This window comes from Mauremys reevesii, linkage group 22, assembly GCF_016161935.1.
Source record: "Mauremys reevesii isolate NIE-2019 linkage group 22, ASM1616193v1, whole genome shotgun sequence".
In the NCBI taxonomy this organism is placed as follows: domain Eukaryota; kingdom Metazoa; phylum Chordata; order Testudines; family Geoemydidae; genus Mauremys; species Mauremys reevesii.
Genome location: NC_052644.1, coordinates 20,293,062 through 20,428,179, shown reverse-complemented (window position 1 = coordinate 20,428,179; position 135,118 = coordinate 20,293,062). Strand labels below are relative to the sequence as shown.

Sequence of the window (135,118 nt, the reverse complement as noted above, 5' to 3'; positions counted from 1 at the left end):
CACGGGGGATATGTGGGGGGGTCTTGGAGGAGGGCATCGGGGGGGCTTGGGGTGTCCTGGGGGTGCACACGAGGGGACCCGGGGGAGCTCAGAAGAGGGGATCCAGGGGTAGAGATAAAAGCTGGATGGGGGGGACAGGAGATCTCGGGGGGGGGGGGTCTGAGTGACTGGCCAGGAACCCGCAGAGCCCCCGAATCCCATCCCAGCCCCGGCCGGGTCAGTCCAGGATACGAAATCAGAACAAGCAGCTCAGCGCTGGACTCTTAATTGGCTTAGGCCGGGCAAATCGCCCAGACCTGGGGGGTGGGGGGCAGCTTCCCCCCAGAATGGGGTCACCCTCCCCCCCCCCAACAACTCTCCCAAAGAGCCTGCATCATGTGCCAGGGAGGCTGGAAACTAGTGGGGGCTGGGACGCCCCCATCTGGGGTCACATGTGGGACGAGCCAGTCAGGCTCAGCTCCAGCAGCAAACGTGTGGGAGCTAGTAGGGGGCTGCGGGTCGGGAGTGAGGGGCACCGGCAGGGCTGAGGGGGGGCCCAGGGCTGGGCTAGCAGGGGGCTGCGGGTCGGGAGTGAGGGGCACCGGCAGGGCTGGGCTGGCAGGGGGCTGCGGGTCGGGAGTGAGGGGCACCGCCAGGGCTGGGGGGAGCCCAGGGCTGGGCTGGCAGGGGCTGCGGGTCGGGAGTGAGGGGCACCGACAGGGATAGGGGGGGCAGGGCCAGGCTAGCAGGGGCTGCGGGTCGGGAGTGGGGGGCACCGGTGGCCACTTACTGAGCGTGGCGAGGCGGGTCTCCGCGGAGGCTTTGCGGGGGATGGGCAGGGTACAGGAGTAGCCGTCGCTGGCCCTGGGGGGCGGCGGGGTCTGCGTGGCTGGTGCAGGCTGCGGGGCCGGCAGGCCTAGCGGGACAGTGAGGGGCTCGCTGGCGGGCGGGTGCCCCAGGTCACGGCAGCCCCGGGTGCGGTGAGAGTCGCCATTGGGGAGCGGAGTCGCTTCCTGCAGTGAGACGCGCTGCGGAGGGAGAGATGGGGGGCAGGGGCTCTGCTCACTGGGGATCAGGGTCACCCTCCCAGCTGGGTTTGGGGACCCAGAAGTCCGAGTCACCCTCCCAGGGGCTCTGCCCTTGGAAAATGGACCCCGGTGTCCGAGTCGCCCTCCCAGGGGCTCTGCCCTTGGAAAATGGACCCAGGAGTCCAGGTCACCGTCCTAGCTGGGGATGAGGACCCAGGAAGCCAGGTCACTGCCACGGGGACCCTACCCCTCTCCCGTAGTGCCCAAGTCACCATCCCTGTTGGGAAGGGGACCCAGGAGTCCGGGTCTCTCCCGAGGGGCCCCGCCCCCTGGCAATGGCGCCCCTCCCCATCCCCCGTGGGCAGAGACGTACGTGGTTGAGGGCCAGCCCCCCGCCCCCCAGCAGGGGGGCCAGCTCGGGGGGCACCTCCAGGGGCTGGGGGGCGGGCAGCGGGTCGGAGATGGCGGGCGCGGCAGGGCTGTTGGCCGTCTGCTTCACCAGGGCCAGCGCGCGGTCGGGCAGGCGGGTGGGCTGGACGCAGGACTGCTGCCAGCCGGGCAGCTTGGTCCCCAGCAGCTCCTTCACCTGCGGCCGGGGGGCAGAGATGGGTGAGGGGGGGCCCTACACTGCCCCACATGCCCAGCCAAGGGAGCCCCCCACCCTCCATGGGGCTCCCACTCCCCCCGCACCCAGTCCACAGCACGACCCCAACCAGGGCCCCATAGGAACTACACCACTCCCCCACAGCCCCGAACATGGGGCCTGCGCTGCCTGCTGGGGGCTCGGCCGCACTGCCCCCCCAGTGGTGGTGGGGCGCACGAGGGGAAGGGTGCAGGTGACCTCCCACTAGGGGGCTCTTTGTGGGGGCGGCGGGATACAGGACGGAAGGATACGGGGAGTTCATGACCTCTACCCAGCAGGCGGAGGGATACAGGGCGTGCGGCCCCCTCCCCAGCAGATGGAGGGATACAGAGCGGAGAGATATGGGGTGGAAGGATACGGGGTGGAAGGATACGGAGCATGCAGCCCCCCCCTCCCCTCCCCAGCAGTGGAAGGCTACAAGGCGGAGGGATATGGGGTGGAAGGATACAGGGTGGAAGAATATGGGGCGTGCAACCCCCTCCCCAGCAGGTGGAAGGATACGGGCTGGAGGGATACGGGGTGTACGTGACCCCTCGGGGGCGGAGGGATACGGGGTGGAAGGATATGGGGCGTGCAGCCCCCTCCCCAGCAGGTGGAAGGACACGGGACGGAGGGATACAGGGTGTATATGCCCCCTCCCCAGGGGATGGAGGGATCCCACAGAGGCGGAAGGATATGGGGTGGAAGGATACTGGGTGTGCAGCCCCCTCCCCAGCAGGTGGAGGGATACGGGGTGTGCGTGCCCCCCCCCCCAGGGGATGGAGGGATCCCACGGGGCGGAGGGATATGGGGCAGGCAGCTCACCTTGGCATGGTAGGCACTGAAGTGCTTGGACACAGCGCACTGGCGATCCACCAGGAACGAGTACCGGCGGCGCTCCTCGGTCAGAGCAGCCTTGTATCCCTCCGCCACAAAGCGGTCCAGCTCGCTCTGCTTGGCACTCATCACCTCTACGTACTGGGGGGGGGAGAAAGAGTCCCAAGGGGGCATCAGAGCATGGGGGGCGAATCACCCCAATATCAGACCTCACCACTTCAGAGCTGGGCCTAGATACCAACCCTGCATCCGACCACCGATAATCCCCCCCATATTGGCCATACATCAAACCCTAACACACCACGTTGGACCCCAAATAACACCCCAAATAACACCCCCACATCAGACCCTGACACCCCACACTGGACCCCAAATAACACCCCTACCTCAGACCCTGACACCCCACATTTGATTCGGTGGGGGAAGGGTTAACACCCCCCACACACTCCCTCGCCCCCCTCCCCATAGCAGGCCCTGGTGGGGGGGGGAAGGGTTACCACTATCCCCCACCTTGTCCGCCCCACTCCCCCCCCTCCCCTGGCAGCCTGTAGAATGGGGGCCGTGACCCCGAAGTAATGGTTCCCCAGGCAATGGGTGCCGACAAAGGGGGGCCTTCCAGAGCCAAGGCGGGGAGCGGGCGGGGGGAGGGGAAGGAGCAGGCGCCTGACATGCTAATGAGGGGGGAGGGGAGTGAGTGCAGGGGGGGGGGGAAGACTCATTGAGCAGAGGTGGGGGGGCAGAGAACTACTTGGGGGGTCATGAGACACCTGCCAGAAACTATTCCACTCTGCATCCCCCAATTGTGTCTCCCCCCACACCCCGTGTGGGTGCCCCCTCAGTGTATGTCCCCGCCCCCCCGTGAGTGTTCCACCCGCCCCCCCCATCCATCCATCCATCCAAAGCCCCTTATGGAGATTAGGGTCCCAGGCACCAGCTGGCCAAAGAATGTTAAAACCCTTCGGAGCTGCGAGCCCCGTGGGGCCCCGATCCTGCCTGCGCCCCGAGCCACCGCTCCCCAGACAGCAGCGCCCGCCTCTGCCCGCTGGGGGCGCTGCAGGGAGCGGGGTGGGGGAGCTCCCAAGCTGCCCCAGCCTCCCCCCACCTCCGGTGCCGACATCCTGCCGCGGTTTCCGGCCGGACGTGACGGCCCCGTGTCTCCTGCGGGAGCCTGGCCGATCCCATTGTTTTCCCAAGCTCTGCCCCTCACTGCCAGGGGCCCCTTGGGGGGCTGGGGAGAGGGGGGTTGCGGCCTGGGGTCCTTTCTGCCCCCTCCCGGTTGGCCAGCCCTGGAGATACAGAGGCTTTTCCCAGTGCCCGTGTGCCCACGCATGTGCCTGCGTGTGGGTGTGGGTGTCTGTCACGTATGTACTGCGCATTGGCGTGTACATTACACGTCTACCCCGTTCCAGCCCAGGGACACCGTGTGCGCCACGCGTGTTAGCGTTTCCCCGTGTTTTAGCATGTCGGGCTCATGGGCGGGCGTGTTCGGGGCGGCTCCGCTGCGGTCTAGCCCGTGCCGAGCGCGCTGTGTGTGCGAGCGTGGGACTGGGCAGGAACGTCAACATGTGGGGGGAAGGGGAGGGTCTCGGCCCTGTGGGGCAGACCCCTGTTCCAGACCTTGCTCCCAGATTAAGGGCCCTCCACCGGATTTACCCTCCCCAGCACCTCCTAGTCCCCACCGCCCTGGGAGCCCCTCCGCTCCCCTGCACCTCATGGTGTGTCCCCCAGCCCCATTCCCCACCTCACCTGCACCTCGCGGTCCCCGTATTTCTGGGGGTTCTTGCTGCTCTGGCATTTCTTGCGCAGTTTCTTCAGCTCGGCCTGGCACTTCTCAATGGCCTCTGCCTTGGCCCGGTGCTCACTCTGGTACTTCTTCAGGGTGGCCTGTGGGGGCGCCGGAGAGCGGGGGGGGGTCAGCTTGCCCCGGGGCTGGGGCTGGGGGGAGAGAGAACGGGATTCCCCAGGACGCTAAGCAGGGCCAGCTCGGTCTGTGCAGCGTCCAGTACGACAGGGACCCGCCCAGATCTCAGTCAGAGGGGGTTGTACGCAGCGTGATGGGGACACCCCCCACATCTCAGTCACGGTGTGTGTGTGTGTGTGTGTGTGTGTGTATGTGTGCACGTGCACGCAACACCCAGTGTGACGGGGACCCCAGTCTGAACTTATGAATGGTGCAATTGGAGAAACTGAGGCAGAGAGATGGCAAAGGCCTTTCACAGCCACAATGGGCCAAAGCCTTTGGTGGGGAAGGGAAATTGGAAAGGGGGAAATGGGGGGGCACATGGGAGAGGTGGATGGGGGCCCAGGGGGGCAGGCACCAAGCTGAGGGGAGTCAGGGGCGCTGGGCTGGGTGCAGGGGGGCTGGTGGGCACAGGGGGGCAGATGCCGGGCTGTGGGGAGTCAGGGGCTGGTGGGTGCACAGGGGCAGCAGGCACCGGACTGGGGGGCCCCCGCAGGGCCGGGGGGAACCACACGTGGGGTTCTCACCAGCAGGTACTTGACATCCAGCTCCAGTTTCTGCTCCAGCTGGGCCAGCAGCTCTGAGTGGAAAAGCTTCAGCTGCGGGGGGGGACAGAGTGGGGGGGTGAGAGGGGGACAGCGAACAAGGGATCCCCTCCCCCCCAGTACATCTTCCCCATGATATCCCCCCCTCCTGTCACCCCAATCCCTGGTATCCCCCCTCCCCTCCAACTGTTCTCCATGAATGAGCAGTTCTGGGTGCAGGGGGGGGTCTCATGGGGGGGCTAAGACGGCAGCGAGGGCGGGTGGGAGGCACCCCAGGGCTTTGGGGAGGTGGGGGAGGATAACATGATGTGGGGGAGGGGGGATACTCACCGTTTCCTCCAGCTGCACCTGGATCTGGCGATGCACCTCAGCCATCTGGAACAGGGTGTCCCCTGGGGGACGGGGAAATGACAGGTGTGTGTGTGCCGGGGGGGGGTTAATCCATCCTATAATCCCCTGTGGGGCAAAAGGGCCTGGTCCCGTCTGCCCCCCTCACCCTGGGCCTGTGAGCAGGGCCCCCCACCCGTTAACACACATCCCCCGCACACGCCCGGCACTATCACATTAGCCTTGGCGAGCGGGGCCGGCTCCCCCCGCACAGCTGGTCACCCCCACACTGCCCTACAACTCACATTCTGCCCGTCTGAACACACCCGCCTCCCGGTTCCCGCCATCTGCACACACCCCCCTCCCACAACCTGCGCACACCTGCCGCAATTTGCACATGCACAATCCCCTCGCCAAATTCCCAGACGCTCCCCACCTGCTACACCCCCCGCACCCCTGCTCACACGCTGCTCACCAGCCACACACACCCCTGCATGCACCCCCCCATGCACAACACACCCCCAGTGTGCACCATGCCCCCCTCCCCCAGAGGCAGAGAGACACAATCCTCCTTCAGCCCCCCCACTCCACCCCCACCACCTCTTTGAGCCCCCCCAGCCTCTCAACTCCTCCTTCCCTCCCCCCAGGCAGGTCACACCCTGGGGGAGGGGGAATTTGGGCCCTGGTAGCAGAGTGTGGGGGGGAGCTGGACCCCCCAGGCCGTGAAGGGTTAAAGCTGGAACCTGGGGGTAGGGGCGAAGGGGGACGGCTGGGCCTTGAGCTATGGTAGAGGCGGGGAATTCTCAGGACACAGACACACTCCCCTGCCCCCACACAGTCTGCAAGGCCGGCCCAGCCCCGGATGGGGGAGTGGAGACGGAGGAAATCTTGGCTTCCAGCAGGAAAACAGCATTTTCCTGCAGCAGGAAGCCTCAGCATGGGGACCTGGGGGGTGGGGTGGGGTGGGGGGCGGGACGCTGGGCCCATAATTCTGATCCAGGCAGGCGGGTAGGAGGCAGGATACCGGGGTAGATGGGCCCGTGGATCTGACCAGGAGGAGACGGCCCAGCCCCCTCCCCGCACCCAGCCCTCTGTCCCAGGCATCACCTACCCAGCTCCTTGGACCCTTGGCTGTCGCTGGCCAATTCCCCCAGCTTCACCAGGGCGTCGAAATAACCCTTGGCCGCTACGGTCACCCCTGCCGGGAGAGAGAGCGCAAGGGAGTGATTGACACGGGGCCTGTCCCCTCTGGGGGGCACCGGCTCCCATCCGGCCTCGGGGCAGGGACTGGCTGGCTCAGGGGGTGGGGAATGGGGCCCGGGGCCTTTCCCCTCTAGGGGGCGCCGGCTCCCATCCCGCCCCAGGGCAGGGCTGGGCTGGGGGGTCAGTGGGGAAATCGCGGTTTACCTGAGAGTGCTCGTTGGTAACTCTTCCCCATCGTGACAAAACTCCTCAGGCCGGGATTGAACTGGTCCAGAATCACCTGCACCAAACAGGGGGGTGATCTCAGCTCCACAGTGCTCGTGCTGTCACCGGGCGCTGGGACACGGCGCCTTTGGGGTGGGGGGGCTGGTTATCCAGGAACCTTTCACCTGGTGCTGGGACGCAGCCCCTCTAGGGTGGGGCACAGGGCTGGGTATACGGGGACCCCTTAACCAGCATGGGGATGCAGCCCCTCTAGGGTGGGGCTGGGTGTAAGGGGACCCCTGACCCGGCCCTGGGACATGGCCCCTCTGGGGTGGGGCGCGGTGGCTGGCTATACAGGAACTCATTGGCCAGTGCTGGGATGCAGCCCCTCTGGCGTGGGGCGGGGGGCTGGGTATATGGGGACCCCTTGCCCGGCACTGGGACATGGCTCCTCTGGGGTGTGGCACAGGGGCTGGATATACAAGAACCTATTGGCTGGTGCCAGGATGCAGCCCCTCTGGGGTGGGGTGCTTGGGCTGGGTTTACGGGGACCCCTTGCCCAGCACTGGGATGCAACCCCTCTGGGGTGGGGCATGGGGGCAGGGTATCCTGGGTTGGGGGGAGGTAGGATTCACATTGCATTTGCAGCTGAAGAAGTGGGTTTTTCACACACGAAAGCTTATGCCCAAATAAATCTGTTAGTCTTTAAAGTGCCACAAGGCTCCTTGTTTTGAAGATTTACATTGTAGGACACCAAGATATTTTATTCCTAAGCAAAGCTAGGAGGGGAAGCGAGGGACGGATCCGGGGAGTGTGTGGAGAGGGATGGATGGGAATGGGGATGGATGGACGGACAGACGGATGGAGGAGCACATATGGGGATGGACAGATGGAGCGGCGGGTGGAGGGGCGAGCACGGGGATGGACAGAAGGGTGGATAGACGGAGAGAGGGACAAATGAGGAGGTGTGTGGGGAGGGATGGCTAGAGGGGTGGGGGGTGGACGGACGGATGGAGGCAGGGGTGGGGGGGTGGACGGACAGATGGCTAGAGGGGTGGATGGACGGATGGATAGAGGGGTGGGGAGGTGGACGTACGGATGGATAAAGGGGTGAACGGACGGATAGAGGGGTGGGTGTGAAGATGGATGGACAGATGACGGGGGGGAGGATGGACGGAGAGGGGAGGGACAGACACCATACTGAACCCCAGGGCTCTGGCGCCCCTAATCCCCAGCAGGTGGCAGACGGGGCCGGCTGAGGGCGTATCAGCGCCAGGCCCGGCCCGGCTGCCCCAGCAGGAGGGCGACCGGCTGGAGCGAAGGCCCCTGGGCACTGGGCTGCAGCCGGCTGCCAGCCCTTCCCCGCCCGGCACACGGGAGCCCAGCGCCGGCTCAGCCCGGATCAGTCGGCTCAGCCCGATGGCTTTGGGGACAGCGGGTCAGGTGCAAAGACATTGTCCCCGTGGGGGAGGGGAGCCAGGACTCCTGGGTTCTCTCCCTGGCTCTGGGAGGGGAAAGGAGTCTAGTGTTTGGGGGGGGCGGGCTGGGAGCCAGGACTCCTGGGTTCCCAAGCAACCCTACAATGGCAAAGCAGCCAACGTAGGCCCTACAATAACAAACTAGGACATGTAGCTATCGCTAGACATGTAGACGCAGGGGTGAGGACGGAGAGATGGACTGATCTGCCTCATGGAAACACTGGAGCCAGGGGGGTGTAGCCGCGAGGGCCTGAGCAGGGGCTGTTCCCTGGCCCCCAGGCCCTGGGGGGGCGGATTCGAGAGGCGTCTGGAGCCCAGCCCGATTCCTCTGGGCTCCCACAGGCCGTTTCCCCGGGAACGAATTAGCCTTTTAAAAGAATCTGATTCCAGCCAGAAATTGCAGCGCCCCCCTCCCCAAATCTAATCCCCCGGGGCTCCTGGTCAGCTGGGACAGTGGCTGGCAGGACTCGGGTGGGGGTGGGGGGGGGAATCCACACAAGGTGCAGCCCCCACCATAGCCCTTTGGGGGATCACATCCTGTCCTGGGGGGGACCCCAGACTGGGGGCTGCATGGAGGGGGATGGAAGGAGGGGTCGCTGGCGTAACTGGGGGAAGGACGGAGCGATTAGATTGTGGATGGAGGATGCAGATGGGGATGGAGGGGTGTGTGGGGGGGATGGATGGATAGAAGGGAGCTGAGACCCCAGCACCTGATGCTCCCCGTGGACACCAAATGAACCCACCAGTGACATGGGCAGGAAACCATCCCCCCGACCCCCTCCCTCGCCCCAGCATTTGTGGGTTCGGTTTTCCCCTTCGTTCCCTGCCGAGCACGAACAGGTCCAAGCTCCAGGCGGAATCCTGATCTCCACGGTGAACAGCCTCTGGGTGGAGCTGGGGGGCTGAGGTCAGAACCTGGCCCCGCTGCAATCTGGGGTGACTCCGGATTGAATCAAGGGGCACTGAGATCAGAGCCCAGCCCCGCTGCAAACAAGGGTGACTCCGGATTGACCCTGGGGTGGAGCTGGGATCAGAACCTGGCTCTGTTGTAATCAGGGGTAACTCCGGATTGACCCCACCCCCTCAGGGCTGCCCCGTGGGCTGGGGTTAAAGCCCATAGCCCCAGAAAGAGCCAGAAGCCGAGGGGACCAGACTCTGCAACCCACCCATCCCCAGCACCCAGTGAGTCAGGGTGAGCGGCAGGGCCCCCAGCACCCCAACCCCCCTCCCACAGGTGGGAGGGAGCAAACAGGGGACAACGGAAGTTAGACCCACCCCCCTCCATCTACCCCCACACATACACCCTCCACCGTCACCCCCCCCTCCCCAAAACACTTCCCCAAACTCTTCCCTGCCAGGCTAACAAAGGGGGGGGGGTAATCCAGCACCGCTCCTGGCGACCGAGATGGTAGGAGTGGGGGGGGGGGCGCGGCCGGGGTCAGGGAGTAGAATAACTGCGCAGGCAAAGGGGGGGGAGCGCAGAGCATGAGGCGGGGGCAGGGAAGGGAGCCGGCGGGGGCGAGAGCAGGAAGGGACGGGAGGGACCGACGGGGAGCCGGAGGGGAGCTGGGAAGGGACCGACGGGGAGGGGACCTGCGGGGAGCAGGGGCGGGGAGCAAGGAAGGGACCGGCGGGGAGCAGGGGCGGGGAGCAAGGAAGGGACCGGCGGGACGGGGGCTGGCGGGGGCAGCAGGGAAGGGACCGGCGGGGGTGGGGGCTGGCGGGGGCAGCAGGGAAGGGACCGGCGGGGGTAGCAGGGAAGGGACCGGCGGTGGGGAGCAGGGCGGGGTAGCAGGAAGGGACCGGCGGTGGGGAGCAGGGGCGGGGGTAGCAGGAAGGGACCGGCGGTGGGGAGCAGGGCGGGGGTAGCAGGAAGGGACCGGCGCGGGGGCTGGCGGGGCAGCAGGGAAGGGACCGGCGGTGGGGAGCCGGCGGGGCTCACCCTATAGACACTCTCCGTGAGCCGGTTGACCTCGTCGGAGCGGGACATGCTGGCGCCGGGGACCAGCCGGGAGCTGGGAGGCAGCGAGCCCCGAGGCAGGGACCGGAGGGGGCGGGAAGGGCGGAGGGCGGGGTGGGCAGCACCAGCGAGGGGAAGGCGGAGTTGGGGCTGGGGGCAGGAAGGAGGGGCAGGGGAGGGGAGCGGGGCGGGTGGGGGTCAGAGCTTATGAGGAGGGATGTGGGGGCAGAGAGCGGGGGGATTCCAGGAGGGGGAGAAGGAGTTGCGGGGGGGGTCTGGGGGGCGGGGTGCTGCGGGGGAGGAGTTATGGGAGGTTCGGGGGGGGGCGCTAAGGGGGCGGGGGAAGCGGGGTCCCGGGTGAGGGGGGGGAAAAGGACCCAGTGCCAGAGACAGACACAAAAAGGTCCTGCCAAAACTCCAGCCTGAAAAGAAACTTTCCAGCCAATCAGGAGTGGCCTGCGACCGCCCCGCCCCTCCCAATCTGGGCCAGTTTAGCATGAAATGGGCGAGGCCTCTTTGGCTCATTTCCATATTTAAAGAGACAGGCTAACGCCACCCCCCCCCCCTCCGAAATACACACACCCACCCCGGACGGAACGTGTTGGCTCCGCTGGAACCAGCCCGATGGATGGACCCCGGGGGCTGGTCTTACAGGGGCGCCCCCCGCGGCAGTCAGGGCCGGGCCCTTTGGCGCTAGGGGGCGCTGGGGTGCGGGGCGGGGGGCTCGGCAGGGGTGGGGCGGGGGCGCTGGGGAGCAGGGCAGGGGCGCCTCTCCTTTCTAACTGCTAAGGTCAGTGGCCAAATATGAAGAGTCATTGGGCGCTGGCCTGCGCATCAGGAGTGAGGGGCACCGGCAGGGCTGGGGGGAGCCCAGGGCTGGGCTGGCAGGGGGCTGCGGGTCGGGAGTGGGGGGCACCGGCAGGGCTGGGGGAGCCCAGGGCTGGGCTGGCAGGGGGCTGCGGGTCGGGAGTGAGGGGCACCGGCAGGGCTGGGGGAGCCCAGGGCTGGGCTGGCAGGGGGCTGCGGGTCGGGAGTGGGGGGCACCGGCAGGGCTGGGGGAGCCCCGGGCTGGGCTGGCAGGGGGCTGCGGGTCGGGAGTGAGGGGCACCGGACGGGCTGTTGTGGGTACCCCAGGGCTGGGCTAGCAGGGGCTGCGGGTCGGGAGTGAGGGGCACCGGACGGGCTGTTGTGGGGACCCCAGGGCTGGGCTAGCAGGGGCTGCGGGTCGGGAGTGAGGGGCACCGGACGGGCTGGGGGGAGCCCTGGGCGGGGGTCGCAGGGGGGTGGGGGTCGGGAGTGAGGGGCACCGGCAGGGCTGGGGGAGCCCAGGGCTGGGCCAGCAGGGGGCTGCAGGTCGGGAGTGAGGGGCACCGGCAGGGCTCTGCCCTCACCCTCTCTTCCCCCATCTCCCTGCCCTGGGTTCCCCGACCCGGTTCCAGACCCAAAGACGTGTCTGCTGCAGCCTCCACTTCCCTGGATTCCTGGTGCCCGCCCCAGCCCCAGGTCTGCGTGACCCCTTCCCCCACCCCCAGACCTGGCGTTACCGGCGTCTCCCCCCCAGGGCTGGCTGGGCTCCCGGGCACGTCCACGGTGCTCCGGGCTCCCTGTTCCCATGGGACCGCGGCCAGCATCTCCCCCGCCCCTGCGAGCTCCCAGCCGGATCTGGGTCGTCCCTGGCTCGGCCCCGAGCCCGGGGTCAGACTGACCCCTGCTGCCCGCCCCCTGCCACTGCAGCTCCCCCGCGGTCAGGGCTGCCCCAATGCCCCAGCGTGGCGCTAGGGGGCGCTGGGCTGCAGGCTGGGGGCTCAGCGGGGGGCGTTGGGCTGCAGGGGGTGGGGCGGGGGCTCAGGGGAGGCGCTGAGCTGCAGGGGGCTCGGTGGGGGGCGCTGGGCTGCGGGGAGCGGGGTGGGGGGCTCAGCAGGGGGCGCTCTCCCCTAGGGGACAGGGCTGGCCCTGATGCCCCAGTGTGGCACTAGGGGGCGTTGGGCTGCCGGGTGTGGTACCGGGGCTCCGCTGGGGGCCCTGGGCTGCTGGGGGCGGGGCGGGGGCTCGGCAGGGGCGTGGGGCTGGGGGCTTGGCAGGGGTGCTGGGCTGCGTGGGGCAGAGGAGGGGGCTCAGCAGGGGGCGCTGGGCTGCGGGGCAGGGCAGGGGCTCAGCAGGGGCGCTGGGCTGCGGGGCAGAGGAGGGGCTCGGCAGGGGCGTTGGGCTGCAGGGGGTGGGGCGGGGGCTCAGGGGAGGCGCTGAGCTGCAGGGGGCTCGGTGGGGGGCGCTGGGCTATGGGGAGCGGGGTGGGGGGCTCAGCAGGGGCAGCGTGGGGGGCTCAGCAGGGGGAGCTCTCCCCTAGGGGACAGGGCTGGCCCCGATGCCCCAGTGTGGCACTAGGGGGCGTTGGGCTGCAGGGAGTGGGACAGGGGGCTCAGCAGGGGCACTGGGCTGCGGGGCCGGGCGGGGGCTTGGCAGGGGCGTGGGGCTGGGGGCTTGGCAGGGGTGCTGGGCTGCGGGGCAGAGGAGGGGGCTCAGCAGGGGCGCTGGGCTGCGGGGGCAGGGCAGGGGCTCAGCAGGGGCGCTGGGCTGCGGGGGCAGAGGAGGGGCTCGGCAGGGGCGCTGGGCTGCGGGGGCAGAGGAGGGGCTCGGCAGGGGCGCTGGGCTGCGGGGCAGAGGAGGGGCTCGGCGGGGTGCTGGGCTGTGGGGTGGGGCGGGGCTCGGCAGGGCGTGCTGGGCTGCGGGGTGAGTAGGGGGCTCGGTGGGGTGCTGGGCTGCGGGGTGGGGCAGGGGCTCAGCAGGGGCGCTGGGCTGTGGGGAGCGGAGTGGGGAGGGGCTCAGTGGGGGTCAATGACCCCTCTGGGGAGGGCGCCCCCTGTTGCACACCCTGTGCCCTGGCCTGGGTGCTGTAATTTCTGCAGCAGGTTTCCGATGGTGTCGCTCTGTTGCACAATGAGGAAGTAGCGGCCAGTGACGCCCAGGGGACAAGTTTTGACTCATCCCAGGAGTTGGGACGGATGGTGCTGAAAGTCTGAGCTCTGTGGTAGCAGGTGAGAGAGAGAGAGAGAGAGCGCTGGGCTAGCGGGGGCTGCGGGTCGGGAGTGAGGGGCACCGGCAGGGCTGGGGGGAGCCCAGGGCTGGGCTAGCAGGGGCTGCGGGTCGGGAGTGAGGGGCACCGGCAGAGCTGGGGGGTCTGTTCACATAGACATAACCCTCCCCCCATGCACTTGCTGCAGGCCTCCAGCTGCCCCCAACCCTCCCTCCCCTGCTGGCAAGGATGGGACAGCACCAAACCAGACTGTGAAGGCCCCTGGGGAGCCCATCCCCCAGCTGAGACCTCCCCCGAGACCCGCTGCCCCCTGGGGTGCTGGGTCTGATCCCTGGCGGGGGGGCCGTGGCAGCCTGGGGGGCACTGCCCGCTTCCCTGAGATGGTTTCATTCGCTCTACCACAAGAAAGGTGGAGGGAAGAGGGGGGGGGGGAGCAGAAGCTGCGATTTCCTGCCCCTAGTGGCCACAAATTCATCCAAAGACAACCCCCCTCAGAGGCAGCCATTATCTACCCTGCCCCCCCCCCGCCCCCCACTACATAGCTCCCCCCAGCCCTTCCCCGGGGCACAAGGGGCTCTGTATCAAAGGCCCATGCGGACCTTGGCCTCTCTCCCGGTAGGGGGGGGTTCATGCCCCAGGGGCACCTGGGAGCAGGGCTCAGACCCAACAAACTTGGCATTGACGGGCCCCAGAACAGACAATACAGGGCACCTGCTGCCAGGTGGGGGCCGGCGCCCCCTGGAGGGGACAGGCCCCGTGCCCCATTCCCTGCCCCCTGAGCCAGCCAGTCCCTGCCCTGGGGCGGGTGCCAACACTGCCCCTGCTTAGCCCGGATTTAAGCCCCTTCCGATCATTATCTCTCTGATTCCACAGACCTCCGGGCTGCAGAGCGAATTTCCTTAGCCCGGCTTTGCAGAAGGGGAAGTGAAGCAGAGAAATGAGTCTGGTCCCGGCAGGTCACACACACACTCGCTGTTAGCTGTGGGAACACAACCCAGCCCCCCTCTAACCACTAGACCTCACTGCTCTCCCAGAGCTGGGGAGAGAACCCAGGAGTCCGGGCTCCCCGCTCTAACCACTAGTGACCAGAGTGCAATTTGCATTCTCGTTGCAGGTGTCTCTGTGCCGGGCCGCTCGGCTCAGCCCCAGCCGGGAGCAGGAAACTGAGGCTCTTTTAAGGCACCTGCCCTCAGACTGGGTCGTGGGGGAGCTGTCAATCACGGTGAGGGGCCGGGATGTAGCTGGAAGCCCCCCCCCGGTTACTCATTGCCAGGAGTGGGTGGAGGTCACTGCGTGGGGGGGTCCGTGGGTGGGTAGGGGATGTAAGCAGGGCGTGTTCTGAGCTGTGCCAGCAGGGGGCAGATCCACACGCGCACACACAACCAGCAGGGGGCAGACCCACACGCACACACACAACCAGCAGGGGGCAGACCCACACGCACACACACAACCAGCAGGGGGCAGCACACACACGCGCACACACACACACACACACACACACAACCAGCAGGGGGCAGCACACACACACACACACACACAACCAGCAGGGGGCAGCACACACAGACACACACACACACACAACCAGCAGGGGGCAGCACACACAGACACACACCACACCATGCCCCAGCCCCAGCCCCTGGCCCTGCCCCTCTGGCTCCTTGCAGCCGCCGCCTGTGCCCGCTGTGCCGGCGCCTTCGGCTTCGCCTGGTGCCTGCTGCCCTACGAGCTGCCAGGCTACGCCAGCTGCACCGGGCGCGGCATCACCCAGCTGGGCCCGGCCATCGCCCCGCTGCCCAACTCCACCCTCTGGCTCAACGCCTCCCAGAACGCCCTGCAGGGCCTGGCGCCCGCCACCTTCGCCCACCTGCCCCGCCTGCGGGAGCTGCGGCTCGACCGCAACCGCATCCGCGCCCTGGAGACCGGCGCCTTCCAGGGCCTGCGGGAGCTGGAGCTGCTGGACCTCAGCCAGAACCGGCTGGCGGCCCTGGGCCCCACGGCGCTGGCGGAGCTGACGGGCCTGCAGGTGCTGCTTCTGGGGGGCAACGGCCTGGCCGCCCTCCACCCCACCGCCCTGGCGGCCCAGCCCTGCCTGCAGGAGCTCCACCTGCCCCACAACCAGCTCTCCCAGCTCCAGGAGGTGGCCACGGCCGCCGGCAAATTGGCCAACCTCTCCCTCCTCGACCTGGACTCCAACCGGATCTCCGCCCCGTGCCCCGGGCCCGGCCTGCTCTCCATGCCCTTCCTGCGGGACCTCAACCTGCGGAACAACGGCATCGCCTGGCTGGACCTCGCCCGCTGCTCCCTGCCCGGCCTGCGCTCGCTCAACCTGACCCGCAACAACATGAGCCGGCTGGAGGCCGGTTCCTTCCGCGCCGCGCCCGGCCTGGAGAGGCTGAGTTTGGACGAAAACCCCCTCAACATCTCCCATCTTCTGGGCCTGCCGCTGCCCAACCTGACGGCCCTGCACTGGTCCAGCATGCGCCCGGCGCTGGACTCGGACCTGGGGCTGGCCTGCCAGGTCTTGGGGAGCCTGCCGGCGCTGACCAGCCTGGACATCAAACACTCCAAGGTGCCGCCGTCCCGGCTGGCCCAGCTGGGCGCCTGCACCAACCTGACCTGGCTGGACCTCTCCACCACCCCGCTGAGCCGGCTGCAGGGGGGCGTCTTCCGCGCCTTCCCCCGCCTGGAGTCCCTCTCGCTGGACAAGTGCAAGGTCCGGCAGCTGAATCAGAGCGCCTGGGGCGGGGCGCTGCCCCGGCTCCGGGTCCTCGTCCTGCGGCGCAACCACCTCACCAAGCTGGAAGACGGCGTCTTCCGGCCCCTCAGCGCCTTGACCCACCTGGACCTGTCCAGGAACCGCCTCACCTACCTCTACAAAGGGACCTTTCTGGGCATGGCCTCCCTGAGGACCCTGCTGCTGCAGGGCTGCCAGCTGGCAGCCGTCACCCGTGACACCTTCGTCTACGCCCGCAAGGTGGAGGCCCTGGACCTGAGCGACAACAACCTCCAGTACGTCAAGGCCTTCGCCTTCCAGAGCCTCCACCACCTCCGCACCCTGCTGCTCTCCGGCAACCGCATCCTCACCCTCCAGAAATGGGCTTTCAAGGGGCTCACCTCCCTCCGCCACCTCTCGCTGGCCCAGAACGGCCTCTACAAAATCTCCCAGGGCTCCTTCCTGGGCCTGAAGGGCCTGGAGACCCTGGACCTCAGCCGCAACCGCCTCCTGGCCTACGGCAAGTACGACTCGCCCGCCCCCTTTGCCGGCCTGCCGGCCCTGCGGGGCCTGGATCTCAGCTCGCAGGAGGCCCGGCCCCCCGTCCGGCTGCCCTCCAAACTCTTCCAAGGGCTGGGGAACCTCCGGGAGCTCAGCCTGAGGGACAACCCCGGCGGCGTCTTCCTCAACCTCTCGCTGGCCCCCCTGGCTGGCCTCCTCTCCCTGGATCTCTCCGACGTCTACCCCAGCCGGGAAGGGCCCTTCCGCCTCCGCCCGGGGCTCTTCCAAGGCCTGGGCAGCCTCCGGCGGCTCCGGCTGGACGGCAGCTCCCTCCGGGACCTGCCCGGCGAGGTCTTCTCCAGCCTGGCCTCCCTGGAGTGGCTCTCGCTGCGGGAGAACGGGCTGCGCAACGTGAGCCGGGCCCCGCTGGCCGGCCTGGCCGCCCTGCGCTTCCTGGACGTGGCCGGGAACCCCTTGGCCTGCTCCTGCGAGAACGCCTGGTTCCAGAACTGGTCGGCGGCGGAGCCGGGGCTGCAGGTGGCCCTGCTGGGATCCTACCTCTGCCTGGGGCCCGGCGTGAGCGAGGGGCTTTTCCAAGCCCACGATCTCTCCTTCTGCCGGGCGGACCCGGGCGTCTTCTTCTTCGCGGGGTCGTTCGCCGCCGCCTCCCTGACGCTGGCGGGGTCCCTGGCCGGGGCCAAGCTGGGCTGGACCCTCCGCTACGGCTACTACCTGCTGCGGGCCTGGGGCCGGGGCCGGCTGCGGCGGGACCGGCGGGGCTACCAGTACGACGCCTACGTCTCCTGCTGCGCCGAGGACGAGGCCTGGGTGGTGCAGACGCTGCTGGCCAAGCTGGAGGAGGAGGGGCAGCCCCGCTTCCGGCTCTGCTTCGGGCCCCGCGACTTCGCCCCCGGCGCCTACTACCTGGACAACGTGCAGCGCGGGGTGAGCGGCAGCCGCAAGGCCCTGTGCCTGCTGAGCGCCCGCACCCTGGAGAGCGAGTGGTGCTCGCTGGAGCTGCACCTGGCCTGCGCCCGCGCCTGCGACCGGGGCCCCGACCCGCTGGTCGTCGTCTTCCTCGAGGACATCCCCAACTTCCGGTGAGGCCCCCGCGGCTGGCCCGGCCCCCCCCTCCTGGCACGGGGCTGGGAGGAGCGGGGGGGGGGCACTGTCTGGGGGGGGAGCTTCCAGGGGTGCTGTGTTGAGCAGCGGGGGGGATGCTGGCTGTGGGGGAGCTCCTGGGGACGCTGTGGGGAGCTGTGGGGGGTGCTGGCTGTGAGGGAGCTCCTGGGGCGCTGTGGGAGCTGGGGGTGCTGGCTCGAGGAGCTCCGGGGTGCTGTGGGGAGCGGGGGGGGTGCTGGCTGTGGGGGGATCCCCCAGGTTGCTGTGGGGGGATCCCCCAGGTTGCTGTGGGGAGCTGGGTGGGTGCTGGCTCGAGGGGAGCTCCTGGGGGCGCTATGGGGAGCTGGGTGGGTGCTGGCTCGAGGGGAGCTCCTGGGGGCGCTGTGGGGAGCTGGGTGGGTGCTGGCTCGAGGGGAGCTCGAGGGGCCGCTGTGGGGAGCTGGGGGGGGTGCTGGCTGTGAGGGAGCTCCTGGGGGAGCTGGGTGGGTGCTGGCTGTGGGGGGAGCCCCCAGGTTGCTGTGGGGAGCGGGGTGGGTGCTGGCTGTGGGGAGCCCCAGGTTGCTGTGGGAGCTGGGGGGTGCTGGCTCGAGGGGAGCCCCCGGGGGTGCTGTGGGGAGCGGGGGTGTGCTGGCTGTGGGGGTGGGGTGCTGGCTGTGGGGGAGCTCCTGGGGGCGCTGTGGGGAGCTGGGGGATTCTGGCTGTAGGGGAGCTCCTGGGGGCGCTGTGGGGAGCTGGGGGGTGCTGGCTCGAGGGGAGCCCCCGGGGGTGCTGTGGGGAGCGGGGGGGGGGTGCTGGCTGTGGGGGGAGCTCCCGGGGGTGCTGTGGGGAGCGGAGGGGGTGCTGGCTGTGGGGGGAGCCCCCAGGTTGCTGTGGGGAGCGGGGGGGTGCTGTCTCTGGGGGGAGCTGGGGGGTGCTGGCTCTGGGGGAGCCCCTGGGGGCGCTGTGGGGAGCGGGTGCCCTGTGCCGTGGGTACTGGGGCTCAGATCTCGGCCTGTCGCCCCCGCAGCCTCTCACCCTACCACCGCCTGCGGAAGCTGGTGAAGCAGCGCAGCTACCTGCAGTGGCCGGAGCAACCCGAGGCCCAGGACGTGTTCTGGACCCAGCTGCGGGAGGCCCTGGCGGACGGCGTGGAAGCCAGGGGGCTGCTTCAGTTCAACATGGCCGAGTAACCCCAGCTGGGGCTGCAGGGAGAGAACCACACCCCAACCTCTGCAGCCGGTGCTGTCCGAGACTCCCCCTCCGCCTGGAGCGGTACGAGGACTATGACCCAGCAGCGAGGGGGGCTTATTGCAGCCAGCAGGGGGCAGTGACACCTGCCGCTGTTTATATAGGTGCTGTATGGAATAAAGCTGGATTGTTTACTGTGTTATATCCAACAGACCGTGGCTCGGGGTGCGGGAGCTTAACTTTAACTCCATGGTCCCCTGGTGCAAATCTGGATTCACTCTCATGCCGTCAGGGGTGATTCCGGATTGACCCTGGGATAGCACAAATCAGAACCCGGCCCTGTCCTCACTGCAGTCAGGGGTGACTCCGGATTGACCCTGGGATAGCAGAGATCAGAACCCGGCCCTGTCCCCACTGCCGTCAGGGGTGACTCTGGATTGACCCCAGGGAAGATGTGTCTGGCTCTGGGCACACACACACCCCGTGCTGGGCCGGGGGGCTCATCCCAGGTAGCCGTGTCACTTCCCCTTCCTAAATCCCTCCCAGTTCCTTAGACTCCTTTCAGCTGCCAAAAGCCCCTGATCCCTGCCAGCTTGGCTGTAGGACGCCTGGGTCCCGTTGCCAGGGGCGGGTGGGGGAGCTTTGCCACGACTCCTTAAGCCCATTAACCCGCCCGTCTAATTCCCCCGTTTCCGGGGAGACGGGCGCCCTCCACCCATCACCAGGGGATTTGGGAAATCAAGGCGGACGGGACGGTGCCGGGGGGCGGCGAGAAACAGAAAAGTCCCAGCTGCTCACCGAGCCAACCGGCCGCTGGCACAGATCAGCCGGGCGCCGCCGCGGGAGGAAGGCTGGGGCGGTGGCGAGGGGTCCGGTGGGTGCCGGGATGTGGCCGGCCTGGGCTCTCCTCTGGACCCTCTGCTGGGTGCCCGGCGGCAGGGGGGAGTACGCCCTGCCCAAGTTCGTCTGCAGCCCCATGCCCCTGGAGCTGGAGACGGGCTGCCAGCAGGCCCCGCAGCCGCGGGCCGGGGGGCACTGGGTGGGCACGCTGGAGGAGGCCAAAGAGACCATCCTGCACCTGCGGGAGACAGTGGTGCACCAGAAGGAGACGATCCTGGACCAGCGGGAGACGGTGCGGGAGCTGACGGCCAAGCTGAGCCGGTGCGAGGGGCGGCCGGGCGGGGAGCACGGGCCGGGCGGGCACGAGGACAACCTGAGCCACGGGCACCGGGAGGGGGCCGGCCGGGAGAACGAGTACCCCCACTTCGGGCACCGCGAGCACCCTGAGCCCCCCGGCGGCGCCGGGCACGAGGCCGCCTTCCGCAAGGCCAGTGCCGCCCCCAACACCATGGAGGACCCGCCCCGGGAGGCACCCGCCGGCGCCCCCCAGCTGGAGCGCATGCTGGAGTCGCTCAAGGAGAGGCTGGAGCACCTCCAGGTAAGGGGGGGGATTGGCCCCCCCAGCCATCGACTCCCCCCTCCTCACTGACCCACAGCCCCACCTTTCCATAGACCCCCAGCTCCTCTCTGGCCAGCAACCCTCCCATTGACCCCCCCCACCTCACTGACCTCCCCGGCTCCCCCCCACCCTGGCCATTGACCCCTTCCCATGCACCCATCCCACCCCTTTGTCTCCCCAGTGACCCCACGCCCTGCCTATTAACCTCTCCCCTTGCCCACTGACCCCCTCATCCGCCCCCACCAGTGCCCCCTTCCACACCCTGGAGTCATTCTAGGAGGGGCTGGGGCATCAGCAGATGCTGTGGGGCCCCATTCACTCCCAAAATGCTGGAATGGCTCAAGGAGCAGCTCCCCACGGCCCCCACCCCATCCCCTGCATCCTTCCCATTGCTCGCCCCTAACACCACCAGCCCCGCCCCATTACCTCAGTTTCCCCCCTCCCCCTTCCTCCATCATCTCAACCTCTCTCATCACTCACCCAGTTAGGAGCCTCATGGCCTGCTCCCCCCGCAAGCCATTACACCCCACTCCCCTCCCAGAGCCGGGGCTAGAACCCAGGAGTCCACACTCCCAGCCCCCTGCCTCCGGCTTTAACTAGTTAAGTAGAAACAGCCCCCAGATCCCAGCCCGGAGGAATTACTGATTGATCCTATTTCAAGACCATCTGCCAAGACCCCAGTTAAGACCCCTTTGCCCTTGAATTACTGGGACGGTTCTGGAAGATGAACGTTTCCCATGGGGTCCTGGGATGCAGCCAGCCAGTCTCCGCCCTGGGCCCGGATGGGAGCCGGTGCCCCCTAGCGGGGAAAGGCCCCATGCCCCATTCCCTGCCCCCCTGAGCCAGCCAGTCCCTGCCCTGGGGCAGATCAGAGCTGGTCCCCCTAGAGGGCAAAGGCCCCGGGCCCCATTCCTCAAGGCGTGCTCGACGGGAGTGGGGTCTAGTGGTTAGAGTCACAGATCCAAGCCCAGCGGGGACTGTGGTGGTCAGGTGAGCTGAGCTCCGGCACAGCACAGGCCTGGGGGACGGCCCCCAGCTGTTCCCAGGGCCCAGCGTTCAGAGAACGAGAATCCACCGCCCGCCCGGCCCGTGGTGCCGCTGGGTAATTGCTCTGCCATGAGAAATGCCCACGCTGTTTCCTGCGGGAATGGGTCTCGCTTCAACTTCCAGCCCTGGGGTCGGGCCCGACCGTCCTCTGCTACAGTGGAGAGTCTGTTACTGAATATTTGTTCCTCGCGTGGAGGAAGGGTGGGTGGGAGCCAGGACTCCTGGGTTGGCTCTGGCTCTGGGAGGGAAGTGGGGGCTAGTGGTTAGAGCGGGGGAGGGCTGGGAGCCAGGACTCCTGGGTTCTCTCCCCAGCTCTGGGAGGGGAGTGGGGAATAGTGGAGGAAAAGGCTGCCCCCCCCCTTGCCCTCCAGCACCGTACAGAGGCTGCTCCATTGGCATCAGTAGGTTTGTGGCGCTGGCGCTAATTGGCGCTGGCGGCTCCGTGGGAGGAGGGGGACGGATTAGCGGGAGCAGCTCGGGTCCCAGCCGGAGCGTTCAGCTAAATATAACCCCCCCTTGGCCTCTTCCTGTTTGCCCCTTCTTAGCGCGTCTGGAAAACTTGAACAGCCTGGCTGGTGGGGGGAAGGGGTCAGATTTCCCCCCCACACCCATGGGGCAGGGGTGTGAGGGGAGGAGATCAGGGCCTCAGTAGGGCGCTGGGCCTAAATACCAGGCCAGACGGGCCCGAGGGTCTCACGAAATGTTGCGTCCGGCTGTGTTAGTTCACGGCTCGATGGCGCCGGCCGGCCTGCCCCCAGAACGTGATGGGAGGGGAGTCGGCCTTAGTGGAGGAGCAGGCTGAGCCCGTCTCCTGAAATCGGGATTCTGAGGGGAAAAAAAACGAATCAAGGAAGCAAAGGATGTGAGGGGAGGAAAAGCCTTGAGGTGCCCGTACAGCAAAGCTTGGTGCCTGGGAGACAACCAAGAGGCTTTGGACTCGCTCGCACGTGAACCTAAGGGTGATCTAGCTGGTATCACTGAAACCTGGGGGGCGAAAGGGGAAATCCACGCCACAAATGGCAAGCCCTGTTTCCGCGTCACGGACAACGCGGAAGAAAAGGAGCTACGCTTTGGGATCAGTGGCCTAACCGATAAAGAACAAGAAGGGTTATTAGTTGGCGTCTGCTACAGCCCCCTCAAATCACACTAGGGACCAGAGTGAACAACAACTTATGCCCCCTATAACGTATAGGAACAAAAGCTGCATGATCACTGGGGTTTCAGTTTGAGTAACGTAGGCTGGAGGCAATTTGCTACCGACACTAAATCATTCCGGGAATTTCTAAACGTCCTAGTTGACAAGTTCCTATCTCAAACGCTGTAGCCGCCGACATGGAGGAATTCTTGATAAAACCTCATCCTAACAGAATGAGGAAATGATCACAGAGTTAGAAGTTAATGGTGGCTCTGGTACAAGGGACCACGGCTTGAAGGTATTCATAATATGCAAACAGAGTAAAGTCCAGAGTGGTGCGATATATCCTTGGTGCATTAAAAGGGCCAGTTTCACAAGGATGTAAACAATTATAAGCCAAATCAGCTGGAAGGAAGAATTTAATCAGAAAAATGTGAATGATCATTGGAAATTGCCTGAGAACGTTAGACCAGACACCCGAAAACCACAGCTGAGGGAAAAGGCTGTGCTGGTTAACAACACAACCTTAGAGAGGAAGTGAAGGCAGATAGCGAAGTAGATAGGTATAACAACTAGAAGATAGGGGACGCTCATAGTAATGAACATAAATCAGAAGCAAAGAGGAAGTTGATAGGAATGAATATAAATCAGAGGCAAAGGGGAAGTTGAGAGCAATGAATATAAGTCAGAAGCCATGATTTGTAGAAAATTGATATGGGAAGCAAAGGGTCAGCAGAGGGTCTATGTCCAGCAGAGTTAGGTACAATAAGAAGGAGGGTTTTTTTTTCAGTACATTAAAAATAAAAAGAATCCCGACAATGGTATTGGTCCATTGCTAGATGGAAAAGGTAGAATTATGAACAATAAAGCGGAAAAGGTAGAATTGTTCAACAAATATTTCTGTTGTATAATTGGGGGAAAACAGATGATGGCCTATCTATCATACAATACCACACTTTCCATTCCCCTTGTGTCTCAGGAGGATGGTAAACAGCAGCAACTACCGTTAGACTTTTAAAATCAGCAGGTCCAGATAACTTGCAACCAAGAGTTTTAAAAGAGCTGGCTGAGGCGCTCACTGGCCCATTAATGTTGATTTCCAATAAGTCTTGGAGCACCAGGGAAGTTGCAGAAGACTGGAAGAAAGCTAATGTGCCACTGTTTAAAAAAGAATAAAGCATATGACCTGAGGCAGTTCCAGGCCTGTCGGTCTGACATCAATCCCTAGCAAGTTAATGGAGTGACTGATACAGGACTCAATAAAGACTTGAAGGAGGGCAATGTACTTAATGCCAATCAGCATGGGTTTATGGGAAATAGATCCTGTCAGTCTAACTTGCTCTCGCTTTTGGCTGAGATGACAAGTTTGGTTGCTAACGCTAAGCGCGTTGATGTAATAAACGTACACTCCTGGGCAGCGTTTCATGTGGTAGCACATGGCATTTTGATTTAAAAAAAACGAGCCTGCGATAGGAAGTTTTTAACTGGCCGACGGTGGGTCTCACACTGTAACTGCAAACGGGGCATCGCCGTTTCTACTGGCCCTGGTCCCGAGGCGATGTAACGTTTTCGACCTGGAAGAAAACGTGACCTCGTCACTGGTGCCGTTTACAGAGGACACGGCAATTGTGGGTGCGGGTAAATACCACAGAGGCCAGGGCATGGCTACAGAGCTAGCTGGCTCGCTTGGTAAACTGGACACAAGCAATGTGGGTTTTCATGCGGCTAAATGTACCTGTATCCGTCTAGGACCCAATGCTGGCTGGACTCCCAGGAGGGGGCAGGAGGCTCTCTCCTGGGAAGCAGCAACTCTGAAAAAAGATTTTTGGGGGGATCATAGTGGCCAATCGGTTGAACCCTGAGCTACCCTGTGGGATGCGAAGGTCAAAAGGGCTAATGGGAACCTGGGAAGCATCACCAGGGGAATCTCGAGTAGGAGCAGAGAGGTGATTGGGCCCTGGGGTAACACTGTGGGGCTTCCAGTTCTGGTGCCCCCCCATCCAAGGAGGGGGGCAGAGAAGAGCCCCAGGGGTGATTAAGGGATTAGAAAACCTGCTTTGGCGCAAGAGACGCCAGGAGCTCCAGCTATTTAGCTCAACAATGAGAAGGTGAAGGCGGGACTTGACCCCAGTATGTAGCGGGAACGAATCGTTAATCACGGGCTCTTCCATCTGGCCGAGGAAGGTGGAACCCGGGCTGACAGCTGGAGGTTGAAACAAGACCCAGTCAGGCTGGAAATAAGAGGTAGGTTTGTGACTGTGAGCGTCATTAACCACTGGCACCATTTGCCCAGGAGCGTGGTGGTTTCACCGTGGCTGGCGCGTTTTCAGTCGAGCTGGGCAATTTCTCGGAAAGTTCTGCCCTGGGAATTATTGCAGGGCAGGTCTCTGGCCTGTGTAATTCAGGAGGTCAGACTAGGTGAGCACACTGGCCTGGCCTGGCCTTGGGATTTATGACTCAATGATCCAGGGTGGCAGGGACAGGGGGCAGGATGCTGGGCTAGATGGGCCTATGGGTCTAATACAGGGTGGTACAGATGAGGCAGGATACCAGGGTAGATGGGCCCATGGGGATGATCCAGGGTAGCAGGGACAGGACGGGATACCAGGGTAGATGGGCCCATGGGGCTGATCCAGGGTAGCAGGGACAGGACGGGATACCAGGGTAGATGGGCACCGAGAGGATGATGAGGTCTCACTCACAGTCCCCTCCTCCCACCCCCACCCCCACCCCCCAGCACAGCCGCAACAGTTCCCTGTTCTCCATCTCCCTGCGTGACGCCCTGCAGAAGAAAATCAGCCTCTTGGAGCATCAGATCCGAGAGAAATTCAACACCACCGAGCACCACGACCACAGCCACGAGGAGCCGCACCGCAGCCACGAGGAGCCGCACTGGCACAAGAACGGGGTCCACGGGCCTCACGAGAAGGGTGAGGGGCAGGGGTGCGGGGGCATCAGCGGATGGATAGCTGGTGGTGGTGGTGGTGGGCATCGAAGGAGCCAGACTAGAGCTGTGGCTGGATGAATAGGACTCGCTGCCGGGATGGACAGGGGGATAACAGAATAGACAGGTGGGTGGCATTGTAGCTACAAAGCTAGGTAGTTGCATGGATGGATTTATGTGTGGCTGAACTGATAATTGAATGAATGGCTGGAATCACTGATGGCCGAAGCTATGGATGGAGCGTTGAATGGCTGGATGAAATGGTACCTGGATGGATGGAGGAAAGGGATGGATCTATGGATGGAGCATTGAATGGGTGGATGAAATGGTACCTGGATGGAAGGAGGAAAAGGATGGATCTATGGATGGAGCATTGAATGAGTGGATGAAATGGTACCTGGATGGATGGATGAATGGAGGAGATGATGGTTGGATCTATGGATGGATCATTGAATGGATGGATGAAATGGTACCTGGATGGATGGAGGAAAGGGACGTATCTATGGATGGATCATTGAATGGATGGATGAAATAATACCTGGACAGAGGGCTGGCTGGCTGGAATGAGGGCTGGTTAGCTGGCTGGCAGGCTGGAATGACGGCTGGCTGGCTGGCTGGAATGAGGGCTCGCTAGCTGGCTGGCTGGCTGGAGGAGATGATGGCTGGCTCATTGGCTGGCTGGCTGGAATGAGGGCTGGCTGGCTGGCTGGAATGAGGGCTGGCTGAAATGGCTGGCTGGCTGGAATGAGGGCTGGCTAGCTGGCTGGATCATTGAATGGATGGATGAAATAATACCTGGACAGAGGGCTGGCTGGCTGGAATGAGGGCTGGTTAGCTGGCTGGCAGGCTGGAATGACGGCTGGTTAGCTGGCTAGCTGGAATGAGGGCTGGCTAACTGGCTGGAATGAGGGCTGGCTAGCTGGCTGGAATGAGGGCTGGCTAGCTGGCTGGCTGGCTGGAATGAGGGCTGGCTAGCTGGCTGGCTGGCTGGAATGAGGGCTGGCTGGCTGGCTGGAATGAGGGCTGGCTAGCTGGCTGGAATGAGGGCTGGCTAGCTGGCTGGAATGAGGGCTGGCTGGCTGGCTGGAATGAGGGCTGGCTAGCTGGCTGGCTGGCTGGAATGAGGGCTGGCTAGCTGGCTGGCTGGCTGGAATGAGGGCTGGCTAGCTGGCTGGAATGAGGGCTGGCTAGCTGGCTAGCTGGCTGGAATGAGGGCTGGCTGGCTGGCTGGAATGAGGGCTGGCTGGCTGGCTGGAATGAGGGCTGGCTGGCTGGCTGGAATGAGGGCTGGCTAGTTGGCTGGCTGGCTGGCTGGCGGAACAGCTGGATGGAATGGTGGTTTGATGGACGTATCAATGCATGTGGAGATGGCTGGCTGGCTACTGGCCAGAATCACATCCCCTTTCCCCTGGGGCTGGTTGTGTCTGGCCGCCCCGGCACTGACCATGTCCCTCTAGGGCACAAGGTGGAGAAGCCGGACGAGGTTTTCCGTGTGGGCTTCCCCCTTCGCACCAACTACATGTACGTCAAGGTGAGGCGGACGCTGCATCACGAGATCTTCGCTTTCACTGTCTGCCTCTGGCTCAAGTCCAGCTCAGCGCCTGGTGTCGGCACCCCCTTCTCCTACTCCGTGCCTGGCCAGGCCAACGAGCTGGTGCTCATTGAGTGGGGCAACAACCCCATGGAGCTGCTCATCAACGACAAGGTGCGGGGCTGGGGTCTGCCCTGGTCAGCGGAGGATGTGATGCTGCAGGGGACTCAGCAGGAGGCGCTGGGCCACGGGGAAGGGGCGAGAGCCCTGGCGGGGTGCTGTGCTGTGGAGAGGGGGGGGGGGGGGCTGGGGGGGGGGGGGGGGGGTGCCCAGCAGGGGGTGCTGGGATGCGGAGAGGGGTGGGGGTGCTGGGCTGCAGGGAGTGAGGCTGGGGGTCAGGAGGGGGCGCTGGGCTGCGGGAGTGGGATGGGGCCTGCTGGGGGCGCTGGGCTGCGGGGAGCGGGGCAGGGGGGGGCTCCCATTGTGGGCGGGGTCGGTGGGGGAGAGGCGAGCTCTGCCCTTAACCCTTTCCCTGCCACGCCCCCCCCCAGGCTGCCACCTTGCCCTTAGCCATCCACGACGCCAAGTGGCACCACATCTGCGTGACCTGGTCGACGCGGGACGGCGTCTGGGAGAGCTACCAGGACGGGGTGCGGCGGGGCAGCGGGGAGAACCTGGCCCCCTGGCACCCCATCAAACCAGGGGGCGTCTTCATCCTGGGGCAGGAGCAGGTACGAGACCCCCCCCTCACATACACCCCCAGGCTGAGAGCATCCAGCCCAGGGTACCCCCCCTTTCCGAGTGGCTTGTGCCCCCCCTGCTCTACCCTGGCCTCTCTGCTCCCCCCCACCAGGACACGCTGGGCGGCCGCTTCGACGCCACGCAGGCCTTCATCGGGGAGCTGGCCGACTTCAACGTGTGGAGCCACGTCCTGGCGCCGGGCGAGGTCTACAGGCTGGCCACCTGCGCCGGCCGCGCCCGCGGCGACCTCGTGGCCTGGGCCGAGGGCGCCGTGGAGCTGCATGGGGGCGTGGCCAAGCTGCCCTTCAACGCCTGCCACTGAGCCCCGCCCCACGGGGGGCTGCAGGCCCGGATGCCTGGGTTCTCTCCGGCTCAAGGAGCGGGGACTAGTGGTTAGAGCAGGGGGGCTGAGAGTCAGGACTCCTGGGTTCTCTGGCTCAGGGAGGGGAGTGGGGGCTAGTGGTTAGAGCAAGGGGGCTGGGAGTCAGGACTCCTGGGTTCTCTGGCTCAGGGAGGGGAGTGGGGGCTAGTGATTAGAGTGGGGGGGCTGGGATTCAGGACTCCTGGGTTCTCTGGCTCAGGGAGGGGAGTGGGGGCTAGTGGTTAGAGCAGGGGGGGGCTGGGAGTCAGGACTCCTGGGTTCTCTCTGGCTCTGGGAGGGGAGTGAGGTCTAGTGATTAGAATGGAGGGGTGGGGGCTGGGAGTCAGGACTCCTGGGTTCTCTGGCTCAGGGAGGGGAGTGAGGTCTAGTGGTTAAAGCAGAGGGGGCTGGGAGACCCCCCCCTTCCTCTCTTGTTGTGTATATAGCTGTGGCTCAGCCTAGGGCTGGGGCGGGCTGTACATACGCTGTGTCCATGTCGCGTAGCTCGGCCCTGTTTTACGTAGGACTCGATGCTATTTTTTCCCTCAGAAAGGACAGAATAAACCTGCCAAGGAAGCAGCAGCAGCCCCGGCGCCACCTGTGAGTCAGTGCTTTGTCTGAGCGCGCCAAATACCCAACACGCCCCACCCCAGGAGTGGCTGCATCCCATCAGGGGGCAAGGGGTCGCCGTGTTCCGATTTTTTACGTTAATGTGCGGTGGGGCCGAGGGGTTCGGAGTGTGTGGGGGGTGCAGGCTCTGGGGTGGGACCGGGGATATGGGGCTGAGGGTGTCGGCTCTGGAGTGGGACCAGGCCTGAGGGGTTTGGGGTGCAGGCTCTGGGGCAGAGCCAGGAATGAGGGGCTCAGGGCTGGGGTATGAGCTCTGGGGTGTGAAGTCGCCGCTGGGGGTGTGGGGCTTGGGGGGCAGGGGGCGTGTGAGGGCTCAGGCTGGGGCCAGGGATGAGGGATTCGGGTGCAGGCCGCCCCAGGGAGAGAGGACTCCCCACAGCCCTGTCTCACCGCCCCAGCTTGGGGCTGGGGGAGAGGTGCCTCCCCCGGCCTGCGAGGTGCTTGGGAGCCTGCTGCCCAGCCGCGCTGCCCAGAGGGACCTTAGGTCCCGGCTAAAGCGCCCCGGCACATGGCTCGCGCCGGCGGCAGTGGGGACAGATGGACGTCAGCTAAGGGCTGAGCAAGGCCCCAGGGTGCTCACATCCTGGGCCAGAGGCTGCCTGCATCATCCTGCCCCCGCCCCCCCGTGTAATAGAACCCAGGTGTCCTGAGTCCCAGCCACCCCCCTGCTGTAGCCACTAGACCCCACTCCCCTCCCAGAGCCAGGATGGGACCCACTCCCCTCCCAGAACAGAACCCAACTCCTGGCTCCCAGCTCTAACCACTAGACCTCACTCCACTCCCAGAGCCCACGCTAGAACCCAGGAGTCCTGGCTCCCAGCACCCCCAGCTCTAACCACTGGGATCCACTCCCCTCCCAGAATAGAACCCAACTCCCGGCTCTAACCACTGGGACCCACTCCCCTCCCAGAGCCAGAGCTAGAACCCAGGAGTCCTGGCTCCCAGCCCCCCCAGCTCTAACCACTAGGACCCACTCCCCTCCCAGAGCTGGAGAGAGAACCCAGGAGTCCTGGCTCCCAGCCCCCCCAGCTCTAACCACTGGGATCCACTCCCCTCCCAGAATAGAACCCAACTCACAGCTCCCACCTCTAACCCCTGGAACCCACTCCCCTCCCAGAGCCCACCCTAGAACCCAGGAGTCCTGGTTCCCAGCCCCAAACAGGGTTTAAGATGCCACTGGTGCCAGACCAGTTTGGTGCCCCCTCCGCTAGCTGTCCTGGGTGTTTGATGCCCTGAGTGGATCCCCCCCCACACACACCCCAGACACCCCCCTGCTTCTACTCAAGACTGTGTGTTTTAATTCCATTGAAAGTTGCATCCATTAAATCCTTAAATAATAATTACAAAACCCTGAACCCGCCCTGGAATCCGGGGGGGGGGAGGGCAAGGGGCTGGCGCCAGGCCCCCTCTGTCCACACCAGCGCCCGGGGTGGGGTGAAACCCCCCTGCGCCAGGAGGAGGCAGCACGTCCAGGGGTCCCAGGCATGGGAGGAGATGGCTCCCGCTGGCTTGGGAGCCGACGAGCCGGGGGGCTCTCCCAGGACGCCCCGCGCTGGCTGACCTGGAAAGGTGGCGGGGGGGAGGGGGCACAGAGATTGGTCCTGGGGGGGCAGCCCCACATCTGCTCCCAGCGACACCAGGCGAGAGGCCGGGCTTTCCGACGGCGCCTTGCGCTCCTGGCAGAGGAGTGATCAGAAGGACGAGATTCCACAGCAGGCGAAAGCAAAGGGCTTTCGACTTTGGGGTGGGGGGGTGCTCCCCATACACCCCCAGTCTGTAGTGTACGTTCCTGGAGCCCACAGGGGGGGCATGAAAATGGGGGGGCCTCCAGGTGGACCCCAAGCTCTAGGGCCAATAGTGTGTATGGGGGGGTTGGGGGCTACCCCCGGTGGGAGGATTTAAAAATTAGCTGGTGAGGGGCAGGCCAGGGGGCTGGCTAAAATCCCCCCTCCGCTGGCTGCCCCACGGAGGGAAGAACTCCAGTTCCCCCTGCTGGCTGCCACAGGGCACTGCAGGGGGCCAGCTGGCAATGCGCGGGGGGGATGGGAATGCCCCCCCACCCCATGCCTGGTGTTGCTGGAATGGTGGGGGGCAGGGGAGACCCCAAAGGCAGTGCACCATGGGATGCCACTAGCTCCTGGTGCCCCACACCATGGTGGGAGCACAGCATTGTGGGTAAATTCCCAGCCAGCTGGAAGGGAAGGGGGCGGGGCGGCTCGGCAAGAGCTTATTGCACCTCAGGGCTGATTAGTGTAGACGGGAGCTTAGTGTCAGCCACTGAAAATCCAGAGAGCCGTGAAGGAAAGTGCTGAAGATACGGAGTCAGGGCCTGGGTCAATCCAGAGTCACTCCCGTTTGCAATGGGGACAGGGCCGGATTCCAATCTCAGTTCCCCCAAGGTCGATCCAGAGTCACTCCCATTTGCAATGGGGGCAGGTTTGGATTCTAATCTGTTCCCCCAAGGTCAATCCAGAGTCACTCCCATTTGCAATGGGGGCAGGTTTGGATTCTGATCTCTGCTCTTCCAGGGTCAATCTGGAGTCACTCCTGATCAGAATCAGCTGCAAGGTCCTGAGCCGGTGGCATGGCAAAGGCCCCAGGCCGCAGCCCCCACGGGCGGGCAGGGGATTGCTGGCGCATGGTACCCAGTGGCTCCTGGAGAGGGGCTGTAGCCCAAGTGGGGTGCCTGGGGGGTAGTGTTTCAGAAGACAGATCCGGCTGGTGGTGCACACAGATGCTGGGAGAGGGGAAGTCAGTGATGCTCTGTCTGTCTGTCCGTGGCTGGGCCCCCCAGCCCAGGGGGGTGTCAGTTTCAGCGGCGCCCAGGGAGGTGGGTTCGGGGGGGGGGCACAGAAAGGCAGCCTGCTGGCCGGCCCGGCTCACGCCTGCTCCTGTTTCTTCTTGACCGAGATGCGCTTCTTGCGGGCAGCCAGCATCTCGTAGAAGGGGTCCACGCTGACGGCAGCCCTGGGATGGGGAGCGGGAGGTTAGGGGGGCCAGGGGATCTCGCTGCAGCCCAGAGCCCTGGCCTTGGGGCAGTCACCCCCTGGGGGCCCCACGGCCCGTCCACCATTGCTGGGAACGCCCCCCCCCCCCCGCAATGGGGTGGATCAGACCTCCCCCCCCCCGCCAATCTGTTCTCCCCTTCCCCATCATTAGCTGGAACCATCCACCCGCAACACCCTGGGAGGGGGCTGGGAGCCAGGACGCCTGGGTTCTATCCCCGGCTCTGGGAGGGGGATGGGGCGGGTGGGGGTGCTCCTCACTTGATGGATTTGATCCACTCGTCCTTCTCCTCCTGCGTGGGGGCCGAGATGCGATAGACCATGTGGTTCCCTTCCACCACCCGCCCGTCGGCCTCCGTCTTGCAGGCCTTGATCAGCTGGCCCTTGTTGTTGGGAATGTAGAGCTCAAAGCAGTTCTGGGGTGGGGGGAGAGAAAATCAGCCACAGGGGCTCAGGCTGCGTCGATCCCCCCCGCCCCCCAGTGACGGGCTCAGGCTCTCGGCAGACTCAGGCTGCGTCGGTCACACCCAGGGCTGATTCCCCCCACCCTGCAGCGATGGGCTCAGGCTCTCGGCAAACTCAGGCTGCGTCGGTCACACCCAGGGCTGATTCCCCCCACCCTGCAGCGACGGGCTCAGGCTCTCGGCAAACTCAGGCTGCGTCGGTCACACCCAGGGCTGATTCCCCCCACCCTGCAGCGATGGGCTCAGGCTCTCGGCAGACTCAGGCTGCGTCGGTCACACCCAGGGCTGATTCCCCCCACCCTGCAGCGATGGGCTCAGGCTCTCGGCAAAATTATTAATTATAAACTCAGGCAAAGTCAAGTCATTTGTGCTCGAAATGAAAGCTCAGAGCTGAGAGCACAATGCGGTGTAGACGGGTGTAGCCTGATCGACAAGGGTCAAATGCTGCAGGAATGGATGGAGGAAAGGAGGGGTATGCGGATGGATGTGGGGGGTGCATGGATGGATGGAGGGAGGGGTGCGCGCGGATGGATGGAAGGAGGGAGGAAAGGTGTGTGGATGGATGGATGGATGGATGGAGGGAGAGGGGTAGAGGGAGGGAGGGAGGAAAGGTGCGTGGATGGAGGGATGGATGGAGGGAGGGAGGGAGAGGGGTACATGGAGGGAGGGAGGGAGGGATAGAGGGAGGGGTGTGCGTGGATGGAGGGATGGATGGAGGGAGGGAGGGGTGTGCATGGATGGATGGAAGGAGGTGGGTGCGCGGAGGGATAGACAGGAGGAGGAGGAGGAGGAGGAGGAGGAAGGCCATGAAGGAGAGAGTAAGGACAGACGAAGACCACGGTGAACGTCGGGGGCGAGAAGGCCCAGAGGGGTGGGGGAACTGGGGGAGGGGGCTGCCCTCACCGGCTTGCGGGGATCCTCCACCTCCCGGATGCTCAGGTTCTCCAGTGGGATGATCCCCCGCGGCTCCTTGTCCTGAGGGGGGAACAAAGCCGGAGTCAGGGCAGACGCGGCTCGGCCTGCGGGACGCCCTGCCACTGGCTACGGAGCTAAGTGGGGGGAGCCAGGGAGCCCCGGGCCCAGGAGGGCGAGCGGCAGGACCCCCTGGGTTCCTGCAGGGGCCGTCTGTGGGGCCCAGCCTGACCCCCGAGTGATTCGGGGCAGGGGGCTCACCCCAAAGGGCAGGCGATTCCATCACTGACCACTAGGGGGAGCACTTGGTCTGCCTCTGAAGACGATGGCGGCGCTGGGCACGGTTAGAATCCAGCCCCCGGGGTAGACGGGCCTGGGGGGGCCGGACACCAGCCTGCAGGGCCCACGGGGCTGCTCCGGGGGGGCTGGGGGGGGGGGCTCACCGTGGTGTACTCGAAGTAGTACAGACAGTTGTCAGTCAGGATGAACCAGCGTCTTTTCCACGTTTTCACGCGCCCGCCTGCAGGGGAAGCAGAGATTGGGGGGCTCAGTGATGGGGGCACCTGGGGGGGGGCAGCTATTGATCCTATTGGGCCGGTCCACCCAGGGGCAGCGTGAGGAGCCGACCAGGCCTGCCCCAGGGCATGCTGGGATAGACACGGCACCCTCGCCCGGGCACATGGGGCCTCAGTTTCAGGCATAAGACCCCACGCAGCTGCCCTGCCATGGCACTGCCGCAGGCCGGGGGGGAGCCTGAGAAATTGGTGTCACTGGCAGAACTCTCCTCCCAGAGCTGGGGAGAGAACCCAGGAGTCCGGGCGCCCTGCCCCCCCCCCCCAACCACTAGACCCCACTCCCTGGCTCTGGGAGGAGCGTGAACCCAGGAGTCCTGGTTCCCAGCTGCCCCTGCTCTAACCACCAGGTCCCATATGGGGGGGACCCCGTGTGGCACGACTGTCCCTGAGACAAAACCTTTGCAACTTGTGCGGAGATTCCGGGGTGCTTCCGGCAACCCCCCTTCCCTCAAGGGGCGGGACCCCCCGTCCACCCGCAGCCAGTTCCAATGCTCCGGGGGTCAGGCGTCGGGCAAATCTCTACTGCGGTGATATGGAGCTAACGGGGCGAGGTCCCCACCCCCCATTCCAGCAGCGGCTTCCCCCTCCGTTACCTACCTCCTGGGGAGGAACGGTGAGACCCGAGCGCAAGTGGCATCAGCGGCGTGGGGGTGGGGGGGGCCGTGGGGGCCGGAGTGGGGAGGGAGGGGAGGAAAACGGGGAGGGAGAGAAAGAAAGGGGGAGCGGGGGGGAAGAGAAGAGAGAAGAGAGAGAAAGAGGAAAAATCAGTTATATCAACGTGAGGAGGAAAAACACGGTCAAATCACACCCCTGCCGCAGGGATCAGCACTGGGGGGAGGGGGAATCTTGGGGAGGGGGGGAGGGAATGTCCTTTTTGCTGGGGGGGGGAGGATGTCACAGGGGTTTGATACATAGAGCGAGGGAGGGGGGTGCCTCTGTCCGGCTTTTCTCTGTGAGCGACAGCACCCATCGTCCCAGATGGCCGTTCCCTGCCCCGGGGGCTGGGGAGAAGATTAAATAGAACCCAGGAGTCCTGGCACCCAGCATCCACCTCTACCCCTCAGCTCTAACCACTAGTCCCTACTCCCCCCAGAGCTGGGAGAAAACCCAGGCGTCCTGGCTCGCAGCCCCCTGCTCTAACCCTCTAGCCCCCACTCCCCTCCCAGAGGTGGGAGAGAACCCAGGAGTCCTGCCTCCCAGCTACACCCCCAACACACACACACTAACCACTAGACTCCACTCCCCTCCCAGAGCCATGATGGAACCCAAGTATCCTGATTCCCAGTCCCCATCCCGGCTCTTGGGAGCTGATCCCTGCTCACCCCCGACCCCCAATCGGTGCCTCCCCCTAGAGGCAGCAATGGAGTCAGGCACAAAGTAAGGTCTGTACCCACATCCCTTCCCCATCACCCCGCCACCCCACAGATCCCTCCACCTACCTCCTCCCCAGCAACTTAGGACCCTCCCAGCCTCCTGAATTCCCCCGCTCAGCTTTCTCCACCTCCCCCCACCCACCTGTGACCCCAAACCCCAATCCCCCCAAATCCAGCCTGTGCCTCTGACTGAGCTGCTGTGGGGTCTGTGCGACCCCCATCCTGACCCCTCATGGCCCCACTAGTCTGGGGGCGCCTACCTCAAAACTGGGGGTGCTGAGAACTGGGGTCCCAATGCCTTTGGGGTGGGGGCTCACATTGGGGGGGAGTAGCTCCCCCTATAGCTGTGTAACCCTCCAATCCCAGAATGCTTAACTTGGGGGGGGCGATGGGGAGTTGGGGCAGTGCCCTCAAAGCCCCCGTGGGGAAGGAAGCAGAGTCGGACTCAGGCGGCTTGGGGGAGGCCCAGCGTGCGGGGCAGGGACAGACGCAGACCGAGACCAACTGAAGGCTGGGGGTGGGGGGACCCAGGAGCCGAGCTGAGGCTGGGTGTTGGGGCACGGGAGCCAGGAATCCTGGCTGAGGCTGGGGTCGGGGGTGTGTGTCCCAGGAGCCTTAGCCGAGGCTGGGGTTGGGGGGTGGTGTCCCAGGAGCCCTAGCTGGGGGGGCGGGGGGCACAGACATGGACCCCGGAGCCCTAGCCGAGGCTGGGGGGGCTGGAGTGGGGCGGACCGAGGAGCACTCGCCGAAACGTGGGTGTGTGTGTGGGGGGGGGTCCTAGCCGAGGTGTTGGTGTGTGTGGGGAGGGGGAGGACGGACCCAGGCATTCTAGCCGAGACCGGGGCTGAGTTGGGGGTACGGACCCAGGAGTCCTAGCCGGGGTGGGGGGAGTATTCCTGCAGGTGCGGAAGGAAGGTCGGTGCTTGGAGGACACAGCGGGGGGGTCGGTGGGACACAGAGAGAGGAGAGCGCAGAGGCATGCAGAGATCGCGGGGGTGGGGATCGGGAGGGGGTGGAGGTCCGGGGGGGTCCCGCTCTCACCCAGCTTGAGCAGCCAGCCCTCCCGGTCCGGGTTGAAGAACGTGTGGGTCAGGTCGTTCCCGTCGTCCTCCGGGATCTTGAACGGCTCGTTCCGGATGCTGTCGTACAGGTTCTGGCGGGCGAGGGGGCGGAGTCACAAAGAGGCCACACCCCACTCAAGGGGTGGAGTCAGAATAAGGCCACACCCCAATGACAAGAGTCAGAGGCCACAGCCCTTTTCCTGAAGGGTGGAGTCAGACACAAGCCACACCCCCTCCTCACCAGCAGGCCAGACCCATGGGCCCATCGACCCCAGGATCCCGCCCTGCCCCCCAGATCAGAGCCCCGCCCTCACCCGCAGCAGCTCCTCGGGCAGGTCGCCCCCGTCGTTGATGCCCCGGTTCATGGTGATGAATCGCTCCACGCTGGGTTTGTCCCGCACGTTGGGGTTGTGCAGGCTGGTGTTCAGCATGATGACGGCGAAGGAGAGCACGTAGCAGGTGTCTGGGGGAGCAAGGGAGGCCGGTAGGAGGAACGTCCCCAATAGACACCACCCCCACCCCGGAGCGGGGAGAGAACCCAGGAGTCCTGGCTCCCAGCCTCCCCTGCTCTAACCACTAGGCCCCACTCCCCTCCCCGCGCCGGGGCTAGAACCCAGGTACCTGTGGACTGGAAGACGCCGGGGTTGCAGAGACAGTAACGCTGGGCAAAGGCCTCCATCATGCGGTCGATCTTCTGGGCCTCCCCGGGCAGGCGGAAGCTCCATAGGAACTGCCTGGGGAGACCGGGGGGAGGGGGTAAGTAGGACCCCCCTGAGCCACTCTGCCCCCAAACCTTCCCACCCTCCTCCGCCCCCAGATCCCCCTCTGCCCCCAAACCTTCCCACCCTCCTCTGCCCCCAGATCCCCCTCTTCCCCCAAACCTTCCCACCCTCCTGCTCCATAACCCCTCTCCCAGCCCCTCTGCCCCCAAACCTTCCCACCCTCCCCGCCCCGCAGCCCCCATCCTCCTCTTCCCCAAACCTTCCCACCCTCCCCTCCACATCCCCTCCCCAGCCCCCACCCCCAAACCTTCCCATCCTCCCCTCCCCAGCCCCCGATCCCCACCCCTTCCCGCTCACCGCAGCGCCTGCACCAGGTTGAGGTCGGTGAACTCGTGCAGGTCGACGAAGGCGTGCAGCACGGCGATGTTGAAGTCCTCCCTGAGGGGGGTGGGGGTGTCAGAGCTGAAATGCCCCCTCCCCAGTCTGCCCCCATCAATCAGACTGAACTTCCAGAGCTCCCCTCCCTGTCAGAGTCCAAGGGCTGCGCCCCTCCCCACAGGCCCCCTGCCCTCTCTCCCAGGTAGTCCCCGATGGCTCTGCCCCCCTCACCTCCCCCCCAGATAGTCCCCAATGGCCCCGCCCCCCTCACCTCTCCCCCAGCTAGTCCCCGATGGCCCCGCCCCCTCCCCCAGGTAGTCCCGATGGCTCTGCCCCTCACCTCCCCAGATAGTCCCCAATGGCCCCGCCCCTCACCTCTCCCCAGCTAGTCCCCGATGGCCCGCCCCTCCCCAGGTAGTCCCCGATGGCCCCGCCCCTCACCTCCCCAGATAGTCCCCAATGGCCCCGCCCCTCACCTCCCCAGATAGTCCCCGATGGCCCTGTCCCCTCACCTCTCCCCCAGGTAGTCCCCGCTGGCCCCGCCCCTCACCTCCCAGGTAGTCCCCGATGGCCCGCCCCTCACCTCCCCAGGTAGTCCCCGATGGCCCCGCCCCCTCACCTCCCCCCCAGGTAGTCCCCGATGGCCCCGCCCCCTCACCTCTCCCCCAGGTAGTCCCCGATGGCTGTCTTGTTGAGCCCCTCCCCCTTGTAGAGGAACCGGGCGATCTCCTCGGGCGTGTTGTGCAGCAGCTCGTTCTCCACCAGGAACTGGATGCCCTGGGCCGAGGACAGAACGGAGTCAGGCGCCCGGGACCCGACGCACCCCGCTCAGCTCCCAGGCCCCTGCCCCAGGCGTCACCTCCGCTTCCACCCACATGCAGGGACTGGAGATAGAACCCAGGTGTCCTGGCTCCCAGCCCCCTGCCCTCCTCGCCCCCACTCCCCTCCCAGAGCTGGGGAGAGAACCCAGGCGTCCTAGCTCCCAGCCCCTTCCACTCTTACCTTTTTAGGATCCATGTTGAATTTCTTGCGGCCCATCCCTATCTTCCGGTTCCTCTGAAGGGTTTTGCTGCGGGTCGGATGGAGAAAAACCACAAGATTCAGCACTTGGGAACAGCCCCAGCAGCGTACAAGCCCTCTGGGGTGGGGCACAGGGGCTGGGTATATGGGGACCCCTAACCCAGCGCTGGGGCACGGCCCCTCTGGGGATCAGCAGGTTCGTTACCTGCCCTCATTCGCCTCCAGACCCTCCACCTCGTTCATGGCCTCGCTCAGCTCATCCCGCAGCCGCTGGATTTCCACCAGCAGCTCTTGTTTCCGCCGCCGGATGTTCTCCAGCTCCAGCCGCTCCTCGGGGGTCAGGTCCGGGGGCACTGGGATGGAGACCACAGGTTAGCCTGACCCAGGAAGCCCCAGGAAGCGAGGGAGGAAGCGGGGCGCGTGTGAGAGTTTCTTGACTTTCGGGTGACGCCTGCAGGGTGAGGTGGGCACAGGGGCTGTTTATGCAGGGATCCCCTGTCCAGTGCAGAGACACAGCTGCCATGGGGGGCAGATGGAGGACATGGCCAGGGTGCCCTGCACTGCAGCTATTTCCTGCCCCTGCAGGCTCCATAGGGAGCGGTATGGTTAGACCAGTGCAAAATCTGTGCACGTTCCAGGCCTTAGCCGTGGCATGAAACTGGAGGCTCAGGTTTGGTTGCCTTCCAATACGACATCCCAAGGCTTTCCGGCCTCGTCCTATTGTTTATTTGCAGCGCAGGACCACTGCAAGCCCCAGCCTCGGGCACCATGGCGCCAGGGGCTGTACGTGGGTATGTATTATTTGGATCCTGTTGGCCCCTGGGAGCTCCAGCCCTGGATCAGGCCCCATGGCGCTAGGGGCTGTACGTGGGTATGTATTATTTGGATCCTGTCGGCCCCTGAGAGCTCCAGCCCTGGATCAGGCCCCACGGCGCCAGGGGCTGTACGTGGGTATGTATTATTTGGATCCTGTCGGCCCCTGAGAGCTCCAGCCCCAGGTCAGGCCCCACGGCGCCAGGGGCTGTACAAACACAGAACAAAGCTCCCTGCCCCAAGGCGCTTCCAATTCATAAACAATCCGGGGGGCGGGCGAAGGACAACGCCGGGGGCGGGGCAGGGAGTCAATGGAGAGGTGTGGGAGGGTGGGGGGCCAGGGGAAACAGTGGTAATGGTTCAGTCCAACAGCACCCTCCCCATAGGGGAATAAATGGTTCAGCCCAACCCTTTCCTCCCACCCGCCCCAAATAAGGGCGCCCACTCTCCGTTATGGGAAGTAATGGTACAGCCCAACTCCCCCATAAGCAAGAGAATGGTATAGCCCAACCCCCCACTCCCACTAATGGCACAGCCCAACCCTCTCCTCACTCCCCCTCTGGGAGGGAATGGTTGAGCCCAACCCCCTCCACAATCCCTCCCTCCCCCCATAAGGGAGCTCACTCTGGGTTATAGGAAGCAATGGTACAGCCCACGCCCCACACGAAGAAGAATGGTACAGCCCAACCCTACACCATAAGGGGGCAATCTACTCATTCGGGGGTGGGAATGGTTCAGACCACCCTCCCCCCCCCTTAAGGGGAGGAATGGTACAGCCCAGCCACCTCCCCATCAGCAAGAGAATGGTGCGGCCCAAACACCCCCCAAAAGGAGGGAATGGTTCAGTTCAGCCCAACCCAGCCCCGCCCCCCCGGCAGCCAGCACGGAATGGGCGGGGCCCCGCAATAGAACGCGCGGCCCCCAAGAGTGGTACAGTCCCAGGCCCCTACCATAGACTCCGTCCTCCATGGCGCCCGCTCCGGCCGCCGGAGCCGCTCCGGCCCCTGGGCTCGTCCCTTCTGTCCTGCCGCGGCGGCGGCTGCTTCCTCCTCCCGCAGCCGCCCGGCCCGGCACTGAGGGGAACGTCCCGCCTCCTTCCCCAGAACCAACCAATGGGAGGGCAGAATGCCCCAAAACCCGACCCCATCCCGCCGTGGACAACCAATGGGAGGAGGCGACTCCCGTCTGAACCCGTCAGCTTGTAAGAATGATAGAGAGAGAAACCAATGGGCGTCAGAGGTTTGCTTAAACTCCGCCCCACTGCTGAGATTGAGCTCTAGGGCGACCAATGAGACCCCTCAATGAGTTCAACAGCTTGCCATACTAGTTATTGACATTCAGACTGACCAATCAGTGCCTAAGAATCTAACACACGCCCCTCCTTCATTAGATCGACAGCTCAAGCAGTCAATGGAAGTCCGAATAGTCCTAAATCACACTTTGGCCGTCAATCACTACAAATGACAGACAAGCCAGCCAATAGGGGACCGAACCTGCCATTCACTGCCCTCCGCCCCTAACTGTGCCAGAGGACGGACTTGAAAGAGAACAGGCTGTTGCTAAGGGCCTAGTGGGGCTTTGTCCGTTGCTAAGGGCCTATCGCTATGGATAATTAATCAGCGTATCGTGAATATTAATGAGACCCTTATTAATATTCATCCCACAGGTGGCATAGGCCCTGCCCCCCACCCCGTCAATCCAGGGGCCCCGTCACCAGGGCAACCAGACAGAGACAGACAGACACACCCATCAACACCCCCATAGCCACTCCCCCTCCCTCCTCTGCCCCACAGCCACCCCCCCTCCACCCCCTCCCTTCTCTGCCCCACAGATACCCCCATCCACCCTCCCTCCACTCCATAGCCACCCCTCCTCCACCTCCACCACCTCATAGCCACCCTCACCCTCCTCAGCCCCACAGATACCCCGCATCCATCCTCCCTACACCCCATAGCCACCCCCATCCACCCTCCCTACACCCCATAGCCACCCCCCACTCCTCCATCTCCTCCACCCCATAGCCACCCCCCTCCACCTCCTCCACTCCATAGCCACCCTCCCTCCTCTGCCCCATAGCCACCCCCTCCAAACTGCCTCCCCTCCCTCCTCTGCCCCACAGATACCCCCATCAACCCTCCCTACACCCCATAACCACCCCATCCTCCACCTCCTTCACCCCATAGCCACCTCCTCCTCTGCCCCATAGCCACCCCTCCACCCCATCTGCCCCACAGAACCCCCTATCCACCCTCCCTCCACCCCATAGACAGTCCCATAGCCATCCCCATAGTCATCCCCTCCCTCCTCCACCCCATAGCCACTCCTCTCTCCTCCACCCTGTCTGCCTCACAGACACCCCCATAGACACCCCTGTAGACACCCCTCCCTCCTCCACCCCCTAGACCACACCACAGACACTCCCTCCCTTCTCCACACCATGGACACCTCCCTCCTCAGCCCCACAGACACCCTCTTCCTCCTCCACCTCATAGACAGCCCCATAGACACCACCTCCTCCATCCCCTCCATAGACACATCCATGATCACCACCTCCCTCCTCCACCCCATCTTTCCCATAAACACCCCCATAGAAAACCCTATAGACACCCCTCCCTCCTCTGCCCCATAGACACCCCCTCCCTTCTCCACCCCATAGGCAGCCCCATAGACATTCCTTCCTCCAACCTCTCTGCCCCATAGACACCCCCATAGATAGCCCTGCCATGTGCCCATGCAGCCACCAGGGGGCGCGCTGAGCTCACGAGCGGGGGGGCGGGGGTGTGTGTGGGCTCCAAGGGGACCAGCCGGGAACCCAGCTTAGACCCAGGGGCCCCGTCTACCCCAGGGGGTGGGAAAATGGGGGTGACCCCCCCGCCCGACACAGCCCCCCCATCACAGCCTATTCTGAGAAATGGCAACTTTGTGGGGGGAGGCAGAGCTCCTGGGGGTCTGAAATGACTTGGGGGGAACCACTGGCAGAGCCTTGGGGTGGGGCAGGGCTGGGCTAGCAGGGGCTGCGGGTTGGGAGTGAGGGGCACCAGCAGGGCTGGGGGTGGGGCTACTGGGGGGCTGCCAGTCAGGCTTGAGGGGCACCAGCAGGGCTGGAGGGAGAGGCTGGGGGGGGGCTATGGGTCAGGAGTGAGGGGCACCAGCAGGGATGAGGGTGGGGCTAGTCAGGGGCTGTGGGTCAGGACTGAGGGGCACCGGCAGAGCTGGGGGTGGGGCTGGGGGGGCTGCGGGTCAGGAGTGAGGGGCACTGGCAGGGCTGGAGGGAGGGGCTGGGGGCTGTGGATTGGCAGTGAGGGGCACTGGCAGAGCTGGGGCTGCAGGTCGGGAGTGTGGGGCACTGGCAGGGCTCAAGGGGGCTAACGAGGGGCTGTGGGTCAGGATTGAGGGGCACTGGCAGGGCTGGAGGGAGAGGCTGGAGGGGCTGCGGGTCAGGACTGAGGGGCACCGACAGGGCTGGGGGGTGGGGCCAGTCGGGGGCTGCGGGTCGGGATTGAGGGGCACCGGCAGGGCTGGGGGGTGGGGCCAGTGGGGGGCTGCGGGTCGGGATTGAGGGGCACCGTCAAGGGCAGCTGGCAGCATCTGGCTGGCACCCTGTGCCCCCATCGCCCTGCCAAGCCCCGTGTCCCTGATGACGAGGGAAGGACCAGGCTGGATGCCCAGGGATGGAATTAGCGGGTGGGGAGGGGGAGCTGGGCCAGGGGGGTCCTGCTGGGGGAACAGCTGTCTGCCCCCCCCCCCACACTAATCCCCATCTCTGATTTCCTGCCCTTGGGCTCAGGAGGGTGGGGGAGGGGGGAAGGGCTGGATTTGGGCCTCCCACCCCTGGGGTCGCCCCTTGGTGCGGGATGGGCCCAATCAGACAGCACCCCTCCCCCCACCCCGGCCCACCCCCATCCCATGACCCGAGATTAGGGGCACTCGAGGGGTTATTTTGGGCCTTATCGCCCGGACAAGGTGTGAGAGAGACGCTGCGGCAGTGCCAGGCCGTGAGTGCGTCAGGGACTGGAGTGGGTGCTGAGCACCGAGGTCCCCACACCCGTGGGCTGCAGGAGGGGGGGCTGGGGGTGGGGGGAGGAGCCGGGCTGGGCGCATTGGTGGGGTGCTCTCTCCCCGGCCCCAGCTGTGACTCAGGGGCTGGGATTAGTGATAGAAACGCTGTCAGATTTATCTGAGCTCCCAGCCCTCCTCCAGCTCTCCTCAAACCCTCCGTCATCCCTCAATCCCTCCCTCCCTTCCTCCCTCCATCATCCCTCCCTCCCTCCATCCATCGTTCCATCATCCGTCCATCATCTCTCCATCCCACCCTGCATCCCTCCATCATCCCCCCTTCCTCCCTTCCTCCATCATCCCTCCCTCCATCCCACCCTGCATCCCTTCATCATCCCCCCTCCCTCCCTTCCTCTATCATCCCTCTATCATCCCTCCATCCCTCCCTGCATCATCCCTCCATCCCACCCTGCATCCCTCCATCATCCCTAAATCCCTCCCTGCCTCCCTCCATCCTCCATCCAACCCTCTATCATCCCTCCCTCCATCCATCTATCATCCCTCCATCCCACCCTGCATCCCTCCATCATACCCCTCCCTCCCTTCCTCCCTCCCTCCATCATCCCTCCCTCCCTCCATCATTCGTGCATCCCTCCATCCCACCTTGCATCCCTCCATCATCCTCCATCCCTCCATCATGCCTAAATCCCTCCCTGCATCTCTCCATCATCCCTCCATCCCTGCATCATCCCTCCTTGCATCTCTCCCTCATCCCTCCATCATCCCTCCATCCCACCCTGCATCCCTCCATCATCCCTCCCTCCCTCTATCATCCCTGCATCCCTCCATCATCCCTCTATCCCTCCTTCCCTGCATCCCTCCCTCCATCCCATCCTGCATCCCTCCATCCTGCATCCCTCCCTCCCTCCGTCCTTCTATAATTCCTCCTCCATCCAGCTCTCCTCAAACCTTCCATCACCGCCCCTCCCCCATGGGAATCTCTCTTTAGTTCTAGTAAATGGATTCTGCTGCTGGTTATTTTGGGCATCTGAGCCCAGGCCAGGAACCACCTGAGCGGCCCCTGCCTGCCTGCTGCAGGGCGGGGGAGAGGGGGGTCCCTGTGGCGGGGCTTCTGGGGGGGCAGCGTTGGCTGGCAGGGGAGTCCCAGGGAGGCAGCGTTTGCCCACGGGGTGGGGAGTCCCCAGAAGGAAGCAGTGGCTGATGGAGTGGGGGAGTCCCTGGGGGGGGGAGCATTGGCTGATGGAGTGGGGGATTCCCTGGGGGGCAGCATTGGCTGATGGGATGGGGGGATTCCCTGGGGGGCAGCATTGGCTGATGGGATGGGGGGATCCCTGGGGGGGGGAGCATTGGCCGATGGGATGGGGGAACCCTGGGAGCATTGGCCGATGGGATGGGGATCCCTGGGGCAGCATTGGCCGATGGGATGGGGATCCTGGGGGAGCATTGGCCGATGGGATAGGGGATCCCTGGGGAGCATTGGCCGATGGGATAGGGGATCCCTGGGGGCAGCATTGGCCGATGGGATAGGGGATCCTGGGGAGCATTGGCCGATGGGATAGGGGATCCTGGGGGAGCCTTGGCCGTTGGGATGGGGGGATCCCTGGGGGGCAGCATTGGCCGATGGGATAGGGGGATCCCTGGGGGGCAGCATTGGCCGATGGGATGGGGATCCTGGGGCAGCATTGGCCGATGGGATAGGGGATCCCTGGGGGCAGCATTGGCCGATGGGATAGGGGGATATCTGGGGGGCAGCATTGGCCGATGGGATGGGGGGATCCCGGGGGGGGGAGCATTGGCCGATGGGATGGGGGAGTCCTTGAGGGGGGAGCATTGGCCGATGGGATGGGGGGATCCCTGGGGGCAGCATTGGCCGATGGGATGGGGGGATCCCTGGGGGCAGCATTGGCCGATGGGATGGGGGGATCCCTGGGGGGCAGCATTGGCCGATGGGATGGGGGGATCTCTGGGGGGCAGCGTTAGCTGACGTGGTGGGGAGGGTCGGGGGGGCAGTGACACCCACCAATCCCCGTTCACCACCCAGAAATCAGACGGAGCCGATTTCCCTCTCCAAATCCTCTTTATTTCTGTGTCATCAGGCGTCGCTTTGGGGCCATTTGGTGGGGACAGACAGACGCAGGGACAGACAGATGGAGTCAGGATCTGCCCCGTCGAGCTGGGGCTGCTCCTTCCATCCCAGCCCCAACAACCAGCTCCCAACAACTGCCCCCAGCCCCCCAGGAATGGAGCCCCCCAACAACCACCCCTGGGAACTGACTCCCCCCCACTCCCCCAGGAATGGACCTTCCCAAAGCCCAGCCCCAGGAACTGTCCCCAGCCCCCAGGAATGGAGCCCCCAACAACCACCCCTGGGAACTGACTCCCACGCCCCCAGGAATGGACCTTCCCAAAACCCAGCCCCAGGAACTGCCCCCAGCCCCCAGGAATGGAGCCCCAACAACCACCCCTGGGAACTGACTCCCACGCCCCAGGAATGGACCTTCCCAAACCCAGCCCCAGGAACTGCCCCAGCCCCCAGGAATGGAAACCCAGCCCCAGGAACTGCCCCAGCCCCCAGGAATGGAGCCCCAACAACCACCCCTGGGAACTGACTCCCCACGCCCCAGGAATGGACCTTCCCAAAACCCAGCCCCAGGAACTGCCCCAGCCCCCAGGAATTGACCCCCAAAACCCGACCCCAGGAGCTGCCCCAGCCCCCAAGGAATAGCCCCATCCCTCCAGGAATTGACCCCCAATACCCAGCCCCAGGAACAGCCCCAGCCCCCAGGAATGGACCTTCCCAAAGCCCAGCCCCAGGAACTGCCCCCAGCCCCCAGGAATTGACCCCCAACACCCAGCCCCAGGAACTGCCCCAGCCCCCAGGAATTGACTCCCAAAACCCAGCCCCAGAAACAGCCCCAGCCCCCAGGAATTGCCCCCAACATCCAGCCCCAGAAACTGCCTCCCTACCCCAAGAACCGACCCCAACAGCACCCAGGAGCCAACCCCCAACCCCAAGGGAACTGCCCCCAATCCTTCCAACACCAAGAAACTGACTCCCCCCAACTCACCTCCCCCCGAGGAACTGACCCCCAACCCCTCCCCATCCGCCCCCACCCCACCCCGGCCTGGCCCCCGACGAGCCCCCTTCCCCGCAGGCGCCGCCCCCTCACGTCTCCGTGGCCCCGAGGCCGCCCGTGGCCCCGTCCTCCTCCTCCTCCTCCTCCTGCTCGCGCAGGGCCAGCTCGTTAACGTAGCAGAAGGAGGCGCGTGGGGGGCTGGGGCGCTGCTGACCCAGCTCCCGGGCGCTGCAGCGGGGGGTGCCGGGCACCGGGTAGGTGCGGTGGAAGTGGCGGAAGTCGACCCGGTAGCGCCCGCGGCGGCAGCGGGCCAGGACGGGGGCGAAGCGGTGGCCCCAGCGCAGCTCGCCCGGCAGGTAGGAGGTGCGGCACTGCGTGGTCATGGCCGTGGCCTCCACCATGCCTTCCAGGATGGCCACCAGCTCGAAGTCGGCCCGGGCCAGCTGGGCCGGCCCCAGCCCGTAGAAGGGGCTGGCGGCGTCGATCTCGTGCACCACGGTGAGGGGCGAGACCAGGAAGAGGCGGTCGGTGCCGCTGTCGAAGCCCACGTCCACATCCCGCTGGTCCAGGGGCAGGAACTCGCCCTCGGGGGTCACGCGGGGCTGGGGGGGGGGACGACGGGGCGGGGGGGTTAGTGATGGGACGGAAGCTGGGAGACCCACCCCGTCAGCCCCCCTCCTCGGCCACTGGAGCCGTGGCCCTGCCCGCTTCGGCCCCCTGACCCTTCTTCCCTCCCAGAGCCGGGGAGAGAACCCAGGAGTCCTGGCTCCCAGCCCCTCCCGCTGTAACCACTAGAGCCCACTCCCCTTCCAGAGCCGGGGAGAGAACCCAGGAGTCCTGGCTCCCAGCTCCCCCTGCTGTAACCACTAGAGCCCACTCCCCTCCCAGAGCCAGGGACAGAGCCCAGGAGTCCTGATTCCCAGCCCCTCCGGCTATAACCACTAGAGCCCACTCCCCTTCCAGAGCCAGGGACAGAGCCCAGGAGTCCTGGCTCCCAGCCCGCTGCTCTAACCACTAGAGCCCACTCCCCTTCCAGAGCCAGTGGGAGAACCCAGGAGTCCTGGCTCCCAGCCCCTCCTGCTCTAACCACTACACCCCACTGCCCTCCCAGAGCCAGGGAGCGAACCCAGGAGTCCTGGCTCCCAGCCTGCTGCTCTAACCACTAGCCCCCCCCCCCGCCGGGCCCCCACCTGCAGCAGCTGGGCGCGGACGTGGGCCTCCACCAGGTGGCTGCGGCGCAGGTTGGCCACCCGCCACATGAGGCAGAGCTTGCCGTCCCGCAGGGCCACCACGGCGCAGCGGCTGAAGAGCAGCGTCTGGTTGCGCTTCTTGGGCTTGGCCATCTTGGCCATGACGGCCCCCAGCAGGAAGGCGTCCAGCAGGCAGCCGGCCACGCACTGCAGCACCACGGCCAGCACGGCGGCCGGGCACTCCTCGGTCACGCTGCGCGAGCCGTAGCCGATGGAGGTCTGGGTCTCCAGCGAGAGCAGGAAGGCGCCCAGCAGGCCGGTGACCTGGGTGAAGCAGGGCGGGCGCGGGCCGGGCGGGGGGCCCAGGTCGCCGTGCAGGGCGGCCACCAGCCAGAAGGCCAGGCCGAAGAGCAGCCAGGAGAGCACGAAGGCCAGGGAGAAGAGCAGGGCCAGCCAGCGCCAGCGGGCGTCCACGCAGGTGGTGAACAGGTCGCCCAGGTACCGCTGGCTTTTCTCGCCCAGGTTGACGAACTCCACGTTGCAGTGCCCGTCCTTCTTCACGAAGCGGCTGCGGCGGGGGGGCCCCCCGGCCCCCTCCTCCTCCTCCTCCTCGTCCCGCAGCGGCTCGGGCCCCATGGCCCGGGCGGCCCCGGCGCGGAGCCTGGGCGGGCGCCGGGCGCTTAGCGGGAGACGGCGGCCTGGGGCGGCCCCGGGGCCCTGCCCAGCCTGCAGAGGGGGAGACAGAGGGGCACGGTTGAGGAGAGGGGGACGTGGGGCTCGGGGGGGGGGTGGCAGGTGGCCAGGGCAGGGATGCGGCATGGGGCAGGGTGTCCCGCTCACCCGGATCAGCTCCTCGGGTCCATCTACCCCGGTATCCTGGCCACTCCGTGCCCCCTGGATCAGCCCCACGGGCCCATCTACCCAGGTATCTGGCCCCCGCTCCCTGCCCCCTTGAATCTGACCCACGAGCCCATCTACCCCAGTATCCTGGCCGCTCCGTGCCCCCTGGATCAGCCCCACGGGCCCATCTACCCCAGTATCCTGGCCACTCCGTGCCCCCTGGATCAGCCCCTCGGGTCCATCTACCCCTGTATCCTGGCCACTCCGTGCCCCCTGGATCAGCCCCACGGGCCCATCTACCCCTGTATCCTGGCCGCTCCATGCCCCCCCGGATCAGCCCCACGGGCCCATCTACCCAGGTATCCTGCTCCCTTCCCTGCCCCCCTGAATCTGACCCACAGGCCCATCTACCCCGGTATCCCGCCCTTCCCTTGTCTAAGAGGGAATCACCAGACAGAGTCGGGGAGGGAGGTGTGAGATGTGGGGGTTAAACAGCAGTTTGCGGGTGCATAGAATAGTCCCGTGGGGTTCTGGGAGCTGTGGAGGAAAAGAGACCCCCAGAAAAGGGAGGGGTTTTGAGAGACACCCCCCGCCCCAGGACCCCATGTTCAGCTCTGGCTTCCTAGGGAGTCTCTTCCCCGAAAAGGCAAATTAATCCCCCCCATCAAGCAGGGACACAGTTCAGTATCCTGTCCCCATTTGCCACAAGGGGAAACCGAGGGAGGGATTTGCCCACCATCCAGCAAGGGAGCCAGAAATGGAGCCCAAAAGTCCTGGCTCCCAGCACCTGCCCCACAACTGCCCTAACCCCTCAGCCCCACTCCTCTCTCCAAGCCAGAGGTCAGGCCCAGGCTATGACTCTGCAAGGATAATTTGGCTGGGGAGAGGGGCGGATATAATGTCTAGAGCCGCCCCCCCCCCACACTACAGGGACCTGGGTTTGCCCTGAGCCGTCCCCCCTGCAGCCGCCACCAGCCTCCCCGTCCCCCCCAGCAGCTTATGTTGCTTCGTGCAGCCGGGGGGGTGGGGGGAGGCGGGGGGGGGAGGTGTAGGGTTGTAAGTGGCATTTCACGACAAAGCCAATATCTAATCTCTGGTGAGGGATCCAGCCCCCGCCAGCCCCCTCCCCCAGTCAGTCAATCCCCTGCCCTGGGGTCAGCGTCCCCTAGAGGGGAACGGCCTTATGCCCAATTCCCTGCCCCCTGAGCCAGCCAGTCCCCGCCCTGGGGCCAGTACCCCCATAAGAACAGAAGAGCGGCTGCACTGGGTCAGACCAAAGGTCCATCTAGGCCAGCGTCCTGTCTAGCCCAGTGGCCAATGCCAGGGGGAATGAACAGAACAGGGAATCAGCGAGGGATCCATCCCCTGTCGCCCATTCCCAGCTTCTGGCAAACAGAGGTAGGGACACCATCCCTGCCCAGCCTGGCTAATCGCCATCGATGGGCCTGTCCTCCGGGAACTTAGCTAGCTCCCTTTTGAGCCCTGTTACCGTCTTGGCCTTCGCACCATCCTGTGGCAGTGAGTTCCACAGGTTGACCGTGCGTCGCGTGACGAAGAACGTCCTTTTGTTTGTTTTAAACCTGCTGCCTGTTCATTGCATCGGCTGACCCCTAGTTCTTGTGTTACGGGAAGGAGTAAATAACACGTCCTGATTTACTTTCTCTGCATCACTCACGATTTTATAGACCTCCATCATATCCCCCCTTAGTCGCCTCTTTTCCAAGCTGAAAAGTCCCAGTCTTATGAATCGCTCCGCACACGGCAGCCGTTCCAGACCCCTATGCGGTTTTGTTGCCTTTTTCTGACCCTTTTCCAGTTCTTATCTATCCCTTTCTCGATGTTTCCCAGCCGCCTGTTCGCTTCTCTGGCTGCCGCTGCACATCGCGTGGATGTTTCCAGAGATCTCTCCACGGTGACGCCAAGATCTCTCTGGAGCGGGAACAGCTGATTTAAGACCCATCCCTGTATATGTATAGCTGGGACGATGCTTTCCAATGTGCACTGATCAACAGTGAATTTCATCTGCCACTTTCTTGCCCAGTCACCCAGTTTTGAGAGATCCCTTCGCAGTCTGCCTGGGACTTAACCGTCTTGCGTCGTTTTGTGTCATCTGCAAATTTTGCCACCTCCCTGTTTCCCCCTTTTTCCATGGGGTCCCCGTCCCATTCCCCACCCCTCTGAATCCCAGCTGGTTCCCTCCTCAGCCCCCGCATCGAGTTTAATCTGGCTAAGCTTCCTCCACCCGCGTCACAGTCTGTCGCTCCCCCGTCCCCCGGCTCCCAGGCCAGGGCTGAGCACTGGGGGGCAGGATGGATGGAGCAGGGGGCCTGTCTAGGTCCCCTCTCCCCACTGCAGGAGCCACCCCGAGTGACCAGGGCAGGGAACCTCCCCCCGGCCAGCCCAGATCTGATGGGTGAGCTAGAGGGGAGCCCTGAGGCTGGCACAGCTGAGGAGGGGTGGGGGGTGCGCAGAGCCCCTGGTGTGGGGAGGGGGGACCCTGGTGTGGGAGAAGAGGAGCTACCTGCAATTTGGGGGCCTGGGAACGGGGAGCACCAGGCTCACGGGCCCATCTACCTGGTACCCTGCCCCCCGTCCCGGCCCCTTGGGATCAGCCCCATCGGCCCATCTACCCTGGTTCTCCGCCTCCCAGGGACCATCCTGGGATCCCTGCCACTGGGGCTGCTCCCTGTCCCGTCCCCGCCGGGCCCCAGAACCCCCGCAGTGCTGGGGAATTGGTTACGTGAGCGGTGCCCAGATACGCCGGGCAAGTGCCCCACGGCGAATGGGAACCCCCCACGGTGCCTGCCGGTGTGAGCTGGAGGGACCCCTTCCCTGCCCCACACATGGTGGCTGCTGAGACTGAGGGGCTGGGCAAGGAGCAGGGGGCACCGCCAGGCCCCCTCACAGCCCCCCGCCGCCCCTCGCTCATTCAGCCAGTGCCCCCCAGAACCGCCGCGGGGGGCGTCTCCAGGCTCTGTCCTTGAGCTGCCGGCTGAAGGACATTGAACTAAACCAGGCCGGTCCCTGCCGGATCTGGGAGACGCTGCCTGGGGCAGTGGGGTGGGGGTGGGGCTGCCCCCCGGGTCACGCCAAGGGCTGGGGGGCCTCAGGCCACTGCCCCATCTTGAGGCTGGAGGCAGCAGCTTTTTGGGGGCAACCCTAAATCGGGGATTGTACCCGCTGCCCTTGCCCACCCTGCTGGCACCCTATTGGCCTCCTGTTTCCTTGCCCCCCCCAGGGATCCCTCCCATTGCCCCCCAACCCCGAGCCTGCCCAGTGGATCCCTCTTCCCCCCTCCATCCCCAATGGCTCCCAATCCCTGGCCCCTCCTTGTCCATCCACCCCACAACCTCATCCATCCATCTCCACACACTCCCTCATCCATCTGTCTTCACCCACCCCTCATCCATCTGTCTCCACACCCCCCTCATCCATCCATCTCCACACACCCTCAGCCATCTATCTTCACCCCCAGCCATCTATCTCCATCTCCACACACCCCTCATCCATCTGTCTTCACCCACCCCTCAGCCATCTGTCTCCACACACCCTCAGCCATCTATCTTCACCCCCAGCCATCTATCTCCATCTCCATCCACCCCTCAGCCATCGAGCTCCATACTTCTCTATCTAGAGAGCTATATATGCATCATCCATCCATTCATCCCCCACGTCTCCTGTATCCAGCCATCCCCACACACCTCATCCATAGATCCATCCACCCTCCCCACACACCTCTCTAGCTCTCTACCCAGCCTTCCCCCAGACCTGATCCAGCCATCCCCCCACACCTCATCTGTCCATCCATCCCCCACATCGCTGCCTCTATCCATCCATCCCCACACACCTCATCTGTCCATCCATCCCCACACACCTCATCTGTCCATCCAATCCTCACACCCCTCCCTCTATCCCTCCATCCCCCCACACCTCATCTGTCCATCCAATCCTCACACCCCTCCCTCTATCCATCCATTCCCCACACACCCCTCTAGCTCTCCATCCCACCCTCCCCACACACCTCATCCGTAGATCCATCCACCCTCCCCACACACCCCTCAGTCCATCTCTCCTGGGCATTTATACCTGCGTGGTCTCCTTGCCATCCCCAGTGGGGACGGCTCTGATACCACCCCCGCCCCGGGGGAGCGACAGATGTGGCAGGGGTACAGGGGGGCAGGACGCCCGAGGGAGTGGAACCAGCCCCCGCATCCCTGCCCCGGGTCCCAGCCAGGATCCTCTTACCTGTCCGAGATCAGACGTCTCTTCATCTCTCCGCTGGCACTGATCCCTTGCCTTCCTTTTCACTCTACCTCCTTCCCCCCTTTCCCCTTCCCTCACTTTTCTCTCCTGCCTTCCAGAGACTTTCTCGCTCCCGTCTCCGTGTGGTGGGCGGATGGTCTGGCTGGGGCTCACTCTCTATTGCTGTGTGTGTCACCCTCACTCGCCCCCCCCAACACACACACACACGTGGGAGTCGCAGACACTTGGCCCCTGGCCCAGCCCTGGGCTGAGCTCTCTAAGCTGGGGGTGGAAGGGTGTGTGTGTGTGGGGGGGGGGGGACGCTGCCAGGTCCCACCCCCAGCTTGAGCAGGATTGGCCGCGCCGGCCGCCAGTCTGCAGCTGGAATCTGATTCTAGGGTCACTGGAACAAGTGAATGTGTCAGAGGGAAGAAAAAGAAAGAAAGAAAGAAAGAAATTCCTCCTTCCCTTCCTATCTTTATCACTTCTTTCTCTCCATCCCTAGCTCTTTTTTGTTCTTTTTCTCTCCTCAGTTTCTCTTCTTTCTTTCTATAGTTTTTTTCTAATACTAGTTCTTTCTTTCTTTCTTTCTTTCTTTCTTTCTTTCTTTCTTTCTTTCTTTCTCTCTCCTCCCCCATTTTCTCGCTCGCTCTGTGCCGGCTCCTGCTCTGGCTGCCCGGCTGAGAGCAAAAGGCGAATCGATGGATGGAAAATGCTCTCAGGGGATGGGCTGCGTCCTGCGGCTGCTAATCATCCCAGGCCCCGCTCACCCCTTGGATCGATGAACGGCAGCCCACAGCCTTGCTGCTACCAGAGCCCCACGCCTCTCCCGGCGCCGAGAGGCCTCTGGGGTGGGGCGCGGGGGCTGGGTATACGGGACCCCTCGCCTGGCACTGGGACGCAGCCTCTCTGGGGTGGGGCGCGGGGGCTGGGTATATGGGGACCCCTTGTCTGATGCTGGGATGCGGCCCCTCTGGGGTGGGGGCAGGAGCTGGGTATATGGGGACCCCTCACCAGATGCTGGGATGCGGCCCCTCTGCGGTGCGGTGGTGGGGGATACTGGGGCCAATAGACGCTTCCCTCTGTCTCTCTGCCCCTCACACTTTGACTCCCGCCGGAGCCAGGCCTGCAGCTCCGCAGGGCGCCTGGGGCGGCCCAACCCTGCTCCCGCTCGTGTGCTGCTCCTCGCACCTGGGGCCTCCTGGGACCCAGACCCAGGCAGGCCAAGGCCCCTGGTCTCTGCCTTGGGCTGCGCCCGGAGCCCTGCTGTCTGCAGGCTGCTGGCTCCCTCCTGTGGGCAGCTGGGGGATTGGCAGCCACCCGGGTGGGCAGCTTCCCCCTTCCCCTCCCTGCGCCCCCTTTCCTAAGGGGAGGGGGGGTTAATTCCCCCCCTTGCAGAGTGGGGGCTCATGGGAGTTGTAGTTTTTGTCTGAAAGGGGGGGGGCTGAATTGGAGCCCAGCCCATGCAACCCCCCCACACCGGTACACCCCACAAACCCATACAGCCCCCCCCACCCCCAGGAGTGGAGCTGGACAGGCTGCTAGGAGATGGCTGGGGGACCCTACAATAACAAACCAGCGTGTGTATCCCCCTGCCTCCAAGAGACCCTACAATAACAAAACCGTCTGTGCAATCCCTTGCTCCCAAGAGAATCTGCAATAACAAAGCAGCCTGTGGGAGACCCTACAATAACAAACCATTGTTTACGGAACCCAAAAGCTTGAGACAACCCGCCCCCGCCTGCAATAAGAAACCATTCTGTATGCAAACCTAGGCTCCTGAAAGACCCTACAATAACACACCAGTCTGGGAGCAAGTCCAGTGTCTCTGAGAGACCCTACAATAACACACCAGTCTGGGAGCAACTCCTGTGCGTCTGAGAGACCCTACAGTAAAACACCAGTCTGGAAGCAACTCCTGTGCTTCTGAGAGACCCTACAATAACACACCAGTCTGGGAGCAAGTCCAGTGTCTCTGAGAGACCCTACAATAACAGACCAGAGTGCACAACCAAGAGCCCATGGGAACTCCTGCCAAAATAATGTTTCAATGCAATCCAGCGACTCGGTTTGGTTTCAAGCATCCAACCAGTTTATTATGAGCATTGCAATGGCACCGTATTATGCAGCCGTACAGTCGCGTGCAGACGAGACTAATACTTGCGAAGCGCTGGCCGAGAAAGCGTGCCCTACATCGCTGGGCAGCGGGGGGTGGGGGGAGGTGCCCCGGTTAATCAGTATTTACCCTTCCCCCAACAGGAGGAAAGGGGCGGCACTCCAGGACCGGTGCCGTGGCAGGTGGCTGGCCTGCGGAACTCGCCGCCACATGAGATGGCAGAGGCCCAAGAGCTGAGCAGGATTCCCGCGAGGAGCAGACGTTTATTACTGGTGTCGTTTATTCCCCGTGTTGCCATAGCGCCCGGGAGACCCCAGCTATGCAGCGGCCCCCCCTTGTGCCGGGCGCTAGGCAGCCACCGCGCTATTTATACGGGCCCCGAACACACCCCAAGTTCTACCCATCGGCGCTGCCAGGCAGCTGTCAGTGATGGGAGAGGGATCGAACTCCCCCCACAGGGCAGGTTACTAGGTGTGGGTGGCCTCCCCGGAAGGAGCTGCCCCTTGGCACTGTCAGAGACGCGATACCGGACTCGATGGCCCCCCGGGCCAGCTAGACTTACTGGAGTTCCAGCACCGGGGTAGGGTTTATAACCGGGTTTTGGGGGAACGGACGGACCCTGTTCTGCTGGGTGCTGCACACACCGCAGCCAGAACTGGGAACCCCGTCACACCGGGTGCTGCATGAGATCAGCACCCCCCATCGTGCCCGGCGTGCACAGACCCCTCGACCACGAGCAAGCCCCCATCATGCAGAGACCCCAGTGAGAGACGGGCCCTGCTTGAGGAGCTCACAGACGATTCTCCCCATTGTACAGGGAGGGAAACTGAGGCACGGCAGGATTAAGCGACTTTCCTAAGGGCACACGGGAAATCTGTGTCCCAGCCAGAAAGGGCAGAACAGACCCCACCTCGCCCAGGGACGGCTCGATGCCATCCCCAAAATACCAGGGTATCAGGGTCACGCCCGGATCCAAGATCACGGGGCAACCCTATCATTAGTCATAATTATTATTAATTATATATTAATTCATTAACCTAGGGATCCATAGCCAGGGCCTGAGGCTCCCCAGGGCTGGGGGCTGAGACGCAGCTGCCTCTGGGGACTGGGTCTACAGGGACCCCTTTCCCAGCACTGAGATGCGTCCACCTCTGCGGTGGGGCATCAAGGCTGTTTATACCCACTTTCACCCTGACCTTCCAGTGGGACTAGAATCCGCAACTCCCCCTCTGCTGCCAAAGAACCTCCAGGAGAATCGCCGCCTGCTCCTGGCAGTGCAGGGCTAATGACACACAACAGGCAGTGCCGAGGGTGTCCAGCAGGGGGCATCCACGCCCCTCCAGCTGGTCCCCACTCATGGCACTCCAGTGCATCACAGGGCAAGGACGCCAGGTCCAGCACAGTGTGTGGGGTCGCCCCCTAGTGGTGAGTGAGGGTAGGGCAGCTCCCACACTGACAGCATCAGATGCAGCTGCTGGTGCTTCTGGCTCACAAGTTTGGGGGACGGGTGGTCAGCTCCTGCTGCTGGTACATCTGGGATGTGTTCATGGGGCGGGGGGAACAAGCCGCCCCCTTTTGGTCCCCCCAGAAGACCAGGGTTTTAAACGCTTTTAATATATGCATTAAAATGGATATAAAATAATATTAAAATTCCTTCTAAAGGGCTGCAGGGACTCAGGATGGGCCAGAGAGTCACACAGCAGGTTGCGTGGCAGAGTTCCAGAGGGGACCCAGGAGTCCTGGCTCCTATCCCTGCCCTGCTCTAACCATTAGACCCCACTCCCCTCCCAGAGCCGGGGAGAGAACCCAGGAGTCCTGGCTCCCAGCCCCATGTACTACCCACAGGTCCCCTCTGCTCCTCTATTAATGGAACTTACTTGTGTCTGATCCTCCCTTCAAATCTCCAGCTCTTTGCCTCGACCCCATCCAGTAGCAGGGAGTTCCGCAGGTTAATTCCATGTTGCCGTGAAATGCTAATTAGCGGCTCTGGACCCAGCCACCCACCTGCTCAGGCAGTTACAGCTGAGCAGGGAAAAGGCCACCCGGACGCCTGGGTTCTGTGCCAGGGCAGGGGGTTCGTAGACCCCCATCTGCAGCCTCCACGCTGCACAGGGAGAGAGGGGGGGAGGTGAATAAGACTGAGCCCCAAAGCATTGAGGGGCTGCTGCCCATGCGCCGCCTGCAGTACCCTCCGCGCCCACAGGAGGGCACCGTGTGGCAGGGACAAGGGTGCGCGGGTGTCATGCCAGGGGGGCCGATGCTCCACGTCCCGGCACCTTCACTGGGCCAGGGCCCAGAGCTGGGGGAAGGGAGAGAGGAAAGGGTGGGTTCAGAACATGCCTGAGACATGCCAACATGCTTAGAACACGCCTAAAACATGCAAACATCTCCTCCCTCCTCCCCCCAACCGTTCCAGACAGGCCCTTGACCCAGCAGGATCTTTGGCTGCGTCCCCACAGCCCTGGGGGTCAGGGCTTGGGCTCGGTCCAGCCATCCCGGGCTCTGCACCGTCAGGCAATCAGCACAGCTGGGGGGAGCTCAGGGCTGGGCTAGCAGGGGCTGCAGGTCGGGAGTGAGGGGCACCAGTGGGGCTGTGGGATTGGGGGAGCCCAGGGCTGGGCTAGCAGGGGCTGCGGGTCGGGAGTGAGGGGCACCGGTGGGGCTGTGGGATTGGGGGAGCCCAGGGCTGGGCTAGCAGGGGCTGCGGGTCGGGAGTGAGGGGCACCGGTGGGGCTGTGGGATTGGGGGAGCCCAGGGCTGGGCTAGCAGGGGCTGCAGGTCGGGAGTGAGGGGCACCGGTGAGGCTGTGTTCTGTTTAATGAACTCACCTAGAAGAGGAGGTAACTGGTTAGCAGAGAGATCAGGAAGGCTGCTCCGAATCCACCTGCAACACGAAGAAACCAACCGTGGGAGAGGAAAACGTTACCGCTCTGACCCTCGACAGCCCCCTTCCCTCCCAGAGCTGGGGAGAGAACCCAGGAGTCCGGGCTCCCAGCCCCCCGCTCTAACCCTCTACACTCCCCTCCCATCCTGGAGCCGGGGAGAGAACCCAGGCATCCTGGCTCCCAGCCCCCCGCTCTAACCCTTGACAGCCCCCACCCCTCCCGGAGCTGGGGAGAGAACCCAGGAGTCCGGGCTCCCACCCCCCTCACCCCTGGCTCTGGGCTCCAAGCCGTGTCAGCTGCTGTTTTTACTGCGCCTCCTACCTGAGTTCGCCGGGGGGTGTCTCCAGGCACCGCTGCGGTCAGAGCGCTGCCCGTCACTCTGGTTCCTGACCGGGAGGCTCCCAGGACCGGCTTTAGGTACAAAGCAAATGTGACAGGCTCAATTCTCTGCTCGTTCAGCAGGGGGCGCTCCAGTCCGGGCTGGCCCCGATGCCCCAGGGTGGCACTAGGGGGCGCTGGGCTGCAGGGAGTGGGGGGGGCTCAGCAGGGGGCGCTCCAGTCCGGCCTGGCCCCGATGCCCCAGGGGGTGCTGGGCTGCAGGGGGCAGAAACAACCAGGAACCACGGGGAGGAATTCAAAGATCTAAACCAAGCGAGACTCACCTGTGTAGTGCGTCCTTCTCTCCTTACCCTGGGGACAAGGAGAATATCAGGATAGACGTCCCCTGCTCTAACCACTAGTCCCCACTGCCCTCCCCTCCCAGAGCCGGGGAGAGAACCCACTCCCAGAGCCGGGGAGAGAACCCAGGCGTCCTGGCTCCCAGCCCTCCTCCCCCGCTCTAACCACCAACCCCCACTTCCCTCCCAGAACCAGGGAGAGAACCCAGGCATCCTGGCTCCCAGCACCCCCCCACCCTACCCACTAGCCCCCACTCCCCTCTCAGAGCCAAGGAGAGAACCCAGGAGTCCTGGCTCCCAGCCCCCCCCCCACTAGCCCTCACTCCCCTCCCAGAGCTGGGAGAGAACCCAGGCGTCCTACCTCCCAGCCCGCCCCGCCCGCTCTAACCCACAACTGCTTCCCCCTTGTCTATCTGCCCCCCCATCTCCCCTCACCGTTGCGTCGAACACGAGCAGGGTGAGATTCATGCAGCTGCTTAGGGTGATTCCCCATTCGCCCACGTCCAGCACGGAGGGGTGAGGCCCGCTGGGTGGGTAGGTGGCGATCGCCGTGTTCTGGGGGGGCAGAGAAGGACACAATCAGGGGTCAGGGACCTGCCTCCCCCTACATGTCGTGGCCACCTGCCCCGGGACAACGGGCTCCAATTCATGACCTCTCCCTGGAGCCAACGGGGAATCGCTCTCCTCCGGTTGAGGGGCTCTGACACACAGCTGGGCAGTTCTGGATCCGTCCAGTAGAGGGTGGCAGGGACACACACACACACACACTCTCTCTCTCGTACCCTGTTAGATGCTGCTGCCCCGTGCTCCACCCCAGAGGCAGCTGCATCTCAGTGCCGGGCGAGGGGTTCCCATATAACCCACCCGCCACACCCCAGAGAGGCTGCGTCTCATCAGCTCCATTGAATCATAGATGATCAGGGTTGGAAGGGAGCTCAGGAGGTTCCTAGTCCACCCCCCTGCTCAAAGCAGGACCAATCCCCAGACAGATTTTTGCCCCGGATCCCTAAATGGCCCCTCAAGGGCTGAACTCACAACCCTGGGGGTTAACAGGCCAATGCTCAAACCACGGAGCTCTCCCTCACCCCGTGCATCCATTGCATTTTCTTTTCTCCTTCCCCGGCGTCCGGCGGGAGGTTGATCCGGTGTGAGGGGGCACCGGCCTCGCATGGGTAGCGGAGCGTCTCCTCCTGGACTGTGGCTACTGCAAAGGGGAACAAGCCTGGGGTCACGGGGGGGCCTCAAAAGCGCTGGTGCAGCAGGGAAAGGGTTAAGCAAAGCAGGCCAGGCCCCCCCCACACTCCCCCCCCCGCAGGGAAGAGCAGCCAATGGGTATCTCTCCTGATGACACCCCCCCAGCTCAGCTGGCATCTCATTGGCTGCGTGCACGAAGTGACGGGAGGGGGTAGGAGTGAGTGTGCACCAGGCCCGTGCAAAACCGTGTGCACAAGAGAGAATGTGTGCGAAGGCCGGGGGAGGCTGCGCAGAGTGTCCCTCCCAGGTCTGCCGGTGCCCCTCACTCCTGACCCACAGCCCCCTGATTGCCCAGCCCTGGGCTCCCCCAGTGCCCCTCACTCCCGACCCGGAGCCCCTGCCAGCCCGGCCCTGGGCTCTCATGTGGACGCATGCGGGTGCGGCGCTCTGAGGAGCCCTGGCCCGACATCTGGGTGCCGAGGCCGGGGAAGGGGGGAGAAGCAGCCAGGAGGCCGCAGGGTGGCTGGGGGCAGGGTGGGACTCCGCCAGCCTAAGCCGAGTCCCTCATGTGTGTTTCCGTCGCACAGACACGCCTGGGCCCCAGGGCTCTGCTCCGGGGCTCTGCTCCGAGCTGCACTTTCAAACCGCCCGCAGGATTTGCATGAGGTGATGCAGAATGAATCACTTTCCTCCGCCAGGCCGAGCGCTCGGCCCCCCAGAATGGGGGCAGGGAGGGAGAGCTCCTCGAAACACCCCCCACCCCTGGGGCCAGCCAGTCTCCCCGCACCAGGGCCGAGTGGGAGCCGGCACCCCCTAGAGGAAAGGCCCCGCGCCCCATTCCCTGCCCCCCTGAGCCAGCCAGTCCCTGCCCTGGGGCTGGATGGGAGCTGGCGCCTCCTGGAGGGGACAGGCCCCGGGACCCATTGATTCCCTGCCCCCCTGAGCCAGCCGGTCCCTGCTCTGGGGCCGGCCCTGGGTCCCATTCGCCAAAGGTTCCTTCAGGGCCCAGGGTGGGGGTCGGCGATCGATCCTCCCACGCACTCTGGGTCTGGGGTGGGGGGAGGAGCTGGGGGCAGCGGAGACAGGGCCGCAGGGGGGCAGGTTGCGAGTCCCGCAGCAGGCAGGGTGGAGCTGCGCCCATGGCTGGGGTGGAGCACCGAGCTGCAAGGGGCCGAGGCCGAGTGGTGCTCAGCCGGGTGCCAGCAACAGGCAGGGCCCTGGGACATGTTCGGGCTTGCGCTGATCATGACCCTGACATCCTGCAGGCCCGGCCCCACCCTCCCTGCAACAGAGCTGGGGAGAGAACCCAGGCGTCCTGGCTCCCAGCCCTCCCCTCCCCTCTACCCACTAGACCCCACTCCCCTCCCAGAGCTGGGGTGAGAACCCAGGCGTCCTGGACTGCACCCCACCCCCGATCTAACCACTAGACCCCCCCACCCCGAGCCGGGGATAGAACCCAGGCGTCCTGACTCCCTGGAACTCCACCCAGCACCCTCTTTGAGGCGCCCCACATCCATTGGGGGCTGCACCCCCCCCGCCCCCCTGGCAGGTCCGGCAGGGCTGGTGCTTACCCCCGGTCACGCCTGAGCAACCTAGAGCCACCAGCCACAGCAGCGTCGTGGGCCCCATAGTCCCCTGGCACGACGGGGCCCGGTGGCGGATTTCGGGTGGGGGCTCAGGGGGTTTCCCGCTCCGCTCGCAGGAGCTGGGAATCAATGCGAGGCGCCACCTCTCTCAGCTGGGCACTGACTAAACTCACTTCCCGTCCCGTGATGACTTATGTCAGATACATAGGCTGGAAATTGCATCACTTTCCCCTGGCGGGGCGGGACGGGGGGGGGGGCATCCAGCCCAGCCTAGAGGAGCAGGCGAGGCCGGCTCGGCTCCCGGCACTTACAAAACAAAAATCACAGTCCAGGAAATCCCCCTTTGAGAAAAAGGGAAACTGAGGCACAGGGGAGAGCTATTTATTCACTCCCAGAGTTGGGAATAGAACCCAGGAGTCCTGGCTCCCCTGCTCTAACCAGTAGACCCCACTCCCCTCCCAGATCTGGGGAGAGAACCCAGGAGTCCGGCAGAAGTGCCCCCTTATCCGCCAGTTCTGCTTATTGGTGAGGCTGAGGAGGCGGGAGGCAGAGTCCAGTGAGGGACGCAGGGTCGTTGCCAGCCGGCCGGGCGGTGGGTTTAACGGAGGCTGCTCGGTATCAATGTCCCCTCCTGTCGAGAGACCCCAGGGAGAGCCGCTCCCAGCTGGAGACAGGTACTGGAGCTGGGTGGGCCCGTGGGTCTGACCGGGAGGGCAGGGAGAGGGTGGGATACCAAGCTAGGTGGGGACGGGCCCCACGCATTTCATCTCAGGGGCAGGGAGGGGGCGGGAGACCGGGCCAGAAGGTGCAGGTGAGGAGGGGGCCGGGGGGGTACCAAGTTGGACTGGTCCTAGGTGCTATCTGGAGCAGGGGTGGGGAGTGGGGCAGGGATACCAGGCTGGATGGGCCCATGGATCTGATTTCAGGGGCTGGGCTGGGGTGGGGAGTGGGGCCGGGGTACCGATGTGGATGGGCCCATGGATCAGATCTGGGGGCGGGGTGGGGAGTGGGGCAGGGATACCAGGCTGGATGGGCCCATGGATCTGATCTGGGGGGGCTGGGGCGGAGGTGGGGATAGTAGGCTGGATGGGCCCATGGATCTGATCTGGGGCGGGGTGGGGGTGGGAGTGAGGTGGGGATAGTAGGCTGGATGGGCCCATGGATCTGATCTGGGGCGGGGTGGGGGTGTGGAGTGGGGTGGGGATACCGATGTGGATGGGCCCATGGATCTGATCTGGGGCGGGGTGGGGTGTGGAGTGGGGTGGGGATACCGATGTGGATGGGCCCATGGATCTGATCTGGGGCGGGGTGGGGCAGAGAGTGGGGCGAGGATACCTGGCTGGATGGGCCCATGGATCTGATCTGGGGGGGCTGGGGCGGGGTGGGGAGTGGGGCAGGGATACCGATATGGATGGGCCCGCGGGTCCGATAACCGGCCCCCGTCCCCGCACATGTGTGTGTCCTGCTGCCTCTGTCCCCAGTGACCGGGCAGGAATTTGGGGGGGCTGCAGTTCCCACGCTGGGGCCTCCGTCTGCCCCTCGGGCTGCTGGCCCTGCTCCCCGCCGGGCCGTGGGGGGGTCAGCAGGTGGGGGGTCCTGGGGACGAAGCAGAGACGTCTCCTCAGCAACTGGGGGCTTTAGCCACCTCCCCCATCACCCCATCCCTCCTGGGTCGTGCCTGCCCCCCAACCTGCCTCCCTCGACTCCCCCAGGTCGGCCACCGGACTCCCCCCACATTCCAGCCCCTCCCCTCCGGCTGCGGGTGCAGGGGAGGCCTGGCTCCATGGCCTGGGGGTTCCCCGCAGGACACCTGGGTTCGATCCCCATCTCTCGCTCTCTGGGGCCTGGTGCTGGGGGTCTCTGGAGCCCGCCCAGGTCTGGCTCCTGGCTCCCTCGGGTGGGAGCCACGCGCCGGCCGGGCCTGATCCCCCAAGGGACGGATCCCCAGTGACCCGTCTGGGGGATCAGTGGGGTCGCCCGCCCCCCTGGGGACACAGCAGGGCGGGGAGGGGAGCCCCCCACACGCAAGGTCACCGCGTCTCGAGTCCTCACCTCCTCCAGCTGTAGGCGGCTTCGGCCAGGATGAGCACCAGCACCAGCAGGACCCCGGCGGCCAGGGACAGACGGACGATGGCAAACGGGGGGTAATCCTGCCTCGGGGGGGCCCCTGGAGGGAGGACAGGGGCAGGAGGTGAATGCACCATGCTGGAGGGGCAGTGTCCCCCAACTCCCTATGGGAGAGTTGGGCCAGTCCCACCCCCCCAGTAAAGTTTCCCCCCGCCCCGGCAAATCTATAGAGAGCCAATTTGATCTGCCAGCCAGAGACCCCCGTACCTGGCCGTGTGCTGCCCGGGCGGGTGGGAGCCGGCGCTGCTCCAGGCTGGGTCGGGTCGGTTCGCCCTGCGGGACCAGAACCAGTGTCTGTCGGGGGGGGAGGGTAAGGGGGAGAAACAGCGACTCAGCAACCCCCCCCTCGCCTCATCACTGTCATTCTCAGTGGGGAGAGTCTGAGGAGGGGGGGGATTTTAGTGGCTGAGACGGTGCCGGCTGGGCAGCCCCTGAACCCCGACTGCTTTGTGCATCCCCAGAGCTGGGGCGTCCCCCTGCTCTGCAGCTCTCCCGGGGGCAGGGATCCCCCCACCCTCTGCCCCGAATCTCCAGCAGCTGGGAACCCCCCAGTGAGTCTGCTGGGCCCAGGGATCAGGGCTGAGCCTGGCTCTGAGCGTCCCATCGGTGCAGAGCCCTGGAGGGTCGGGCTGGGTGTGGGGCTGGGAGCCGGGACGCCGAGCCGGGCCCCTCACCTGCTACCACCAGCTGCACGGGGTCGCTGTGGGGGGAGATGACGGGCGGCTCCCTCAGGCTCTCGTAGCTGCAGGTATAGCTGCCCCCGGTCTCCCGCCGGGCGTTGGGGATGCGGAATTCGGCCGTCGAGCCGGCCGGCTCCGTGTGCCTCTGCGCGACCCCAGCCCGGTACAGCTTGAACCGCACGCCCTGCTGCGGCCCGTGGCAGGAGATGGTGACATCCGTCCCCGGCGCGATCTCCCCGCTGGGGCTGAGGGAGATGGAGGGCTTGGGGAAGTGAGCTGGGTTCGGGGAAAGAGAGAGAATCGGCGTCAGACCCTACGTTTCCGGGATCTTGTGGCCTCGTCCCAGCACGTCTGACCCACAGTCATCGGAGCGAAACGTCGGGCGGGCAGCGGTCATCACGTGCAGCCCCCTGCGCTGACTTCGACCCGCCCTGTCAGGCGCCTGTCCAACCTGGCCTTAAAAATCCCCCCCGACGGGGACTCCACCACCTCTCTCGGGAGCCGTTCCAGAGCTGAACTTCCCCCAGAGTTAGAAAGTTTCCCCGAATAGATCTCTAGCCGTAAACAATGATAATTTCTTCTTCCCTGGCCCTTGATGGACAGGGAGAACAATAGATCACCGTCCTCTGCGCCAGATCAGAAGACTTATCAGGTCCCCTCTCCGTCTTCGTCTCCAGACTAAACACGGTTGATTTTTTCAATCTTTCCTCGCAGCTCCTGCTTTCTAACCCACTCGGCTTCGCTCCTCTCCTCTGGACTCGCTCACGAGAGGCTCCAGAACTGGGAGCGCTGCTCCCGCGGAGACCCGATCCGCAACTTAACGACGGACGGGTACATTAACGCGAACGCTGGAATAGTACCTTGAAATGTAACTGAATAATAATAAAATAAATACACATTCAATACGCCCATAGAGTCCGTTCTCCAGTGTCCCCCTTCCCGGCTCTGACGCCACAGAGCCTTGCCTGCGTCCCCGTTCCCTATCCCCGTTCCCCCCCCTTAGCAAACATGATTCCAATTTCCCTTTCCTGTTTGACCCCAGTTCATATCGTGATTTCTCAGCTATACCTTAACCAATCATTTTACTGAAATTTACCTAACATGTAACATGATTGTAACATGATTCTCTAACCCAGTGGTCCCCAACCTTTCCGTCTGGCGGGCGCCGGACGAAGGACCGTGGCGGCGGTGGAGCATCCGCCGAAATGCCGCCGAATTTCTGCGGCATTTCGGCGGCGCCGCCTCTCGACGACGTCACCTGTCGGCGGCAAGCGGCTTCATCGAGAAGCATCGCCGCCGAAATGCCGCGGAAATTCGGCGGCATTTTGGTGGAAGCTCCACCACTGGCCAGGACGTGGGCGCCATGGCGCCCGCAGGCACCGCATTGGGGACCCCTGCTCTAACCAGTTATATCCCACTACCCTCATTAACTTCCACCTGGCAAAATTAATTATACAGAGACAGAAACAATTAGAGAACCAGGCAGATTAATAATAGCAAAGTGGGGGCCATGAAGCTAAAACACAGAAATGAGGGGTTCACAACCACAACCACTGAGAAGTGATTTCTTGCCAGACAGGATTGTGTCAAACTGAGTTTTCTTTAACCGTCTTGGGATCTGTTTCTCTCTCTTGTGGGGATGGGCACCATCAGGACAGGATCGTCTTCCTAACAGGACAACGCCACCTTATTTCAGTGTGGCGGGTTTGGGATGTGAGGATGTGACCGTTCGATTCCCAGCATATGGCCGCCCCTGCTGCTTAGCCAAAGGCTTTGGCCTAAGAACCAGGCCTCAGACTGTCACGTGAGAGAAGGCCCAGACGCAGGCGGACAGCGATTTTGATTCTTTGTTTTATACGCCTGTAACGAGCTAAGTGATAAAAATACACCCAAGTTCTTCAAGTCCAGGCCTTTACGGGCAGGCCTGACTATCTACATCCTAACACCCACGTCCATTCAGTTAAACGTAATTTGGAATAAAATATGGAAAGAAAATAAAATAATAAACAAATGTATATTAGCGCGCGGTATGTTTTACGTTAAAGGTTTCATATGGTTTTGAAATAAAATAGGATTCTCCTAGATTAAAGGCGGTTTAACGACGTTCGGAAATGAGATGAATGGTTTTGAAATACAGTTTCCCCAAGGCTTTGCCAAAACTTTGAAATAGAATAAATAATTCTACTAAATCCTTCCCGTTACAGACAAGTGCACATTTGATTTGAAAATATTATGCCACAAGTGTAATATGGGAATTGGGGTCAAACGGGTTAGAGCAGGACGGGGCTGGGAGCCAGGACTCCTGGGTTCTTTCCCTGGCTCTGGGAGGGGAGTGGGACCTAGTGGTTAGAGTGGGGGGGGGCTGGGAGCCAGGACTCCTGGGTTCTTTCCCTGGCTCTGGGAGGGGAGTGGGGCCTAGTGGTTAGAGCAGGGGGGCTGGGAGCCAGGACTCCCGGGTTCTCTCCCCAGCTCTGGGAGGGGAGTGGGGCCTAGTGGTTAGAGCAGGGGAGGCTGGGCACCAGGGCTCCTGGGTTCTCTCCCCGGCTCTGGGAGAGAAGTGGGGTCTAGTGGTTAGAGTGGAGGGGGAGGGCTGGGAGCCAGGACTCCTGGGTTCTCTCCCCAGCTCTGGGAGGGGAGTGGGGCCTAGTGGTTAGAGCAGGGGGTTGGGAGCCAGGACTCCTGGGTTCTGGTACTAGGCTACGGCAGACACACCCTCACCTTCTACCACCAGCTGCACGGGGTCGCTGTGGGGGGAGCTGACGGGCGGCTCCCTCAGGGTCTCGTAGCTGCAGGTGTAGCTGCCCCCGTCCTCCCGCCGGGCATTGGGGATGAGGAATTCGGCCGTCGAGCCGGCCGGCTCCGTATGCCACCGCACGAGCCCGGCCCGGTACATCTTGAACCGCACGCCCTGCTGCGGCCCGTGGCAGGAGATGGTGACGTCCGTCCCTGGCGCGATCTCCCCGCTGGGGCTGAGGGAGATGGAGGGCTTGGAGAGGGGGGATTCTGCAGAGGGATGGACACAGGCTGTGAGGCACGGCGTCCCCTATGAGGGGGGAGGCCCCGTACCCCGTTCCCCACCCCCTGAGCCAGCCAGGCCCTGCCCTGGGACCGGATGGGAGCCAGTGCCCCCTAGAGGGGACAGGCCCCGGGCCCCATTCCCAGCCCCCTGAGCCAGCCAGTCCCTACCCTGGGACCCACTGTCCCCTATCCTCGAATCTTCCCCTCCATCCTGCTCCCCTGCTGCCCCCTTCTTCTGAGACAGGGGGTCCCACCCCCCATCATATCTCCCAGATCCCACCTTGGACAACGCTGGTTTCTGCAGGCAACTTACGAGCAGCAGCCAATGGGAGGCGGGTCCAGATGACGCCTGCCGTGAGAAGTTGGTGTTCAATGCGGGCGGGGGTGGGGGGAGGAATGTGAGACCACATCCTGCCCACCCCCGTGCTACATCATTGGGGTCAGAGTCATGCGCCAGCCTGTGGGACTCCACATCCGTTGCTGGGCAGAGTTTGCAGCCAGCCTGCATCAGATGTCGGGTGCTACCATGGGTGTTAACCCTGAACCCTAATGATGATGCACCAAATGCTGCCGCTGCTGGCAGCTATTTCCCTGGGGAAATCAAGAGTTTTAACCCTGGCTCCAGCGTGCACCTGCAGCCTGAGGGGGATGCAGAATCTGGAAGTCTGGCCCCGGACGCCGGGGTCCATGCACGAGCCAGGGCCCTCGCTGGGGAATTTGCACCCGACTCGCTGAGGAATCAGGGGTCCGGCTGTTGACTGGGGGTTGCTGTGCCTAGCCCAGAATCCACAGGGCTTTGGGTGTGGGCCGGAGAGGGGACGGGGGTCACCGTGGGAAGAGTTGCCCGACTTGGGGGGAGGCGGCGCTGGGAGGCAGATTCCAACCTGGGGGCACAGAATAGGCTGGAGGGAGTGTGTGTGTGGGGGAAGCGGGGGCGGGGCACTGCTTGTGCAATGGGTAGCCACTGCCAATCGCATGCTGCTGACTTCCCCAAAGCGCTGGGGGAGGGGACGGGCCAGCAGGCCCCCCCATGTCTCTCCTACCCAGGCACCATCCCATGGGAGCAGCTAATACAAGCTGCTTCCAGGAACCTCGATTTTGGGGTCCAGGCCAAACCCAGCCCCACGCACAGTCCCCCCCCCAGCCCAGTCCTGGCCTAACCCGCGTAGGGGGAGCTCCCGGGCGTGAGTTAGGGGAGGGGGGGTTGTGGGGCTAGGCAGAGGGCTGTGTGTGGGAGTGAGGGGGAGATGGTAGGCATGCGGGGAGCTGTGGGGTGGATAAGCAAGGGGCTGTGTGGGGGAGGACAGGGGCTGGTGGTGGGGGCAGGGTGTGTTGTGGGGCCAAGGGGTGTGTTGGGGAGCTGTGGGGAAGGAGAGGGGCTGGTTGTGGGGGGCAGGCTGTGTGTGGGGGGGATGCAGGGGGGACGACTGGGGCTGGTAGTGGGGGCAGAGTGTGGGGGAAGACCGGGGCTGGTTGTGGGGGCAGGGTGTGTGTGGGGGGGCTAAAGGGGGGGAGGATTTGGGCTGGTTGTGGGGGCAGAGTGTGGGGGACGACCGGGGCTGGTTGTGGGGGCAGAGTGTGGGGGGGGGCAGGCCGGGTGTGGGTTAAGGGGCTCTCCCTGGCTCCCCCCTCACAATGGACTCAGGGAGGCTGAGCCAGCCCCGTCCCACCCCCTTGGGGAGGGGAGCAGACCCCCGAGGGGGGCGCAGGGACACACTCACCCAGGGCGAGGAGCAGGGCAGGAGGGGGGCCCATGGCGCTGGGGACCCAGAGGAGGACGTGGCACCTGGGGAGCGATAGACGGTGCGACTGGCTCTGGGGAGGAAGCGCCCGGCTCGGTGTCTCAACAGGAAAATCTTTTCCTGAGGCCTCTCAGCACCCGCAGTCTGGGTTTCGCAACAGCCTGTGGGCGAGGGCCGCATGGCAGGGACTGGCTGGCTCAAGCGGGGGGGGGGGGCGGGAAGGGGGCAGCAGCTCCTATCTGGCCCCAGGGCAGGGACTAGAAGACTCAGGGGGGCTCTTTACGCAGGAGTTAAGGGAAACTGAGGCAACGGGGAAACGGCCGATGTCGGATGGCCCAGGGGCAGGTGGACGTGGGTCAGTTGTGTCTCTCCAGGCCAATCTGTGGGTCCAGAGTCTTCAGGATCTCGGGGTGGGGGGCGGGGGAGCATCTCATGCAGTGGCCACGATGGTGGAGCTGAGGGGACTCCTCCGCACACCACTGAACGGCAACAAAGCCTCATTCAATGGAAAACAGCCCCCCCACCCCGTGCAGGGGGGATTCAGAACTGCCCTGCTGTGTGTCCTAGCCCCCGCACTGCTCCCAGCAAGTGGCGATTCCCATGTCGCCCCAGAGGCAGGGCCTGAGGGTGGGGCCCGGGGCCTTTGCGAGGAAGTCCCAAGGGGGGGATTAGCGGTGGGGCTCTCCCTGTGCCCACACTGTCCAGTCTGGGGTCCCGAGGAGGGGAACATCGCGGTCACAGGGTGATGCCCCCCCCGATCTCTCGCACGGGCCCTGCCCAGGGATCACTTCCCCTCAGCCCCCCCCACCCCCACCCCGGCTCACGGCGATGGAGCCCCCAGCACAGCGGGGAAGGGACGACCCCACGGAGGGGCTGTAAACAGCCGGCGCCAACTGGTCACGGGCACCAGACCCTTCTGCAGCTTCACCCAGAGTCAGGCTGTGAACCCCGGTGACCTGGACAACTGATGCCCCTCCCCAGAGGTGGCTGCAACCCAGCGCCGGGCCAGGGGGCCCTGTATTACCAGCCCCCACGCCCCACCCCATCTGCCCCAGGTGTTACACACACTCCTGGCATTTGTGGTTCTGTTTATTACAAATCTGGAGATTACCAGGATGCACAATAACATAAACAGCCACCTCGGCGCATCCCCTCCCCGTCCCAGTGCAGAGCCCCCCCACCGGCCCCTACATGTGGGTCTGGGCTGGGCAGGGGGACAGCAGCTTGATGGGATGGGGCTGGCATGGGGGGAGGGCAGCGTCCCTCCTAAATCTCCCCTGGAAGCAGAGTTCTCTGGGGCTGGCGCTGCAGGGGGGTGAGTCTGTTGCCAGGGCCGGCTCCAGGCACCAGGCGACCAAGCACGTGCTTGGGGCGGCACCTTGTAAGGGGCGGCCAATCTTGGTTCGGTGGGGCGGCGCTCCGGGGGGGCCTGTTGGTTCGGCGGGGCGGCGCTCCGGGGCGTATTGGTTCGGCGGGCCGGAGCTCCGGGGCCTGTTGGTTTGGTGGAGCAGCGCTCCGGAAGCGTATTGGTTCGGCAGGATGGCGCTCCGGGAGGAGGGGGTTGGTTCGGCGGGGTGGCGCTCCGGGAGGGTGTTGTGGTGGCGCTTTTTTTTTTTTTGCTTGGGGCGGCAAAAAGTTCGAGCCGGCCCTGTCTGTCACTCCCTGGGGGCCGGCGCCCCATGGCTGCGGGGGGCTCTCACTGTGGGGCCCCCCGGCTCACGTTGATCGCAGCATAAACACCAGGCTGGGCGGGCTGGGGGGCTGGGGCCGGGCCCCCCCTCTTGGCCTGCAGTGGCTGGTGGTTCAGCTCGGCGTAGGTGAGTCCATCGGGGTCGGGCTCCTGGGGCTGAGAGGAGAGAGAGTCACTGGGGGGGTGGGGTGTGTGTGGTGGGGGTGTGTGGAGGGTGGGGGTGTGTGGAGGGGGAGGGTGTGTGCACACATACACCAAACACCGCCGCCCGTCCCGCACACAGAGCAGGGCCCATCCCGTCAAGCAGGGGCCAACTGGGAACCACACACACACACACACACACACACACACATGCACACACACACTCCTGCAATCCCAGCTGGCGCTAAGCCCATATCAGCAACCCGACCCCCAAACCACTGAGCATGCCAGGAAAGGCGGGTGTGTGTGTGTGAGGGGGCTGCTGGGGCCCATGTGGGTCAGGGTTGGGGGTCAGGCCCCATGGGGGAACAGGGGACACTTACCAGGGTCTGCGGCTGTTTCCCTTCATCGATGGAGGTGTCTGTGGAACAGAGACACCCGCTGAGCTGCACCCCCGGCCGGCCCAGAGCAGAACCCCACACCCAGCTCCAACCCCCACATCCAGCCATGGGGGTCAGAGCCCAGCACAGCCACCCCTCCCCCACCCCACAGCATGGGCCAGGGTCATTAGCCCCGTGTTACAGAGAGGAAAACTGAGGCCCAGAGATGTCTGGGGGTTAGAGTACGGGACGGGGGCTTGGAGTCAGAATGCCTGGGCTCTCGCCCTGGCTCAGGAGGGGAATGGGGTCTAGTGGTTAGAGCAGGGGGCTGGGAGCCAGGAGTGGGTGGGGACCTAGAGCGGGGAGGGAGGGTGGCCCCAGGGAGCTCCTGGGAGTCCAACACTCTCAGCTGACACGCCCTCTCCTTAGCCCCGCCCAGCAGCAGCTGTAAATCAGGCCCCGCCCCATATGGGTGGAGCCCACAAGCCCCTCCCTTCCCCAGGGGTCCTGCCCCACCCTGGTACCCCCTTGGGTGTGTTACTCACAGGTGGAGTCTTGCTGAGCTGGTGCCTTTAATGCCCCCATAGGGCTGGTGCTAAAAGAGAAAATCCCCTTGTAAATATCATATCCCCCCACCCACGGGGGAGATTCCCCAACACACCCAGAGAGCCCCCCGCATCCTGCCTCACACTGAACCCAGTTCCCTAAGCCACCTGCTCCAACCACCAGACCCCACCCCCACCCCGCTCTAACCACTAGACCCCACTCTGCTCCCAGAGGCAGATATAGAACCCAGGACTTCTGGTCACCCCCCCCCACACACACATCTCCCTGCTCTAACCACTAGACCCCATTTTCCTCCCCCTGAGCTGGGGACAGAACCCAGGATCCCTGTGACCCAGGCAGGTCGACCAGACCGGGGAGGAGCCGGGTTCCTACCTGCTCGGTCTCGGTGCGGCTCCTTTTCCTGCAGAGGGACACAAACCAGAATCCCCCATGAGCCGATCGGGATCCCCCAGTCCCAGTGCCCGGCCACTCACCCCCCACAGGGCAGCAGGGATGGGGGTCTGGGGGTCCCCTCTGCTGCCGGTGCTGAGCCCGGATCCCTGCTGGGGTGGGACAGACCAGCAGGGGGCAACGCAACACCACAGCATGCAGCAGGGTAGGAGGGGCAGATAAACTTCGGGGGCTTTTCCTGTCCCCAATCCTCCCTCATTAATGACTCGTTATAATGAACCTGATCCAGCCCAGTCGGCTCCTCTGTCACCCCAGGTACCAGAGAGGCAGGGTGCCAGCAGCTCATTATACAGGGACCCCTTGCCCGGAACTGAGGTGCGGCTACTTCTGGGGTGGGACGGCTGTGTGTGTAGAGGGATTACACATGCAACAGCGCCCCCTGCTGAGCCCCCCTGCTCCTTGGCTTTACCTGCACAGTCCCCCATCCCAGCCATGACCCCATCCTGCCCTGCTTAGCGGCAAGTTTAACCCTTCCCTCGCTGCGTGGGGCACTTACTGGAGCGGGTTTTTCTGAAGCAGACAAAGGCCACAGGGAGGAGGAGGACGGCGGCTGCTGCGCTCACCCCAGCAATGATGGGCCAAGTCATCAAGTCTATTTTTGCAGGAATAGAACCAGCGTCCATCAGGGCCGGGGGGGCTGAAACAGCGACTCAGCGGTCGTCCCACCCCCACCCCACAACTCAGCATCGAGCATCAGGGTCATTCTGGGTGGGAGGAGGGAGATTTTTGTGTCTGGGACCTGTGCCGGCTGGGTAGACCCTGGGCCCCGACTCCTCTGTGCATCCCCAGAGCCGGGGCAGCCCAGGGAGCATCCCCCGGCAAAAGCCCCCCTGCTCTGCAGCTCCCCCTGGGGCAGGGATCCCCCCTCCCTCAGCCCTGAATCTCCAGTGGCTGCTTCCCGGCCGGATGTCCCCACCTCTGGGCCCAGGGCTCAGGGCAGAGCCTGACTCTGAGTGTCCCATAGAGTCCGAGCCCCCAAGGGTCTAGCTGGATGTGGGGCTGGGGGCGGAGACACCGAACTGGGCCCCTCACTTGCTACCACCAGCTGCACGGGGTCGCTGGGCTGCGAGGAGACGAAGGGCTCTGACCGGGGCCGGTAGCTGCAGCTGTAGCTCCCTCCGTGCTGCCGGCCCACGCTGGGGATGCGGAACTCGGCCCCGGCCCCAGCAGGGTCCATGTATCACTGTGGATTGCACCCCCCCGTGGCCATTTATGGGCCCAGCTGCCCTCAGAGGAAGCCTCCGGCTGCCCCGTTAGCGGCGGGTTCGCGTCTGAGCAGGAGGCTTCGCTCCCCTCCCAAATCTGTCAGCAGGAGGGGGCGGGGGGATCACTGCCCCTGAGAACAGCCTCCGTCCCTCTCCCTGGGCAACCACTGGGGAGAAACTGCCCCATAATCTGTGACTCAATAGATTCCTCCCGGTACCTGGTCCCGTGACGCCCGGATGGGTGGGAGCCGGTGCCTCTCCTGGCTGGGACGGGTTGGTTCCCCCTGCAAAAATAGAACCAGTGTTCATTGGGGTTGGCAAAAGCCCCCCCTGCTCTGCAGCTCCCCCTGGGGCACGGGTCCCCCCTCCATCAGCTCTGAATCTCCAGAGGCTGCTTCCCGGCTGGATGTTCCCACCTCTAGGCCCAGGGCAGAGCCTGGCTCTGAGCATCCCATTGGTGCAGAGCCCTGGAGGGTGTGGCTGGGTGTGGGGCTGGGAGCGAGGACACCGAGCCGGGCCCCTCACCTGCTACCACCAGCTGCACGGGTCGCTGGGCTGCGAGGAGACGAAGGGCTCTGACTGGGGCCGGTAGCTGCAGCTGTAGTTCCCTCCGTGCTGCCGGCCCACGCTGGGGATGCGGAACTCGGCCCCGGCCCCAGCAGGGTCCATGTGTCGCTGCAGGTCGCCCCCCATGGCCATTTATGGTCCCAGCTGCCCCCAGAGGAAGCCTCCAGCTGCCCTGTTAGCGGCGGGTTCGCGTCTGAGCAGGAGGCTTCGCTCCCCTCCCAAATCTGTCAGCAGGAGGGGGCGGGGGGATCACTGCCCCTGAGAACAGCCTCCGTCCCTCCCCCTGGGCAACCACTGGGGAGAAACTGCCCCATAATCTGTGACTCAATAGATTCCTCCCGGTACCTGGTCCCATGACGCCTGGACGGGTGGGAGCCGGGGCCTCTCCAGGCTGGGACGGGTTGGTTTCCCCTGCGGAAATAGAACCAGTGTTCACTGGGGTAGAGGCTGAAACAGCGACTCAGCCATCACCCCACCCCCACCCCTCACGCAGCATCGATCATCAGGGTCATTCTGGCTGGGTGGGGGGAGATTTTTGTAGCTGAGGCCAGTGCCAGCTGGGCAGCCCCTGGGCCCCGATTCCTCTGTGAATCCCCAGAGCAGGGGCAGCCCAGGGAGCATCCCCCGGCAAAAGCCTCCCTGCTCTGCAGCTCCCCCTGGGGCAGGGATCCCCCCTCCTTCAGCCCTGAATCTCCAGTGGCTGCTTCCTGGCTGGATGTCCCCACCTCTGGGCTCAGGACAGAGACTGGCTCTGAGCACCCCATCGGTGCAGAGCCCTGGAGGGTCTGGCTGGGTGTGGGGCTGGGAGCGAGGCTGGGAGCGGGAACACCGAGCTGGGCCCCTCACCTGCTACCACCAGCTGCACGGGGTCACTGGGCAGCGAGGAGACGAAGGGCTCTGACCGGGGCTGGTAGCTGCAGCTGTAGCTCCCTCCGTGCTGCCGGCCCACGCTGGGGATGCGGAACTCGGCCCCGGCCCCAGCAGGGTCCATGTGTCGCTGCGGGTTCCGGTCTCCAGCCTTGTGCAGGAAGAACCTCACGTCCCGGCGCTGCCCCTGACACCGGATGGTGACGTCTGCCCCTGAGGCGGTGACCCCAGTGGGGCTCAGGGAGATGTTGGGTCTGGGTAAGCTGGGATCTGCGCACAGGAGACAGACTGTGAGAGCCAGACCCAGGCACCCACCCAGCCCCAGCCTCGCCAGCCAGACCCATCCACAGGCAGATCCAGGGGCCCCCGGGCAGAGATTCTCTCCCAGATCCCAGAGTTCCCCCCACCCAGAATCCCAGCCCTGCGAGCTGGGCTCCCAGCCCCACAGACACTGAGCCGCAGCTCCCTAGTGCTTGGGATCCTCGTATGCCGTGTGTGGCCCCTGCCTCATTCCCTGTATCTGGCCTGCCCTGGGGGGGCGTGTGGGCAGGGCCAAGCTAGCTGCAGCCGCCTGGGCTGGGCGCTCGAGGACGAGCCACCCAGGGGGCCAGGTGCACCTGCGAGCGGCTAGTCCTGCCCGCCCACGGCTCCATTGCTGATTTCAGCTCCATCAGAGCTAACCCGGGTGCCGCCCGCTGGCCCCCAGCTGCAGGGCAGACACCCGACAATAGCCCACAGCTCTGGGGTGACCCCGGGGTGTCGGCTCCCTGCCCCCGGCCCGGCCACAATCAGGGTCACGCTCGTCTGGGCAGGGAACAGAACTTCCCCTGGGGCCGGGCCCAGGCTGCAGAACGAGCTCCCCCAGCAGCCAAGGGCCCCCCAAACCTCCCCACCTCCGGCTCCAAGGCCAGGCGCCCTCCCCCGGCCCGCCTGCTCCGTTATCGACCCGGGGCAGCGCGGCCATTGACCCCCCAAACCGCCCCAGACCAGCCCCTCCGCGGTGGGCACAGACCTCCCCCGGGGAGAGGACGAGAGAGAACGACCCGCCCGGGACAGACGGGGCCACGGCGCTTAATGCTCGACTGGCAGGCGCCCGACACCGCGGTGACCAGGGCAGCGTCAGACCATGTGCAGGGTAGAAGGCTGCTCCCCCCTGGCTGGGACCCCCCAGTGACTCCGTCCCCCCTCCCCGGCCGGGCGTCCCCTCTGCTGGGCCCAGGGCTCAGGGCAGAGCCTGGCTCTGAGTGGCCCATCGGTGCAAGCCCCCGGGGATCTAGCTGGGTGTGGGGCTGGGAGCCGAGGCACCGGGCTGGGCCCCTCACCTGCTACAATGATCTGCACAGGGTCGCTGGGCTCTGAGTAGGCAGGTGGGTTTGTTCTGTGGCTATAACGACAGGTGTAGCTGCCCCCATGGTCCCGTCTGGCGCTGGTGATGGGAAATTTAGCCTCAGAGCCGGCAGGGTCTCTGTAAGTCAGATAGTTCCCAGCTCCAGCCTTGTAGAGGAGGATCCTCATGTTCTCGAGGTGAAGCCAACACCGGATGGTGACGTTTCCCCCCAAGGGGATCACCCCACCAGGGCTGACGGAGATGGAGGGTTTGGGGTAGGACCCCTCTGGAGTCACAAACAAACAGGCAGTAAGTGGGTGTCACGGCGTCCCCGGGCGATGCTCTGGAACTGCTCCCCACAAAGCCAGTCAGGACTTTGGGGACCCTCCTCTCTCTGGAGCAGACTAACTTTAGGGCAGGAAGCTCACACGTAGCATTCAGCATGTGCCCCTCCATGCGCTTCCCACAGCGAGTCCACCCCGCACAGGGTCCTGGTGAAGCCGGAGGGTCCTGCACCCCCACCTTGCAGTCAGACATGACTCTCAGCCAGCCAGTAACACAGAGGTTTATTTAGATGACAGGAACACAGTCCACAACAGGTCTTGCCGGTACAGACAACAAGACCCCCCCTTAGTTAGGTCTATCTGGGGGCCCCAGAGAGGCCACCACCCCACTGGGAGGCCCGAGCCTCCTCGGGGCTCCCCTCCATCTTCCAGCCCACTTCCAAACTTCTCCAACCTCCTCCAGCCCCAACTCTCTCCGCTCTCTTTCCGGGGCCAGGAGGTCACCTGATCTCTTTGTTCTCCAACACCTTTAGCATCCCTTTGCAGGGGGGAAGGGCCTGGCCATTAGTTGCTAGGTGACAGAGGGTCGGCCAGGAACTGAGCCGCCACCCCCCCACCCCCCAGTATTCAGAGGGAACATTAAAATCAGTCCCAGTTCGTCAAATGGGGGTGACACAAACCTTGTCCGTCTGATTCAATCCTCTGCCCATCTGTCGCTCCAGCGTTTCACCCCCTGCCCATCCCTGGGGTGCAGCCCGGCCCCGCGGCTCACAGCCGGGGAGAGACACAGGAGGCAGAAAGGAGATTTCCAGTCTCTGATTCCCTCAGTTCTCCAGGGTGAATTCAGCCCTGCCCCCGCTGCAGTCAGGGGTGACTCCGGATTGACCCCAGTGGGGGCTGAGCTCAGAATCACCCTCCTTCTGTGTTTCTAACATTGCAGCCGAGCTGCAGCTCTGCTGGAGTTGGGCTGAACATGGATTATTCTTTAAAATATTCTAAAAACCACATTTACTCCTATTGTCTGGCAATGTGCTGTATGCACAGGAGTGTGGGGCAGTGGGTGGGAGGGAGGAGATCATGGGACAAATCTGAGTCCTTTGAGCAAAGGCTCCGAAAAACACATTTGCAAAATCCCCCGGTTGTTCTAACATTTTCCTGCCCACCCCTGGGGCTCAGACTCCGGCTCTGCTCCGCCCCAAACCGCTCTCAGCCGCTGGGGATTTAGCTCCGCTCTGCACGGTGCCGGGGGCCCCTTTGGGGACGGGATATTCCCAAAGCTGTTCAGGGGACGTTCCGTACGCCGGGCCGGGCTGAGCCTGACCCACGAGCAAAGCAGTGACACGCGTGTGCAGCAAGCCGAGGGTGAGACACAATGGGGCCTTGCTCCAGTCCCGCTGCGTGTCCACGTCTTACAGCCCTGCTCTGCCTGACCCGTTCCCCGGGCTCCTGCCAGCTCCCCGGGCACAGTGCGGGGGCGCTGCGGGGGGGCTGGTGCCTTCACTCTGTATTTCCTGCTTTGAGTGCAGGTGAATTCACCCTGTGTGGTGCCCATCCCTGTAATGAGTGGGGCGAGGTCTCAGTCCCCTCCTCCGTGTGTGTAAGGGAGCAGCGGTCTGAGAGGATCAGAACTTTGTGGGATCTGCACCCCTCACCCCCCACTACATCCCTCGTCCTTAATGTGGAAATTCCTCCAGCTGCCCCATTCCCCACAGATACTCACCTCCTGACGCCCCGCTCCATCCGGCCAGCCAGCAGCCTGGAAAGGAGATGGGTCATTAGGGACCAGATCCCAGAGCAACTGGATCCTACGCCCTGGGCTCAGATCCCCACCCCCTATGTACACACGCCCTGGCTGTCTCTGATACTCACCGAGGAGGAGGATGGTGAGAGCAGACGCCATGACAGGGCAGTGGGGGGACCCTCAGCGCTGCCACCAACACCCCAGTGCTGAGCTCCACCGAGCCTGAGGCCCAAGTGCGAGCGGAATGAGGAACTGCGCCGGGGGCTGCAGCCCCAGGAAGCCCGTGATGCGCTCGGCCCCTTTCTTCCCACCAGATGGTTTCTCTGCAATCTCCAGCCCAAATCTACCACAGTCAGATCAAAGCCAGATCCCTGCAGCACCCAGCAAACCACATCCCCTCCTGCAGCTGCCCAGCCCCCACCCACCATCACCTCCCAGCCCCACATGGGAGCTGCCCAGTCCAGAGACCAGCTGGGAAAGGGGGAATCTCAGGAGGCATCAGGAGGTGTCCAGGCTGCCCTGACTTTTTCCAACAGGCCTGTCTTGCCTCCCTGGAGCAGCAGGAGGGCTCTCCCCCACCACCCCCCCCCACAGTGCCCCCCATGGAGTGACCCTCTCCCATGGAGCAGGGCAGAGATTCCTTCCTGACCCGGCTGGGCCCAGCACCTGCCCTGGAGCATGAGGGTGGAGAGGCCTGGTCAACCCCCTTCTCAGGCAGTGTCGCTGCAGATGCTGTTCTTAGCCGAGTGGCATGAGACAGAGATGGGACAGAGGGGCGGGGAACCAGTGGGTGGCTTCTGGCCCCTGTGAGGTGGGGAGGGCGGAAGGGAGGGAAACATTTAGATCCTAAGTTGCTAAAGCAGCAGCTGAAAAATCCGGAAAAAGGGGAAGTGTGTCCCAGAGCCAGTGCTTGCTTTCTGTTTCTGTTACTGCCAGTGAAACTCTGTGTGAACCTGATTTCCCGGCAGCGACCCTGTAATATATCCTGGTTCTGGGAGGGGAGTGGTGTGTAGTGGTTGGAGCAGGAGGGCCCACTGTCTCCACAAGTGATCCTATCTCCCCTGGATGCGACACACACAGCCAGCATAGGGACAGGGGGGCTGGGGGCTGCCCAGGGGGCGCTGGTTTGTGGTTCTGTGTTTATTACAAATCTCAAGATTAACAGGAGGCAAAATCACATACAAGCTGCCTCAGTGTGGCCCCCTCCGGTGAGGAAGTGGGTCTGTTCTTAATGTTTCCTCTGAACACTGTGTGGGTGCCTCAGTTTCCCCTCTGCATTTCTTAAGTCTCTAGGTGGTGGGATAAGGGGTGTAATTGTTGCAGAGCGAAGGGCCAGTGTACACAAATGGCCGACACTCTGTCTCCTGGCAACTAATGGCCGGGGCCCTTCCCTCCTGCAAGGTGATAGCTAAAGGTGTTGGAGAACAAAGGAATCAGGTGACCTCCTGGCCTGGGAAAGGGACAAATACCAAAGGAGGAGGGGCTGGAGGGTCAGTCGGTTTGGGGCTGGCTGGGGACGAGGAGTGAGTGCAGACGTAGGGGTCTGGCCCACTGCCCCCCAAAATGGACCCGGCTGAGGGGTCCTGTTCGCTGTACCTACAAGCTCTGTTTTAGACCCTGTTCCTGTCATCGAATAAACCTCTGTGTTACTGGCTGGCTGAGAGTCACGTCTGACTGCGAAGTGGGGGTGCAGGACCCTGTGGCTTCCCCAGGACCCCGCCGGGGTGGACTCGCTGTGGGAAGTGCACGGAGGGGCAGAGGATGCTGAATGCTCCAAGGAGAGACCCAGGAAGGTGAAGCCATGTGAGCTTCTTGCCCTGAAGACAGTCTGCTGAGGAGACTTCACCAGAGTCCTGACTGGCTTCGTAGGGAGCAGGTCCAGAGCATCGCCCGGGGACTCTGTGACATCTCCCCCTCCTGGTGCTGAGTCCCCCACAGCCCCCCAAATGTTGGTTTCATAGACTCATAGACTTTAAGGTCAGAACAGACCATTATGATCATCTAGTCTGACCTCCTGCACAACGCAGGCCACAGAATCTCACCCACCCACTCCTGTAACAAACCCCTCACCTATGTCTGAGTTATTGAAGTCCTCAAATGGTGGTTTGAAGACCTCAAGCTGCAGAGAATCCTCCAGCAAGTGCCCCCTGCCCCACACTGCAGAGGAAGGCGAAAAACCTCCACAGCCTCTGCCAATCTGCCCTGGAGGAAAATTCCTTCCCGACTCCAAATATGGAGATCAGCTAAACCCTGAGCATGTGGGCAAGACTCACCAGCCAGCACCCAGCAAAGAATTCTCTGTAGTAACTCAGATCCCACCCGATCTAACATCCCATCACAGACCACTGGGCATACTTACCTGCTGATAATCAAAGATCAATTGCCAAATTAATTGCCAAGATTAGTGTATCCCATCATACCATCCCCTCCATAAATTTATCAAGCTCAGTCTTGAAGCCAGATATGTCTTTTGCCCCCACTGCTCCCCTTGGGAGGCTGTTCCAGAACTTCACTCCTCTGATGGTTAGAAACCTTCATCTAATTAAAAGTCTAAACTTCCTAGTGTCCAGTTTATACCCATTTGTTCTTGTACCACATTGGTACTGAGCTTAAATAATTCCTCTGCGGGGGGAAGGGGGACAGCAGCTCGATGGGATGGGGCTGCAGCAGGGGGAGGGCAGCCTGGGGCATCCCCCCTAAATCTTGCCTAGAAGCAGAGTTCTCTGAGGCTGTCACTGCAGGGGGGGTGAGTCTGTCGCCCCCGGGGGGCCGGTGCCCCATGGCTGTGGGGGGCTCTCACTGCGGGGCCCCCTGGCTCATGTTGATCGCAGTGTACATGCTGGGCTGGGTGGGCTTGGGGGCAGGGGCCAGGCCCCCCGCTTGGCCTGCAGTGCCCGGCCGTCCAGCTCGGTGTAGGTGAGTCCGTCGGTGCCAGGCTCCTGGGGGTGGGAGGGCAGAGAGTCACTGGTGTGTGTGTGAATCCACCAACACCCCAAACACCCCTCCGCAATCATAGAAGATGAGGGTTGGAAGGGACCTCAGGATATTCTAGTCCAATCACCTAGTGGTTAGAGCAGGGGGCTGGGACCCAGGAGTGGATGGGGATTCCCAGCAGGTCACTGGCTGGGAAGGTCTGATGGAGAAGTGAAGGGGAGACACACAAAACCCCAGGCCTGAGGTGGGAGAATGGGGGGCCCACAGAGGATGTCCCTGAACTAGAGGGGGAGGGGAGGGTGTCCCCCAGGGAGTTGGTGGGGAGGGAAACAGGGAGCTCTGCTGACACCGGCTACCTCTGGGGCCCTCTCCTTAGTCCCGCCCAGCAGCAGCTGTAAATCAGGCCCTGCCCCATGTGAGTGGAGCCCTCACAGCCCGGTACTGAGATGCGGCCACCTCTGGGGCAGGACAGCTGTGTGTGTATTCTGTGGGGAGGGTGCCAGAGGGGCTCCAGGGTATCAAGTGGGGGAAGAGCAAGCGAGATTTGGGGGATTTTTTGTGCCAAGGGGCCCTGGGCTGCAGGGTGGGGGATCCAGCCTGGCCGTCATTTCCAGCCCCTCCCCAACGATGCCGAGGCACCAGCCAGGCCTGGCCACACCGCCTCAGACCAATGGGCCCATCTAGCCCGGTATCCCGCCTCCCATGCTGGCTGCTCCTGGCTGCTTTGCGGGGAGCTCCAGGGCACTGCCGTGGCCACGGATAGGCCCAGCTGCCCCGAAAGGAAGCCTCCCACTGCCCCGTTCAAGGTGGGTTTGTGTCTGAAGCAGGAGGCTTCACTCCCCTCCCTGATCCGTCGGTGGGGGAGAGTCCCTGCATTGATCCTCAGGGTCATTTCTGTGGCTGGGGATGGTGCCAACTTGCCAGCTCCTGGGCCCCGACTCCTCTGTGCGTCCCCCGAGTGCGGGCAGCCTGGGGGATCATCCCCCTGGGAAAGACCCCCTGTTCTGCAGCTCCCCCGGGGCAGGGATCCCCCTCCCTCTGCTCTGAATCTCCAGCGGCTGCTGCTGCCCCCAGGCTGGGGAACACACCAACACCCCCAGTGACTCCGTCCCTGCTCCCCGGCCGGGCGTCCCTGTGACAGAGGGGGAATTTTCTGTAAAAACGAGGAGTCCGGTGGCACCTTAAAGACTAACAGATTTATTTGGGCATAAGCTTTCCTGGATCAAAACCTCACTTCTTCAGATGCATGGAGTGAAAGTTACAGCTACAGGCATAAATACGAAAAGCAGGGAGTTACCTGACAAGTGCAGAACCAAGCTGGTGCAGTTGCTGCAGGTTGCTGGGAGTGGCTGGCTCATTACAAAAGCAATTTTCCCTCTCTTGGTATTGACACCCCCTCACCAGTTACTGGGGGTGGACCACATCCACCCTGGCTGAATTGACCTTATCAGCAGTGGTTCTCCACTTGTGAGGTAACTCCCATCTCTTCATGTGGCACTGTCAGTATATTTATGCCGGCATTGGTAATTTTCACTCCGTGCATCTGAAGAAGCAGGTTTTTTACCCACAAAAGCTTATGCCCAAATAAATTGGTTAGTCTTTAAGGTGCCACCGGACTCTGCGTTGTTTTTGTGGATACAGACTAACGTGGCTGCCATTGGAATCTTCTGTAAATGGTTTGTACAAATTCCATGTTTGCCTCAGTTTCTCCTCTGTGTTGCATGGTTATCTGGGTCACGAACAAAGGCTGTTTGCTCCCAGCCAGGCCACGGCAAATGTCTGAACGGTGTCCCGGCTTCGGGGGCCCCAGGGCAAAGCCCATCTCCGGGACGTTTGCTACCTGCCGCCAACTAAGGACCGTGGATGGCCCAGCCCCTGCAGGAAGCCAGCCGGGCGTGACCGGCCAGGCGGCCCAGGGCTGAGGAGGGGCGGGAGGTCGGGGGCTCACCCGGGAACCTGAGCAAAGAGGGAGCCGAGGCTCAGAGCAGGGGCCCGGGGGGCACCGCTTGGCAGGGGCTCTGGGGAGCCAGGCTGGACCCAGGTGTGACGTTTTTCTCTCCGGGCAAATCCAGGGCTTCCGGTGCTGGGTGCAGTGGCCTCCTAGCCCCTCCTGTGAGCCGCGCAGCGGGGTGCCCTGCAGAGGCTGGCGGAGGGGTGTGTTGCTCCCCAAGATTGTACCAGGCTCCCGCAGGATCTGCCTCAGCAGCACTCGCCGAACAGCGCTCGTGATGGGAAGCCGGGGGGCTGCCGGCCCAGGGGCCCAGGCTCAGGGGGTAGGGGAGCCATGGGGCTTGCCCTGAAGGAAGAATGAGACCCCCAGGGGGTCTGTCACATTGACAAAGGCTCCCCGAGGCTGCTTCAAAGCTGGGACCATAGTCCCAATCCAGTGGGTCTGTAACAGTCCCCTTTGCTGGGCCCAGGGCAGAGCCTGGCTCTGAGTGTCCCACTGGCGTGGAGCCACCCTGTGGGGCTGGCTGGGTGTGGGGCTGGGAGCGGAGATGCCAAGCTGGGCCCCTCACCTGCTACCACCAGCTGCACGGGGTCGCTGGGCTCTGACCAAGTGTTCGGATCCAAGTCAGGGGGACAATAGCAGGTGTAGCTGCCTCCGTCTGCGTTCCCAGCCCCGGCGTTGTACAGAACAAACTCCAGACCCCGGCGCTGGCCCCAACACCGGACGGTCACGGCTCCCCCAAGGGACCCAGGGAGCTGGAGGGTTTGGGGGAGCTGAGCGCTGCAGAGGGAAGGAGACAGGACATGAGACAGACCCCGGCACAGCCACTACGCCTCGTCCCCAGCGTGGAGTGTCAGCGACGGGGCAGAGACAGGGGCAGGGTCTCCCCTGAGATCCAGGGCACCAAGGGAACCACCTGAGATCTCCTCCCTCCTCAGCTCACCTCCAGGGCGCTGAGATCTCCTCCACACCCAACCTTCACTGGCTGGACGTCCCATCTGCTGGGTGCCAGGGCTCACGGAGACCCCCTGGGGCCTGGCTGGGAGCTGAGATGCCGGGCTGGGCCACTCACCTGCTACAATGATCTGCACAGGGTCGCTGGGCTCCGAGTAGGCAGCTCGTACTGATCTGTCACTATAACGACAGGTGTAGTTTCCACTCTGTTCCCGTCTGGCGCTGGTGTTGGGCAATTCAGCCTCAGAGCCGGCAGGGTCCATGTAAGGGCTCGCAGCTGTGGAGGGTTTTGGGTTAAACCCGCCTTCGGAGAGCGCAGTAGGGAAAGCGCTGCCGTCTGTCCACACTGACAGCTGCAAGGGCACTGGCGCGGCCACACTGGCGGCACTTGCAGCGGTGTTGGGAGCGGTGCATTATGGGCAGCTATCCCAGCGTTCAAGTGGCTGCAACGTGCTTTTCAAATGAGGGGGGTGGGGTGGAGCGTGTTGTTTGTGTGGAGGAGGGGAGGAGAGAGAGTGGGGTTTTGGGGTGCTGAGAGTGCGGCAGCTCCCTGTCTTGCAAATTCAGATCCCCCTCCCCCTGCCTCGCTCGCGCTCACTCAGTAAACGTTTGCTTTGCCCCGTTGCAGATAAGCAGCCGCTGTCTGAAACGGAGCTCTGAAAAGGCACTTCCGCTCTCCTCGGGGCCGGCGCTGGCTTTTTTGCCGCCCCAAGCAAAAAAAAAAAAGCAAACCTCTGGGGTGGCCGGAGTGGCAGAGCAAAAAAAACTGTGCAGGGCGGCCGGAGCACGGGTGCAGGGGGACTCCTGGCGCTGCAGACGTGCCCGGGGGAGGGCGGGGGAGAGAGAAAGGGGGCTGCCGGGGCTTCCGCCTGCCGGGAGGGCTCCGCGCCGCCTGCTGGGAGGGCTCCGTGCCACTCCGGTCAGCAGGGAGGGAAGGACGCGAGCTGCCCTGCTGGGCTTGCTACAGACCTGGCACCAGCTGGGGCAGACGGAGGGTGCAGCCCGCTCCCAGCAGGCCGCTCCCCCTCCTCCGTGCCACCGCGCCCTACAGGGCAGCCGGAGCGGTGAACCAAAAAGAAAAGGATTGGGCGGAAGCCGCCCCTTGGAATCTGCTGCCCCAAGCATGAGCCTGCTCGGCTGGTGCCTGGAGCCGGCCCTGGCATTCCTCAGCCGATTTCACAATGCAGAGAAGAGAGGCCACTTGGCTTAAGGGGATGGGCCGTTTCTGGTGGTCAGTCAGACCGCTGTACCGTAACTCCTCATGCACGCTGACCCTGGGCGGCTCAGCCGATACGCACCAGCCGTTATCTCTCCGGTGGAGGTGGAGTACCAGGAGCGCTCTACGTCGGGCGACCAGACAGCAGATGTGAAAAATTGGGATGAGGGTGGGGGGGTAATAGGAGCCTATATAAGAAAAAGACCCAAAAATCGGGACTGTCCCTATAAAATCGGGACATCTGGTCACCCTAGCTCTAGCGTGGACGGGGAGTAAGAGAGAGCGCGCTGGGAGGCTTTATTGCAGTATAAAGTGCCCGTGTCGTTCCCTTCTCCATCCTTGGAGAGGAGGAACCTTATGCCCAGGCGCTGATGCCGACACCGGATGGTGACGTTTCCCCCCATGGGGATCACCCCACCGGGGCTGATGGAGATGGAGGCTTTGGGGAGGGACCCCTCTGGAGTCACAAACAAACAGGCAGTAAGTGAGGCTCAGACTCCGGCTCTGCTCCGCCCCAAACCGCTCTCAGCCGCTGGGGATTTAGCTCCGCTCTGCACGGTGCCGGGGGCCCCTTTGGGGACGGGATATTCCCAAAGCTGTTCAGGGGACGTTCCGAACGCCGGGCCGGGCTGAGCCTGACCCACGAGCAAAGCAGTGACACGCGTGTGCAGCAAGCCGAGGGGGAGACACAACGGGGCCTTGCTCCAGTCCCTCTGCGTGTCCACGTCTTACAGCCCTGCTCTGCCTGACCCGTTCCCCGGGCTCCTGCCAGCTCCCCGGGCACAGTGCGGGGGCGCTGCGGGGGCTGGTGCCTTCACTCTGTATTTCCTGGGGGGCAGAGCTTTGAGTGCAGGTGAATTCACCCTGTGTGGTGCCCATCCCTGTAATGAGGGGGGTGAGGTCTCAGTCCCCACCTCTGGGTGTGGGAGGGAGCAGGGGTCTCACACGATCATCCCTTTGGGGGATCTGCACCCATCACCCACATCCCTCATCCTTAATGGGGAAATTGCTCCACCTGCCCCATTCCCCACAGATTCTCACGTCCTGACACTGGCTCCGCCCGGCCAGCCAGCAGCCAGGAAAGGAGACAGGTCATTAGGGACCAGATCCCAGAACAACTGGATCTGACAGCGGGGTCTCAGATCCCTCCCATGGACACATGCCCTGGTGGGGCCCCCTCAGTGCTGCCACCAACACCCTGGTGCTCAGCTCCACCGAGCCTGAGGCCCGAGTGCGAGCAGAATGAGGAACTGCGCCGGGGGCTGCAGCCCAGGAAGCCCGTGATGCACTCGGCCCCTTTCTTCCCATGAGATGGTTTCTCTGCAATCTCCAGGCCAAATGTACCGTGGTGAGAGCGAAGCCAGCTCCCTGCAGCGCCCAGCAAACCACATCCCCTCCTGCAGCTGCCCAGCCCCCTCCCCCACCACACATACACACATTACCTCCCAGTCCCACATGGGAGCGTCCCAATCTAGCCTCCCTACAGCAGCAGCTCAGAGCAGAGGAGGGTGCTCCCCCACCCACCCAGTGTCCCACATGGAGCGACGCTCTCCCATGGAGCGGGGCAGAGATTCCTTCCTGACCCAGCTAGGCCCAGCACCCACCCTGGAGCATGAGGGTGGAGGGACCTGGCCAACCTCCTTCCCAGGTAGTGTCGCTGCAGAATCTATTCTTAGCCAAGTGACATGGTACAGAGACAGGCTGGGGGCCTGGGAGGGAGGTGTTGTGGTTTCTGGCCCCCATGATGGGGTGAGAGGTGGGTAAATTTAGATCCAGGGTTGTTAAAGGAACAGCCGTTAAATCCATGAAAGGGGAAGTCTGCCCAGAGCTGGCACCCGCTTCCTGTTTCTGCTACTGCCTGTGAAACTCTGTAAACTTGATGCCCGGCACCTACCCTGTTTATATACCCCAGTTCTGGGAGGGGTGTGACGAAGTGGGGGATTTTCTTTTTTCCTTGTTTTTCCAATGGTTTGCATGCAGAGGGGGTGAGACTCGGTTTCCCTGGGTGTTACTGGTTTAATGAGGGGAGGGGAGAGGGAGTTTGTGGGTACAGAGGACCAGCGAGGGAACTCGGGACCCCAGCCAATGGCCTGGAGGATGGAGACCCCAGCGACTGGTGACCTGGTGAACCAGAGACGCAGCTCAGGAGTCACAGCTGGTTCTGGCCAGTGGGAGGACAATGGACTGCGGGGAGAGGACCCCAGTGACCTGACCAGCTGGTTCCAGCCAGAGGGGCCAGAGGACAGAAGAGGGGAGAGGAGACCCAGGCGACCCGGTTTCCCTGGAGGGAAGACAATGGACGGGGGCTGGGGGGCTTGGGGCCGGTGATCTCAGATGCCCAGCTGGGAAGCAGGGGGGCTCTGAGCTGGAGAGGGGGGGCAGGCAGAGCCCACCTGGCTGCAGGGGGACTGGGATGTGCTGGGCTGAGGGAGGCCAGGCCTGAGGCCCGGAAAGTTTCCTGTGCTGGGTTCAATGCTCAATAAACCCTCCTGTGTTACGCTGGCTGAGAAAAGGGGCTGGGGGACCCCGCTGCAGAGAGAGGAGGGGGACAGACACCAGGGGACAGTAAGTGCCGTTATTCCAGCACCAGGGCCAGACGTGGCGTCCCCACACACAGGGGCCGAGGGCTCTGTCTCGGGGCGCTGGGCTGTGTGCGATCCTGCGGGATGGGGCGGGCCTGGCTCATGGTTGGGTGCTGAGCCCTGGTGGTCCTGGGAGATTTAACGACCCAGCCGCCTGTTGAGAAAGCGCTAGGGCCGAACACACCCTGGTCAGGGCAACCCTGGATGGACGGGGGGTGATGTAACTGGAGTGGGATGTAAATGTAACTGGAATGTGCTTTATGCAAATGGTCTCTTGTAAGGTATCATTGCAAAGCTTATGATCTACTAAGTGTGTTCATCCTATTTGTTTGCATGTATAATTTCTGCTCCCCCGCTGGAGGGTAGGGGTAGGATACAGAGGGACCTAGACAAATTAGAGGATTGGGCTGAAAGAAACCTGATGAGATTCAACAAGGACAAGTGCAGAGTCCTGCACTTAGGACGGAAGAATCCCATTCACTGCTACAGACTAGGGACCGAGTGGCTGGGCAGCAGTTCTGCAGAAAAGGACCTGGGGTTACAGTGGACGAGAAGCTGGATATGAGTCAGCAGTGTGCCCTTGTTGCCAAGAAGGCTAATGGCATTTTGGGCTGTATAAGTAGGGGCATTGCCAGCAGATCGAGGGACGTGATCATTCCCCTCTATTCGGCATTGGTGAGGCCTCATCTGGATACTGTGTCCAGTTTTGGGCCCCCCACTACAAGAAAGATGTGGAAACATTGGAAAGAGTCCAGCAGAGGGCAACAAAAATGATTAGGGGGCTGGAGCACATGACTTACAAGGAGAGGCTGAGGGAACTGGGATTGTTTAGTCTGCAGAAGAGAAGAATGAGGGGGGATTTGATAGCTGCTTTCACCTACCTGCAGGGGGGTTCCAAAGAGGATGGATCTAGACTGTTCTCAGTCGTACCAGAAGACAGAACAAGGAGCAACAGTCTCAAGTTGCAGTGGGGGAGGTTTAGGTTGAATATTAGGAAAAACTTTTTCATTAGGAGGGTGGTGAAGCACAGAAATGGGTTCCCTAGGGAGGTGGTGGAATCTCCTTCCTTAGAGGTTTTTAAGGTCAGGCTTGACAAGCCCTGGCTGGGATGATTGAGTTGGGAATTGGTCCTGCTTTGAGCGGGGGGTTGGACTAGATGACGTCCTGAAGTCCCTTCCAACCCTGAGATTCTTTGATTCTATTTCTATGGCTGGAGTTAGGCAAAGAAGATATAAACTTGTATTACTAATGTGAACATGTTACGTGGAAGCCGTTAAGGGTGCTGCAGAATCAATGTGAACTGTGAATGGGTTTGTTTACCTGCAAAGCCTTCCTGTGTCCCTGTCTGCCAGCTCCTAGGCCAGGGCTCAGCAACATTTCAGAAGTGCTGTGCCGAGTCTTCAGTTATTCACTCTACTTTAAGGTTTCTCATGCCCGTCATACATTTCAATGTTTTTAGAAGGTCTCTTTCTATACGTCTATAATACAGAACTAAGCCACTGTTGTATGTCAAGGAAATAAGGTTTTAAAAATGTTTAAGATGCTTCATTTAAAATTAAATTAAAATGCAGAGCCCCCCGGACCGGTGGCCAGGACCCGGGCAGTGCGAGTGCCACTGAAAATCAGCTCGTGTGCCGCCTTTGGCACCCGTGCCATAGGTTACCTACCCCTGTACTAGGCTATGAAGAAGGAAGTCTGACAGTGACATGTGATCACGTCACTGTCACGGATTCCCCGGGCGATGCTCTGGAACTGCTCCCCACCAAGCCAGGCAGGACTCTGGGGAGCCTCCTCTCCCTTGGAGCAGACTTGTTCAGGGCAAGAAGCTCCCACGGCTTCACCTCCTGGGTCTCTCCTTGGAGCATTCAGCATCCTCTGCCCCTCCGTGTGCTTCCCCCAGCGAGCCCGCCCCACCGGGGTCCCGGGGAAGCCACAGGGTCCTGCCCCCCCACTTCGCAGTCAGACGTGGCTCTCAGCCAGCCAGTAACACAGAGGTTTATTTGATGACAGGAACAGGGTCTAAACCAGAGCTTGTAAGTACAGCGAACGGGACCCCTTGGCCGGGTCCATTCTGGGGGGCAGTGAGCCAGACCCCCACGTCTGCACTTCACTCCTCGTCCCCAGCCAGCTCCAGACTGACACCCCCCTCCAGCCCCTCCTCTCTGCTCAGTTCCTTTCCCGGGCCAGGAGGTCACCTGACCTCTTTGTTCTCCAACACCTTCAGCTGGCACCTTTGCAGAGGAGGGGCCCAGGCCATCAGGTGCTAGGAGACAGTGTCAGGCATTTAGGTGCACTGGCCCCTTCCTCTGCAGCAATCACACCCCCTGATCCCATCACCTAGATACTTAAGAACTGCATAGGGGACGCTGAGGCACCAACACAGTATTCAGAGAGAACATTAAGAACATTCCCAGTTCATCACAGTCACGGGAACTGGAATCCATCTTAAACCTGGTGCTTTTCCATTTAGAGGGAGGGGTGGGAACCCAGAGAGAGACAAAGGATTCCTGCCTTGGGCCAAAGCTATAAAAGGGGGTGGAACCGAACAAAGGGGGCTGCCAGGCGTAAGGAATCCCCTAGTTACCACCGGAGCTGGAGCTAACCAGGGCTGTACCAGGGGAAAGGATCGGGCCCAGACTAGGAAGGAGTCTAGTCTGTGAAAGAAGCTTATTGGAACATCTGAGGGTGAGATTTACCTGTACTCAGTTTCTTAATGGATTAGGCTTAGACTTGCGGGTTTGGTTTTGTTTTGTTTGGTAACTTACTTTGTTCTCTCTGTTATTACTTGGAACCACTTAAATCCTCCTTTTTATACTTAATAAAATCACTTTTGTATTATTAATTAACCCAGAGTAAGTGATTAATTCCCGGGGGAGCAAACAGCTGTTCATATCTCTCTGTCAGTGTATAGAGGGCAGACGATTTATGAGTTTACCCTGTATAAGCTTTACAGAGTAAAATGGATTGATTTGGGGCTTGGCTCCCAATGGGAGCCGAGTGTCTGGGTGCTGAAGACAGGAGCACTTCTTAAGCTGTTTTCAGTTAAGTGCAGCTTTGGGGGCACAGTTCAGACCCTGGGTCTGTGTTTGCAGCAGGCTAGTGTGTCCTGCTCAACAAGGCAGGTTTCTGGAGACCCAAAGTGGCAGAGAAAAAGGGCTAAGAGGGAGTCTCAACACATCAGGTGACAGTCCCAAGGGGGTCTCTGTGACCGAACCCATCACACCGCTGTCAGCTCGGGAGCTGTTTGATGGGGGGATTCTCCGAGGCAGGGGTGTTTGGGGGCAGGGTGTTTGCGCCAGCATCTCCGCACCCCATGGGGAATCCATTTGTCCCCCAGGGAGAGTCTCTTCCCTGCAGGGCCGGATCCAGGCTCCTGGGTGCTCAGAGAGATGGCGTGTTAGAGGGGCCCATGTCACCCTGGGCCCAGCCCCTGGGGAGAGCAATGGGCACAGAAGAGGTGGGGAGGGGTCACTTCACCTAGGGTGCCCCATTTGGGCGGCTGTAATAGGCCTCGGCCAGGATCAGCCCCAGGACGAGCAGGACCCCGGCGCTCAGCGCCAGGCGGGCGATGTTGGTGTTGGTGAAATCCAGGGTGGCTGCTGCAGGGGGAAGGGGAGAGTCACTCGGCGGCTCAGACAGGGAGATCAGCAGCTGGCGCTGCCCCGGAGCAGAGCCCCTAACCCCCACGTCCGGCAGGTCCAGCCCAGCCTCCCTCTGGGGGTCTCCCAGGCACCGTGGCTCTGGGGCCTCCTTGGGGCCGGACACCCTCAGAAGAGGCCACATCCTGCTTCCCTGGCGAAGAAGGCTCCCAGGTGGACGAACTGCCCCTGAGACAGCCATTACTGGGGCAGGGGATGGGGACAATCAGAGCCTCAGGGTCCCAGCCCCCCAGAACAGGGACCCACCCCAGCTCCCTGTCCCCATAGGACCCCTCTGACCACCCCCACAGGTGCCTCTGCCCCGGCCTGTCTGCTGTGCAGTGAGCCCAGCCCTGGGGTATCGCAGCTGCTGCCAAACACAGCCAGGCAGTGCGCGCGGGGGGAGGCTGGGACATCACCTGCTGCCCCCCCCAGGTCAGGCACTGCCCAGAGCCCTGGGGAGCTGCCCCTCCTCCTGATGTCTGGTCCCTACCCACCCAGAGACACTGCCACATCCCCCAAAGCCAGCCCCAGCCCCTGGGAATCACGACCTGTTTCCACGGCGGGTTCAAAGGCAGATTCCACCAACCACCCCTGCCCGGCCCCGGGGGAAGGAATCTCCACCCCCTTCAGCCCTGAATCTCCAGCTGCTGCTCTGCCCAGCTGGGGAACTCCCGAGTGACTGTCCCCACTCTCTGGCCAATTGTCCCCTCTGCTGGGCCCAGGGCAGAGCCGGCTCCGAGTGTCCCATCAGTGTAGAGCCCCCACCCCTCACTCCCCTGAGGATCTGATGGGAGAAGGGTTGGGAGCAGGGACACCGAGCTGGGCCCCTCACCTGCTACCGCCAGCTGCACGGTGTCGCTTGGCAGCGAGGAGACGAAGGGCTCTGACCGGGGCTGGTAGCTGCAGCTGTAGCTCCCTCCGTGCTGCCGGCCCACGCTGGGGATGCGGAACTCAGCCCCGGCCCCAGCAGGGTCCATGTGTCGCTGCGGGTTCAGGTCTCCAGCCTTGTGCAGGAAGAACCTCACGTCCCGGCGCTGCCCCTGACACCGGATGGTGACGTCTGCCCCTGGGGCCATGACCTCAGTGGGGCTCAGGGAGATGGAGGGTCTGGGTAAGCTGGGATCTGCGCACAGCAGACAGGCTGTGAGAGCCAGACCCAGACATCCACCCAGCCCTGGCCTCCTGGGCCTGCCCCAGCCACTGGCAGATCCAGGGGCCCCCGGGGCAGAGATTCTCTCCCAGATCCCAGAGTTCCCCCCACCCAGAATCCCGGCCCTGCGAGCTGGGCTCCCAGTCCCACAGACATGGAGCCGTGGCTCCCTAGTGCTTGGGATTCTCATATGCCCGTGTGTGGCCCCTGCCTCATTCACTTCACCCTGTCCCCCTAAGCAGAGAGCGATTCATAGGCTGGTCTCTGGCGCCCAGCACCGCAGGGCCCAAGCGCCACACAGGAAGGGAGTCAGCACCCTGAGAGGCAGGGAGGGGTTTTTATCCCCATTCTACAGAGGGAAACTGAGGCACAGACTGATTCATTTTTATTAGTGAGCTCCCAGGGGCAGGGACTGTCTCTTCACTGTGTGTTTATGCAGCACCTGGCACAAAGGGGCCCTGATCATGGCAGGGACCCTATGTGCTCCCCCAACACAAGGGATTCAGTGCTATTGAGGCCAGTGTTTGCAGAGGTCTCTGCTAACTGTAGGCATCTAGGTTTGTGGGTGCTCGGCCTGAGATCCCCCCAAAGATTGAGCCCTCCACCCCCCAAGGAAGGACACTTTTGAAAACAGCAACATGCTCCCATCACACAGAGTGTGGCAGCACCAGGAGCTGGGCCAGATCTCCTGGGTCCCAGCCCAGCGCCATGTCCACCAAGCCACTGATTGTCCTGCAGCCCCTGCCTCATTCAGCCCCAGCCGGGGCACTGCCTGGGGCGGGGCCTGGAGAACAGAGTGGAGGGGATCATGGGATTAAATAGCGATTCACACGAACAAGGGGCAGCATTAAAGTAGCCTCCCTACCCCAAATGTCCAGGGGCTGCTGCTCCCCCTGGCTGGGGAACCCCCCAGTGACTCCGTCCCTGCTCCCCAGCCGGGCGTCCCCTCTGCGGGGTCAGGGCTCAGGGCAGAGCCTGGCTCTGAGTGTCCCATTGGTACCGAGTCCCCGTGAGGGTCTGGCTGGGGGTGGGGCTGGGAACGGGGACGCTGAGCTGTGCCCCTCACCTCTCACCACCAGCTCCACGGGGTCACTGGGGTACGACACGACAAATGGCTCCGATTTGCTGTGATAGGAGCAGCTGTAGCTCCCGCCGTCCTCCCGGCTCACGTTGCTGATGGGAAACACAACCTCAGACTCGTTCGAATCCACAGGTGGGAAATGGCGTCGCTCTTTATTCAGCATGAACCGCACGCCCCGGCGCTGCCCCCGACACCAGATGGCCACGGCTCCCCCCAGGGAGACCCCCCCGCTGGGTCTCAGAGAGATGCTGGGTTTGGGGTAGATGGGATCTGCAGTGGGGAGCAGACAGGCCATGAGACACAGGCCCCGTCACTCACTCCTGGGGCCCGTCCTCACCACGCGGCCTCAGTGGTGGGTCAGACCCGGCGGCCCTGGGAACGGGCTCCTGGATCCCTTTCCACAGGGGCCAGAGTTTCCCCTCAGCCCTGGGCTCACAGCATGAGACACGGAGCCACCCCAGCCCCTGGGGCCCAGAGCTCTGCTCCCCGGCGGGTGACAGGCCAGGCCAGTCTCCAGAGTCCATTCACTCCCTGGCTTCTCTGCTGGGAGGGCTGGGAGCCAGGACTCCTGGGTTCTTTCCCTGGCTCTAGGAGGGGAAGTGGGGTCTAGTGGGGAGAGCGGGGGGATGGGGGCCAGGACTCCTGGGTTCTGTGCACAGCACCACCACTGACTTGTAGGGGACTGTGCAAGTCTCTACTATACACTGAGGTTTAAAACCTTCAGCTCCATCCATCACCCCCTAACTGATGTGTTGCCTGGGAAAGGGGGCCTGGTCTGCAGCTCCCCTGGGGGCAGGGATCCCCCCCTTCCTCTTCCACAAATCTCCAGCAGCTGCTTCTCCCCACTGGCTGGGGAACCCCCCAGTGACTCCATCCCCACTCCCTGGCCGGGCGTCCCCTCTGCTGGGCCCAGGGGCAGAGCCTGGCTCTGAGCGTCCCATCGGTGCAGAGACCCCCTGAGGATCTGGCTGGGTGTGGGGCTGGGAGCTGGGATGCTGAGCCGGGCTCCTCACCTGCTACAATGATCTTGACAGGGTTGCTGGGATACGATCTACAATTCTGTTCTGTTATTGAGTGATAGTGTCCCCCCCACCCCACCCCACCCCCGGGCCACTCCTGAGGCCAGCCAGGGAGCCTGACTAGTGGCCCCCTGCAGCTCTGCCCCCCGTCCCGGGGTTGGAAATAGAGTGTGTAACCGGCAGGAGTTGCACAAGACCCACCTTTCCCCAGGCCCTGGGAACGGGGGGTGGGGGTGGGGGGAGGGGGCTGTGAGTGCAGGGGAGGGAGCTGTTGGGGGTGGATCTGGGGGCGGGTGCGGATCTGGGGGGTTCTACCCATGGCTGCACTGACCGTGAACGTTTCAGTTCCCCGAGGGGATCCAGAGCCCACGGACAGGCCCTGTTAGCGTTTGTATGAGCTGAAATAAATCCACCAGCTGTCCCTGCCCCCCGCCGATCCTCACAGCCTGTGAGGGGCAGGACATTGAACCAGGGATGGTTCCCGTCTGCCTCATCAGACCCCGGGAGCCAGATTCGGCTCCTAGTTACTCCAGCGGGTGGGGGGCACAGAAGAACGGGGCCGGGACTGAGGACACAGGGGGAGTTTGGGTTGAGTTTTAGGAAAGCATAGACAAGTGGACTCACCCCTGCGGCGCCTCCTGCTGGTGACTCCTGGGAATTAGCTTGTTCCAGCTCCAGAGCGCCCTCTGCAGGCCGGTGATCCGCCCGTCCTCTGGCCCCTGTGTCCCTCCCTGGACCCAGTGCCCTTTTACATGGGGTGCTGCCCCCTGGCAGTAACCCCTCGGTCTCAGGGTCTCCCCTCCTTGGGGAACCCCCACCCTCTATCCCCACCTTGCCTCAGTATATGGCTACTGCCAGTGATCGTCTAGCCCCGCGCCCTGGGGCAGGCTGCAGTATCAGCCACTCAGCACTGGCAAGGGGGGTTTGGACCTGCTGCCTTGGCCTACCCCAGGCTGCCCCCTGCAACCCCCAGTACCTGTTAGCCCAATGCTAGGCCGCAGCCTGGGGCTTTCCAGGCTGGAGCTCCCCAGCTCCTCTGCCTGTCCCCAGCCCTGCTCCACTCAGGTACCCTGTGGCCAGGCCCATCTCCCTACAGGCAGAGGGAGACTTCTGAGCTCCTGGCTCCCAGCCTCTTTATACAGGCCAGCTGTGGCCTGATGGGGCCTGGCCCAGCTGCTGCCACTTCCCCATCAGCCCAGCTTAGTAGCTCCCAGCCACAACCTTCCCCCAGGGCTGGTTTAAGCCCTTCAGGGCAGGAGCAGGGTGAGCCGCCTGCTATAGGAAGGTTCAGGGCTCAGATCCTCTTTTCCCCACCCCATGCATCCCCTCTCCCATCCTTGATGTTACCGTCCTCCGCACAGACTGATACTCACCTCCCCACACCCCGCTGTGCCCGGCCAGCCAGCAGCCTGGAGAGGAGACGGCTCGTTAGTGACCAGATCTCTGAGCGACAGGATACTACACCCTGGTCTCAGATCCCCCCGCTTCACATGGACACACCCTCGTCTCAGATCCCACCCGCACCATGGACACACGCTCTGGTCTCAGTTTCCGCCCAAAGAACACACCCCCTGGCTGTCTCCAATACTCACCAAGGAGGAGGACGGTGAGAGCGGACACCATGATGGGGCAGTGGGTGGCCCCTCAGTGCTGCCACCAACACCCCAGTGCCCAGCTCCACCGAGCCTGAGGCCCGAGTGCGAGGGGAATGAGGAACTGTGCCGGGGGCTGCAGCCCCAGGAAGCCTGTGATGTGCTCGGCCCCTTTCTTCTACATCAGATGATTCCTCTGCAATCTCCAGGCCAAATCTACCACGGTCAGCGCAAAGCCAGATCCCTGCAACGCCCAGAAAACCACATCCCCTCCTGCAGCTGCCTGGTCCCCCACCCCCACGATCACCTCCCAGGCCCACACGGGAGCTGCCCAGTCCAGGGACCAGCTGGGAAAGGGGGAATCTCAGGAGGCATCAAGAGGTGCCCAAGCTTCCCTGAGCTTTTCCAACAGGCCCGTCTAGCCTCCCTGGAGCAGCAGCTCAGAGCAGAGGAGGGTTCCCCCTCCCACACACAGTGCCCCCCACAAAGCGAGCCTCTCTTATGGAGTGGGGCAGAGGTTCCTTCCTGACCCAGCTGGGTCCAGCGTCCACTCTGGAGCATGAGGGTGGAGGGGTCTGGCCAACCTCCTTCCCAGGTAGTGTCGCTGCAGATGCTGTTCTTAGTGCAGTGGTGTGAGAGAGAGACGGAACAGAGGGGTGGGAGGTGGTTTCCGGCCCCTCTGAGGTGGGCAGGGAGGGAGGGATACATTTAGATCCTAATTTCCTAAAGGACCGGCCAAAAAATCTGTGAAAAGGGGAAGTGTGTCTAGAGCCAGCGCTCGCTTCCTGTTTCTGTTACTGCCTGTCAAACTCAGCGTAAACCTGACTCCCTGGTAGGGTGACCAGAGTCTAATAAAGCAGAGTGGTCTGAAAACCTGACAAAGCAGCAAAGAGTCCTGGGGCACCTTACAGACGAACAGACGTATTGGGGCATGAGCTTTCGTGGGTGAATAGCCACTTCGCCGGATGCTGGCTCCTGTGAGTCCTGAGTCTAACTTTGACAGTTGTGTGGGATCCAGTGCAAAGTTTGGCATGGCGGGTGTCTTCGGAAGGCTTAGAATACACTGAGCGTGGTTGTTACGGTGATGTTATAGTCACCATTACAGTGATGTTACTGTAAGGTTAGAGGTTATCATTTCCTGTATATAGTTATGAGGCTGAAAATGTCTCCTCATGGCTTAAAGCAAACCCTGGCCAAAACTCTCCCGAAGCAGAGGGGCCGTTCACACCTCATCAGGGCACGTACGGGACAAACCCAGCCCGGCCTCACAGGGACAAAGGACGTCGGCCGAGGCAACAACAAAGGATCTGTTGGACTCTCAAGGGAGTCACCCCCCTTCCCTTGGTCAGTTTGGGACTGCGATGAGGTAACGCTCCCCTGACTCTGAAGGGGAGGGGGGCAAAACCTGGAGGAAAGAAAGCAGGGGGAGACATTTTGCCCTGCTCGCTCTCTCTCCCTCCTACATCTACAACCACCACCACCACCCAGCGACTGAAGCGCTGATCGAAGAGGAGAGCCTGGGAAAGGGCACCCAGCCAGCCTGTGGTGAGAAGCATCGAAGTCTGAAAGGGAACTGAAAGTGTTAAGCTCAGCTTAGAATGCGTTTTGCTTTTATTTCAGTTGACCAAATCTGACTTCTTGTGCTTTGACTTACAATCACTTAAATCGACCTTCATAGCTAATAAATCTGTTTGTTTATTCTACCTGAAGCAGCGTGTTTGGTTTGCAGGGTGTCAGAGGCTCTGTGACGGTGCTGCCCGTGGGTGCCAGCTGAGGTCACTCACTTAGGGGGAACTGCACACAGGGGGCAGACAAACCCCCAAATCTGGTGGATATTTCAATACTTAGATTTACCAAAACAGCCCAAAACAGCCTCTGTGTTGCCTCACTGGTTACTCAGAAGTCCAAACACCGCAGTTCCCTTAACGTGCTCAGCCTCACGCCTCCACCCAGACACACGTCAGATATGATGATAATTACTGAAAATCTGATCTCATCATATAAAAGAAAAGGTTCTTCCAACCCCAAAGGATTAGCCACACACCCAGGTCCAATTATAACAGATCTCACCCAAAAATACACACTATTAGCCAATTCTTATTAACTAAACTAAAATGTATTAAAAAAAGAAAAGAGAGAGAGAGTGTTGGTTAAAAGACCAATATACAGACAGACTTGAATTCAATTCTTGAGGATCAGACACAGCAGAGATGAGTATGTAGTTGCCAAAAGTCCTTTTAGAAATAGTCCAGAGGTTACAGTCCAATGTCCATATTCAGGGTGACTCCAGTGACTGGGGAATCTCAATCGTTATGGCTCAGGGTTTCCCCTTCTTGAAACCCAAAGCAGATCTGAGATGAAGAAGGATCGCGTCCCAGGGTTTTTATACCCTTCCTACAGCCTTTTGGCTAAACTTTCCTTCTCCCAAACATCATGGCAATTAGCACAGGATAATTTATCCATTAAACAGTTCAGATACAGGTTACCACGACCTTCAAAGAGACAGCTACGCTTGGTCTACACTAGGGGGTGGTATCGAGCTAAGTTACGTCACTTCCGCTGTATGAATAAGGTAACTGAAGTTGACTTACTTAGATCGACTTACCGTGGTGTCTTCACTGCGGTCAGGGCCGGCTCCAGACCCCAGCGCGGCGTCCCGCGGGAGGGCGGCAGGCGGCTCCAGGAGGTGGGCTCAAGAAGTGCTGCAGTTCTGACTTTTGCCCACCAGAGGCCGCTCTGGTGCCAGAGCAGTCAGCAGCATGAACACAGCCCGCTGTTCTGGCGCCACAGCGGCCCCTGGTGGGCAGAGGCGGAACTGCAGCACCTCTGGGGCAGAATGTATTTTCTGTGGGGGAAAAAATTCTCTGCCTGCCCCGTGCTGCAGAATCCCCCCAGGAGCAGAAGTTTATCACAGCACCTGCCCGCAGAGTGGGGCACCCAGGGCTGCTGGGGGCGTCACAGACTGGGGCTCAGGAGCTAGTGGGGTGACAGCATTGAGTCTGGGGATGGGGAAGGGGGCCTGCAAGAACATATGGGGATGGGGGAGGATGTTGCAGAGAGTGAGACCCATGGGGATGGGGGTTGCAGGGAAAGGGGCAGATGTGCCTGACTGAATGGCAGAGGCTTGAGGTGACCCAGAGTCTGCATGGGGGAGGCTTCCCAGCTCCCAAACAATCCCCCCCAAAAAACAAAAACCCTTCTCCCACTCACACCCAACACCTTCCACGTTCGCTCCTAGGCTCCTTCCCTCTCCCTCAGCTCCTCCATTACCCCCGACTCCCCCAAGCCTTCTCACTGCTTCTCACAGGTGCAGGAAATATAATTCTGTCGTGTAATTTAAATGACTTACTCAATGTTCTGTGTTAATATGCCTAGTGAGGAAATTATTTGTCAAAAAAAATTACCAGAATTTTTTTTGGTCTGTATTGTTACAGACATACTCGCTGGCAGACATTTTGAAATAAATGACCAGTATAGTTGAAACTGGCATGATTATATTGTGTTATTTTGACAAATAAAATACGCAGAATTTTGCAGGATTTTCAGATATTGTCTGCAGAATTTTTAATTTTTTGATGCAGAATTCCCCCAGGAGTAGGGATCCACAGGAAACCTGTGGGCTGGGTTCTGATCTCCGCCCCCTGGGGTCAATCCGGAGTCACCACTGAGCGCTATGGGGCAGGGCCAGGTTCTGATCTAGAGTCGCTCTTGACTGCAACGGGTGCAGCGCCGAGTTCTGGTCTCAGTCCGCCATGGTCAATACAAGGAGGTTGAACTGAGCTTTGAGGGGAAAGTTCTGGGGTCAGCTCCTCTTGTCCCCCCCGCTTCCTGCCCCTTAACAATAAAGTTTCCCCAGATCCACAGATACTCACTTCCAGACACCCCGCTCAGCCCAGCGTCCAGCAGCCTGGAAAGGAGACGGCTTGTTAGGGTCAGATCCCAGAGAAACTGGATCCTACACCCTGGAATCAGACACACGCCCTGGTCTCATACCCCCCACCCCTGGGCACATGCCCTGGCTGTCTCGGATACTCACCGAGGATTAGGACAGTGAGAGCAAATGCCGTGATGGGGGCAGGAAGGGGCACCTCACCCCTGCCACCAACACCCCAGAACCCACCTCCACTGAGCCGCAAATAAGGAACTCAGCTGGTGGCTTCAGCTACAGGAAGCCAATGATGTCTTGTCTCTTCTGACATCCATCACACCTTGTCTCTAATCTGCAGGTGAAATCTAGTTCAGTCAAAGTAAGCCGAGGTCTCTGCAAAACCCAGGATACCGTGGGACCATTAGCCTGGCCAAGCACCAGGCAGCTCCCAGCTTGTCATGTCTCTGTGCGATGGGAGGACAAGCCACCCTCAATGTACCCAGCAGCCTGGGGGAAGGTGCACCAGGCTAGAAGCCAGGAGGCCTCAGGATCTGGTCTTCAATATTCGACTGACCACTATTTCCATGCAGATTCCCCTGCCCCTGCTTTATTTCATTCTGGGTTCAAATGTGGCTGGTGACCCATGAAGGTAAAGTTAATACATGATGACGAAATTAAAGGATGGCATCGTAATGCAGGTGCACAAAGGGGCAGAGTTAAGGGTGTTCAGGAAACCTTAACTGTGGTTCTGGAGGGTTTGACTCTGCAGCCTTCCCCCTCAGCCTGCAAACCTGCCCACTTCTGACAGGAGCCATGGCACCGTGTGAGGAGTGGGTGTGATGTGTCCGCCTGTTCCACCAGCCTGGGCTCCCTCACACCGTCCTGCTGAGCCAGGCCCTCAAGCCTTCCCCAGCACACACAGGTAGGGACACACCCAGCTGCAGAAAGACACCGACACGGAAACCAGCTCGGCGTGGGAAGCCTTCAGCTCAGCAGCTGCCCAGCACTCAAGTGCAACCCCCACGCGCAGCTCCTGTGCCAGGGTTTGCTTCACGGGGACCAACGTGCCCTCGGCTGGAGCCGGTGACACAACCAATGGCCCGTTCTCCCCCGCCACCCGCCGGGCTGTGCAGACACCAGCTGGGCCACAGCCGGCGCTGAGATCCAGGACAACAGGAATCCTGGCCTGACGTGCCACAGGACAGTCAAATTTATGTGTAAATACGGGGTGTCCCTAGTGATACTGGGGTGTAGGCAACGTGGCCTCGCCCCCCCGCCACGGTCCCTCCCCATTCTCCCCCCCTCAGCCTGTTTCCCATCAACTCCCCTCCCCCAAGCCTATGTTCCATCATCCCCCGGCCCCTCCCTCATTCTGCCCCCTCAGCCTGTGAACCATTAATCCCCTGACCCCTCCCTCCCTCCTCATTCTGCCCCTGCCCGTGTCCCCTCACCCCCTCACCCCTCCCCTTTTCAGCCCCCCCAGGCCCTGTCCCCTCACCATCCTCAGGTCCATCCCCCATTCTGCCTCCCCCAGCCTGTGTCCCATCCACCCCCACTGCCCCTCTGTGACGAAGTGTGTGTGTGTGTGGGGGGGGTTCCCTTGGTTTTTCCAGTGGGTTGCAGGCCGAGGGGGTGGGACTCAGTGTCCCGGGTGTTACTGGTTTCACGAGGGGAGGGGAGAGGCAGTTTGTGGGTACAGAGGACCGGAGAGGGAACTTGGGACAGGACCCCGGTGACCTGACCAGCCAGTTCCAGCCAGAGGGGCCAGAGGACAGAAGAGGGGAGAGGAGACCCAGGCGCCCTGTTTCCCTGGGGAGAAGACAATGGACAGAGGCGGGGTTGGGGCTGGGGATATTGGATGCCCAGCTGGGAAGCAGGGGGGCTCTGGGCTGGAGAGGGGGAGCAGGCAGAGCCCACCTGGATGCAGGGGGACTGGGATGTGCTGGGCTGAGGGAGGCCAGGCCTGAGGCCCGGAGAGTTTCCTGTGCTGGGTTCAATGCCCAATAAACCCTCCTGTTTTACGCTGGCTGAGAGTCGCTCCGGTCTAGAGATCAGGGGTTGCTGATTCCCTCTGGGAGTGGAGGCCCCGGGGGTCCAGAGCAAGTGGACCCCAGATAAGGTCTGTCACCCTGGAGGGGGTTCCCCCCAGGGACCTGTGAGTCCATAACACCCTCCCCCATTCTGCCCCCCCCAGCACCTCCAGCCTGTCCCCCCCTCACTGCCCCACCACTTGCCATGGCCGCCATCTCCCATTGCTCCCCAAGATAAGGGACCCCCAACTGCCCTCAGTTAACATGGCTGCCCCCTCGCCCCCTGCAGCCCTCGCAGGGCGGCCATGCCGCCCCCTGGCTCAGATGGCCAATGCCTCAGCCTGGTGGGGGAAATTAATCCTGCCCCCCTGGACTGCCTAGGGGTACAGTGAGGGGGGAGGGGTGAATGTGCGGTGGGGGGTCATTATGGGGCACGGAATGTGGGGCAGGGGGCTGTGGGGGGGAGACTGAGGACTTGGAGACAGAAAAGAAAATGGGGGACCCTGAGGAGGCTGGAGATGAGGGAGGGTGGGGGGGCACTGAGAGGGGAGGCTGCTGAGGGTAGAAGTGGCAGCCGAGGGGGCACTCGGGGCTGATGGCTCCTCCTCCCTCCTCTGACCCCCCAACAATCCTGCCCCCCGACTCTGACCTTCTGGGGGGGACCTGTCTGCCCTCAAACTGCTGTCTCCCATCCCAGCCCCTCAACCCCTCTCCCATTACCCCCAACCGACTGCCCTCAAACTCCCGGTTCCCTCCCTCTAGCTCCCCGCAAACGCCTGCCATGGGGGAGCCCAGAAGCGCCAGCGACTAAATCACTCTGCGCCTTGTTGTGTTCATGGAGACGCAGTAAAGGGCCAAAGGTGCGAACACGCCCCCGTCTCTGCCCCACACTGAACAGGGTTAAGCACAGGCCGGGGGTGGGGTCCAGAGCCCGCAGCCTGCTCAGCCCCACGGCAAACCCCCCCATTGACCCCTGGGACCGGCTGTTACAGACCCAGCAGAGCAGGAACCAGGGGAGCCGTGGCAGGCGCCGTGTGAAACGAGGGGGTTGTTCCAGCCCTGGCCCCGTTCGCTGGAGCGAGTCTCTAGCCGAAAAATCCCTCGGATTTGGGGGTCTCCCCGCTGGCCCCAGAGACGCTAGCGACTGCCCTGGGGGGGCAGAGGAGCCGGCAGAGCTGGGCTGGAGCCGGCGCTGGCGTTGCTGCAGCTGCTGTTAAAGTCCAATTGTGATGGGTTCGGTCACAGAGACCCCCTTGGGACTGTCACCTGACATCCTGAAAGTACCTCTGAGCCCATTTTCCCTGCCAGCTTGGGACTTCAGAGCCCTGCCTTGTTGAGCCAGACACGCTATGTCTGCTGCAACACAGACCCAGAGTCTGACCCACGGCCCCCAAAACCTGCAGGCTTTAACTGAAAACCACTCAGCACGTTTCCTCTCTCTCAGTGGGATCCAAACCCCAAATAAACCCGTTTTACTCTGTGTAAAGCTTATACAGGTTAAACTCATAACTTGTTCTCCCTCTATAACACTGACAGAGAGAGATGCACAGCTGTTTGCTCCCCAGGTATTAATCACTTACTCTGGGTTAATTAGTAAACAAAAGTGATTTTGTTAAGTATAAAATGGAGGATTTAAGTGGTTTCAAGTAATAACAGACAGAACAAAGTAAGTTACTAAGCAAAATAAAACAAAGCACACACGTCTAAGCCTAATACATTTAAGAAACTGAATACAGGTAAATCTCACCCTCAGAGATGTTCCAATAAGCTTCTTTCACAGACTAGACTCCTTCCTAGTCTGGGCCTGATCCTTTCCCCTGGTACAGCCCTGGTCCGCTCCAGCTCCGGTGGTAACTAGGGGATTTCTCATGACTGGCCAACCCCTCTGTTTGGTTCCACCCCCTTTTATAGCTTTGGCCCAAGGCAGGAATCCTTTGTCTCTCTGGGTTCTCACCCCTCCCTCTAAATGGAAAAGCACCAGGTTAAAGATGGATTCCAGTATCATGTGACATGGTCACATGTCCCTGGGAGACCTCATTCTTCATTACCCACAGGTTGCCCCAGGTCCACAAGGAGGCTTGCAGGTAAATAAACCATCTACAGCCAATTGTCCTAGTCAACGGGAGCCATCGAGACTCTAAACCACCATGAATGGTCCACACTTTGCATGATTACAAGAGAACCTCAGAGTTAACTTCACATTTCAAGTTTTAGATACAAGAAAGATACATTCGTCCAAGCGGGATGGCCACACTCAGTAGATCATAAGCTTTGTAATGATACCTTACAATGATACCTTATACCCTTTGCATAGTTACATTATATTTACACTCATCAGCATATTTCCATAAACATAAGGAGTGCAACGTCACGCACGGCATTGGGGGTTCAATCCTGGGGAACTGCTGTCAGGTCGGGAGTTGTTGTGGGGCAGGATTCTCCGAGGCAGGGGTGTCTGGGGGCAGGGGAGTTCGTGCCGGGGTCTCAGCACCCCACGAGGAAGTGGCTTGTCCCCAAGGCAGATTCTCTTCTCTGGACGGCTGGATCCAGGCTCCTGGGGGTGCAGAGAGACAGTGAGTTAGAGGATCCAGTATGACCCGGGGACCAGCCCCTGTGGGGAACAAGGGGCACAGAAGGGAGGGCCACCTCACCTAGGGTGCCCCCCTCGGGCGGCTGTAACAGGCCTCGGCCAGGATCAGCCCCAGGACGAGCAGGACCCCGGCGCTCAGCCCCAGGCGGGCGATGTTGGTGTTGGTGAAATCCAGGGGGGCTGCAGTGGGGGGAAGGGAAGAGTCACTTGGCCACTTGGACGGGGAGATCAGCAGCTGGTGCTGCCCTGGGAGCAGAACCTCCAACCCCACATCTGGCAGGTCCAGCCCAGCCCCCCTCTGGGGGTCTCCCAGGTGCCATGGCTCTGGGGAGGTCACATCCTGCTACCTCAGATTCCCCAGTGAAGGGGGCTCCCAGATGGACGAACTACCCCTGACACACCCGGCACCCCAGGACTGGGGCAGGGGATGAGGACAGTCAGAGCCTCAGGGTCTTAGCCCCCCAGAACAGGGAACCACCCCAGCTCCCTGTCCCCATAGGACCCCTCTGACCACCCCCACAGGTGCCTCTGCCCCAGCCTGTCTGCTGTGCAGTGAGCCCAGCCCCGGGGTATCTCGGCTGCTGCCACACACAGCCAGGCAGTGCGTGTGCGTGGGGGGAGGCTGGTATCTCACCCGCTGCCCCCCAGACTCGGGCGATGCCCAGGCCCTAGGGAGCAGCCAGAGGCAGCAGAACATCTATTGGGGGGAAGGTCAGGGGGTCCCCATAGACCCCCAACGGGGGGAGGGGAAGCAAGAACCAAGGGAATTCTGGGTAATGCTCACTCCTATTGCCAGGGGGACGTCATGTGGCCCAAGAAGGGGGGGGTTATTGCCCCAGGACTCTGGCACTCAGCTGGGCCCAATTTCACAGCCCAGCCCCCAGATCCTGCCCCTCTCCTGGGATCCCCCAGCAAATTCCAGGCAGTGGCCTGCAGAGCAGGAGGCATCGGGGGAGCTGGGGGTCTGGGGCTCCCTCCCCCTGATGTCTGGGCCTCACCCACCCCTGGGCACCACGACCTGTTTCCACAGCAATTGCCCTCCCACTTGGGGCCCAACTTCTCTATGGGTCGTAAGAACGGAAGCAACCCAGCGAGCAACCTCCTGGGAAAAGCCCCCTTCTCTGCAGCTCTCTCTGGGGCCAGGGAACCCCCCTTCCTCTGCCCCAAACTTCCAGTGGCTGCTGCTTCCCCTGGATGGGGAACCCCCCCGGTGACTCTGTTCCTGCTCCATGGCTGGGTGTCCCCATTGCTGGGCCCAGGGCTCAGGGCCGAGCCTGGCTCTGAGCGTCCCATCAAGGCAGAGAGATCCCCAAGGATCCGGCTGCGTGTGGGGCTGGGAGCGGGGACACCGAGCCGGGCCCCTCACCTGCTACCACCAGCTGCACGGTGTCGCTGGGCTGCGAGGAGACGAAGGGCTCTGACCAGTTCCGGTAGCTGCAGCTGTAGTTCCCTCCGTGCTGCCGGCCCACGCTGGGGATGCGGAACTCGGCCCCGGCCCCAGCAGGGTCCATGTGTTGCTGCGGGTTCAGGTCTCCAGCCTTGTGCAGGAAGAACCTCACGTCCCGGCGCTGCCCCTGACACCGGATGGTGACGTCTGCCCCTGGGGTGGTGACCCCGGTGGGGCTCAGAGAGATGTTGGGTCTGGGTAAGTTGGGATCTGCGCACAGGAGACAGGCTGTGAGAGCCAGACCCGGGCACCCACCCAGCCCCGGCCGGCTGCAGCCATGGACAGATCTTGGGGCCCCCGGGGCAGAGATTCTCTCCCAGATCCCAGAGTTTCCCCCACCCAGAATCCCGGCCCTGCGAGCTGGGCTCCCAGCCCCACAGACACTGAGTCGCGGCTCCCTAGTTCTTGGGTCCTCATATGCCATGTGTGGCCCTGGCCTTGTTCACTGCGTCCGGCCTGCCCTGGACACAGAGTGGTGCCTGTCACCGCAGGGCCGGAGCTCCACACAGAAAGGGAGTCAGCCCCCTGGGAGGCAAGAAGGGGTCATTATTCCCATTCTACACAGGGGAAACTGAGGCACAGGCATGTCCACTTTCCTTAGTGAGCTCCCAGGGGCAGGGAATGTCTCTTCACTCTGTGTTTATGCAGCGCCTGGCACAACGGGGCCCTGATCATGGCAAGGGCCCTACATGCTCCCCCAACACAAGGGATCCAGCGCTATTGAGGCCAGTGTTTGCAGAGGTCTCCGCTAACTGTGGGTGTCTCAGTTTGTGGGCGCTCGGACTCAGATCCCCCAAGATTGAACCCCCTCCCACAAGGAAGGACACTTTTGAAAACCGCGACGTGCTCCCATCACACAGGGTCTGTGGCTGCACCAGGAGCTGAGCCAGATCTCCTGGGTCCCAGCCCAGCGCCATGTCCACCAAGCCACCACTTCTCCTGCAGCCCCTGCCTCATTCAGCCTCGGCCGGGGCACTGCCTGGGGCGGGGTCTGGAGAACAGGGCGATGGGATCACGGGATTAAATAGCGACTCCCGGTCCCTACGCACAAGGGGCAGCGTAAAAGTAGCCTCCCTGCCCCGAGTCTCCAGGGGCTGCTGCTCCCCCCTGGCTGGGGAACCCCCCAGTGACTCCGTCCCTGCTCCCCGGCCGGGCGTCCCCTCTGCGGGGTCAGGGCTCAGGGCAGAGCCTGGCTGTGAGCGTCCCATTGGCACCGAGTCCCGTGAGGGTCTGGCTGGCGGGGCGTGGGTGGGGGGGAGGCTGGGACCGGGGACGCTGAGCCGGGCCCCTCACCTCTCACCACCAGCTCCACGGGGTCGCTGGAGTCTGACATCTTGAACGGCTCCGATCTGCTGTGATAGGAGCAGTTGTAGTTCCCGCCTTGCTCCCGGCTCACGATGTTGATGAGAAACAGAGCCTGTGAGTCCGAATCCACACTTTGGACATGGCGTCCATCTTTATACAGCATGAACTGCACGGCCTGGTGCTGCCCCTTACACCAGATGCTCACGGATTTCTCCAAGGAAACCCCCTCGCTGGGGATCCCAGAGATGCTGGGTTTGGGGTAGCTGGGCTCTGCAGTGGGAAGCAGACAGGCCGTGAGACACAGGCCCCGTCACTCACTCCTGGGGCCCGTCCTCACCACGCGGCCTCAGTGGTGGGTCAGACCCGACGGCCCTGGGGACGGGCTCCTGGATCCCTTTCCACAGGGGCCCAGAGTTTCCCCTCAGCCCTGGGCTCACAGCATGAGACACGGAGCCACCCCAGCCCCTGGGGCCCAGAGCTCTGCTCCCCGGCGGGTGACAGGCCAGGCCAGTCTCCAGGGTCCATTCGCTCCCTGGCTTCTCTGGTAGGAGGGCTGGGAGCCAGGACTCCTGGGTTCTTGCCCTGGCTCTAGGAGGGGAGTGGTGTCTAGTGGTGAGAGCAGGGGAGTTGGGGGCCAGGACTCCTGGGTTCTGTGCACAGCACCACCACCGACTTGTAGGGGATTGTGCAAGTCTGTACTATACACTGAGGTTTATAACCTTCACCCTGTAACTGATGTGTTGCCTGGGAAAGATCCCCCCTGCTCTGCAGCTCCCCTGGGGGCAGGGATCCTCCCTTCCTCTACCCCAATCTCCAGTGGCTGCTGCTCCCCCCTGGCTGGGGAACCCCCCAGTGACTCTGTCTCTGCTCTCCAGCCGGGCGTTCCCTCTGCTGGGTTCAGGGCAGAGCCTGGCTCTGAGCATCCCATTGGTGCAGAGACCCCCTGAGGATCTGGCTGGGTGTGGGGCTGGGAGCCGGGATGCTGAGCCGGGCCCCTCACCTGCTACAATGATCTTGACACGGTCAGTGGGATAGAACCAGTGATTCTGCTCTGTGGCATTCACAAGCGTAATTCCCAGTGCCCCCCCCTGCAGCTCTGCCATCTGACCCGGGGCTGGAAACAGAGTCTGTGACCGGCAGGACTCACAAAAGACCCACCTTTCCCCAGGCCTGGGGGAGGAGGGGGCTGTAAGTGCAGGGGAGGGAGCTATTGGGGGAGGATCTGGGGCTGGGGGTGGATCTGGGGGGTTCTCCCCCACGGCTGCACTGACCGGGAACATTTCAGTTACCCCGAGGGGATCTAGAGCCCATGGATGGGCCCTGTTAGCGTTTTTATGAGCTGAAATAAATCCACAGGCCGCCCCCAACCCCGATCCTCACAGCCTGTGGGGGCAGGACATTGAACCAGGGGATGGTTCCCATCTGCTTTGTCAGCCCCACGGAGCCAGATTCGGCTCCCAGTTACTCCAGGGAGGGGAGGGGGTCACAGAAGAACGGGGCCGGGTCTGAGCTCACAGGCCGAGTTTGGGTTGAGTTTTGGGGAAGGTTCAGGGCTCAGTTCCTCTTTTCCCCACCCCATGCATCCCCTCCCCCGTCCTTGAGGTTACCCTCCTCCCCACAGACTGATACTCACGTCCCCACACCCCGCTGTGCCCGGCCAGCCAGCAGCCTGGAGAGGAGACAGCATGTTAGTGACCAGATCCCAGAGCAACTGGATCCTACGTCCTGGTCTCAGATCCCCCCCTCCCATGGGCACACACCCTGGCTTTATCCGATACTCACCGAGGAGGAGGACGGTGAGAGCAGATGCCATGATGGGGCAGTGGGGGGCCCCTCAGCGCTGCCGCCAGCACCCCGTGCCCAGCTCCACCGAGCCTGAGGCCCGAGTGCGAGGGGAATGAGGAACTGCGCCGGGGGCTGCAGCCCCAGGAAGCCCGTGATGCGCTCGGCCCCTTTCTTCCCCATCAGATGGTTTCTCTGCAACCTCCAGCCAAAATCTACCACGGTCAGAGCAAAGTCAGCTCCCTGCAACGCCCAGCAAACCACATCCCCTCCTGCAGCTGCCCAGCCCCCACCCCCTCATCACCTCCCAGCTGCACATGGGAGCTGCCCAGTCCGGGGACAGGGCAATCTCAGGAGGCATCACGAGGTGCTCATGCTCAGGCTGCCCTGACCTTTTCCAACAGGCTTTTCAAGCCTTAACAGTCCTACCCCCGTCCCCCACCTCACCAGGTCACCAGTCGCTGGGGTCTCCAGCTGGTCCTCTGTACCAACAAACTCCCTCTCCCCTCCCCTTGTTAAACCACAAACACCCAGGGAAACCGAGTCCCACCCCCTCTGCATGAAAAAACAAAGAAAAAAACTAAGAGAACCCCCCAGTTCGTCACACAAGGTCAGTCAGGATGTTATTCTCTGTGTTCTGGGCCTCCCGCCTCCCACCCCCCCGCCCCCGTTTCCAGATTGGTGGAGCAGGGCCGGGGGGGGCACTTACCAGGACATCACACACTCGCCCTCCTGCCCCCCAGCACACTGGGGTGGGGCAGGATCACTCGCTCCATGGTGCAGCAAGGGAAACTGAGTCACAGAGCAGGCGCACACCCAAGAGGGTGCAGAGATGCCTCGTCCCGAAGCGACACACAGCCGGCACCCCACATCAACGTCCTCCCCCAACAGGATGTGGCCTGCACCAGGGAGCACTTGCCCCTCCCTTCCACTCGCCTGCCCCCCCCTTTACGACTTACAGACTGTGGCTGCAGCCTCCAATTCCCTATGGGGAGAAAGAGAGAGAGATAGTAACAGAACCCAGGAGTCCTGGCTCCCAGCCCCCCAGCACACTAGACCCCAGGCTGGGACAGGTAGCTCGGGGGTGGGGAGCGGAGCTGGGGTCTCACCTGCTCTGGTCCTTTCCCTGCAGAGACACGAAGCAGAATCGGCCATGAGTCGACCCGGATCCCGTGTACCAGCCCTGCCCCTCAGCCCTATAGGCACCCACCAGTCAACTGTTTATGGGGCCCATGGGGGCCCGTGAGCCATCAGCTGTTCGGCCGGGGCAGGGGGACGATCAGCAGCTTTTTTTGCAGAGCTGGCAGCAGTTGCTGCCACTGATCACGGAAGTGTTTTTCCAGCTTGAGTTGCTGATCAGCGACTCCGGCAGGGCTGTTTGGCTGTTTTTCGGCCACCAGCCAACGAGCGAGGGAGACCCTGCTTCTGGAGCAGGGGCTGAGCGACCCCACAGGTGCAGCCCCACCCCCTTCTCGTGGGCCGCGGGCTGCTGTCCGTGGCTCTGCAGCTCCCAGCCTCGCTTCAACCTCTCACCCGACTAAAGGCAGCCAGTAGCAGCAGCTGGTAAGTGTATTTCAAAGGGGGTCTTGGGAGAGGGTGGCTGGGGACCTGAAACCCATTCCCAGGTGTGACGATGCCGTTCTGGCGGGACCCAGCTGAGAGTGTCAATTCAGGACCAATTGCTTAAACAGGGCAGTCACAGCCCTAGGCTGGGGTTTTTCCACCTCTAAGGCAAACCAAACCAGCCAGACACAGAGGACTTTATTCTCACCCCACAAGTCACAAGCAATCCCCTTAGACACTCCAGTTTCCCAGTATCACCACCAGTGCCACTCGTCCTGGGGACGAATGGTTATGAAAACCGACACCCCAATAAAAGGAAACGGTTCTCTCGATCCCAAAGAATCAAGCCCCAGACCCAGGTCAATATACACATCAGATCTTACCCACAAATCACGCTGTTGCCAATCCTTTAGAATCTAAAATCTAAAGGTTTATTCATAAAAGGAAAAGGGTAGAGCTGAGAGCTAGAATTGGTTCAATGGAATCAATTACATACAGTAACGGCACAGTTCTTAGTTCAGGCTTGTAGCAGAGATAGAATAAACTGCAGGTTCAAATCAAGTCTCTGGAACATCCCCCGCTGGGATGGGTCATTCAGTCCTTTGTTCAGAGCTTCTGTTTGTAGCAAAGTCCCTCCAGAGGTAAGAAGCAGGATTGAAGACCAGATGGAAATGAGGCATCAGCCGTTAATAGTCTTTTCCAGGTGTAAGAACACTTCGTTGTTCTTACTGTGGAAAATTACAGCAAAATGGAGTCTGGAGTCACATGGGCCAGTCCCTGCACTTTGCTGAGTTACAAGGCATATCTGCCTTCTCTCCATGGGTCAGTTGTGTAGCTGATGGTCCTTAATGGGCCATCAAGCAGGCTAGGCAGAGCTGACACCAACTTGTCTGGGGTGTCTCCCAGAAGCACAGCACAAGTTTGAAATACAGACAGTATAGAGCCAATACTCATAACTTCAACTACAAAATGATACAGACATACAGACAGCATAATCATACCACCACCCCAGAACCTGGTCTTAGACCCCTTATATGACCCCCTTTACATAAGATTTGGTGCCACTACAGGACCTTGGTTGCAACCATGTTCTAGATGGTCCCAGATTATATCAATAACGTCACACTGGGTGGCTGTGCTGAGAGCTGGCACCTGGCTGCTGGCGGGGTGGTCGTCTGCATGGTGGGGGGCACCAGCTGCCACCCAGCTCTCTGCATCTGGCAGGGGGCTTAGCCAGAGGCATCTCCAAAAATGTCCCCTGCAGCACAGAGAGACTGAGAGTACCAGCCCCCACCGGGCAGCTGGACCAGGATGGACATTGTGGGCGGGCGGGGGGGGGGGGCATCTCCCAGTCTCCTGCGGGGTGCGGTGCCCCCCTGCTTGCCCTCGCTGCCCAGGCAGAGATGCCTGCCTCTCAGAGACAGCAGCCATGTCCATGTAGTGCGCTTGGTCCCCCTCCATGGCATCTCGGTGACTGTCTCTTAGGGGGATGGGGGGGTGGAAAAGAAGAGGCAGTGGGGAAGAGGGATGGGGGGATAGGATAGGGAAACTGAGGCTGTTGTCAGAGTTGTACCGGTGTGGTGCTCTGCTCTCTCCGATGTTAATATCACTCAGCTGCGTGCGTGTGTTCCCTCTGTGTGCTGCCCCAGCTCTTCGAAGATAGCTGACCCAGCAGACCCGATGAGAACCCCCAATAACCACAAAGTCTAGTAAGGTACGAAGGCACATCGGCCAGGTTTATTGTCGAAAAAAGCACAGCCTCCGGCTCCCTGGCAAACGTAGTCCAAGGTGCTGCTGCGATACAGCTAGCCAGTACATATGTACTCCCTGACAATGGACTCAGCTCAGTCAGTGGCGGGATTTCCACTGCCCCCTAGGCTGGACGAAAGGCACCTCCCCAGGGATGCGTTCTTATACACAGATACAAACAAGTTACACATCACACCTGACGTATTGAGGTGCAACCTTTCTACGTATTAAGGCACCGCCTTCTACCTTGTATATGTTGGTTCGAACAAAACAACTCTATCCATCATTTTACCCTTTTGCCCCTGTCATTGGGATGGGTCGGCCTGTCCTTTCGTTCTCTATGGAATGTTTCAGTATAATATGTTCTAATGCTGTGTTTATCCTTTGGTATGCTAGGTGAATATATGTTTATGCAGCATCAGCCCTTTTCATGCCAGCTTCTGTGAGCAGGGCCTACCTCTGGCTCACAGCTTAACTTTGCTTTATGTTAGCAAAGTCTTGACCATTACTTTAGTTCAGGCCTCAGGCCTCATACTGGGCCTTTATCAGGGCCTGCACTTACTACAGAGGCTATCAGGGGAAACCTTCCCAGCAGTGCAATCTCTGCCTTGGGGTGTGGCTGGAATCGTCTCCCAAGGGACGGGCGCCGCTAGCGTGTGACCCCCGGGGTACAACCTGGGCTGAAACTATCTCCGGTTTAGTCCATGTGCTCTGGAAAACACAAGTCCAAGCATCATGTTGGCAGGAGGGGGGCATTGCTGAGTCCCAGGGTTGAGTAATTCTCTGGTGATGGCCATTGAATCGCTAATGGTCATTCACCGGCTGCACAATGCCTGGTGATGGCTTGTGTAGCATCCACCCAGCCCTTCGGTCAAGTGCCTTCTTGTTTCTGGGGAGTTGCCTTCTGGGCTACTCGCAAATTTGCAGCATATTTCATTCCCCCCGTACAGCACAATCTCATAACTTTATACCCTTTAATGATATACATATTTGGACAGAACCGTGGGTTTCGGCAAATCCTAACCTTTCCCATGATCCGTACATGGCCTGCTTTATACCAGCTATAAAGAACATACACAAATGATGAATATGGGGCACAACACACCGCTCTCCCGAGCTACAGAGCAGGGGCTCTCAGACTTTTTTACGGGTGACCTCTTTCACACAGCCAGCCTCTGAGTGCCACCCCCCACCCCTTATAAATTAAAAACACTTTTAAGATATTTAACACCGTTATAAATGCTGGAGGCAAAGCGGGGTTTGGGGTGGAGGTTGACAGCTCGCGATCCCCCCATGTAATAACTTTGCAACCCCCTGAGGGGTCCCGACCCCCAGTTTGAGAATATCAGCTCCTCACATCATCCCCCCCCAACCCTGAGCACCAAATGGGAGCTCCTGCACCCCTCACACCAATCTATTGTTCATAAAACCTGTGCCGCTATGTGCTGTGTCAAAGACAATTTCTGTGTCGATCTCCTGTCTCTTACAATCCCTCCCCGAGGGAGCCCACAGAAAGTTAATCTGGCCCTGCGATACCTGGGACCGTTATCCCCAGATCTCCATTCCCAGCCCCATTCTCCCAGGGGGACATGCACCGAGCTGTGCCCCACACGGGTGGCTTTGTGGTGCCAATGAGCAGCACAGCTCCCTGGTCTGTGGGGTCTCTGGGGTGGGGCTGTTTGCTTGGGGGAAGCTGTCCCGGGCCCTGCCCCCACCAAGCCAATCTGGCATCTACCCAGTGACACCCCCCCCCACCCCCGCATATGTGTAACCCTTCTGCCAGGCTGAACTGATAGCAGCAAGGGCCGGGTCCCTTCCCTACAATGTAATGCAAAACCAGCTCGAGCCCCCACCCAGTGACCTGGGAAAATCTTACACACACCCCTGGGTGCCTCAAAGAGGCAATACTTCCCCTCTCGCAAGCACAGAGTCTCGGTGTAGCAGAAAATGTTTAATAACATGAGATAAACAACATAGCATTAAATTGGGAAAACACCTCACCTAGGCCGTGTCCTTTTCCCTGGGCTGTTGAGTCCAGCAACCCCCAAATCACCCCAAGACTCCAAAGTCCAATCCCTCAAATGCCCCAAGAGTCCAGCAACCCAAAAATCACCCACAGTCCCAAAAGTCCCACAACCCAAGAGTCTCTGTCCTGGGTCAGTGCAGCCCCAGAGTTCAAGAGTTTATCTGCAGGGGTTTTCCCCCCGCCAGCCTGGGTAGAAAGGGGAACCTTACGTGATCCAGAGCCGACTGCCCTGCCTCTCCGTGGGATTCTGCTTCCGCCTTCCCCACGAACTGCTCCGCTCTGCCAGCTGCTCTGCTCCACCAGCCGTCCCGTGATCCACTCCAGCTGTCCCTGCAAACTGCTCAGCTCTGCTCACTCCGTGGGCTGCTCCAACTGTCCCACAAACTGCTCTGCCAGCTGCTCTGCTCTTTAGCTTCAGGCTCCCCCACAAGTTAACACAGCTTTTTAGTGGTTTTAGCTCAGTAATCTATAAGTTAGATGCTTAAGGGAATCAAAAATCAGCTCTGATACTCAACTGTGAAGAGAAGAAGAGGTGCAATTGATGCTTCTGGTTCACACAAGGAGCCCACTCCCTTGTCTAGCGAGTGCCACTCAAGTGATGGTGAGACTCCCTGTCACAAAGCAGTTTCACAGTTCCTCATCCACACAATCAGGGTGACAACACTCCACTCCTCCCGCCCCAACAACAAAGAAACTGGGGATCCCACAGCTGCCAAAGCAACCATCCCAGGCTGCCGTGGGCAATGCCAGGCGTGGTGGGTGTGCCTATGCAAACATGATCAGCCCCTGAAATTCTTTTCCACACTCGCCATAATTCACCACCAGATGTCAGGGTAGAGCTCATCCTGACTCGGCTTACATATGAAATGAGTCTGGTGGGGTCTCAGCCCAGATGGGGCATTTGCTGTGGGGATCTGCCCCCGTCCCACGCAGCCAGCCCTTCGTGGCTCCCCCCAGAAGCAGTTCCTGGGGCAGCACAAACCTGTTTCTGGGGGGGTTGATGGCGATTTCCTGGCCCCAGCCCCAGTACTTGGCCCTGCACTGCCTGGGCGGGTGGGAGCCGGCACCGTTCCCGGCTGAGTAGGGTTGGTTCCCCTTGTGGGAATAGAACCAGCGTCTGTCAGGAGCAGAGCAGGGCAGGGCAGGGCCAGGGGTGAAAAAGCTGGAGTCCTGGTGTCTGTGGTTAGTTATACTGAGACCCCACGCCCGACAACCAACGATGGCAGCTCTTACGCAGGCTGAGGGAGAGGACTCAGGGAGTCCAGGGGTTCGAGCCGGCTCAGCGCCTGGGGATCCCAGAACGGGGAGGATCGGCCCAGTGAGACCTTCAGCACAGATGCAGCCCCGCCTGGCTCCGACAGCCCAGACTCGCTCTGAGATCACCACTGGGAACCACACGGGATTCATCATTTCGGGTCCAGTTTTCATGCAGACAGTCCATCATCTTAGTCCATCTCTCTATCCCTCACCAGACGTGCTCCTGTCTGTCCACTGCCCTACGTTCCCAAGGACCCACTTTGCCACCGACCCGTGACCGTCCGGCCCCATGGATCTGTCCATCACCCTCTATATAAAAGAATTGAACCCATCAGTTCTGTCTGCAGGGACCATCCCCCTTCAAACGGCCCGAATGGCCCTGTGGGCGTCTGAGCCGGGAGCCCTGTTCCCTGGGGGATGAATTGTTTGATTTTCTCGCTCACCTTCTCCCTCCGGCTCTGTCGGTGTGTGTGTGTGGGGGGGGGAGGGAATCTGGCTGCTGGGGCCCAGCTGAGGTGGTTCCCTCTGTGGGATTAAAACAAGCATTGGCTGGGATGGGGGAGGGAGGGAACCGAGCGGGGAAGGGGCTGAAACCCAGCGATTGTTGCGGCTTTAATTGTCCGGACTGGTGGGGAGTGAATTCAGCGCTGGGGACGGTGCTGGCTGGGCAGCTCCTGGGCCCCTTACTCCTCTGTGCATCCCCAGAGTGGGGGTTGCTGGGGGAACATCCCCATGGGAAAGGCCCCCTGCTCTGCAGCTCCCCCTGGGTGCAGGGATCCCCCCCCACTGAACCCCAAACTTCCAGCAGCTTCTGCTTCCCCCTGGCTGGGGAACCCACAGTGACTCCATCCCCGCTCCCCGGCAGGAGTCAGGGCAGGGGGCTGGGTGTGTGTGAGAGGGGTGCAGGAGTCAGGGAAGGGACTGGGGGGCATGCAGGGGGCTGGAGGGCATTAGGGGTGCAGGGATCAGGGCAGAGCGCTGGGGGTGTGTGAGGGGGGGTTCAGGAGACAGGGCAGGGAGCTGGGGGGCGTGAGGGGGGCAGAGGGCTGGAGGTGTGTGACGGGGGTGCTGGGGTAAAGGTGGGCAGACGGCTGTGGAGGTGGGCTGGGGTCATGGGGGTGCTCACGGCAGGGGGCTGGAGGGGGAATGCCCCGATTCCAGCCCCTTCCCCCGCCTCCTCCCCTTCCCAGAGCGGTGAGCGCGCTGCGGCTCCGCTCTTCCCCCTCCCTCCTGCCGGCAAACAGCTGATCAGCGGCAGGGCGAGGGGGAGGGGTGGGAACGTAGCGCTGGGGGACGAGGCGGCGGAGGCGCTTGGCTGACGGCGGAGCCTGCCCTGCTGCAGCAGGGGCCCAGCAGCGGCAGCATCAAGCCTCTGCCCCCATAGGAGAGAGCGGGGAGCGGAGTGGAGCGGGGCCCGGTGCCATGGCAAATCCGGTACTGCCCATCAGGGCCACAACCCCGAGGGTCCGGCTGGGGGTGGGGCTGGGAACGGGGACACCGAGCCGGGCCCCTCACCTGCTACCACCAGCTCCACGGGGTCGCTGGGCTCCGACCAGACGGGCGAGTCCGATTTGGTGCTATATCAGCAGCTGTAGCTCCCTGCGTCTCTCCGGCTCATGGTGCGAATGGGAAACTCAGCCACATCCCCAGCCGGCTCCGTGTCCTGCAGCGTGGTCGGGTTTCCATCTTTGTACAGAAGGAAGCTCACGTTCTGGTGCCGACACTGGATGGTCACAGCTCCCCCCAGGGCGACCCCCCCACTGGGGCGCAGGGAGATGGAGGGTTTGGGGTAGCTGAGCTCTGCAGTGAGAAGGAGACAGGCCATGAGACAGACCCCAGGACAGTCACTTCGCCCCGTCCTCACTGTATGGTCCAAGAGACGGGCCCCTGGGAGAAAACCCAGCCAGACGAACCTCTCCGAGATCCCAGAGATTCCTGGGAGCTACGACCTGAACTGCCCGAGGACCGAAAGCCAGAATCCCCCTCTGTACCCATCTATCTATTTATTGTGGGGCCCACAGCCTGGGAGCCAGGACGTCTGGGTTCTATCCCCGGCTCTGGGAGGGGAGTGGGGTCTAGTGGTTAGATTGGGAGAGGGCTGAGAGTCAGAGGTGCTGGGTGTTGCACAGTGAGAAAAAGTCCCTGCCCTAAAGCCAAGTCCTGACTGACTAACCAAACACAAGGTGCAGGATCAATGATCATCCCCCGTTCGTACAAGGGGAAATGGAGACACATGCAGGTTAAGTGACACCCCAAGGTCCCCTGCGCACAGGAATCCCTCCTCCCTCAGACCCCAATCTGCAGCCACTGGGAACCCACCATGCTGGGTGTCCCCTCTGCTGAGCTCAGGGCAGAGCCTGGCTCTGAGCGTACCACAGGCGCAGAGACCCCCTGTAGGTCGGGCTGGGTGTGGGGCTGGGTGTGGGGCTGCCAAGCTGGGCCCCTCACCTGCTACAATGATCCACACGATGTCACTGGGATCCAACCAGTTGGCGCTGGGGATGGTGAATTCACCCTCGCCCCAGCAGCAGCCAACTCCCAGATTTCAATTCCACCTTTATACAAAAATAATCTCCTGGCCCTGCATCGACACTGACCCTGGATGGTGACGGCTCCCCCCGGGGTGATCACCCCACTGGGGCTGACGGAGATGCAGGGTCTGTAACCTGCCCTTAGCACCCAGCCCCCTGGTTCAATCGGGAGTCACCCCCGACTGCACTGGGAGCAGGGCTGGGTTCTGATCTCAGCCCCCCAGCGTCAATACAAGGAGGTGAAACCATTTTGGGGTGAAGGTTCAGCTCCTCTTCTCTTTCTCTCCCCACTCCCCCCCATCCTTAACTCTAAAGTTTCTCCAGCCCCACAGATACTCACATCCCAACACCATCCTCCGCCTGACCAGCCAGCAGCCTGGAGAGGAGACGGGTCATTAGGGACCAGATCCCAGAGCAACTGGATCCTACACCCTGGTCTCAGATCCAACTCCCCCCCCCCAACACACGCCCTGGTCTCACTCACTCCCATGGGTCCCAGTCTCAGATCCCGCCCCTGCAATGGACACCTGCCCTGGTCTCAGATCCCGCCCCCCATGGGCACACCCCCTGGTCTCAGATCCCCTGTCTCCGAGACTCACCAAGGACAAGGACGGTGAGAGCAGATGCCCTGATGGAGACAGCCAGGGGCCCCTCAGCACTGCCACTAACACCCTGGCGCCCAGCTCCACCGAGCCCCAAATGAGGAACTCAGCTGGTGGTTCCAGCTACAGGAAGTCGACGATGTCTCATCTCTTCCTGCGTCCATCACACGTTGTCTCTAATCTGCAGGCAAAATCGAGCACAGTGAAAGCAAGCAGAGGGCTTTGCAAAACCCAGGAAACCCAGGGACTGTCAGCCTGGCCAAGCGTCTTGCAGCTCCCAGCTTGTCTGCGTCTCTGTGGGGAGGGGGGACAGGTCACCCGCACGCAGCGTGCCCTGCAGCCTTCAGAAAGAAACTCGCCCACCTGTGACATGCAATTAAAGGCTGGCGTCGTAATGGACCTGCATGAAGGGGCAGCGTTAAGGTCGTCCAGGAAACCGTAACTGTGGCATTTCCTGGTGCTGGAGGGTTTGACTCTGCAGCCTTCCCGCTCAGTCTGCCAACCTGCCCACTTGCGACACGAGCCGTGGCACCGTGGGAGGAGCGGGCGCGATGGGGGACGCCTGGGTTTGCTGCCCCTTGTGCCATAGCTGATCGGTGATGATGAGTTTACATTGCCCCCAATGGTTGGGGAGCACCTGTGTTCCCCCCCTCGTGAGCATTTCAGGGTGAATCTGTCCCATGGCCCATGGTGGGAGTTGCCTGCCCCTCACCCCTCCCCACTCCAGGTGGCCAGAGGTGCCCCAGCTCAACTGGATTTTTGGCAGGAAAACAAATCCTCCCCCCATCTGCCGACCCCGACTCTGTGAGAGGGGAGCCCCTCCCCCATCCCGCCGTCACTCCCAACTCCCCTCAAATCCCCGTCGTATCCCCCCACAACCTCCCCAACCTCAGCCTGTCTCCCCTCCAGCATCCACTCACCCCGCCCCCTTTCTGTCTCCCCTCAAAACCCTACCCCCCACCCCGCCCGTGGCCTCTTCCCCCCAAACTCCCATAGCCCTGCTGCTCTTTGCAGAGCCCCGGATCCCTGGGGGCTCGACCCCCAGTCTCGTCGTGGTCACTTAGGACAGGGGCGAGGGTGTCCCCACTCCGGGGCTCTCTCTTTGCACCGGCTGCTTCCCTGACCCACTGATCAGTACATAGAGTTCAGAGCACGTACAATCTATTAAACAGCAACTCATATCAAAATAAGGAAAAGATGGGGAAGGTTAAAGGGAATTAGTCACCCTGCACTGTGATCATGAGGACACCACAAAAAGCCGCCTCTGCAAGGGAAAGGAAGTTCACAGTCTGTTCCTCACACGTACCAGGTCTCTTTCCCAGGCCCTGGCCGCGCCGCGGTGATACCACAGGGTGACAATCTGTACTTCAAAGTAGCACCGTGGAGCCGCCGTATTCACCACTACGATAGAATTATGATCGGTTGGCTACAAAGTTGCCTTGTGAGGCATCATTTTAAAAGTCGTCATCTGTTGAGCATTCATGTCCCGTTGCACTGTCTGTGCTGTGGTTGTGTGGGACGTTATGAAGCATTGCTGGGTGTGCTACTGAAATATGTTGTGAGGCTGGGAGACGCCCACAGCCAACCTCTCAACTGCAACAAAGGACCAGCCAGCCAGTGTTAATGGCTCATCAACACCCCTCAAGGAAAGAATCCACTTCCCCAGAGACTGTGCACAATGGAGATTGCTGGACCAATGGGGACTGCCTGGTCCCAGGGTCACAGAAAGACCTTTCAAGCAAATTGGAAAAAAATATTAAAGAGGGGAAGGGACATAATCCCTGGGCTTCTCTTCCCCACAACTCAACACCTGGAGGAACATCTGGAGGACAGAGACTTTGCACTGGGGAAGGGTGGTCCCAGGCTGGGATGGAGTCCAGTCTGTGTATTGAGGATCTGTAACCTGCTTGTCCCATCTGTCAGGGGGAGACGCTGCCTGATTCAAACCCTGTTTCGTTTGTAGAACTTAGACTGCGAATATATTTTTATTTCTTAAGTAGCCAACTCTGATCTCTGCGCCTGCTCCTTATAACCACGTAAAATCTCTCCTTCTGGAGTTAATAAATCTGTTTTATATTTGACCTGAAACAGTGTGTTTTAGTTAAAGTGCTGGGAAATCTCAGCTCAGTTTACAAAGGCTAGTGCGTGTCCCCTCCACACTGAGAGAGGGCAAAATTAATGAACTGACACCAGACTGGCTTCTGACCAGTGCAGGACGGTCCCAATCTGGGGTGCAAGGCTGGGGATCTGGGAGGAGGGGGGGATTGGCTGGAGCCCCCCATTGATGGTACCTGAGTGGCTGGGAGATCATTGGTGTAACACAGCTGGGTGAGTCCCTGCCTGTGGCTGGCTGGGTGGGTGCAGAGCCTCAGAGGTTCATAGCTTGACATCAGCATCACAGTGTGAGAGGCAGCCTAGGTTGGTGCCTTTGGAGGGCTCAGTGGTCCCACAGGCCAGGTTGCCCCGGGGACCCCGTCACACACAGCTCAGACACTTGCTCTGGTGGGGGCCACACGCCCTCAGGCACTAGGTGGCAGGACCCTTCTTCCCAGCGTCCCCCCCCACATCTGTGTTATGATCCCCCTCCGAGTCCGGCCTGCAGGGCCTCTTGCCTGGGGGCATCTCCCTGTGCTGGCCCAAAGTCCCTCCCACCAATCTGGGGCTATTAACTCCTGGTTCCAGTTTCTGTTTTCACCCAGCGCGATGTCAACAGTCCTGGGGCTGTAGCCAGGGGGCTTTTCGGGTCAGACCAACCCAGCGTCTGTGGCTGGTTCTCTCGCCCGGCTTACAACGTTCAGCGTCGTCCCCAATTTCCCCTGGTTCTCGGGGCCCTGGCACAGCTGGGGACCTTCCCCTTGGGTTTTACACGTGAGCTCGCAGCCGGGGCCGCTTCGCAGGCACAACAGTGTGAACGACCCCCAGGCGGCTCAGGCTGGCGAGACGATCCCACGTCTCTGGCATGGCTGTATCAGAGCATGTCCTGAGGGCTCTGGGCATGGGGGGTGCCCCTCGGGCGCCCCATTTAATGATGGCCCCCTCTGCCTTGTAGGGCCTGAACCTCTCCCCTAGGTGCTCCGCGTCCCGACTGCCCCAGCTGCCTCGTAGGGCCCGGAGCTCTCCCCGAGGGCGTCCCATGGCGCAGGCAGGCCCTCTCAGTGCTCCAGGGAGGCCCGGGCCACTTGCCGCTTTTGAGGCCCCGTAGCCATAATAAAAATAAAAAACGACGACACATGAAAACAAAATAAGGCACCAAACAAAGGGTAAGAATTAGTTTGATTATTTTTTTATTTAACAAATGCTTTTCTAGCCTTTTTCTGTGCAAATGCACTAATTATTGAGGAAAAAATCTTTCTTTTGTGCAATGTCGCAGTGGATATTAAGCCTGGCGAGCCCATTCAAACGCTCCTGTCCCATAGCTGAACGGTGATAGTTCTTTACCTGCTTCAACACGTTGCAGGTGCGTTCACCTGAAGCCACTGATACAGGCAAACTGACAATATACACAATGAGCAGCAAAGAATCCTGTGGCACCTTATAGACTAACAGACGTTTTGGAGCATGAGCTTTCGTGGGTGACTACCCACTTCGTCGGATGCAAGTAGTGGAAATTTCCAGGAGCAGGTATATATATGCAAACAAGAAGCAAGCTAGAGATAACGAGGTTAGTTCAATCAGGGAGGATGAGGCCCTGTTCTAGCAGTTGAGGTGTGAAAACCAAGGGAGGAGAAACTGGTTCTGTAGCTGGCAAGCCATTCACAGTCTTTGTTTAATCCTGAGCTGATGGTGTCAAATTTGCAGATGAACTGAAGCTCAGCAGTTTCTCTTTGAAGTCTGGTCCTGAAGTTTTTTTGCTACAGGATGGCCACCTTAAGATCTGCTATTGTGTGGCCAGGGAGGTTGAAGTGTTCTCCCACAGGTAATATACACAATGCAATTGTGATATCAGGAAACACCCCGGAGAGTCCAAGTTCGAATATTTCTTGAAGCAATTCCTTTGGCTTGCAACCCAATGTGAAGTTGGTGGAATAGATTCGTCTGAGGAAGATGGCCTCGTCAGTGAGATCTTTTGAGATTCCTTTGGTTTACTATTGCTGCAATTGTTCAGTTGCAGAAAGTAGATCTTCATTGCTCTGTTGACCTGCCAAAGAACCCCCAAAAGGGTACAAGTTAGTTACAGCAACTCAATCGACGTGTAAGACCTGATTGATAGTCAGTGTTGACAAGGAAGACACTGACCCTTGAATGCTGCTCGGCATCCCATTCGGTCGGTAAGCTGCGATTGGTGGAGAACTCCAACGAAATGCTAATATTCTGTGCTACTAATTTGGACTCAGTCAGGATCGCATCCCATTGTTCACGAATCTGTTGAATGTCATTGATAAGACTTTCAGTGTCACCCCTCTCCACATCCAGCGTAGCATTGCGGGCTTCAGTTACCAGATTAGTTTGGCGGAACATTGTACGTAGCTTCATCCACAAAGATGACACCAGGATGCATTCAAATTTGGACATGTGCTTCTGAACAGCCTGAAGTTCAGTCTGAGCTTGTGCCGTGCGATTAAGAGATTCAAGCTCATTTAAAGCATTTCTCAGTGAATTCAAATGCTGCGCAACTGGTTGAACAGCATCCATCTGTGCAGACCATCTAATGTCCAAAATTTTCAAACGTGTGTCCTCATGAAACTCACCGTACAAGATGGTCCTCACAAATTTTCATCTTGAATCTGGGCCTATAGACTACGAAAGCCTATGATGATGGCCCAGAGCTACCAAGCTAGGGCTCAACCAACCAACCAATCACCTCTTTTAGCTCCCATATGGAGATAATAATGAGGAATTCTCACACATAAATAATTCCGTAGTCAACTAGACGTCAAACTATAAAGACACTGAAATGTAACAGTTCTCTACCTTTCAACACACACTTGATTCAGTCCCGCCCCCTAGTAGTGGTTTGTTTCTATAATCAGCTTATCTGAGAGGACACGTTCGTCACGGTCTAATCTTGTGCCATCAGAACTGATATATTTTTATTAATATTTATAAACATTTTTAATTCTTTAATAGGACAAAATCTATATCAGTTAACCAAAAAAAAAGTATGTCTTTTACCAAATCACCTCTCTTATTTGCTTAAATCTGCAGCTCTAAGCAGAGCGTGTGTGTCATATTTGGGTCTGATAGGGATGTGCATAAAGACAAGTTGCGAAATTTATCAAATGCAAAAAAAATTAATAAGTGTCTAAATTTGAGGCCCCATCTGAGTTTGAGGCCCAGGTCAAATGGCCTCCTGGGCCCCCCTCTGATTGGTCCTGACTGCTAGGCATGGTTCCGGTGGCTGGTTATACAGGGACTCCTCCCTCAGTGCTGAGATGCGGCCACCTCTGGGGTGGGACAGCTGTGTGTACAGGGATTCCACAAGCAACAGCGCCCTCTGCTGAGCCCCCCTGCTCCTTGGCTTTCCCGGCACAGTCCCCCATCCAAGCTGTGACCCCATCCTGCCCTGCTTAGCAGCAGGTTTAACCCTTCCCTCGCTGGGCGGGGCACTCACTGGCTCGGGTTTTTCTGAAGCAGACGAAGGCCACGAGGAGGAGGAGGAGGAGGAGAGCGGCTGCCGTGCTCAACCCGATGATGGTGGGACAGGTCGGATTCGGAAGTGCCAGCATCGGTGGTTCTGATCCATCTGGGAAACAGCAGGAGCCGTGAGTGCCAGGAGCAGCTAGTCTGTTCCCCCAGCCCCTCCCACCCCAGCCGGCGCCCAAGGGACTGGGACACCACAGGGCACAGGCAGCAGAAAATTCTATAGGGTCAGAACCAGCATGATTCGGGGGATTTAGGTGCTAGGGGGTGCTGGGCTGCAGGGGGTTCAGCAGGGGGCGCTCTCCCCTGGCAGTCAGGCCTGGCCCCAATTCCCCAGCGTGGCACTAGGGGGCGCTGTCTGAGTCATCATGTACCCTCCCCCACCCGCCGCTGACCCTCACAGTACCATGGCACCAGCCAGGCCTGGCCACACCAGCTGAGGCCAATGGGCCCATCTAGCCTGGCATCCTGCCTCCCATGCTGGCTGCTCCTGGCTGCTTGGCAGGGAGCTCCAGCCCCAGGGCCACTGATGGGCCCAGCTGTCCCCAGAGGAGGCCTCCAGCTGCCCCATCATGTCTGAGCAGGAGGCTTCGCTCCCCTCCCAAATCCGGCAGTGGGGCAGGAGTCACTGCCCCTGAGAACAGCCTCCCTCCCTCCTGCTGGGCAGCCACTGGGGGAAGCTGCCCCACAATCTGTGACTCAATAGATTCCCCGGTACCTGGGCCCGCACTGTCCGGGCAGGCGGGAATCGGCGCCACTCCAGGTTGAATTTGGCCGGGTCCCTCGGTGGGAATAGAACCAGCATCTGTGTGGGTGAGGGGAGGGGCTGAAAGAGCGACTCAGCGATTCCCACCCCCACGAGTCAGCATCAATCCTCAGAGTCATTTTCGTGGCTGGGGGCGGTGCTGACTCGGCAGCCCCTGGGGGCCGACTCCTCTGTGCAACCCCAGAGCTGGGGCAGCCGAGGGATCATCCCCCAGGGGGCAGGGCCGGGCTCTGCAGCTCCCCCAGGGGGCAGGGCCGGGCTCCCCCTCATTTCTGACATCCATGTGCGGAATGAATTTTGTTATGTGCACAGAGAGGTGATGGTGGCGGGGGTGGGGCCGAGGGGTTCGGGGTGTGAGACGGGGCCCGGGGCAGGGGGTTGGCTGCGACCAGATGGGTGGGAACCACTTGGTGCAATATCGGCAGCTGTAGCTCCCTCCATCTCCCCAGTCTGTGGGACCCCCGGGGTGGGGCTGTGCGTTGGGGGGAAGCTCTCCCAGGCCCTGCCCCCACCAAGCCAATCTGGCATCTCTCCAGTGAACCCCCCCCCCGTATATGAAATGAGTCCGGGGGGGTTCAGATGGGGCATTCGCTGTGGGGATCTGCCCCGGTCCCACCCAGCCAGCCCTTCGTGGCTCCCCCCGGGGGCAGCTACTTGGGCCGCACATTCCAGTTTCTGTGGGGGCTGACGGTGATTTCCTGACCCCAGACTCGGTACCTGGCTTCGCGCTGCCTGGGTGGGTGGGAGCCGGCGTCGTTCCTGGCTGAGTTAGGTCAGTTCCCCCTGCAGGAATAGAACCAGCATCTGTCGGGGGGAGGGTGAGAAAGCTGGAACCCTGGTGTCTGTGGTTAGTTATACAGGGAACTGGGGATAGGACGGGATCAAGGGATTCAGGCCGGTTCAGCACCCCCAGGGATCCCAGAACGATGAGGATCACCCCAGCGAGACCCTGAGCGCAGATACAGCCCCTGCCTGGCTCCATGGAAACCGGAACCAAAATCATTAGTGACTCGTATTAATTACCAGGAGCCCCTGTCATGGGCCAGCTCCCCCGTGTGCTCGGAGCTGTACAGACACACGACACAGAGACGGTCCCTGCCCCAGCCAGGTGCCATTCACACCTGGAGTCACTGCGGAGCAGGTCTGGGTGCGGCTGTTCCTATTTGGGAGGAGGAACGTCCCTGTGTCTGTAGAGCTACAGGGGAGCTTGTCTGCCAGCCGGGGCTGTGTCAAACCAGGGGCGCTAATACCGACAGCCCAGACTCGCTCTGAGATCACCAGTGGGGGTTGGGAACCACAAGGGATTCATCATTTCAGGTCCAGTTTTCATGTAGACAAGGTCTTAGTCCATCTTTCTATCCCTCACCAGACGTGCTCCCATCTGCCCACCGCCCCAGGTCCCCAAGGAGCCACATTCCCACTGACCCGTGACCGTCCGTCCCCCTGGGTCTGTCCATCACCCTCTATATAGAAGCTGGGGCTGCGAGAGAGGCTGGGATCAACCGGGCGTCCCCGAGACCCATGTCCCTGACTATCAGGGGGTCTCCGGTGGGTAGATCTGAGACGGATGGAATTGCAGCGGAGATTGAAGGAGTCAGGGGACCAGGAGAGACAGGGAAGGCAGGAGGCAGAACAGCAGGAGATGAACTGGCGATGGGGGAGCTGAGAGGCAGAGGGACCCGTCCAGGGGTGAGTGGGGATGGACCCTGGGTGCCAATTCCGCAGGGAACCTCGACACTAAATTGCTGCCCCAGGTTAAGGAGGGGGGAGATGCAGGTGCCTGTCTCGCGGCCTTTGGCAAGGCTGGTAATTGGAGCCAGGCTGACCCTGCGGAAAGGCTCCAGCCTCTAGCCCCCTTTCTGGGTCCCAAGGCCATAGAGCTGTTTAGCCAGATGGGGGGTGGCAGACTGGCTCCCACTCCCGGCCCCAGCATATATGTCTGCATGTATCTCCTGGGCTCAGGCCCCTTGGACCCCCAGTGGGCGTGGAAGGTGATGGTCAGTGGGGAGAAATTCCTGGGGTGGCAAGATCCTGGGACAGAGAGACCTGTTGTCAGGCCCCGGGTGCTGTACCAATGGCCATCATTAGGATCCAGAGTAAACTGTGTCACATGGAATTGGCAGGTTACAGAGTTAACACAGTGTCTATCTGGGTTGGTAGGTTCCAGGGTTGACACCCCGCTGGGCAGCACCCCTGGGTGGGGGGAGCCCTGCTTCTGAGCCGTTCCCCCAGGCTGTCTGCGGACTCTGGCAGACAGACGGGATACACGGGATCATTACCCCAGCTCTCTGCCCCCAGCCCTGTTCTCCCAGGGGGATATGCACTGAGCTGAGCCCCAGACGGGTGGGTTTGTGGTACTGGTGGGCAACACAAACCCCGGTCTGTGGGGCCTCCAGTCTGGGGCTGTGCATTGGAGGGAAGCTCTCCCAGGCCCTGCCCCCACCAAGCCAATGTGGCATCTTCCCAGTGACACCCCCAGCATATGAACTGAGTCCGGTGGGGTCTCAGCCCCCATCCCACCCAGCCAGCCCTTCATGGCTCCCCCCCGGGGACGGCTCCTTCGCCAGCACAAACCTGTCTGTGGGGTTGTTGATGGTGATTTCCTGCTCCCAGACTTGTTACTCGGTCCTGCGCTGCCTGGGCGGGTAGGAGCCGGCATCATTCCCGGCTGAGTCAGGTTGGTTCCCCCTGTGGGAATAGAACCAGCGTCTGTTGGGGGTGGTGCACAGGGGTGAGAAAGCTGGAGCCCTGGTGTCTGTGGTTAGTTATACAGGGAACTCTCCTCCCCCCAGCCGGCAATGGCGGCTCTTCCCCGGGCTGAGCTGGCGTCCCTGGGGAGAGGACGGGACCCTGGGATCCCAGAACGGGAGGATCGGCCCAGTGAGACCCTGAGCGCAGATACAGCCCCTGCCTGGCCCCACGGAAACCGGAACCAAAATCATCACTGACTAGTATTAATTACCAGGAGCCCCTGTCCTGGGCCAGCTCCCCCGTGTGCTCGGAGCTGTACGAACACACGACACAGAGATGGCCCCTGCCCCAGCCAGGTGCCATTCACACCTGGAGTCACTGCGGAGCAGGTCTGGGCGCGGCTGTTCCTATTTGGGAGGAGGAACGTCCCTGTGTCTGTAGAGCTACAGGGGAGCTTGTCTGCCAGCCGGGGCTGTGTCAAACCAGGGGGCGCTAATACCGACAGCCCAGACTCGCTCTGAGATCACCAGTCGGGGTTGGGAACCACACGGGATTCGTCATTTCGGGTTCAGTTTTCACGTAGACAAGGTCTTACTCCGTCTTTCTATCCCTCACCAGACGTGCTCCCATCTGCCCACTGCCCTGCGTCCCCAAGAAGCCACATTCCCACTGACCCGTGGCCGTCCGTCCCCATGGATCTGTCCATCACCCTCTATATAGAAGAATTGAACCCATCAGTTCTGTCTGCAGGGACCATCCCCCTCCAAACGGCCCGAATGGCCCCGTGGGCGTCTGAGCCGGGAGCCCTGTTCCCTTGGGGTGAATTGTTCCATTTCTCCCGCTCACCTTCTCCCTCCAGCTCCGTCATGGGGGGACCCATCTCCTGGGGCCCAGCTGGGTCGGTTCCCTCTGTGGGATGAAAATGAGCATTAGCTGGGATGGGGGAGGGAGGGAACCAAGCACCCAGCCACCGGCCCTGAAAATCCAGCGGCTGCTGCTGCCCCCTGGCTGGGGAACCCCCCAGTGACTCTGTCCCTGCTCCCCATCTGGGTGTCCCCTCTGCTGGGCCCAGGGCTCTCTGGCTTAACCCCCGAGAGATTGTGGCCCCCGAGAAGGGCTGTTGCACTGAAGTGGTTCCTCCCAGGGACCGTGGGGAGCTGAGAGCACAGGCCTGTGAGTCTGTGACCACTGGGAACAGCGTGGAGATGGCCTATAACCATCTCCTGAAGAAGGACCTTGCAGAGCTGTGCAGAGAGGGCTGCGCATTGGAAAGCTCACTGAGGCCCAGCTGGTTGCTCAGCTGCAAGAGGACGGTCGCTCTAAGAAGCCGGTTCCTGACCCAGCTGGGGCTGCGAGAGAGGCTGGGAGCAACCGGGCGTCCCGAAGACCCATGTCCCTGACTAGCAGGGGGTCTCCGGTGAGTGGATCTGAGACGGATGGAATTGCAGCGGAGATTGAAGGAGTCAGGGGACCAGGAGAGACAGGGAGGGCAGGAGCCAGAACAGCAGGGGACGAACTGGCGATGGCGGAGCTGAGAGGCAGAGGGACCCGTTCAGGGGTGAGTGGGGATGGACCCTGGGTGCCAATTCCGCAGGGAACCTCAACACTAAATTGCTGCCCCAGGTTAAGGAGGGGGAGATGCAGGTGCCTGTCTCGCGGCCTTTGGCAAGGCTGGAAATTGGAGCCAGGCTGACCCTGCGGAAAGGCTCTGGCCTCTAGCCCCCTTTCTGGGTCCCAAGGCCATAGAGCCGTTTAGCCAGATGGGCGGGGTAGCGGGGGGCAGACTGGCTCCCACTCCGGGCCCCAGCGTATATGTCTGCGTGTATCTCCTGGGCTCAGGCCCCTCGGACCCCCAGTGGGTGTGGAAGGTGATGGTCAGTGGGGAGAAATTCCTGGGGTGGCGAGATCCTGGGACAGAGAGACCTGTTGTCAGGCCCCGGGTGCTGTACCAATGGCCATCATTAGGATCCAGAGTAAACTGTGTCACATGGAATTGGCAGGTTACAGAGTTAACACAGTGTCTATCTGGGTTGGTAGGTTCCAGGGTTGACACCCAGCTGGGCAGCACCCCTGGGTGGGGGGAGCCCTGCTTCTGAGCCGTTCCCCCGGGCTGTCTGCAGACTCAGGCAGACAGACGGGATACACGGGATCATTACCCCGGCTCTCTGCCCCCAGCCCTGTTCTCCCAGGGGGATACGCACTGAGCTGAGCCCCAGACGGGTGGGTTTGTGGTACTGATGGGCAACAAAAACCCCGGTCTGTGGGGCCCACAGGGTGGGGCTGTGCATCGGGGGGGAATCTCTCCCAGGCCCTGCCCCCGCCAAGCCAATGTGGCATCTGCCCAGTGACACCCCCCCAGCATATGAACTGAGTCCGGTGGGGTCTCAGCCCCCATCCCACCCAGCCAGCCCTTCATGGCTCCCCCCCGGGGACGGCTCCTTCGCCAGCACAAACCTGTCTGGGGGGGGGTTGACGGTGATTTCCTGCTCCCAGACTTGTTACTCGGTCCTGCGCTGCCTGGGCGGGTAGGAGCCGGCGTCGTTCCCGGCTGAGTCAGGTTGGTTCCCCCTGCAGGAACAGAACCAGCATCTGTTGGGGGTGGTGCACAGGGGTGAGAAAGCTGGAGCCCTGGTGTCTGTGGTTAGTTATACAGGGAACCCGTCTCCCAGTCGGCAATGGTGGCTCTTCCCCTGGGGCGAGGACGGGACCCAGGGATTTGGGCCGGCTCAGCGCCCCCGGGATCCCAGAACTAGCAGGGGAGCGGCCGGTCCCGCATGCTGCAGCTTCGCCCCGCCACCAGCCTTGCACATCCAGCCCCGTCATCAGCCACCGGACCCCGCCACTCACCCTTGGTGGGCAGGTCGCTGGCGAGCAGGGATCTGGCCAGCACTGATGGGGGGAGGACTGAAAATATGGGACAATTTGCCTCTTTTTAAGAACAAGTTGGGACACTTGCAGGAGGGTTAAATACAGGACTGTCCCCTTAAAAACGGAAGGTCTGATCACCCCCCACGCCCCCGGATCAATCAGGAGTTACCCCCAATGACACAGGGGGCAGGGCCGGGTTCTGATCTCAGCCCCCTGGGATCTATACAAGGAGGTTGAACTGATTTTTGGGGTGAGGGTTCAGGGCTCAGCTCCTCTTTTCCTCTCCCCCTGCTCCGCCCCATCCTGAACTCTAAAGTTTCCCCTGCCCCACAGATACTCACCTCCCGACACCCCGCTCTGCCCGGCCAGCCAGCAGCCTGGAGAGGAAACGGCTGGTTAGAGGCCAGATCCCAGAGCAACTGGATCCTACACCCTGGTCTCAGATTCACCCGCCATGGGCATACGGCCTAGTCTCAGATTCCCTGCCCCCCTACCCCATAGACACACACCCTGGTCTCATATTCCCCAGCCCCATGTATGAACACTCTGGTCTCAGACACCAGCCATGGACAGACGCCCTAGTCTCAGTTCCCCCCCCCCCCCCCCCGCTCACCCTCCCTGCCCTTGGACACATGGCCTGGACTCAGATCCCCTCCCCCATCCCCATGGACACAAGCCCTGACTGTCTCCGATACTTACCAAGGAAGAGGATCATGAGAGCCGATGCCATGATGGGGGCAGCGAGGGGCCCTCAGTGCTTCCTCCAACACCCCGGCTCCACCGAGCCTCAAATGAGGAACTCAGCTGGTAGCTCCAGCTACAGGAAGTTGATAAAGTCTCGTCTCTTCCTGCGTCCATCACACATTGTCTCTAGACTTCAGGCGAAATCTACTGTGGTCAGAGTAAGCAGAGGGTTTTGCAAAACCCAACAAACCCAGGGACTGTCAGCCCTGGCCAAGCATCATGCAGCTCCCAGCTTGTCTGTGTCTCTGTGGAGAGGGGGGACAGGTGTCACGGAGTGTGGGGGAGTCAGGCCCTGCACCCCCGGGCTCCCTACCGATTCACCAGGACTCTCAGCCAGCCAGTAAAGCAGAAGGTTTATTTAGACGACAGGAACACAGTCCACCACAGGTCTTGCAGGCACAGATAACCGGATCTCCCCGGTTAGGTCCATCTTGGGGGCCTCCCAGCCCCCCCCCCCTCGGGGATCAGAGCCCGGTCTCCCTGCCTCCCCTCTCTTCTCCAGCCAACTCCCATCTGCCCACCCCCTCCGGCCGCTCCTCTCTCCTCAGCTCCTCTCCTTTGTCTCCCCACTGGCCAGAGGTGTCATCTCCCCTCCCCCAGGCCTAGCTCATCTTACAGTCTGAATACCTGCATCTCACCTAAATCTCTGGCTCTCCCCTCCCCCACACAGACAGTCTGTGCTTCCTACTCCACCACACCTCTCCCCCCTTCGAGACTGAACTGAGCGGGGTCACTTTGCCCAGTGACCTGGGGAAGTTCGGACCCACCTACATTCCCATGGCTGCCCCAGAGTCCCCCCCGTTCTGGGGGAAGAGTTACCCCAGGTCATTCCAGTTTCCTGCCCCCCTGTAGGTCGGGGGGACTCGAGGGCACTTGCAGGGTGCAGGGGGGAAGCCTTATGCCGCCCGTGCCCTTTCCCCACCCCAATACCCCTGGGGTGCACCCTGGGCGGGGGCCTTCTCCCCACGTTCCAGTCTGGGGGGCCGTGATTCGGGCTCTCTCGGTTCAGAGCCCCCCTTCTGACCCTGGCCCCCCTCTGGACAGGCTCCTCGGGGCGGGGCAAGGGCCTTACAGCCATCTTCCCCCTGTCCCGGGCCTTCCTCCCCCTCTGGCAGAGGTCACAGGAGCGGCAGTGCTGCCGGACATGGGCAAAGACCCCAGGCCAGTAATAGTTCTGTAGCAGCCTCTGCTGGGTACGCCAGGCTCCCTGGTGCCCTGAGGGGGGAATGTCATGGGCCTGGCACAGCAGCTGGTGGCGATACTCCTGGGGTACCACCAGCTGCCTCCTGATCCCCCCTGACTCCATCTTCCCTGGGGGAGACCATTCTCGGTACAGGAGCCCCTTCTCCTACAGGAACCTTTTCCGGCCACCTCGTCCCATGGTCTGTCCCCCCCCGAGGCTGGCCAGGTCCCCTATCCTCCGCAAGGAGGGGTCTTCCCGCACCGCGGCCTGGTACTCAGACGCTGGGGCAGGGACGGGATCTGCTCTCTCTCACCGGCTGGGTCTGGGGCCACAGCCTCTCTGGGCCGTGTCCCTGGGCGTTCCCTCCCCACCGGGTCAGGGTCCGGTGCCCCGGGCAGAGTACCTTCCCCGGTGTCAGGGTGCAGAGCCCTGCGCCGACTCTGACTATGGTTCACGGCCAGGGCACCCCGTGTCTTACTGGGCCAGTCCTCGAGATCCCCCCCCATTAACACCTCCGTGGGCAAATGTGGGTGCACCCCCACGTCCTTGGGGCCCTCCTGGTTCCCCCACTTTAGGTGCACCCTCGCCACAGGCACCTTGAATGGGGTCCCGATCACACCCCTCAGGGTCAGGTAGGTGTTGGGCACCATCCGATCTGAGCCCACCACCTGCGGCCGGGCCAGCGTCACCTCTGCGCCCGTATCCCAGTACCCAGTGACTTCCTTCCCGTCTACCTCCAGGGGAACAAGGCACTCGCTCCGGAGGGGTAGTCCCGTGCCCACCCTGTAAACCCCAAACTCAGGGCTGGGAGCATCCAGCCCCTCGGAGGGGTCAACCTGGGGCCCCCCTCCCTCCTTCGCAGGGGGTACGCGGCCCGCCCCCCTTTCCTGCGAACGCTGCCCCTCATCCGGCTGGGTCTCTACCAAGTTGACCCGGTGTGGGGTTGGTCTGCTCAGTTTGTCCCGGAGCTTGGGGCACTGGGCCCGTACGTGGCCCGGTTGGCCACACTGATAGCAGCCCATGTCTCATGGGTCCCCTCGAGGGGGACGGCTGGACCTGACGCCAGATGCTTCCCTTTGGTGGGGGCCCTCCCTCGGCTCCTTCTGGGAAGTCCCATGGTGACTCTCTCTCTGCGTTGAGGCAGACCTGCTCCTTCGGGACGCCTCCCTGCCATCCCCTGCCCGACTGTCCACAAACTCGTCGGCCAGCCGGCCTGCATGCTGCGGGTTCTCCGGCTTCTGGTCCATTAACCACAGCTTCAGGTCCGACGGGCACTGCTCATACAGGTGCTCCAGTACGAATAGGTCAAGCAGGTCCTCTTTAGTTTGGGCCCCAGCCGTCCACTTGCGGGCATATCCCTGCGCCCGGTTGACCAGTTGTAGGTATGTGACCTCCCGGGTCTTATGTTGACTCCGGAACCTCTTCCGGTACATCTCCGGGGTCAGCCCAAACTCGCGGAGCAGGGCCTCTTTGAACAGGTTGTAGTCCCCCGCCTCCGCCCCCTTCATTCGGCTGTACACCTCCACGGCGGTGGAGTCCAGTAAGGGGGTGAGGCACTGGATCCTGTCTGGAGGGGCAACCTTGTGCAGCTCGCAGGCATTCTCAAAGTCCGTCAGGAAGGTGTCTATGTCCTCCCCCTCCTTACGCCGGGCCAGGAAGTTCTTATCGAAGCTCTTTGTAGGCTTGGGCCCCCCCTCAGTCACCGCAGCCGGGGCCTTACTGTTGCTCAGCTGGGCCATGGCCAGCTCATGTCTGCGCTGCTGCTCCCTCTCCTCGTATTCGCGTTGCTTCTCCTTCTCCTCCCGCTCCTGCTGGCGCTGGGCCTCCTCGAATTCGCGTTGCTTCTGCCGGTCCTCCATCTCCATCAGTTTGATCTCTCTCTCCAAGTCCAGCCGCCTGAGTTCCACGGAGGCCGAGCGTCGCCGGGATGATTCCCGGCTGGCCGGGGGGGTCACGGCGCCCTCCGTAGCTGGGCTCCTCCTCCCCCTCCCCCTAGGCCTAGGGGTGGGGGGTCTCGAGGAGCCCTCAGCGGCCGACTGACCACTCCCAGCGGGGACCGACACTGGTGCCTGCGCTGCATCTGCCCGGCTGCTTCCCTCAGAGACAGGGACCGGTTCATTCCTGCGATCTCTCTCCTCCAGCCGGGCAATCAGCTGGGCCTTGGTGAGCTTCCCATGGCGCAGCCCCCTCTGCTTGCACAGCTCCACCAGCTCACACTTGCGCTTCTGGGAATACATCTTCCTGTGGGTTGCTCGCAGGCCGGGGTGCTCGCCGCTCCCCACGGGTTCCAGGGGGACCCCTAGTGTGCCAGTCCTTGAGGTCACCACCTCTCTGCCAGGGTCGAGCTGCAGACTCCTCCGCCCCTGGGATCGCTCACTGTGATCCCCCGGGGGACCCTGTTACTGCAAAGTCCTTCTCTCTGGCCACACTGCCCCAGGGGTTAATCGCCCCTTCGTTTTACTGCTCCCCAGTCACTTACGGCAGGAAGCGCCGTCCACAGGGTGCAGTCATCCCACCTCTGCCACCAGTTGTCACGGAGTGTGGGGGAGTCAGGCCCTGCACCCCCCGGTCTCCCTGCCGATTCACCAGGACTCTCAGCCAGCCAGTAAAGCAGAAGGTTTATTTAGACGACAGGAATACGGTCCAACACAGGTCTTGCAGGCACGGATAACCGGATCTCCCCGGTTAGGTCCATCTTGGGGGCCTCCTAGCCCCCCCCCTCGGGGATCAGAGCCCGGTCTCCCTGCCTCCCCTCTCTTCTCCAGCCAACTCCCGTCTGCCAACCCCCTCGGCCCCTCCTCTCTCCTCAGCTCCTCTCCTTTGTCTCCCCACTGGCCAGAGGTGTCATCTCCCCTCCCCCAGGCCTAGCTCATCTTACAGTCTGAATACCTGCATCTCACCTAAATCTCTGGCTCTCCCCTCCCCCACACAGACAGTCTGTACTCCCTACTCCACCAC

The 135,118-nt window shown here is 62.1% G+C and overlaps 9 protein-coding genes across 14 annotated transcripts in view; 3 read left to right on the top strand and 6 right to left on the bottom strand.

Annotated features, from left to right (window-relative positions):
* LOC120388271 (brain-specific angiogenesis inhibitor 1-associated protein 2-like) overlaps positions 1-10,228 on the bottom strand; it is a 15,498-nt gene extending 5,270 nt beyond the window's left edge. For both annotated transcript variants that reach the window (XM_039510019.1, XM_039510018.1), the window contains exons 1-9: positions 10,126-10,228; positions 6,706-6,781; positions 6,410-6,496; positions 5,302-5,363; positions 4,954-5,025; positions 4,213-4,350; positions 2,455-2,607; positions 1,381-1,593; positions 770-1,007 (exon numbers count right to left, since the gene is read on the bottom strand). In XM_039510019.1, the coding sequence (XP_039365953.1) occupies positions 770-1,007; positions 1,381-1,593; positions 2,455-2,607; positions 4,213-4,350; positions 4,954-5,025; positions 5,302-5,363; positions 6,410-6,496; positions 6,706-6,781; positions 10,126-10,173 (1,087 nt within the window). In that variant the 5' untranslated portion in view covers positions 10,174-10,228. The remainder of the gene's footprint in view (positions 1-769; positions 1,008-1,380; positions 1,594-2,454; positions 2,608-4,212; positions 4,351-4,953; positions 5,026-5,301; positions 5,364-6,409; positions 6,497-6,705; positions 6,782-10,125) is intronic.
* Positions 10,229-14,774: 4,546 nt separating this feature from the next.
* LOC120388247 (toll-like receptor 13) lies at positions 14,775-18,858 on the top strand. The gene is made up of 2 exons (XM_039509953.1): positions 14,775-17,488; positions 18,517-18,858. The coding sequence occupies exons 1-2, from the start codon at positions 14,793-14,795 to the stop codon at positions 18,677-18,679; spliced, it is 2,859 nt and encodes a 952-aa protein (XP_039365887.1). The 5' UTR covers positions 14,775-14,792; the 3' UTR covers positions 18,680-18,858.
* A 691-nt stretch (positions 18,859-19,549) lies between these two features.
* LOC120388469 (neuronal pentraxin-1-like) lies at positions 19,550-19,893 on the top strand (the record flags this gene model as incomplete). The annotated part of the gene is made up of 1 exon (XM_039510292.1): positions 19,550-19,893. A coding segment is annotated over exon 1 (330 nt), but the record flags the coding sequence as incomplete, so codon positions are not given.
* A 137-nt stretch (positions 19,894-20,030) lies between these two features.
* On the top strand, positions 20,031-27,856 carry LOC120388468 (neuronal pentraxin-1-like). Its single transcript, XM_039510291.1, has 5 exons — positions 20,031-20,115; positions 25,056-25,248; positions 26,720-26,967; positions 27,345-27,524; positions 27,647-27,856. Exons 1-5 carry the CDS (start codon positions 20,077-20,079, stop codon positions 27,854-27,856), a joined length of 870 nt encoding a protein of 289 aa, XP_039366225.1. The 5' UTR covers positions 20,031-20,076.
* A 3,136-nt stretch (positions 27,857-30,992) lies between these two features.
* On the bottom strand, positions 30,993-39,958 carry LOC120388293 (cytohesin-2). Its single transcript, XM_039510068.1, has 12 exons — positions 39,799-39,958; positions 38,241-38,388; positions 38,018-38,084; positions 37,674-37,792; positions 36,995-37,075; positions 36,537-36,649; positions 36,230-36,378; positions 35,896-36,007; positions 33,350-33,426; positions 32,898-32,969; positions 31,792-31,946; positions 30,993-31,492 (listed from the first exon to the last, which is right to left on the bottom strand). The coding sequence occupies exons 1-12, from the start codon at positions 39,815-39,817 to the stop codon at positions 31,405-31,407; spliced, it is 1,200 nt and encodes a 399-aa protein (XP_039366002.1). The 5' UTR covers positions 39,818-39,958; the 3' UTR covers positions 30,993-31,404.
* A 6,059-nt stretch (positions 39,959-46,017) lies between these two features.
* On the bottom strand, positions 46,018-47,768 carry KCNJ14 (potassium inwardly rectifying channel subfamily J member 14). Its single transcript, XM_039510072.1, has 2 exons — positions 47,133-47,768; positions 46,018-46,544 (listed from the first exon to the last, which is right to left on the bottom strand). Exons 1-2 carry the CDS (start codon positions 47,766-47,768, stop codon positions 46,032-46,034), a joined length of 1,149 nt encoding a protein of 382 aa, XP_039366006.1. The 3' UTR covers positions 46,018-46,031.
* Positions 47,769-57,191: 9,423 nt separating this feature from the next.
* On the bottom strand, positions 57,192-68,298 carry LOC120388306 (immunoglobulin superfamily member 1-like). Of its 2 annotated transcripts, XM_039510078.1 has the most exons (11): positions 68,219-68,298; positions 66,811-66,846; positions 66,198-66,482; positions 63,474-63,755; positions 63,007-63,093; positions 62,725-62,839; positions 58,978-59,096; positions 58,328-58,447; positions 57,878-57,905; positions 57,537-57,626; positions 57,192-57,214 (listed from the first exon to the last, which is right to left on the bottom strand). In XM_039510078.1, exons 1-9 carry the CDS (start codon positions 68,250-68,252, stop codon positions 57,901-57,903), a joined length of 1,083 nt encoding a protein of 360 aa, XP_039366012.1. In that variant the 5' UTR covers positions 68,253-68,298; the 3' UTR covers positions 57,192-57,214; positions 57,537-57,626; positions 57,878-57,900. The 2 variants fall into 2 exon arrangements, with proteins under 2 accessions (XP_039366012.1, XP_039366013.1); XM_039510079.1 differs by lacking the exon at positions 63,007-63,093.
* A 1,578-nt stretch (positions 68,299-69,876) lies between these two features.
* LOC120388319 (immunoglobulin superfamily member 1-like) lies at positions 69,877-108,739 on the bottom strand. The gene is made up of 10 exons (XM_039510094.1): positions 108,601-108,739; positions 108,452-108,487; positions 106,807-107,088; positions 105,433-105,723; positions 73,585-73,650; positions 72,891-72,956; positions 71,390-71,417; positions 70,996-71,045; positions 70,454-70,491; positions 69,877-70,085 (listed from the first exon to the last, which is right to left on the bottom strand). The coding sequence occupies exons 1-10, from the start codon at positions 108,629-108,631 to the stop codon at positions 69,936-69,938; spliced, it is 1,038 nt and encodes a 345-aa protein (XP_039366028.1). The 5' UTR covers positions 108,632-108,739; the 3' UTR covers positions 69,877-69,935.
* A 5,972-nt stretch (positions 108,740-114,711) lies between these two features.
* Positions 114,712-131,165, bottom strand: LOC120388369 (cuticle collagen 34-like). 4 transcript variants are annotated; one of them, XR_005590549.1, is made up of 8 exons: positions 130,933-131,161; positions 130,575-130,610; positions 127,249-127,383; positions 125,392-125,478; positions 124,627-124,713; positions 123,880-124,011; positions 122,565-122,690; positions 122,124-122,466 (listed from the first exon to the last, which is right to left on the bottom strand). XR_005590549.1 is itself a non-coding variant. In XM_039510175.1 (7 exons), exons 1-7 carry the CDS (start codon positions 130,961-130,963, stop codon positions 122,414-122,416), a joined length of 561 nt encoding a protein of 186 aa, XP_039366109.1. In that variant the 5' UTR covers positions 130,964-131,149; the 3' UTR covers positions 122,124-122,413. The 4 variants fall into 4 exon arrangements, 3 of the variants coding, with proteins under 3 accessions (XP_039366107.1, XP_039366108.1, XP_039366109.1); XM_039510175.1 differs by lacking the exon at positions 122,565-122,690 and having other exon boundaries at positions 130,933-131,149; XM_039510173.1 differs by lacking the exons at positions 122,124-122,466; positions 122,565-122,690; positions 123,880-124,011; positions 124,627-124,713 and adding an exon at positions 114,712-115,055 and having other exon boundaries at positions 130,933-131,165.
* Positions 131,166-135,118: the final 3,953 nt, after the last annotated feature.

Bases quoted from the DNA above. Each gene is read 5' to 3' on its own strand.
- LOC120388293 (XM_039510068.1), bottom strand. The intron at 36,008-36,229 runs GTGAGGGCGGGG...CTCGCCCGCCAG, and splicing joins TGCCCGAGGAGCTGCTGCGG to AACCTGTACGACAGCATCCG. The intron at 33,427-35,895 runs GTGAGAGCGGGA...CTTCCCCTGCAG, and splicing joins GGGCTGGCTGCTCAAGCTGG to GCGGGCGCGTGAAAACGTGG.
- LOC120388306 (XM_039510078.1), bottom strand. From the start codon at position 68,252: ATGGGCCCCCCTCCTGCCCTGCTCCTCGCCCTGG. The intron at 63,756-66,197 runs GTGAGGGTGTGT...CCCCGAACCCAG, and splicing joins CGTGCAGCTGGTGGTAGAAG to CTCACTTCCCCAAGCCCTCC. The intron at 63,094-63,473 runs GTGAGGGGCCCG...CCCCCCCGACAG, and splicing joins CGTGCAGCTGGTGGTAGCAG to ACACTGGTTCTGGTCCCGCA.
- LOC120388468 (XM_039510291.1), top strand. From the start codon at position 20,077: ATGCTGGAGTCGCTCAAGGAGAGGCTGGAGCACCTCCAG. The intron at 20,116-25,055 runs GTAAGGGGGGGG...CCCACCCCCCAG, and splicing joins AGAGGCTGGAGCACCTCCAG to CACAGCCGCAACAGTTCCCT. The intron at 25,249-26,719 runs GTGAGGGGCAGG...ATGTCCCTCTAG, and splicing joins CCACGGGCCTCACGAGAAGG to GGCACAAGGTGGAGAAGCCG.
- LOC120388319 (XM_039510094.1), bottom strand. From the start codon at position 108,631: ATGGCATCTGCTCTCACCGTCCTCCTCCTCG. The intron at 105,724-106,806 runs GTGAGGGGCCCG...TCCTGTGCGCAG, and splicing joins CGTGGAGCTGGTGGTGAGAG to ATCCCAACTTACCCAGACCC. The intron at 70,086-70,453 runs GTAAGTGTCCCC...CTCTCCTCTCAG, and splicing joins GGAAACAGCCGCAGACCCTG to CCCCAGGAGCCCGACCCCGA.
- LOC120388369 (XM_039510173.1), bottom strand. From the start codon at position 130,963: ATGGCATCGGCTCTCATGATCCTCTTCCTTG. The intron at 127,384-130,574 runs GTGAGTATCTGT...CACCCCCAACAG, and splicing joins GCAGAGCGGGGTGTCGGGAG to ACGCTGGTTCTATTCCCACA. The intron at 115,056-125,391 runs GTACCGAGTCTG...TGCTCCTGACAG, and splicing joins CCCAGGCAGCGCGAAGCCAG to ACGCTGGTTCTATTCCCACA.
- KCNJ14 (XM_039510072.1), bottom strand. From the start codon at position 47,768: ATGGGGCCCGAGCCGCTGCGGGACGAGGAGGAGGAGGAGGAGGGGGCC. The intron at 46,545-47,132 runs GTGGGGGCCCGG...CCCCCCCCCCAG, and splicing joins TCCGCGCCCAGCTGCTGCAG to CCCCGCGTGACCCCCGAGGG.
- LOC120388247 (XM_039509953.1), top strand. From the start codon at position 14,793: ATGCCCCAGCCCCAGCCCCTGGCCCTGCCCCTCTGGCTCCTTGCAGCC. The intron at 17,489-18,516 runs GTGAGGCCCCCG...TCGCCCCCGCAG, and splicing joins GAGGACATCCCCAACTTCCG to CCTCTCACCCTACCACCGCC.